This window comes from Oncorhynchus gorbuscha, linkage group LG18, assembly GCF_021184085.1.
Source record: "Oncorhynchus gorbuscha isolate QuinsamMale2020 ecotype Even-year linkage group LG18, OgorEven_v1.0, whole genome shotgun sequence".
Taxonomy (NCBI): Eukaryota; Metazoa; Chordata; class Actinopteri; order Salmoniformes; family Salmonidae; genus Oncorhynchus; species Oncorhynchus gorbuscha.
The window spans coordinates 68,821,353-68,965,531 of NC_060190.1; the positions used below are offsets into that span (position 1 = coordinate 68,821,353).

General features: G+C 42.8%; 3 protein-coding genes and 1 long non-coding RNA gene across 10 annotated transcripts in view; all 4 read left to right on the top strand.

Moving 5' to 3' along the window:
• The first annotated feature begins 13,221 nt into the window (after positions 1-13,221).
• Positions 13,222-17,647, top strand: LOC124002480. The gene is made up of 3 exons (XR_006833035.1): positions 13,222-13,380; positions 17,197-17,320; positions 17,591-17,647. It is a non-coding gene; the product is annotated as an uncharacterized LOC124002480 (long non-coding RNA).
• On the top strand, positions 17,646-24,967 carry LOC124002479 (tubby-related protein 1-like). Its single transcript, XM_046309898.1, has 11 exons — positions 17,646-17,722; positions 17,830-17,952; positions 18,212-18,325; positions 18,578-18,742; positions 18,851-18,930; positions 19,566-19,733; positions 19,921-20,033; positions 20,188-20,296; positions 22,139-22,237; positions 23,287-23,458; positions 23,691-24,967. Exons 4-11 carry the CDS (start codon positions 18,667-18,669, stop codon positions 23,822-23,824), a joined length of 951 nt encoding a protein of 316 aa, XP_046165854.1. The 5' UTR covers positions 17,646-17,722; positions 17,830-17,952; positions 18,212-18,325; positions 18,578-18,666; the 3' UTR covers positions 23,825-24,967.
• Positions 24,968-29,928: 4,961 nt separating this feature from the next.
• Positions 29,929-113,280, top strand: LOC124002583 (transcriptional enhancer factor TEF-5-like). 7 transcript variants are annotated; one of them, XM_046310096.1, is made up of 15 exons: positions 29,929-30,124; positions 30,435-30,579; positions 65,313-65,562; positions 87,651-87,715; positions 91,099-91,161; positions 102,135-102,146; positions 104,089-104,217; positions 104,444-104,487; positions 104,646-104,702; positions 105,491-105,555; positions 107,040-107,176; positions 107,362-107,535; positions 110,162-110,305; positions 110,464-110,616; positions 110,852-113,280. In XM_046310096.1, the coding sequence occupies exons 3-15, from the start codon at positions 65,439-65,441 to the stop codon at positions 110,963-110,965; spliced, it is 1,281 nt and encodes a 426-aa protein (XP_046166052.1). In that variant the 5' UTR covers positions 29,929-30,124; positions 30,435-30,579; positions 65,313-65,438; the 3' UTR covers positions 110,966-113,280. The 7 variants fall into 7 exon arrangements, with proteins under 7 accessions (XP_046166052.1, XP_046166053.1, XP_046166051.1 ...); XM_046310095.1 differs by lacking the exon at positions 91,099-91,161 and adding an exon at positions 90,892-90,954 and having other exon boundaries at positions 29,936-30,124; XM_046310097.1 differs by lacking the exons at positions 91,099-91,161; positions 102,135-102,146 and adding an exon at positions 90,892-90,954 and having other exon boundaries at positions 29,930-30,124.
• A 25,709-nt stretch (positions 113,281-138,989) lies between these two features.
• LOC124003929 (plakophilin-1-like) overlaps positions 138,990-144,179 on the top strand; it is an 11,724-nt gene continuing 6,534 nt past the window's right edge. Inside the window, exons 1-3 of the mRNA XM_046312581.1 lie at positions 138,990-139,292; positions 140,603-140,700; positions 141,672-142,177. Coding sequence (XP_046168537.1) covers positions 139,100-139,292; positions 140,603-140,700; positions 141,672-142,177 — 797 coding nt within the window. The 5' untranslated portion in view covers positions 138,990-139,099. The remainder of the gene's footprint in view (positions 139,293-140,602; positions 140,701-141,671; positions 142,178-144,179) is intronic.

Below are 144,179 nucleotides of genomic sequence, written 5' to 3' on the forward strand. Positions count from 1 at the left end.
TAGTGGTGTGGGGGCTGTGCTTTGGCAAAGTGGGTGGGGTTATATCCTTCCTGTTTGGCCCTGTCCGGGGGTGTCCTTGGGATGGGGCCACAGTGTCTCCTGACCCCTCCTGTCTCAGCCTCCAGTATTTATGCTGCAGTAGTTTATGTGTCAGTTTGTTATATCTGGAGTACTTCCCCTGTCCTATTCGGTGTCCTGTGTGAATCTAAGTGTGCGTTCTCTAATTCTCTCCATCTCTCTTTCTTTCTCTCTCTCGGAGGACCTGAGCCCTAGGACCATGCCGCAGGACTACCTGACATGATGACTCCTTGCTGTCCCCAGTCAGCCTGGCCATGCTGCTGCTCCAGTTTCAACTGACCTGAGCCCTAGGACCAACTGCTGCTCCAGTTTCAACTGTTCTGCCTTATTATTATTCGACCATGCTGGTCATTTATGAACATTTGAACATCTTGGCCATGTTCTGTTATAATCTCCACCCGGCACAGCCAGAAGAGCACTGGCCACCCCACATAGCCTGGTTCCTCTCTAGGTTTCTTCCTAGGTTTTGGCCTTTTTAAGGAGTTTTTCCTAGCCACCGTGCTTCTACACCTGCATTGCTTGCTGTTTGGGGTTTTAGGCTGGGTTTCTGTACAGCACTTTGAGATATCAGCTGATGTACGAAGGGCTATATAAATAAATTATATTTGACTTTGTTTGGAAAAATGCTTAGGGTCATTGTCCATTTGGAAGACCCATTTGCGACCAAGCTTTAACTTGTTGGGGGATAGGGGGCAGTATTTTCACTTTGGATGAATTGCGTGCCCATATTGAACTGCATCCTACTCTGTCCTAGATTGCAAATATATACATATTATTATTACTATTGGATGGAAAACACTCTGAAGTTTCTAATACTGTTTGAATTATGTCTGTGAGTATAACAGAACTCATAGGGCAGGCAATCTTCCAAACAGGAAGTGAAATTCTGAATGCGGGTCTAATTTTAAGTCATCATCTCTTCACTTCCAAACAAGATGTGGATCTGTTAGCCCTTCCTACGCCTTCCACTGGTTGTCCTCATTCAGTACAACTTGGAATGGAGCCTCTGGTGTGAACTTTGACCGAATGGGAGGGGAATGAGTCACTGCCCTGGCAGAATGCAATTTCCCTGTTGCGTGTTCATCTGTTGATATCACCATTGTTCCATTTGGCTGCAGATGAAAACGTATGCTCCGGTTGGAACGTTACTAGATATATATGAAAATAACATCCTGACGATTGATTCTCTACTTAGTTTGACCAGTTTATTTGATCTGGAATATATCTTTTTGAAGTTTTCGTCCGAGTTCTCCTGGACCAGCTTCAGCTTTTGGGAACGTGAGCTGAAAGTGCTAGCAAATGCAGCTAATTGGACACTAGTATTGGACATTATGGAACAAAACAACAATTTATTGTGGAACTAGCACTCCTTGCACTGCATTCTGATGAATGATCTTCAAAGGTAAGGGAATATTTATGATGTAATTTCGTATTTCTGTTGACTCCAACATGGCGGAGAAATATATTTACGTCTGAGCGCCGTCTCAGATTATTGCATGGTAGGCTTTTTTCGTAACATAAAAAAAATCTGACACAGTGGTTGCATTTATTAAGAACCAGTGTATCTTTAATTATATGTAGAACATGTATCTTTCGTCAAAGTTTATTATGAGTATTTCTGTTATCTGGCGTAGCTCTCTGTAATTACTCCGGATATTTTGGAGGCATTTCTGAACATGGCGTCAATGTAAACCGAGATTTGTAGATATAAATATGCATATTATTGAACAAAACATAAATGTATTGTGTAACATGTCATATGAGTGTCATCTGATGAAGATTATCAAAGGTTAGTGATTCATTATGTCTCTCATTCTGCTTTGTGACTCCTATTTTTGGCTGGGAAAAAATGGCTGTTTTTTATTTATTTGGTGGTGGTCTTACATAAATATATGTTGTGTTTTCGCTATTGGACTTGTTAATGTGTGAAAGTTAAATATTTCTAAAGAATATTTTTGAATTCCCCGCGACAACCTTTCAGCTGAATGGGGGGGGGAGTTCCCCCACTTCCTGACTGATGTCCTGAGATGTTGCTTCAATATATCCACATAATTTTCCTCCCTCATGATGCCATGTATTTTGTGAAGTGCGCCAGTCCCTCCTGCAGCAATGCACCCCACAACATGATGCTGCCACCCCCGTGCTTCACGGTTGGGATGGTGTTCTTCGGCTTGCAAGCATTTTTCCTCCAAACATGGCGTTGGTCATTATGGCCAAACAGTTCAATTTTTCTTTCATCAGACCAGAGGACATTTCTCCAAAAAGTACGATCTTTGTCCCCATGTGCCGTTGTAAACCGTAGTCTGGCTTTTTTATGGCGGTTTTGGAGCAGTCGCTTCCTCCTTGCTGAGCGGCCTTTCAGGTTATATCGATATAAGACTTGTTTTACTGTGGATATAGATACTTTTGTACCTGTTTCCTCCAGAATCTTCACAAGGTCCTTTGCTGTTGTTCTGGGATGGATTTGCACTTTTCGCACCATAGAACGTTCATCTCTAGGAGACAGAACACATATCCTTCATGAGTGGTATGACGGCTGCATTGTCCCATGGTGTTTATACTTGCGTACTATTGTTTGTACAGATGAACGTGGTACCTTCAGGCATTTGGAAATTGCTCCCACGGATGACCCAGACTTGTGGATGTCTACAATTTTTTTTCTGAAGTCTTGGCTGATTTATTTTGATTTTCCCGTGATGTCAAGCAAAGAGGCACTGAGCTTGAAGGTAGACCTTGATATACATCCACAGATACACCTCGACTCGACTCAAATTGAGTTAATTAGCGTATCAGAAGCTTCTAAAGCCTTGACATCATTTTCTGGAATTTTCCAAGCTGTTAAAAGGCACATTCAACTTAGTGTTATGTAGTCTTCTGACCCACTGGAATTGTGGTACAGTGAATTATCACCCTGTCTCCCACCTGGAATTCTTAACATTTATTTATACAGTACCAGTCAGAGGTTTGGACACTGTCACTCCTTGATCTATTTCACCTGCCTTGTGCTTGTCTCCACCCCCCACCAGGTGTCTCAGATTTGTTTAATTATTCCCTATGTATTTATACTTGTGGTTTCTGTTTGTCTGTGGCCAGTTCGTCTTGTCTTGTTAAGCCTGCCAGTGTGTTTTTCCGACCTCCTGTTTTTCTAGTCCCTGTTTTCTAGTCCTCCTGGTTCCAACCTTTTCTGCCTGCCCTGACCCTGAGCCTGCCTGCCATACCATTCTGCCTGCCCTGACGTCGAGCCTGCACCCATCTGACTCTGACCTGGTTTATGAACTTCTGCCTTTCTCCGACCTGCCTCTTGCCTGCCCCTTGTCTATTAATAAATATCAGAGACTCAAATCATCTGCCTCCTGTGTCTGCATTTGGGTCTCATCCTGTGTCATTATAGTATGAACTGGCCATGACTGACACAGCTAACTCGGACGAGCTCCGCTACACTGTCTCCCTGCATGGAGCCACAATTGGAAGGAATGAGGAGCTACTCCAGAACCTTTTGGAAGGACTCCATATTTTGGCAGAATGCCATGATGAGGATTTCAATTCATTACTAGAGCAATTATCTGGACTATCTATCAGGCAGCATGCCACAACTGCAGACCTCCCCGACACTCACCACTACCAGTGGTGATTTTGTCCAGCCTACCCCGGCTTCCTGAGAACCCCGCTTACCTCATCCGGAGTACTATGCTGGGGATCCTGGAACCTGCCAGACATTTCTTTTCCAGTGCTCCATCATTTTTGAGCTGCAGCCCTCTTTGTTTCCTTCAGATCGTTCGAAGATATCATATCTCATAAAGCTGATGTCTGGATGGGCGCTCACCTGGGCTACGGCGGTTTGGGAGCAACAATCTGCCATTTGCCTTAGTCTCGAGGATTTAAGGATGGAGGTGAGGAAGGTGTTCACTTCTCCGGTGTCCGGGAGAGAGGCGACCTGAAAGCCACTTCTACTACGTCAAGACTCCCATAGTGTGGCAGACTACATGGTAGACTTTCGAATGTTGGCCTTCATGGATTATTGGAGGAGATTTAAGATGAGCTCGCAGCTCGGGAGTTACCCTTGGACCTCGTCTCCCTCATAGCCTTATGCTCACACTGCCCTACACTGCCCTACCCTGCCCTACACTGCCCTACCCTGTGCTCTGACCTCTTTCTCCCCTCTCTCTCCAGATGAAATCTCGCATCTTGTGACGGCCGGCCGCCCAACAACCTGCCCGCTTGACCCTATCCCCTCCTCTCTTCTCCAGACCATTTCCGGAGACCTTCTCCCTTACCTCACCTCGCTCATCAACTCATCCCTGACCGCTGGCTACGTCCCTTCCATCTTCAAGAGAGCGAGAGTTGCACCCCTTCTGAAAAAACCTACACTCGATCCCTCCGATGTCAACAATTACAGACCAGTATCCCTTCTTTCTTTTCTCTCCAAAACTCTTGAACGTGCCGTCCTTGGCCAGCTCTCCTGCTATCTCTCTCTGAATGACCTTCTTGATCCAAATCAGTCAGGTTTCAAGACTAGTCATTCAACTGAGACTGCTCTCCTCTGTATCACGGAGGCGCTCCGCACTGCTAAAGCTAACTCTCTCTCCTCTGCTCTCATCCTTCTAGATCTATCGGCTGCCTTCGATCCTGTGAACCATCAGATCCTCCTCTCCACCCTCTCCGAGTTGGGCATCTCCGGCGCGGCCCACGCTTGGATTGCGTCCTACCTGACAGGTCGCTCCTACCAGGTGGCGTGGCGAGAATCTGTCTCCTCACCACGCGCTCTCACCACTGGTGTCCCCCAGGGCTCTGTTCTTGGCCCTCTCCTATTCTCGCTATACACCAAGTCACTTGGCTCTGTCATAGCCTCACATGGTCTCTCCTATCATTGCTATGCAGACAACACACAATTAATCTTCTCCTTTCCCCCTTCTGATGACCAGGTGGCGAATCGCATCTCTGCATGTCTGGCAGACATATCAGTGTGGATGACGGATCACCACCTCAAGCTGAACCTCGGCAAGACGGAGCTGCTCTTCCTCCCGGGGAAGGACTGCCCGTTCCATGATCTCGCCATCACGGTTGACAACTCCATTGTGTCCTCCTCCCAGAGCGCTAAGAACCTTGGCGTGATCCTGGACAACACCCTGTCGTTCTCAACTAACATCAAGGCGGTGGCCCGTTCCTGTAGGTTCATGCTCTACAACATCCGCAGAGTACGACCCTGCCTCACACAGGAAGCGGCGCAGGTCCTAATCCAGGCACTTGTCATCTCCCGTCTGGATTACGGCAACTCGCTGTTGGCTGGGCTCCCTGCCTGTGCCATTAAACCCCTTCAACTCATCCAGAACGCCGCAGCCCGTCTGGTGTTCAACCTTCCCAAGTTCTCTCACATCACCCCGCTCCTCCGTTCTCTCCACTGGCTTCCAGTTGAAGCTCGCATCCACTACAAGACCATGGTGCTTGCCTACGGAGCTGTGAGGGGAACGGCACCTCAGTACCTCCAGGCTCTGATCAGGCCCTACACCCAAACAAGGGCACTGCGTTCATCCACCTCTGGCCTGCTCGCCTCCCTACCACTGAGGAAGTACAGCTCCCGCTCAGCCCAGTCAAAACTGTTCGCTGCTCTGGCCCCCCAATGGTGGAACAAACTCCCTCACGACGCCAGGACAGCGGAGTCAATCACCACCTTCCAGAGACACCTGAAACCCCACCTCTTTAAGGAATACCTAGGATAGGATAAGTAATCCCTCTCACCCCCCCCCTTTAAGATTTAGATGCACTATTGTAAAGTGACTGTTCCACTGGATGTCATAAGGTGAATGCACCAATTTGTAAGTCGCTCTGGATAAGAGCGTCTGCTAAATGACTTAAATGTAATGTAAATGTAAACCATAAGGATTAATGGGCTCCTACAGGAACGCAGGAGGGAGTGGTCAGTTCTAGGCCAAGGATTTTCCCCTTGGAAGAATCCCGGAAGTCCCCGACGACTGCATTCCCAAGAGGATCCAAAGTCACGCGAGCCCCTCCGGGAATCATCGGGGACGGGCGACTCGTTTACTCCAGAGCCTATGCAACTGAGCAGAGCTAGATTGTTGCCTAAGGAACGTTTTACGCAGGCAGATCTCCAACAGTTTCCTGTATTGTGGTACTACAGGACATCATATATCCACCTGTCCAGTTAAAGACCAGGCTCATCAGCAGGTATGAGTACGCTGGTGGGCCATTCAGGGAGTCTCCAAACTCCTATTACCCATACCCCTCCCCATGTTATCCTGCTGTGGGGTGACCGGTCTAAATCTCTCCAGATGCTCATTGACTCTGGGGCTGACTAAAGCTTTGTGGACACTACTCTAGTATCTGTGCTGGGTATCGCCACACAACTCCTCTCCGTTCCCATGTACGCTAGAGCACTGGACGGACGCTCTAATGGCTGGGTCACTCACAAAAAATCGAATCAAATTGATTTATAAAGCCCTTCTTACATCAGCTGATATCTCAAAGTGCTGTACAGAAACCCAGCCTAAAACCCCAAACAGCAAGCAATGCAGGTGTAGAAGCAATACGTATCCCATTAACCTGCTAGTGTCGGGAAATCACGGTCCATACAGCTTCTACTTATTGAATCTCCCCATGTTCTTGTATTGGGATTGTCATGGCTCCAGAGGTGCAACCCCCTGATTGACTGGACCACTGGATCTATCCTGGGTTGGAGCCTGTTCTACTACTCACATTGCCTTAAGCCGGCACCGCCTGCCCCGAGAAGTCCTCCTGTGGGCTCTGGAAAAGCCTTGGATTTCTCCACCGTTCCCGCAGAGTACCAGGACCTCCTGGAGGTTTTCAGCAAGGCTCGCGCCACCTCACTTTCTCTGCATTGTCCCTTCGATTGTGCCATTGATCTCCTCCCGGGCACTACACCGCCACATGGGTGTCTATATTCCCTGTCTGGCCTGAGACCAAGACCACAGAGGAGTACATTGAGGACTCTCTGGCTGCTGGGAGTATTCATCCTTCTGCCCCTACTGTCCGCGCAGGTTTCTTCTTTGTAGAAAAGAAGGACAAGACCCTGCGTCCATTTATCAAATGACGGGGTCTCAATGACATCACTGTAAAGAATTGTTACCCTCTACCACTCCTCTCCTCCGTATTTGAACCTCTTCAGGGGGAAACCATATTTTCTAAGTTGGACCTTAGGAACGCATACCACACAGTTCGGATACGTGAAGGAGACGAGTGGAAGACAGTCTTCAAAACGGCTAACGGACACTACGAGTACGTGGCCACCTCTCTGACCAAGACCCTTCTCCCCCTATCAGCTTTCGGCTTATGTACATGATGGGGTGCTCCTCCCCATTGTGTATCTAGGACAGAACGACCCTTAGCTTAACATCACATGCATCCGTCTGGACCAACATCGGCACCTGGAAATCGGGCGTTACGAGAATCGGATGGGAGTACATCACTTCCTTCAGCCGCCTGAATGCCGCTTCGGTCTGGTCTGTCCATTTCACTGTTTTTTCGGGAGGCGGGCCCTGGTTAGATCGGTGAGGGGGGAACCTATAGCCGCAAAGTTGGGGATACCCCGGCTATAGTATCTTGCCAGTCCCAGGTCAGAAGGACTTGACCTGTGTCTTGGTGAGTGGAACGGGCCAGTCACGTACCGCATGAACCTTCCTCTCCTGGGGCTTGACGTTCCCCCGTCCGATCAAATATCCCAGGTACTCCACCATCTCGAACACTAGTTTGAATTTCCTTAGGTTCACTGTCAACCCTGGCTTGTCTGAGAGCATCAGGCGCGTCAGGTGCTCTTCCCAACCTTGGCTGTGGATGATGATATCATCCAAATAGGCCGCTGCGTACTGCTGGTGGGGTCAAAGTAGTTTGTCCATCAGGCGCTGGAATGTGGGCGGGGATCCGTGGAGACCAAGCGGGAGTACCTGGTACTGATATAATCCATCTGGTGTCAAAAATGCTGTCTTCTCCCGGGAGAAGGCTGCCAATAGTATCTGCCAATATCCTTTGGTCAGGTCAAGGGTGCTGATGAACCGGGCCTTTCCCAATCGGTCAATGAGCTTGTCCACCCTCGGCATGGGGTAGGTGTCGAACAAGCTGATGTCGTTCACACCACGGAAATCATTACAGAAACACAGGATCCCATCCAGTTTGGGCACCAACATGATGGGGCTGCACCGTGCACTGTTGGACTCTTCAACAACCCCCATCCTCAGTATAACCTTCACTTCCTGCTTCACGGCCTTCCTTCGGGCCTCAGCAATCCAATATGGCCTCTTTCGTACTGTTTCCCCGGGCCGGGTATGGATGTGGTGTTCAATGAGGGTCGTGTGGCCTGGCTTCTCGGAGAACACCGCTGTGTTCCCGATTGACGAGCTCCCTGAGCTCTTGCTTCTGGGCCAGGTCAAGGTCCACATTGCTCGGGACCACCACTTGCTTCTGGGCCACGTCAAGGTCCACATTGCTCGGGACCACCACTGATACCGTTGGAATCCTGGGTTCCGACCATAACACGTGCCACTTCTTCAACAGGTTCATGAGGTACATCTGTTGGGGTTTCCGTCTCCCCGGCTGCCATACGTGGTAATTGACACGTCCCAGCTTCTCTATCACCTCATAGCGCCTGTGCCATGTTGCCAGGAACTTACTTTAAGCCGTGGGGATTAAGACCAACACCCTGTCTCCCACCTGGAATTCTCGGGACTGGGTTCCTCGATTGTAGACCTAGGCTTGGGAGCATTGGGCCTTCTCCATATGTTCCCTACCACGGGCCATATGGCTGTCATCCACTCCCTCATCGTCTCCATGTGCTCTACCACGCTGCGTAAGGGTGTCGGCTGGGCTTCCCACACCTCCTTGGCGAGGTCCACTAGGACGTGTGGCCTCCTCCCTTAAAGGAGTTTGAAAGGGGAAAAACCTGTGGAGGACTGGGTTAGTTCTCGGATTGAGAACATTAGATGGGGTCGTAGCTGGTCCCAGTTCTTCCCATTCTGCTCGATGACCTTCCGCAGCATTTGTCCAGATCTGCTTGATTTGCAGGAGAGCACACAAATCTTTCATTAGGCGGGACATAAACTCAGTACCTTGGTCTGTAAGGATCTTGTTCGGAATGCCCACCCAGCTGAAAGGTGGAACAGCTCCCGGGCGATTCCCTTGGATACCGTCGCCCATAGGGGAATGGCCTTGTGATACTGGGTGGCATAATCTAGTATTACCAGGATGTACCGATGTCCTCATGCTGTTTTTACCAGGGATCCCGCTATATCCATGGCGATGCGTTCAAAGGGAACCCCGATGATCGGTAGGGGGACCAGTGTGTTTCGGAAGTGTGCTTTTGGGGCAGTGATTTGACACTCAGGGCAGCTGCGACAGTAGTCTTCCACGGCCCTCCTCATCCCGGGCCAGTGGTACCGGGCAGCGATCCATTCCCGGGTCTTTTCCATTCCCAGGTGCGCCCTCAATAGGTGGGTGTGGGTGTGGGACACTGTCGGGGCAGCAACAATACCTCTCGAAGTTCCCCTGTTGGCGTGACACCTGATACGAAAGGTTATTCTTGATTTGGAAATGGGGGTATCGCCAGTCACTCACTCCGGAAGTAGCTGTCCATCCACCCCTATCAATTGGGCTGCGGAGGCTTTCAAGTTCGGATCCTCCCACTGGGCCGTCCCGAATTGCCCCCTCAGTTGGCCCCCAGCGGGTGTCTCGACTGGCCCCTTGAAATCGAGGAGGGGTAGGCTGGGCTACAGTGGGCTCCAGTGGTTCCCCAGAGGGTCCGGGTTCCAGTGCCCCCTCTGACTCCGGACACATAGATACAGGTTGGTCAACCGTTCGCTTCAGGGCTGCACAGGCGGGTCGTCGAGCCGGGAAATTCCAGACAATGTGCCCCCGGGCGCCACATCCAAAACACCTCCTTTGGTCTCTATCTACCTGGGGTCGTTGGTGGCGGGTCGGCCCTACCCCAGCCACCTCTCCACGGGTTTGCGGTCATTTGGCCCTGCCGACTGTTGGTTCGGGGTACACAGCAGTGGGGCTGTACTTCCGTCCCCTCGAATGGGTCGCCGACTCGGCCCTGCTCCCACTCAGCAGGGCCTGAGTGTTCTGATGCATCTCCACTGCTTCCAGGAGGCCTTCCAAGGTCTGGGGCGCACATAGACTCACTGCCCTCTTCATGTCGGTGGGTAGTGCCCTTAAGAAGCGATCCAGGACCACTTTGTCTAGAATTAGAGAGGGTGGATACATCGGTTGGAGCCATGCCCTGGTGAAGCACAGTAGGTTGTCGTCTGGGGTCAGGGGGCTGTGTCGGTTATGAACCTCCAGTTGTGGAATAGTTGAGCCCGATGGAATAGTTGAGCCCGATGTAACTGTAGAAGCTGACTATCTCCCATTAGAGTCTGTCGTAGTTAGCCGCCTGTTCATCGTTCAGGTCAATACGCCTTTTGGGCATTCCCAGAGAGGAACGGGGTCAGCAGACTTGCCCACTTCTGCCTTGGCCATCCTTCCCGTAGCGCTGTCCGTTCAAACGTACATAGGTATGTTTTTGATGTTATCATCTTCCCTTAGCTTGATTAAAAACTAGTTTGGATGTGATTCTGTAGATGCTCCTCCTTGTAGCTTCCTGATTTCCTCAATGAGGCGGACATTTTGTAGTCGCTGTTCCTCCAGCGTTCTTTCCTGAACTGCTTGTTGGGTCCGGACAAACTGAGCTATCAACTCGTCCATGCTGTTGCTGCGTAAACGTCAACCCTGATCTGACCAAGTTAACAGATTGCCCGCATTCTCCACCACTTGTGGCAGACCAGGGGGGTTTGGTCAAAACGCTTACACAGATCAGACACGGACAGAGTAGGATTAGCTTGGTTTCAAGGGTGTTTATTTGAATAACAAACCAAAATAAAAGAATAGGTCTCCCCCATGAGACCCTCTCCGGGATACCGTCTTCTGGGCTCTGGGTCTTGCTGTATCCTGTGGGGAACAAAAACTGAACTCCCTCCTTTTACCTCTGGAATCGTCCCCAACTATACAGTAATAACCTTTCTTCCCCCAGTACCTTCTCCCGTGTGCTGCCCTTCTGGCAGCTTTATGGGACCCGTCCAGAAGGTGAGCAATCAGCCCTTGATTTACTCACCAACCACAATCAGCCACAATTAGTCCTGGCTGGTGAGCCCGTTGAGACCTGTCACGTCCAGCAGAGGGAGTAATCGCCTCGCCTCCGTCTGTCACCAGGCCTCGACGAGTCTCCCCCCTGGTGGCAGACCTGCTGTACGTTACAATAAGGTATTTCAGTTTTTTATTTTTAATACTCAAAATATTCAAATGACCTGTTTTCGCTTTGTCATTATGTGATATTGTGTGTAGATTGATGAGGATTTTTAATATTTTATTTACTCTGTTTTAGAACAAGGCGATAACATAACAAAATGTAGAAAAAGTAAAAGGAATACTTTCCGAATGCACTTCATATATTAGGACGAGCAATGTCGAAGTGACATGGACTAAAATAGAGTAGAAAAGAATACAGCATATACATATGAAATGAGTACAGCTAAATGTAAACATGATTAAAATGACTAGTGTTACATTCTTAAAGTGGCCAGTGATTCCATGTCTATGTACACAGGGCAGCAGCCTCTAAGAGGCAGGGTTGAGTAATCGGGTGGTAGCCGGCTAGTGACGGCTATTTAACAGTCTGATGTCCTTGAGATAGAAGCAGTTTTTCAGTCTCTCGGTTCCAGCTTTGATGCACCTGTACTGACCTTGCCTTCTGGATGATAGCGGGTTGAACAGGCCGTGGCTTCGGTGGTTGATGTCCTTGATGATCTTTTTGGCCACCGGGTGCTGTAGATGTCCTGGAGGGCAGGCAGTGTGCCCCAGGTGATGCGTTGTCACACCAATAATAATAATGGCACAAACCAACCTCTGCTGGGATGTGTTCTGGAGAGAGCAATTCTATAGATATACATTTTGTAGAACAGACATCACACTCTATCATGAAGAATAATAAATACTGTCAGCTCTATTCAACACAATGTAATTTATATCTTGCCAGAACGAGTGTCTGAGTAAAATAACTATTAAAAAGTGTCATGCTATTTCCACGGGTCAAATCAAATCAAATCAAATGTATTTATATAGCCCTACGTACATCAGCTGATATCTCAAAGTGCTTTACAGAAACCCAGCCTAAAACCCCAAACAGCAAGCAAAGCAGGTGTAGAAGCACGGTGGCTAGGAAAAACTCCCTAGAAAGGCCAAAATCTAGGAAGAAACCTAGAGAGGAACCAGGCTATGTGGGGTGGCCAGTCCTCTTCTGGCTGTGCCGGGTAGAGATTATCACAGAACATGGCCAAGATGTTCAAATGTTCATAAATGACCAGCATGGTTGAATAATAATAAGGCAGAACAGTTGAAACTGGAGCAGCAGCACGGCCAGGGGGACTGGGGACAGCAAGGAGTCATCATGTCAGGTAGTCCTGTGGGCATGGTCCTAGGGCTCAGGTCCTCCGAGAGAGAGAAAGAAAGATAGAAGGAGAGAATTAGAGAACGCACACTTAGATTCACACAGGACACCCAATAGGACAGGAGAAGTACTCCAGATAAAACAAACTGACTCTAGCCCCCCGACACATAAACTACTGCAGCATAAATACTGGAGGCTGAGACAGGAGGGGTCAGGAGAAACTGTGGCCCCAACCGAGGACACCCCCGGACAGGGCCAAACAGGAAGGATATAACCGCACCCACTTTGCCTAAGCACAGCCCCCACACCACTGGTCTCAAGATGAGTCCACTCCACAGAAGGTAAAAGTCCACCATAACAAAAACCACATCTAGGTAGCTGGGCGTGCCTTTTTTGCCCATCGTTAAGACACTAGCTGTTCATCTACATGTCTATTTGCACCACTTTTTTTGGTCATGTAAGAATAAATTGTTGCGTCCGAGACAAAGTTGGTTGGTTATGAGTCACATTGACCATTACATCCAGGAGGGGGGTGTCAAGATATATATAGTGGACCTGTGCTTGTCCTCTGTGTACTCATAACATACGTCTTACCCCTAGTCCCACGCCATGTTGGTTCGTCCTGTTCACGTGTCTCTGTCTCTGAAGAACAGATGGCTTTACACATAAATCCTATTAGCAACTTTCTGCTGATGGTGAACCATTCAGTTCAAGGCTCCTCACTCTCTTAATTAACCTCCATTGGGTTGAATTGCCTCATTTTGTCTTTCTTTTTACTAAGAACGTTTTCGGTAAAGAGGAGTTTGTAGTTTATTAGAGCCGAAGTCACTGGCCACACCATGTCTGCAGAGAAGGTAACGTTATAGAAACTGTGTTTTGAAGAGGTTTTGTTGTTGAAAGGATGTGAGAGAGGGAATAATGGTGATGAACATAGAGCATTTCTTTACGTAGCATTTTGATTCAGATATACCGTCATGGTGTTTAGATGAATACAGATGAATGACTTAAAGTTATTCCCTCTAGATCGTTAGACAATTCACTGGATAGAAGACCAGTTGACCAGTAATCAGATTATTACAACAGAATGCTGCTGTGGTATTGTTACAGTTATTTTTTATTTAACCTTTATTTAACCAGGCAAGTTTATTTAACTAGGTATTGTTACAGTTGTACAGTTGTAGTTGATTTCCCCCAGCCTGGACTGGTGTGCATAGTTGTGCTGGTTATGTAGAATTAGCCACCTAGTTGTGTGGAGGTTCTGGGATAAATGTGCTGTAGTGTGGGAAAGACTTGGAAGGGGGTTCTATGTTGTCTGTCATTCATGAAAACCAATCATGTCTCTCCTACTATTTTATGAACATAGTACCCAGATTTATTTCTGAAAGAGTGTTGTTAATGGACTGTGGTTGTCATTGGCTATCACGTCATGGTGAAAAACCCACAGGTGGTAAGATGAGAGTGGTTCATTTGCCTCTTCCTTCTCTGCCCCACCGTCAGAGGCCTCATGTCCATTAAAACTGAGGGGGAAGGATTTACCTATCTGAAGGATACAAAAATATGAAAAATATTGTTTCCTTAAACATATTGATGCAGTTGATGCTATGATTTTGAATTCGGTCATCAGTTTCCCCCCTCACAATTGCCTGACGTCTTTGCCTGTAGGCTGCCATTACTCAACTGACAGCTTGTCTAAGGTGAGGACAGAAATAGAGCCACATCTTAATCGGATTACTGTGGACATCCATCACTGCACCCCGTCAGTCAGTGTTCAAATGACCAGCAGGATCACAGTGGATAACATCCTTATTCTCTGTGTCTTAGAATGCTGGGTTGTGCTGTGTTGTTTTGTGGTGTGTTGTGTTGAAAGGGATTTCTGGGAGGTTGGTTGACATAATACCAGATCAAGGCTCATATAGCGGACAACTGTCTGGTTACTGTGGGAAATGGGACTAATTGGGAGAGAAGCTGTATGTGCTTGTGTTTGAATAGAGTTGGATTGTCCAGTGCACTTCCAACTGCACAATAGTGTTTTTAAGAATGCAAGTAAAACATCTGCCCAATTTCAATTCCATTTGCATTGATTTATAAGTCCAGAGCCATTACTTTCTATACTTATTTTCTGGAGCAGCCTTGTGCAGTTGATATGTAAATCTCTAAAACACTATTACTACAACTAATATACAACTACTTAATCTCTGTAACACTGGATGTGACGCAACATGTTCACGTGACTGAGGCAGCTGACTGTGATTTTCTCAGTCCTGACCAGTTTGTTAGGTCACTGTGGTGTCATTACGACAGGTTACATAAAATAGATTAACTGGAATATTCTAATGATTATTATCAGTTCCAAATGAAGATATTAATGGATTGATTACTATTTCCTTTTTGAAAGCAAATCAGTTTTAAGAGAATGTCTTGAAAATATGCATTTTTGGATAATCAAGTGTACTGTATTTGTAGTAGTGTGATTTGAAATGTACAGTGTTTGACTTGTTTCCGTCTCCATACCTTTCTGCTTGCATATTCCACTGTCTTTTGAATGGTAAGTCACTAAAATCCTCATGCTCCTAAGCACACATTTCCAGTGATGGGGAAAAAAAGTACATGCATATGCAATAAGTGAAAACACATAATCTAACTGGGGACAGCTAGCTAACATAATGTCAGAAACATGATGCGCTTGCCAGTTAACTTTCATCATATTTCTGAGTTGGTCAGATATTAGTTTAGAAAGACTTGAAATTGGCATGGGAGCTAACTAACTAGCAAGCCACCAGCTAGATGCTTATCGAAGGTAGATAGGTTGTTGGTTAATTTTACAAAAGAAATCGACCAATATACAGTACCAGTCAAAAGTTTGGACACACCTACCCATTCAATTATTATTATTTATTGTTTTACTATTTTCTACATTGTAGAATAATAGTGAAAACATCAAAACTATGGAATTTGAGTTTCTTCAAAGTAGCCACCCTTTGCCTTGACGACAGCTTTGCACACTCTTGACATTCTCTAAACCAGCTTCACCTGGAATGCTTTTCCAACAGTTTTGAAGTAATTACCACACATGCTGAGCACTTGTTGACTGCATTTCCTTCACTCTGCGGTACAACTCATCCCAGACCATCTCAATTGTGTTGAAGTCAGGTGATTGTGGAGGCCAGGTAATCTGATGCAGCACTCCATCACTCTTCTTCTTGGTCAAATAGCCCTTACACAGCCTGGAGGTGTGTTGGGTCATTGTCCTGCTGAAAAACAAATAATTGTCCCACTAAGGGGTAACCAGATGGGATGGTGTATCGCTCCAGAATGCTGTGGTAGCCATGCTGGTTATGTGTGCAATGAAGTCGAAATAAATCACGGACACCATTTTATTTTTTTATTTTTTATTTTACGGATAGCCAGGGGCACACTGCAAAAGTCAGCATAATTTACAAACAAAGCATGTGTGTTTAGTGAGTCTGCCACATCAGAGGTAGTAGGGATGACCAGGGATGTTCTCTTGAATTGGACAATTTTTCTGTCCTGCTAAGCATTCAAAATGTAACAATAACTTTTGGATGTCAGGGAAAATGTATGGAGTAAAAAGTACATTATTTTCTTGAGGAATGTAGTGAAGTAAAAGTACAGATACCTCCAAAACTACTTAAGCATTTTAGTACTTTATTTTTACTTAAATACTTTACACCAGTGCCCATTGACATAAATGCATGCTTCATGCAAAAGGTAGAGTTACAGAGTTTTATGGTTGTGATAGGATGATTAAAAATATTGTAGTTATTCCACACAAGGCACTAATGAAATACTGCAAAAAATGTGGCAAAGCAATTAACTTTCTGTCCTGAATACAATGCGTTATGTTGGGGGCAAATCCAATACAGCACATTACTGAATACCACTCTCCATATTTTCAAGCATAGTGGTGGCTGCATCATGTTATGGGTATGTTTGTAATCGTGAAGGACAAGGGAGTTTTTTGGGATAAAAAATAACCCGGAATGGAGCTAAGCACCTGAAAACTCCTAGAGGAAAACCTGTTCAGTCTGCTTTCCACCAGACACTGGGAAATTAATTCACAGTTTATTTGGACAATAACCTAAAAGACAAGGCCAAATCTATACTGGAGTTGCTTACCAAGAAGGCGGGGAGTGTTCCCGAGTGGCCGAGTTACAGTTTTGACTTAAATCAACTTGAAAATTTATGGCAAGACCTGAAAATGGTTGTTTAGCAATGATCAATAACCAATTTGACAGAGCTTGAAGAACTTTGATAATTATCATGTGCAAATGTTGGAAAATCAAGGGCTAACCCAGAAAGACTCACAGCTGTAATCACTGCCAAAGGTTCTCCTACAAAGTATTGACTAATGAGTGTGAATATTTATGTAAATGAGATATTCCTGTTTTTCCAATAAATGTGCTTCATTTTATAAAAACATGTTTTCACTATTTCATTATGGGGTATTATGTATAGATGGTTGTGAAATTTTAAATTCAGTCTGTGGAATAAGTTAAGGGGTAAGTCAACACTTTCTGAAGGCAATGTAGATCTGAAATTAGGATTTTCTCCTTCCTTCATATCTCTGTCATCTGTCTCTGGTGTCTGACCCTCTCTTTCCTCTCCTCATCTTATACCTGACTCATCTTCCTATAGATAATGCTTTATAGAAGCCAAAGAAGAAGAAAGCAGAGACAGCAAGCTCAGCCACCAATGGTGCCGATGCAAAGCCCAAAAAGACCAAGAGCAAGAAGAGTGATGACCTGTCTGGAGAGGAGAGTCCTGCAGTTCAAAGTACGGACAGTTTAGATGAGATATCTTCCAAAGAGATATATGGAAATTATTGTGTTAAATATCACCAATATTTTGCCAGCAAACAGACCCAGGCGAAGTGAACTTGTTGCCAAAATGTTGTTTCTTAAACAAATCATTTTTATCTGAGATAGAGTGAGTAGCTTAAAAATGTAATGAATAAATATATCAAAACATTACATTTCTTTGGAGGTCATCCCTCTCTCAATCTTCCTAACGATGTTGTTTCTTTTCATTACATTTGTCAAATAGATGGAAAAAAGGTAAAGAAAAAGAAAGCAGATGAAGAAAAAACTGAAAAAGAGAAAGAGAAAGGGAAGGGGATAGAAAAAGAGAAAGACGAGCCAAAGAAGAAAACTAAAAGTGTGCCAAAGAAAAAGAAAGGTGAGCAGTCAGAAACATAACTGGTATTATGCCCAAGGTGAACTGCATGTGATAGCATCAAAACTTCTGTAAAACCAAATGAAATGTACTCTTCTTTTCTGCCCAAGGTTCAGATACAGAAGATGACGACGATGATGATGAGGAAGAGACTCCACAAAAGAAGACAAAGAAAAAGACCACAAAGGAAGGTTCTGAAAAAGATGGCAAAGAGAGGAAATCCAAAGCTAAAGGTGGACAGATGTATAGGAAAGCAATTTTCTTAAAGGAGTTAGTAGACAACAAGAATAAGACCTGTTTTAAGAGGATTAGGTAGGAGATTGAATTGTAATATTGAGTGAAAGGAAACACTAGTCCAGCACACAAGGCAGAAGGCCTTATGCTGTCATCACCTAACAAGCTGTTGCAGATTACACAACAAGACAGTGTGCAAAACATATAAACGAAATAGCATCACTGATAGAAGTATTTTCGTCTCACGTCTTTTTTCAGATGACAAAGAGTCTGACAAAAAATCAAAGAAAGACACCAAGAAAAAGGAACCAGCTTCTCTGTTCTCTGTAAATGGAGATAAGGATAAGTCAGACTCCAAGAGCAAGAAGAAAGGTACAGTAAGCCTCAACACTATAGCTTTAAGTACTCATTTTAAACTGATGCAACTTTAGGGATAATGATTAACTTTGTGGTTGAGAATCAATAACCCATCATCATGTATGATTTGTGTCTAAACATCTCCAACATCGGAAGTCTCACACCCCTTTTGCAAGAGCACATACTGCAGTGTCACAGTACTGTTGGTAAAGCACTATAGGTACACTGTGATACGATCATAACCTGAAGTGGATTCTCTTAAACCAGCAGCCAAATCAGATAGTGAAGACAGCGAACCAGAAACCAAGTCCAGCAAGTCAAAATCAAAGAAGAAGGAGAACGCCAACCCAGCATCCATGTTCTCAGCAGGGGGGGAAAAGGACAAGGACAAAGACAAGGACAAAGACAAGGACAAGAAGAAGAAGAAGAAAGGCAAGTGTTTTCTGTTATAATTAAACACAGCTCTGGTGTTTGACCATATTCCTGCTGGTCAGTAAAATAAAGTTGTCTGATATTTCCCAACGTTCTATTTCCTACCAGCCAAAGCATCAGACAGTGATGATTCTGACTCCGAAGCAGAAAAAGGAAAAAAGAAAAAGGGAAAAGGGAAGAAGAAAAAGGTTTGTCTGTTTAGTTATCTAGGTCATAGTCTGTTTAGTTAGCTAGGTCATAGTCTGTTTAGTTAGCTAGGTCATAGTCTGTTTAGTTAGCTAGGTCATAGTCTTTTTAGTTAGCTAGGTCATAGTGTGTTTAGTTAGCTAGGTCATAGTCTGTTTAGTTAGCTAGGTCATAGTCTGTTTAGTTAGCTAAGTCATAGTCTGTTTAGTTAGCTAGGTCATAGTCTGTTTAGTTAGCTAGGTCATAGACTGTTTAGTTAGCTAGGTCATAGTCTGTTTAGTTAGCTAGGTCATAGTCTGTTTAGTTAGCTAGGTCATAGACTGTTTAGTTAGCTAGGTCATATACTGTTTAGTTAGCTAGGTCATAGTCTGTTTAGTTAGCTAGGTCATAGTCTGTTTAGTTAGCTAGGTCATAGTCTGTTTAGTTAGCTAGATCTCAATATGTTTAGTTAGCTAGGTCATAGTCTGTTTAGTTAGCTTGGTCTCAGTCTTGCCACAGTGATTGCAGGTGGGGTATACAATTCTGCAATCCTTTAATAAAGTATTACATATAAATTAACCTAAAAGGTCCCCAAAATGAACATTGGTTTAAGATGCTGATAAGCTTATAACCATATTCTTTCCTGTCCCACATCCAGGAGGAGAGGCCTCCGTCCCCGGACATTGAGTTTGACAGCCTGGAGGAGTTTGTTCTGCAGCCAGCCCAGCAGGGGGTGACTGTCAAATGCAAGGTGACCCGGGACCAGAGGGGCTTGGACAAAGGCCTATACCCCACATACTATCTCCACCTGGACAATGAAAAGAAGGTAAGGCACTCTCAGAGGACAGGTTTAGGGGGGTTACTGTCACACACAGCTTTAGAGATTTGAGATTCATTTGGAAAGCAATCCGAGATGGAGCCAACGCGCATAAAACCAAGTTGTGGACTTTTGATACAGTATGATATGCATTTGAGGAATCATTGTCCAGGGGATTAATTATGTGTTTTTACAGGTCTTTCTACTGGCTGGGAGAAAACGAAAGAAAAGCACAACCTCCAATTACCTTATCTCCATAGACCCCACAGACTTGTCTCGGGGTGGAGAAAATTTCATTGGAAAGTTGAGGTATGCTGTAACCTACATTCATAGCTCAAACTGAAGAATTACCATAAAACATGTTTTATTGCAGCTGTAATCAGGCATTTCATAAACTTGTGTAATTCATGAAATGATTCTTTAAGCATGTGTAATTCACAGAGTGATTCTTTATACTCCATAGGTCCAACTACTTGGGCACGAAGTTCACAGTGTTTGATAATGCACTGCACCCAGACAGAGCTCTACCAGACATGTCCAACGCTCGCCAAGAATTAGCAGCCATTATTTACGTAAGGCATTGAAGTGTACATTAATGAACCATTTATAAAGGTTTTTCCAAAGGGTTCATAAGTATTTTATAAATTGCTAATTATTATGGTGTAGTAAAATGGGTTATAAAGGGTTTGTAAAGGGGCTATAAGTATACTGAGCAAAAATATAAATGCAATATGTGTAACGGCGTTCATTCGTCGAAAGAGAGTCGGACCGAAATGCAGCGTGGTGGTTACTCATGTCTTTAATGAAAACAAATGACGATACATGAAATAACTTAATAAATACAAAAACAACAAACGGAACGTGAAACCTAATTACAGCCTATCTGGTGAACACTACACAGAGACAGGAACAATCACCCACGAAATACACAGTGAAACCCCCGCTACCTAAATATGGTTCCCAATCAGAGACAACGAGAATCACCTGACTCTGATTGAGAACCGCCTCAGGCAGCCAACCTAAGCTACACCCCTACTCAGCCGCAATCCCAATGCCTACAAAACCCCAATACGAAACACAAAATATAAACCCATGTCACACCCTGGCCTGACCAAATATATAACGAAACACAAAACACTATGACCAAGGCGTGACAATATGCAACAATTTCAAAGATTTTACTGAGTTACAGTTCATATTAGGAAATCAGTCAATTGAAATACATTCATTAGGCCTTAAGCTATGGATTTAACATGACTGGGAATACAGATATGCATCTGTTGGTCACAGATACCTTAAAAAAGATAGGGGCCTGGATCAGAAAACCAGTGTGACCCCCATTTGCCTCATGCAGCGTGACTCATCTCCTTCACATAGAGTTGATCAGGCTGTGGATTGTGGCCTGTGGAATGTTGTCTCACTCCTCTTCAATGGTTGTGTGAAGTTGCTGGATATTGGCGTGAACTAAAACACGCCATTGTACATATTGATCCAAAGCATCCCAAACATGCTCAATTGGTGACATGTCTGGTAAGTATGCAGGCCATGGAAGACATGGGACATTTTCAGCTTCCAGGAATTATGTACAGATCCTTGCGAAGTGAACTGTGCATTATCATGCTGAAACATGAGATGATGGCGGCAGATGAATGGCACGACAATGGGCCTCAGGATTTCGTCACGGTATCTCTGTGCCATCGATAAAATGCAATTGTGTTTGTTGTCTGTAGCTTATGCCTGCCCATACCATAACCCCACCGCCCAACATGGGGCACACTGTTCACAATGTTGATGTCAGCAAACTATTCGCCCACACAACGCCATACACGTGGTCGGCGTTTGGACATACTCCCAAATTCTCTAAAACGATGTTGGAGGCAGCTTATGGTAGAGTAATGAACATTAAATTATCTGGCAACACCTCTGGTGAATATGAGCCAGCATTCCAATTGCACGCTCCCTCAAAACTGTGTTGTGTGACAAAACAGCACATTATAGAGTGACCATTTATTGTCCCCATCACAAGGTACACCTGTGTAATGATCATGCTGTTTAATCAGCTTCTTGGAATGCCACACCTGTCAGGTGGATGGATTATCTTGGTAAATGAAACAGGGGTGTAACAGGGGGTGTAAACCAATTTGTTCACACCCCCTGATAAGCTTTTTGTGCATATGGAACATTTCTGGGATCTTTTATTTCAGCTCATGAAACATGGGACCAACACTTTACATGTTGCATTTATATTTTTGTTCAATGTAGTTAATAGACTGTTCATTATTAGATTGTTATTACAAAATCTTAGTTTAATAATAAATAATAATAATAATAGTTTAAATTGATCTATGATGGAATCCAATTTCCCTAAAAATGTCATTCCTAATTCCGCTTATCTCTCTGACCTTTGGGTATAGGAAACAAATGTCTTGGGAATGAAGGGTCCCAGAAGGTTGACCGTTATCATCCCAGGGATGGGCAAGGACAGTGAACGAGTACCCATCCGACCTCGCAGTGTAAGCAAACCGTTGTTATACAGATGCCACTCTGTCAGAGTTATGGATGAGGACGGAACATCAGTACTGTTCATCATGATTTCATCTTTGTAGGACATTACATGCTGTGTAAGCTACATACAGTATGGTACAGTATATCTGATGATTTTATCACATTTTTCACATTATCCATATTGTTATTGTGACCAGCTGGGTCGTTCCACCAATTTGGTGCCTTTTGAGATGTGTAACTCGGTAAAACAATTACTTGATGTCACCTAATTTTAACACTCTGTCATAAAGACCACATGTTCAACTTCATAAAAATAGATATTTTCTTATTTCAAGATGTTAAATAAAAATGTGACTATAGTAAGTGCTTAGTAATAAGTGCTAAATAAAGTAACAGGGTTGACCGAAACAGGTTTGATCGAAACAGGGTTGACTGTAACCTGGTTGACTGTAACAGGGTTGATTATATCAACTTAAATCATCCATAAATCCCCTTGTGCCATGGAGAATGGAAGCTTGTTGTGTACAAAAGGAAGTGGTAATTGAATGTGAAGTGGTAACTTCACAATTATGATTTATTTTTACATTCTAGCCTGTCTATCTATGAGTAACAGTGTTGACGTGTTATGTTCGACCCGCTCAGTTTTCCACCAGAAAATGGCCAAAAAGAGTACAACCAGCTCACCTGCTTTTACTCTATGATTTCACTATTAGATGTTAAATGTTACTTTTAAAAAGGAAGAGTCACCATATTAAAATGCGAGCTCAGTTCACGTAACAGGGTTGACCTTAACATGGGGAACAGAAATCACTAATCACATGAAATAAATAATCTTTAGAAAAGACAAAGCAACAAAAGCAACAAAATAACTCAGGCTTTAAAAATGTTTGAATTTTGTGGTCTATATTAAAGGACACTTCATTGAATATAACAGGCTTTTAAAATTCTATATTTGTGCAAAATTTCTACTTAAAACGCAAATGGGAGGAAAAAGGCACTAATTTCATGGAACGACCTAGATAATGTTGCTGCGTTTCTTTCACCCCCATTTCTTCAGGACAACGATGGTTTATTGATGAAGTTCCAGAATAGAAAGTTGGACAATCTAATCGAGCTCCACAACAAGACCCCCACGTGGAATGAGGAGACGGCTTCCCATGTGCTGAACTTCAATGGCAGGGTCACACAGGCCTCCATCAAGAACTTTCAGATCGTCCACAGCAAGGATTGTGAGAAGAGACTCAAACCAGAAATTCTCATTCGCAATCATTACATTATTTACATATTGCTTATTTCTAGTACATATCATAAATAATACAGGTGAACAAAAGTCTAAGAGTAAAACAAGTTGAATAAGGTTGAATAAAGTCACAAAATGTAATTTGCCATTTTCCTGTTAAGAATGTAAATGTTAAATGTTTTTTGTGTGTTTAAAATATTGTATTTATTTTCTTATTCTAGTGGACTATATTGTGATGCAGTTTGGACGAGTAGCAGACGATGCCTTCACTCTGGACTATAGCTACCCTATGTGTGCAGTGCAGGCCTTTGCCATCGCTCTATCAAGCTTCGATGGCAAAATAACCTGTGAATAAGAGGGAAACATTTAGGCTCTGGTGCCTCCTCAAGCTGCTGCAACTCGTTATTGGCATACAGATGCCAACTACCAGAAAGAAGAATTTTCTTCACCATTACTCAACATCAGTGCAAGGTACATGGAAGGATGGAAGTCCTACATGAGATGGGGGTCCAAGTGCATTTCATATCACATGGACTGCCTCGGGATTGTTTTGTTTGTTTGTGTCTCATTGCAATTGTAATCAAGAGCTTTTCTGGGAACCAGATTATTTTGACCAATTGGAGATCCTTGAGTGCAGTGAAGGACGTGAGGGGATGCTGATGCACCATGCAAGTCTGAGCACTGGAGCTTTGGTGCTTTGGCATTACACCATTTCAGTGTAGGGGGATGTGTACCAATTGGGGGATGAAAGTGACATCTGAAGAGTGAAAGCCTATTTTCCACCTACATCAATGCTTTTATAGCACAGTACATGTCCAATATTCGTTCATTCTGTTGCATTTAATTTGGAATACAAATCCAGTAATGTGTCGGTAAAAATATATATCTATTGGTAAAAAAAATGTATATATTGGTAACACAAAACTGTGTCTACGTGGACTTATAGAAATTAATTTAAAAACCTGTCAAAGTATATTTATTTAGGCCTACTTTTTCTTATTATTTTTAGGGTTATATTTGTTTCCATGCATTATTTGTGGTATTTCCAGATTATGAAATTGACTTAATTTTGACAAATTAGAGGTTTCTTGTGAACAGTTATGAGGCAGAGGTATAAGGCAATATGCTTGTACCCTGTGACTGTGGGCAGTCACAAGTATTTCTCTAATCATTTGCTGTTGTCATTCCACTCAAGTGACAATTTTGATGTTGTTCTGATACCTGCCTTTTTAAGTTATATGTTCTCTCTTCGGCTAGATTCTGTCTTTGTATGAATTGTGTGGACAAGAGCCTTATATTGACAGATATTGACAAATATAAGGCACTGATGTGGACCATTGTTGTTATGATAAGGATAGTTTATATATGTTCCAAAGGTAAACAATGCATTTCAGTCTCTTGTGAACTTCTCTTGAATGAAAGTCAAAGTGCAGGCTTGAAGATAACATGCTCAATAATGAATTGATCTGCAAATAAAGTATGACATGTTTAAAATGAATTCTTACAGGATAAATGTATTTGCATACAGTAAACACCCAACATTATGCTGTATAGTTTACAGTGCATTTGACACAGTACATTTACATTTACATTTAAGTCATTTAGCAGATGCTCTTATCCAGAGCGACTTACAAATTGGTGCATTCACTTATGACATCCAGTGGAACAGCCACTTTACAATAGTGCATCTAAATATTTTAAGGGGGGGGGGGGTGAGAAGGATTACTTTATCCTATCCTAGGTATTCCTTAAAGAGGTGGGGTTTCAGGTGTCTCCGGAAGGTGGTGATTGACTCCGCTGTCCACCATTGGGGGGGCCAGAGCAGCGAACAGTTTTGACTGGGCTGAGCGGGAACTGTACTTCCTCAGTGGTAGGGAGGCGAGCAGGCCAGAGGTGGATGAACGCAGTGCCCTTGTTTGGGTGTAGGGCCTGATCAGAGCCTGGAGGTACTGAGGTGCCGTTCCCCTCACAGCTCCGTAGGCAAGCACCATGGTCTTGTAGCGGATGCGAGCTTCAACTGGAAGCCAGTGGAGAGAGCGGAGGAGCGGGGTGACGTGAGAGAACTTGGGAAGGTTGAACACCAGACGGGCTGCGGCGTTCTGGATGAGTTGTAGGGGGTTAATGGCACAGGCAGGGAGCCCAGCCAACAGCGAGTTGCAGTAATCCAGACGGGAGATGACAAGTGCCTGGATTAGGACCTGCGCCGCTTCCTGTGTGAGGCAGGGTCGTACTCTGCGGATGTTGTAGAGCATGAACCTACAGGAACGGGCCACCGCCTTGATGTTAGTTGAGAACAACAGGGTGTTGTCCAGGATCAAGCCAAGGTTCTTAGCGCTCTGGGAGGAGGACACAATGGAGTTGTCAACCGTGATGGCGAGATCATGGAACGGGCAGTCCTTCCCGGGAGGAAGAGCAGCTCCGTCTTGCCGAGGTTCAGCTTGAGGTGGTGATCCGTCATCCACACTGATATGTCTGCCAGACATGCAGAGATGCGATTCGCCACCTGGTCATCAGAAGGGGGAAAGGAGAAGATTAATTGTGTGTCGTCTGCATAGCAATGATAGGAGAGACCATGTGAGGTTATGACAGAGCCAAGTGACTTGGTGTATAGCGAGAATAGGAGAGGGCCTAGAACAGAGCCCTGGGGGACAGCAGTGGTGAGAGCGCGTGGTGAGGAGACAGATTCTCGCCACGCCACCTGGTAGGAGCGACCTGTCAGGTAGGACGCAATCCAAGCGTGGGCCGCACCGGAGATGCCCAACTCGGAGAGGGTGGAGAGGAGGATCTGATGGTTCACAGTATCGAAGGCAGCCGATAGGTCTAGAAGGATGAGAGCAGAGGAGAGAGAGTTAGCTTTAGCAGTGCGGAGCGCCTCCGTGATACAGAGAAGAGCAGTCTCAGTTGAATTACTAGTCTTGAAACCTGACTGATTTGGATCAAGAAGGTCATTCTGAGAGAGATAGCGGGAGAGCTGGCCAAGGACGGCACGTTCAAGAGTTTTGGAGAGAAAAGAAAGAAGGGATACTGGTCTGTAGTTGTTGACATCGGATGGATCGAGTGTAGGTTTTTTCAGAAGGGGTGCAACTCTCGCTCTCTTGAAGACGGAAGGGACGTAGCCAGCGGTCAGGGATGAGTTGATGAGCGAGGTGAGGTAAGGGAGAAGGTCTCCGGAAATGGTCTGGAGAAGAGAGGAGGGGATAGGGTCAAGCGGGCAGGTTGTTGGGCGGCCGGCCGTCACAAGACGCAAGATTTCATCTGGAGAGAGAGGGGAGAAAGAGGTCAGAGCACAGGGTAGGGCAGTGTGAGCAGAACCAGCGGTGTCGTTTGACTTAGCAAACGAGGATCTGATGTCGTCGACCTTCTTTTCAAAATGGTTGACGAAGTCATCTGCAGAGAGGGAGGAGGGGGGGGAGGGGGAGGAGGATTCAGGAGGGAGGGAGAAGGTGGCAAAGATCTTCCTAGGGTTAGAGGCAGATGCTTGGAATTTAGAGTGGTAGAAAGTGGCTTTAGCAGCAGAGACAGAAGAGGAAAATGTAGAGAGGAGGGAGTGAAAGGATGCCAGGTCCGCAGGGAGGCGAGTTTTCCTCCATTTCCGCTCGGCTGCCCGAAGCCCTGTTCTGTGAGCTCGCAATGAGTCGTCGAGCCACGGAGCGGGAGGGGAGGACCGAGCCGGCCTGGAGAATAGGGGGCATAGAGAGTCAAAGGATGCAGAAAGGGAGGAGAGGAGGGTTGAGGAGGCAGAATCAGGAGATAGGTTGGAGAAGGTTTGAGCAGAGGGAAGAGATGATAGGATGGAAGAGGAGAGAGTAGCGGGGGAGAGAGAGCGAAGGTTGGGACGGCGCGATACCATCCGAGTAGGGGCAGTGTGGGAAGTGTTGGATGAGAGCGAGAGGGAAAAGGATACAAGGTAGTGGTCGGAGACTTGGAGGGGAGTTGCAATGAGGTTACTGGAAGAACAGCATCTAGTAAAGATGAGGTCGAGCGTATTGCCTGCCTTGTGAGTAGGGGGGGAAGGTGAGAGGGTGAGGTCAAAAGAGGAGAGGAGTGGAAAGAAGGAGGCAGAGAGGAATGAGTCAAAGGTAGACATGGGGAGGTTAAAGTCACCCAGAACTGTGAGAGGTGAGCCGTCCTCAGGAAAGGAGCTTATTAAGGCATCAAGCTCATTGATGAACTCTCCGAGGGAACCTGGAGGGCGATAAATGATAAGGATGTTGAGCTTGAAAGGGCTGGTAACTGTGACCGCATGGAATTCAAAGGAGGCGATAGACAGATGGGTAAGGGGAGAAAGAGAGAATGACCACTTGGGAGAGATGAGGATCCCGGTGCCACCACCCCGCTGACCAGAGCTCTCGGGTGTGCGAGAACACGTGGGCGGACGAAGAGAGAGCAGCAGGAGTAGCAGTGTTATCTGTGGTGATCCATGTTTCCGTCAGTGCCAAGAAGTCGAGGGACTGGAGGGAGGCATAGGCTGAGATGAACTCTGCCTTGTTGGCCACAGATCGGCAGTTCCAGAGGCTACCGGAGACCAGGAACTCCACGTGGGTCGTGCGAGCTGGGACCACCAGATTAGGGTGGCCGCGGCCACGCGGTGTGGAGCGTTTGTATGGTCTGTGCAGAGAGGAGAGAACAGGGATAGACAGACACATAGTTGACAGGCTACAAAAGAGGCTACGCTAATGCAAAGGAGATTGGAAGGACAAGTGGACTACACGTCTCGAATGTTCAGAAAGTTAAGCTTACGTAGCAAGAATCTTATTGACTAAAATGATTAAAATGATACAGTACTGCTGAAGTAGGCTAGCTGGCAGTGGCTGCGTTGTTGACTTTGTAGGCTAGCTGGCAGTGGCTGCGTTGTTGACACTACACTAATCAAGTCGTTCCGTTGAGTGTAATAGTTTCTACAGTGCTGCTATTCGGGGGCTAGCTGGCTAGCTAGCAGTGTTGATTACGTTACGTTGCGTTAAAAGAACGACAATAGCTGGCTAGCTAACCTAGAAAATCGCTCTAGACTACACAATTATCTTTGATACAAAGACGGCTATGTAGCTAGCTACGATCAAACAAATCAAACTGTTGTACTGTAATGAAATGAAATGAAAATGTGATACTACCTGTGGAGCGAAGCAGAATGCGACCGGGTTGTTGAGTGCGGAAGTTCTATTCGGTAGACGTTGGCTAGCTGTTGGCTAGCTAGCAGTGTCTCCTACTATATTAGTGTTAACTTGATAGATAATTGTCAACTCAATGATCCCTGGGAACCTTCATTGATTCGACATCTTGCTTCTGAATGACAATGCTTTATGACACAATGTCAGCAGTCAGCAGCAGAACACTGGTTTCAAATGAATCAGTTGTTCGTTTTCTAGTTTTCTGAGACAGTTGTTGCCTTACAAAATGTGGGGTAAGAGAAGAAACTTGATTTTAGGAGGAAAAACCTGTTTGGGCTGACAGCTGAGGATCCTGAGAGCAAGTGGAAGGTGTGCTCTCTGCCCGAACCTGCTCCGGCAGTTGTCCAAACTCGCAGAGGCAATGAAGCTAATCACAGACAAGGTTTTTGGACAATTATGTGCACACTTCCTCAGAGTTGACTTCACAGAAAGTTGTCTTCTTGAAGTGTCCATGTTTAGTTAACAGAGCGAGTTATGACTATGACGCTGTTGTTTCACTCACACGTTTTCTTTTGTCGTCTGTAATTCTCTAGAGGAACGCTACTTAAAAAATAAAAAACATTTTCAGCAGCAACCAATCCTGTTAGCAACGTAGGCCGAATTCCAATGCCAACAATCGAAATCATTATTTTTACCAACAGAGGGAGCTATTCTATTGTCAGATGTGAACATGTATACATGTTCAAATGAAAGCTTCTAAAACATTTCATGAATTCGAACCTTGAAAGGGTTTACATCATGGAGTTTGACACTCTTGACATGCATAATGACATTTTCGACCTATATTCGACCTTACTTCAGTGGAATGTGTAAATTCCTCGGCAGGAAACAAACAGTAATATAATAATAATAATAAGCATTACGTTTAATGTTTGTTTAGACTAAATGTTAACAATGATATTATTATTGTTGTTGTTGTGTTATTATTAATTCTGTTGTTGTAATTATTATTACTTTATTAATTGTAGCCTACAGGTCTCATATAACACTTAATTTTGCATGCATTATCTATTCCACTGGCTTTGTAGCAAAGTAGTCTAATAATAGACATAGAAAGTTTCACATTGAGCAAAACAAGTCATGTGATATTTACTGATACTATAAACATGTTACTGCATAGTTCATGTTGTCATTTTATGTGGCACGGCCAGAGAACAAAAGGCAACTTCAAAGAATAATTATATATTGATAAAGACTTCTCTGGAATATCCTGCAGTAAAAGTCATGGGGGTGGAGATTTGAGTGGAGGCACTGCCCCCAAGTATTTTGATTGACGGTACCCAATGGCTCCTCCTTGAACGTTTTTTTCTTCGTTTTCCAGTGTAGTGCGTTCATTGATTTCATACCAAAGTCATACTTAACATTCCACTTACACTGTCAAACCAGGAGAAATATTACTGAAATCTATAAGGCGCCAAAAAAATATATAGTATAAAAATAAGTAAGTTATCTTCGCTTTTGTCAGGAGGGGTGACTTCCAAAAAAAGGTGAGTAAGCATGAATTTGTTCCCTTTGTTTAAGAGCTTTCGGTGAAGTTTTCATGCTCTCATGGTGAAGTTTTCAGATCATTGTCATTTTTTGCATTTTTCCATGGAACTCCTTGCCTTTGGGAAGGAAAAAAATAACGGATTGATCGGCTATATAAATTGTGTGTGACTTTTTTTGTGTGCAGGACATCTTTGCTAAGATTTAACTTTATTGACTCTACTCATTGACAATCATAAGACGTTAGTAGGCTAATGCTTTCTTTGTCATAACTATGGGACAACAAGCATGTTTCCTTTCTTTTTCATACAGCTGCTTGGATCCTGATCACTTTCCTCCTAACTTGTTCTCCATAAGAATCAAGTCTTTACATACCCGAGGATTGACAGACAGAAAAAGGCAAATTGGAGGAATACATAACTCGATATTTTACGCGCTGTTTTACTGCACCCCATAGGTAAGTGAATCACCCAATTTGGTAACATTGTGTCGAAGAGAAGAGGCCATATACGAGCCCCCCCAACCATTGCATATTGCTAGCTGCTGTTGCATCTTTAGAAGTTGACATTTCAGTAACCAAAAACATATTGTGTCAATTAACCAAAAACATATAAGCGCTACAAGGCCTAGGTCAAGAATACACATTTATTTAATCGTATTCTTCATCTTATTACAGTAATCTATTATGTTATGTGTTCAATACAGGTTTACAGTTTTTTTTCTTCTTCAGAAAATGGAAACACTGACCAAACTAATCTCAGTTTCACGCAACACATATATACTGCTGATCTTGCTACATTTTGACATGGTTATTTATGCATGTTAATAATATATTTAAATATACAACAGAGACTAAATATAGCAATCAGATCATAACACATCATAACTTTAGGACACACACCAGAACACCCACTACACGCACTGTTGTCTACAAACTTTCAGATTTACTTAGGACACATGGAAAGTATTTTCTATTCTTGTCCAAAACACATTAAACGTCTGTTTTAATTTTTTATTTAGTATTAATTTCTATTTGGATGTGCCTTAATGAATGATGCATTATTAATTTATGTGTATCCCTTACTGACTTTGATGAGAAGGATTCTAGTATGTTACATGTTGTTTCAAGACACTACTCCACAGTCTAAACAGTCTGACAAATGGACAGTAGTATTTTTATTAATACTTGTGAAATGATATCATCCAATAGTTTAGAGTCTCAGGTAAAAACCCTATTACCGCTGTGTCAATGCTCCATACATGTATGCTACATGACAATTAGATGCATCATCATCTCACTTTAATAACAGTTTGGACAGCCAAATTAGTGCAGATTTCTAATCAAAACATTTTGCGGTAGCCTACTGACGGTATTTCAAGAAAACCGTATTCTTTCCAACAGTTTCTTTCAACCATCCTTTCTGTTGTATGGGTAAATAATGTTTAAGTAAGGGGTTTGTATTTTAGAGTTGTGGATCTTTCTTCATCTCTTCTACAGGGACCAGTGATGTTTCACTGGAAATCCTTATATTAGGATTTTCAATGCATGGAAATGGTTTATAATTCTAATTCTAATTGTATGACTGTAGAAATACCTCTTCAAGCATCACATGTTCATGGTGTGCTGTTGGTTAAAATTGGGTAAACAGACTTTGCCTGTTTTGCTTATTAGAAATACAAAAATCTGTGTGATGCTTTACTTAGGATTTATTATTGTTGTTCTTTCTTAACAATCGTGTAAACAGGTGTACACAACAATGCTACAGCACATTCAGTGTCATTCAAAAGTTTTGGCCAAAACATAGAATGTTGTCTTTCAGGTTTCTCTCTACGTAATTTTAATAGCCTGTTAACATTTACGGTTGACATTATAGGCATGTTCTGTGTCTTTGTTATATCTCAGACTGTCAAACTTTCCTACGTTACATTCAAATGGTAAATCAGCCATTCACTCTGAAACGAGAGCAGATTATTACAAAATATTTGACACGACTCGAAAGATACAGCCAGTCAATCACCATTTGGTCAAACGATACCAAGCAATCACACCAAATCACAATTTAGGGCTTGTTTATAATTGACATACGAACACAGTTGACAGAATGGATCCATACAGAGTTCCAAACGCTAGTCCCAGGTCATCTGCATCCTGTTTGATTTGATTTGATTTTGATTTGTATGCCCAGCTGTAAATCTTTCAGATGGACTGAGTAGCCCAAGTTGTTGAAGCACTGCAGGCACTCCCAGTCACAGTTGCACCTTCTCTGACTCTCGAAGAGATAGACCAGTGTTTGCCTATACAGTCTCCAGTACAGATTGAAGTTGACATACAGTATTTGGTTGAGATTGTGATAAAAGTGTTGCCTAATAGAACTAGTACTCCAGCTATAATATAGTAAGTGTAGTGTGGGATGTCTGTTGGAGCATTGTGGCAATATGAGTTTCAGTATAGGGAAACAGTATTTATTCTGACAGAGGGACATAGAGTCAACAGGTTGAAGGGACATTTTTGGAATTGTTTTTATAAAAACAAATATATATATACTTAACTAGGCAAGTCAGTTAATGACAGCCTACACTGGCCAAACCCAGATGACGCTGTGCCAATTGTGCGCCGCCCTATGGGACTCTCAATCACAGCCGGTTGTGATACAGCCTGGATTCGAACCAGGGTGTCTGTAGTACCACCACTGAGATGCAGTGCCTTAGACCGCTGTGCCACTCTGGAGTTTATACCCCAAAACAGGGAAGTGTGTCTGGTGAATCACACTGAACAAAAATATAAATGCAACATGTAAAGTGTTGGTCTCATGTTTCATGAGCTGAAATAAAATATACCAGAAATTTTACATATGCACAAAAAACGTATTTCTCAAATTTTGTGCACAAATTTGTTTATGTCTCTGTTAGTGACCATTTCTCCTTTGCCAAGATAATCTATCCAACTGAGAGATGTGGCATATCAAGAAGCTGATTAAACAGCATTATCATTACACAGGTGCACCTTGTGCTGGGGACAATAAAAAGCCACACTAGTTTTGTCACACAACACAATGCCACAGATATCTCAAGTTTTGATGGAGCGTGCAATTGGCATGCTGACTGCAGGAATGTCCACCAGAGCTGTTGCCAAATAATTAAATGTTAATTTCTCTACCATACGCTGCCTCCCAACGTCGTTTTAGGGAATTTGGCAGTATGTCCAACCGGCCTCACAACAACAACACGTGAATGGCGTCGTGTGGATGAGTCGTTTGCTGATGTCAATGTTGTGAACAAAGTGCCCTGTGGCAGTGGTTGGGTTATGGTATGGGCAGGCAGAAGCTATGGACAAAGAACACAATCGATGACAATTTCAATGCACAGAGATACTGTGACGCGATCCTGAGGTCCATTGTTGTGCCATTTATCCGCAGCCATCACCTCATGTTTCAGCATTATAATGCACGGCACCATGTCGCAATGATCCGTACACAATTCCTGGATGCTGAAAATGTCCCAGTTCTTCCATGGCCTGTAGACTCACCAGACATGTCACCCATTGAGCATGGGGATCGGGATGCTCTGGATCGACGTGTACGACAGCGTGTTCCAGTTCTCGCCAATATCCAGCAACTTTTCACAGCCATTGAAGAGTAGTGGGACAACATTCCACAGGCCACAATAAAAAGACTGATCAACTATATGCGAAGGAGATGTGTCGCTTTGCACGAGGCAAATGGTGGTAACACAATATACTGACTGGTTTTCTGATCCACACCCCTACTTTTTTTTACGGTATCTGTGTCTAACAGATGCATATCTGTATTTCCTTATGTAATGTTGCATGTTGTGTTCATACTTTTGTTCAGTATACTTCCATATATTAGAGGTGATGCCTTACATGCTGACTACACTGCTTGCGTCGCGTGTCTGAGTGATATATATATTTACACATACATGTTATTCAGTCACTGCACCCACACTGCTTGCGCGCGTCAACTATCTTCTGCGTAGCCAGTCGCTAAAATAGAACTTGGTTTGATTTGTGAGGATTGACACGCTGCGAATCACGCCTCTTCATGCCATTTCCTCATTGTTTTTTAGGAGCATATGCCCACATGCGTGATTGAAAGGTGAACTGAGGTCCACACTCCAGTCCAGTTGGTAGTGGTAATGCACCTTAAAGTTGGTTGTCAACCGCCATATACAGTCCAAAGAAGAAGAAGCCTGAAGGAGGAGAGATGATGAGAAACTAACTCGGTTTACCCTTTTATTTGTGGATTAATTGTCAGAGTAGAGCATTTCAGGTAAAATAACAACTCAATGTTTATATCCCAGGACAAATTAGCGAGCAACAGCAAGATAGCTAGCTAATATAGTTGGCATTATATAGTTGGCATTTCAACCTGGTTGTCTTGATTGCGTCTGGTGTTCGTGGATAAAATCAACATGTGCTGGATGGCAGACGCCAGGGCGCAAGCTGTCTGGCCCACATATTATAGTGCAGCCTGCTTTGTATCATAGTAGTGCAACCAATAGTGCAACCAGTAGTGCAACCAATAGTGCAACCAAACAAAAAAACAATCAGGCATATTTTACCCTACACTCTTAGAAAAAAAGGTGCTATCTAGAACCTAAAAGGGTTATTCGGCAGTCCCCATAGAACCCTTTAAAGTTCCAGTAGAACCCTTTTGAGTTCCAGTAGAACCCTTTTCGAGTTCCAGTAGAACCCTTTTGAGTTCCAGTAGAATCCTTTTGAGTTCCAGTAGAACCCTTTTGGTGCCAGGCAGAACCCTTTTTAGTTCCATGTACAACCCTTTCAATATAGAGTTCTATATGGATACCCAAAAGGGTTCTATCTCGAACCAAAAAGGGTTCTACCTGCAACCAAAAAGGGTTACCCTATGGGGACAGCCGAATAACCCTTTTGGAACCCTTTTTTTTAGGCTTGACAGTGAAGTAATTGGAGCTACATGCACAAACAAGTAAAATACAGTCTTGTGGCCGATATTAATCATGTATACACTTACTGGCAAAACATGGTGAAATGAAACCAGGGGAATAAAGTATTGTCTTTACCTATTTTGGGTGGTCCGTTATAAAACAGAACCCATCAGACCATAATTTGAAGTTACATGTTGTTGATTTCAGTTTCCTGTGGTAGAATTGTTTACTGCACTGTTGGAACTAGGAACACAAGCACTTCGCTACACCCTCAATAACATCTGCTAAATATGTGTATGTGACCAATAACATTTGATTGTCGTCCAACGTGAACACTTGGGTGAAAGTTGAGATTGAAGATTGATCACACTTAATACCCTTGAATATCTACAAAGCTGAACCAAAATACTTTCTCTCTGAACATGTGGAAATAGAAGAAAGTAATGGAAGCATCAATGGTGAATGAAGGTGTGATATTTTCGATGGGGATGGAGAAGAGGAGGGTAAATCTGCTGCTGTAACAGATCCTCTGTTCTCAGTGTGTTTATGCAACATGCATGTAGTGGGCTAGTGCTCTCGCTCTCAGTCCCAATCAGCTCTTCTCAAACAAACTGCAACACTGCAACTCACTCTGAATCTATTCCATGGGCTAAGTATTTGTTTTACATCTTGCAGCTTTACTTTGTAGGCAAAAGGCCTGTCTGCTTTAAGGCTCCTGGTCAATTATTAGATTATTTGAACAATATCCTGTTAAAGTGACTCGTTTCTTTGTTGGTCTTCCTTGCTGTAGTTCCTCAGGCCATCGGTTGAAGCAATAATTTAATTAACCTGTTCCATCCCAGGTTCGTGAACAAGCTCTGAGCAGGGGCTTTTGTTTCAGAACAGAATGGAGGTAAGACTGTTAAGTGCAGATATTAAAAATACAGTTAGATCTCGAAGATATTATTTTTGACGAGATATCGTATCGTTTTGTCAACATCGCAATATTATTTTTGCTCTAGTCGGCTGTACCTGCATCATACTGCATTATTATTCCTTCATAGCTTGCTCTCCATGTTATTTTTTAAATAGGGAGCCAATTTGTCTTTAGCATTTTTATTTCCATGAATGATCAAAACTTGTTTTCTCATGGCTCCCTCTTGGCCTTCTGCAGCAGACATATTTGGAACATCGAATCACAATAAAACCACAGAATCGAATTGCAATACATATAGAATTGTAAGAATCGTGAGAATTGCAATACATATCAAATTGGCACATAAGTATTGTTATAATATCGTATTGTGATGTCCCTGATATTTCCCAGCCCTACTTACAACATGTCATTTTCCAATGCAAAAGCTGATAATATACAGTACCAGTCAAAAGGTTGGACACACCTACTCATTTAAGGGTTTTTCTTTATTTTTACTATTTTCTACATTGTAGAATAATAGTGAAGAGATCAAAACTATGAAATAACACATGGAATCATGTACTAACCAAAAAGTGTTAAACAAATCAAAATATTTGTTATATTTGAGATTCTTCAAAGTAGCCACCCTTTGCATTGATGACAGCTTTGCACACTTGGCATTCTCTAAACCATCTTCACCTGGAATGCTTTTCCAACAGTCTTGAAAGAGGTCCCACTTATGCTGAGCACTTTTTGGCTGCTTTTCCTTCCCTCTGCGGTCCAACTCATCCCACACCATCTCAATTGGGTTGGGGTGGGGTGATTGTGGAGGCCAGATCATCTGATGCAGCACTCCATCACTCTCCTTCTTGGTCAAATAGCCCTTTGGGGGGTGATGATGTGGCTATTTCATATTAAATTAGAACACAGCTACTGTCCAGGCATTCACTCAGATCTTCATGCATTTTACACGTTATGTGTCACTCTCTTGGGTAATTTAACAATGTAATCAGGGAAATCTTTTTTATGTTGCCACAACTGTGGTTTTAATGGTCATGAATAAAATGGGCTATTTTCTGTACTGCAATATAAACAGAGTCTATAATATTTGTGTTTTTCTTCATCTCAAACAGCAAGAAAACAAAGTCTGTTTTTACATACATTGAGAATGACAATAGTTCCTCAAGTTCCTTGCAGACAGGCCATGCATAGCCAATGTGATTTATAGTCTATTTATTCTTATCAGGATATTTTCTACTTACAGTCAGCAATGTTTTTATTTGTTAGCTTTTATGTAGGCTATTTTTACATAGTTGCTAATGGCAATATAAGTTTCTTTTAGAATTTTGATTAACCACATGATAAGGATTTTGAGATACAAATACTTTATTGTAAATGAAACTGTTCCACAAACATTTGCATACTGTTGCAAAATCATAACTGGCACGCAGATCGGTAGATAAAGTGGCCTATTATCTACCGGCAACTACAAGAGCATAACAGCAGAATATGTGAAGGCCAGCAGCAGAGGGAGGAGGAGGGTCGGGAACTGTGTTTATCTTCTTCTGGTTAGGCTATTTTGATTTCTGGTTCCATATTGAGTCATTTGTGTGTCTTAATTATTTAATCACTGCATGCTTAAAGCATCAGACAAGCATATATATATAGTTGATTTTATTAAACAGATGACTCTAGGTCGACCAAGTTTTTTTTTTGTCGGGACAACCCTACTTCACTGGTTTGTGTTGAAGCCACAGAAGAATGACTAATGAGCTCTGCCCATTTGTGCAGACGTTGGTTGCCTTTTAGCACCATCCCCAGAAGTGGTCTTCCAAATGGTGGCACTTACCTTTCTGTCAACAGAGGTCTGAACAAATACTGAACAAATAGCCTCAGAGCAAACTGGCCTTTACAACATGGTATAACATCTAACTCAGGCCTCAAGAGTGCGTATTAGTTGTATCATTAAGGATATTAATTTGGGAAACTTAATTGAACCTTTTACTGCAATGGGCTAAATCAGGATCACACAGTGTTTCTTGGTAGTCGTTAACAAATCTACTTTGAAACAAAAGTATACACCTCACACACATGATTATGGGCTTAAAAGAAGACACCTGTACCATGTCAGGTATAGAGTTGAAATGTATTCAATTCTAAGTTTGCATCCCAATATTACAACGTATATACAGTTGAAGTCAGAAGTTTACATATACTTAGGTTGGAGTCATTTAAAAAAAAAAATTCAACCACTCCACAAATTTCTTCTTAACAAACTATAGTTTTGGCAAGTTGGTTAGGACATCTACTTTGTGCATGACACAAGTAATTTTTCCAACATTTGTTTACAGGCAGATTATTTCACTTATAATTAATTCACTGTATCACAATTCCAGTGGGTCAGATGTTTACATACACTAAGTTGACTGTGCCTTTAAACAGTTTGGAAAATTCCAGAAAAGTATGTCATGGCTTTAGAAGCTTCTGATTGGCAAATTGACATAATTTGAGTCAATTGGAGGTGTACCTGTGGATGTATTTCAAGGACTACCTTCAAACTCAGTGGCTCTTTGCTTGATATCATGGGAAAATCAAAAGAAATCAGCAAAGACCTCAGAAAAACATTGTAGACCTCCACAAGTCTGGTTCATTATTGGGAGCAATTTCCAAATGCCTGAAGGTACCATGTTCATCTGTACAAACAATAGTGCGCAAGTATAAACACCATGGGACACCCTGCCATCATACTGCTCAGGAAGGAGACTGTCTCCTAGAGATGAACGTACTTTGGTGCGAAAAGTGCAAATCAATCCCAGAACATCAGCAAAGGACCTTGTGAAGATGCTGGAGGAAACCGGTACAAAAGTATCTATATCCACAGTAAAACGAGTCTGATATTGACAAATCCTGAAAGGCCTCTCATCAAGGAAGAAGCCACTGCTCCAAAACCGCCATAAAAAAGCCAGACTACGGTTTGCAACTGCACATGGGGACAAAGATCATACTTTTTGGAGAAATGTCCTCTGGTCTGATGAAAGAAAAATTTAACTGTTTGACCATAATGACCACTGTTATGTTTGGAGGAAAAAGGGGGAGGCTTGCAAGCTGAAGATCACCATCCCAACCGTGAAACACGGGGGTGGCAGCATCATGTTGTGGGGGTGCTTTGCTGCAGGAGGGACTGGTGCACTTCACAAAATAGATGGCATCATGAGGATGGAAAATTATGTGTATTTATTGAAGCAACATCTCAAGACATCAATCAGGAAGTTAAAGCTTGGTCGCAAATGAGTTTTCCAAATGGACAATGACCCAAAGCATACTTTCAAAGTTGTGGCAAATGGTTTAAGGACAACAAAGTCAACGTGTTGGAGTGGCCATCACAAAGCCCTGACCTCAATCCTATAGAAAAATGTGTCGGCAGAACTGAAAAAGCCTGTGCATGCAAGGAGGCCAACAAACCTGACTCAGTCACACCAGCTCTGTCAGGAGGAATGGGCCAAAATTCACCCAACTTATTGTGGGAAGCTTGTGGAAGGCTACCCGAAACGTTTGACCCAAGTTAAACAATTTAAAGGCAATGTTACCAAATTCTATTTGAGTGTATGTAAACTTCTGACCCACTGGGAATGTGATGAAAGAAATAAAAGCTGAAATAAATCATTCTCTCTACTATTATTCTGACATTTCACATTCTTAAAATAAAGTGGTGGACCTAACTGACCTAAGATAGGGCATTTTTACTTGGATTAAATGTCAGGAATTGTTCATGTATTTGGCTAAGATGTATGTAAACGTCTGACTTCAACTGTATACTATATATTAGAGGTTGACCGATTATGATTTTTCAATACCGATACCAATTATTGGAGGCCCAAAAAAGCCGATTACCGATTAATCAGACAATTTTTTTATATTTCTATTTGTAATAATGACAATTACAACAATACTGAATGAACACTTATTTGAACGTAATATAATACATCAATAAAATCAATTTAGCCTCAAATAAATAAATAATGAAACATGTTCAAGTTGGTTCAAATAATGCAAAAACAAAGTGTTGGAGAAGAAAGTAAAAGTGCAATATGTGCTATGTAAGAAAGCTAACGTTTCAGTTCCTTGCTCAGAACATGAGAACATATGAAAGCTTGTGGTTCCTTCTAACATGAGTCTTCAATATTCCCAGGTAAGAAGTTTTAGGTTGTAGTTATTATAGGAATTATAGGACTATTTCCCTCTATACCATTTGTATTTCATTAACCTTTGACTATTAGATGTTAGATAGGCACTGTAGTATTGCCAGTGTAACAGTATAGCTTCCGTCCCTCCCCTCGCTCCTCCCTGGGCTCGAACCAGCAACACAACGACAACAGCCACCATCAAAGCAGCATTACCCATGCAGAGCAAGGGGAACAACTACTAGAAGGTTCAGAGCGAGTGACATTTGAAATGCTATTAGCGCGCGCTAACTAGCTAGACATTTCACTTCGGTTACACCAGCCTCATCTCGGGAGTTGATAGGCTTGAAGTCATAAACAGCGCAATGCTTGACGCACAATGAAGAGCTGCTGGCAAAATGCACGAAAGTGCTGTTTGAATGAATGTTTATGGGCCTGCTTCTGCCTACCACCGCTCAGTCAGATACTTAGATACTTGTATGCTCAGTCAGATTATATGCAACTGTAACAGTATAACTTTAGACCGTCCCCTCGCCCATACCCGGGCGCGAACCAGGGACCCTCTGCACACATCAACAACAGTCACCCACGAAGCATCGTTACCCATCGCTCCACAAAATCCGCGGCCTTTGCAGAGCAAGAGGAACCACTACTTCAAGGTCTCAGAGCAAGTGACGTCACCGATTGAAACGCTATTTAGCGCGCACCACCGCTAACTATTTCACATCCGTTACACAACGCAGGACACACTAGATAATATCTAGTAATGTCATCAACCATGTGTAGTTAACTAGTGATTATGATTGATTGTTTTTTACAAGATAAGTTCAATGCTAGCTAGCAACTTACCTTGGCTTACTGCATTCGCGTAACAGGCAGTCTCCTTGTGGAGTTCCAACGAGAGAGAGCCAGGTCATTATTGCGTTGGACTAGTTAACTGTAAGGTTGTAAGATTGTATCCCCTGATTTGACAAGTTGAAAATCTGTCGTTCTGCCCCTGAATGAGGCAGTTAACCCACCGTTCCTAGGCCGTCATTGAAAATACGAATGTGTTCTTAACCGACTTGCCTAGTTAAATAAATCGGAGCCCAAAAATACAGATTTCCTATTGTTATGAAAACTTGAGATCGATTAATTGATCGACCTCTACTATATATGCAAAGGTTTGTGGACACCCCTTAAAATTAGTTGATTTAACGTCATTTTGTACATCTGTCAGCAACAGGTATGGCTAAAATAGATGAATCCATACATTTGAAGGGGTGTCCACATACTTTTGTATAAATAGCGCATAACAAAACTGTTTGACATATAAACACAGGATTTTCGTTGGGTTTATTTATTATTTTTTTTATTATGAAATTCTGAAAAATATTAATAACATTCCACCCATGAGGCCACGAGGTCATTCGCCTGCAGGAACGGGCTACAGCCCAGTTCAATCCTCTATGATTTGGTTATAAACATACCGTATTTGATGCTATCCTTTTTTTCCAGAGTTCAATTCAATGTACCCCTCAGCAATTACTGTGTCTTAGTAGCCTAATTACAATACCATTAATCAACATTTGATTAAAGTTAATGCATTGAGTGCATGGGCTTGTTTACATATTCTCCAAATTCAGCAAGGTCCTATCTAACAGATAAGACTTCTGGCCTCCCCAACTACTCAATGGAGGCGCTTGGGAGTGACCTAGAACAGGAAAGCCTTTGTGTCCGTTTGTCCCAAATGGCTAAAAATTTTGGTTGCTCTTGTTGCGACCAGCTCCAAATCTCTAATGTACGTATCCAGAAAATGACAACAGAACTCTGTGGGCCCAATGACCCATGCTTCATATAGCAGTGAACAGGAGAGTATGCATCTGTTTGTTAGTTTGGGTTTCTAGCTGGTGTTCATTATAAATGACGGAGGCAACAATCTGGGCATGGCTATATGGGATCTAGTCCTATGCCTGATGTGTGTGGCCATTGTGTTGGAGTGGTTCTCCATTGACTTTAAGGGGCACTCACTCAAACGAAGCCTTGCTCTTATTCCCTACCTTCAGAGTGTGGATTTGGAGGACGACCCCTTTAAAACCAAACCACACACTTACTGAACAATTTAAACCATACTAAGCATCATACTTGTCTAGAAGTGTTGTTTAAAGGATCAACATGATTTGTCTGTTAAAAGAGTTCTAGGCTACACAAAGGCTGTGAAGTCATTTTAAAATGATGATCACCTCTGGGTTTGGGTTTGAAAGTTTGTTCCTTTATTTATTAAAAACCCCTCTCTCTTCTCAACCTCCTTATTGTTCTTGCGATGCAAATACCACATCTTAGCTATGTAGCCAGACTCCATAATTGATATGGGTAGATGAGTGGCCTTATTAGCGTGTATACTTGTGCATAAATTACGCATGTCGTAAAAGTTTCACAGATTAGGGCACCAAACCGCTGGTCTCACCACAGAATGACCAACTCAGGCTAGGAGGAGAGGATGACTGCTCTGCAACGCTCCCTGGAAAATGTCAGATTAAACTGCTGAATCAGGCTGTAAAAGAAGCAGTCTGGCGCTCTCTGCTTTGTCAGTCTTTCCTCTGTTTGTGGGCCAGATTAAGGCTTTACTCCATGGGGCCCGTAGGTAGCCAAGCGGTTAAGAGAGGGCAGTAACCGAAAGGTCGCTGGTTTGAATCCCCATGCCGACTCGGTGAAAAATCTGCAGATGTGCCCTTGAGCAAGGCACTTAACCCTAATTGCACATTTAAGTTGCTCTGGATATGTGTGTTTGCTAAATGACTAAAATCAAATAAAAGACACTGAGGTAGACCCTAGTCTGTGTTGTACTAGGAAAGGGGTATACCTAGTCAGAAACACATCTGAATACCTTCAACCAACCTCTGAATCAGAGAGGTGCCTTAATTGAGGTCCACGTCATCAGTGCCCAGGGAGCAGTTGTTGTTGGGGGTTAACTGTCTTGCCCATGGGCAGAACGGCAGATTTTTATACCTTGCCGGCCTGGGGATTCAAACCAGTGACTTTTCGTTCTCAGTGCTCTTAACCGCTAGGCTACCTGCTGCTATTCGTCAATTACTGCCCCATTCAGGCCCTGGCTTGATGTTTTGTACTTCAAGGAATACTTTGCGTCAAGGCAGATTGTGAAAGATTGAAATGTTATATCTCCTTCTGTCAGACTTGGAAATATGTTGTTTGATTTCAGACTTTTCCATCTCAAACATGCCTTTTTGGGGGACTTCGAAATGGTATCAAGCTGTGAACTGCCTTACTGACTATAAATATAAGCCCCTCTAGCCTCTCTCTCTTTCTGCCTCACTCTCTCTTTTCCCTCTCTCTCTCTCTCTCTCTCTCTCTCTCTCTCTCTCTCTCTCTCTCTCTCTCTCTCTCTCTCTCTCTCTCTCTCTCTCTCTCTCTCTCTCTCTCTCTCTCTCTCTCTCTCTCTCTCTCTCTCTCTCTCTCTCCTTCTCTTTTTCCTCTCTCTATCTCCCTTCCCTCCCTCTGCCTCTTGCTGTGTGAGCTGTTGGTCGTCCAGCCCTCCTCTCACCCTCAGCCCTGATTGTTTCCTGAGAGCTGTGCCAAAGAGGAAGTAGGAGGAAGTTATTGGAGGAGCTGGAGAGAATTTATTAGGGCCAAACACAGACAGGGGAGGGAAGAGGAGGGGGAGGGAGAGCTCCTCTAGTGTTCTGAGATGGGGCTCTCATACTCTTGGGAGTCTAGGAGGGGAGGGAGTTAGGGAGGGAGGGTTGGCAGTGTCTTGGCCCTCTCTCCGTCTCTTTCCTCTCAGAGGCAAGACTCGACTAGGCTACTCAATAGGCAGCTCACTTTCCTTTTCAACTGTTGAAATGGAACATTTTTAAATGGATTTAAACCTGTGTGTGTACTGTAACCCAGTGGTAAAATAAGCTGCCTTTGATTAGAGAGAGGAAGAGCAAGAGTGTATCTGTGTCTGTGTGTGTATGTGTGTGTGGGCTGGTCAATGGTAAGGCAGTGTCTCCAGCCCTGTCAAGAGAGTCAAAAATGTTTACTGTAACTGTAATCTGACCTAAGAGAGCAGCTGCTCCTTCAATCGCCAAGTCCTGTTGTTCTCTTCGTCAAGTGTGTGTTTGTGAGGCCCAGAGTGTGTGGGTGTCTCCGAGAAAGAGAGAGAATGAGCATCTGTGTGTAATTGTGTTTGAGAATATGCCCTTCAGCCATGAGAATGGGATTTATTTTCTGGGATTGTGTGCAGAAAGAGAGAAAAATCTGGACGGTCTGTCTGTCTGTCTGTCTGTCTGTCTGTCTGTCTGTCTGTCTGTCTGTCTGTCTGTCTGTCTGTCTGTCTGTCTGTCTGTCTGTCTGTCTGTCTGTCTGTCTGTCTGTCTGTCTGTCTGTCTGTCTGTCTGTCTGTCTGTCTGTCTGTCTGTCTGTCTGTCTGTCTGTCTGTCTGTCTAGTATTGGTGAAAGATGGGTGTGTGCAGCGCTTTGGGTCTGACCTCAGGGGTCATCTCTCCCTCACCAGCATGTGTCCCAGCTGCAACAGCAGTCCTAACAATGCCTGCATTCTGACACACAGAAACAATCTGACTAAAAGCATTATGAATAAATGGGAGGGAAGACCATGCAGTCCACCAACATGTACCATTTTTAAGTTGTTTAGTAGACACTCTTATCCAGAGCAACTAGGGTTAAGTGCCTTGCTCAAGGGCACAGCCACAGATAGTCCACTTTGCCAGCTCCAGATTCAAACCAGCAACCATACAGTTACTGGCCCAACACTCTAAACCACTAGACTACCTGACACCCTTTTTCCCTGCAAACAATTATGTGTCATTAGGACGTCCCCGGGACATCACGAAATGGTCACATAAAGCCATCAGGAAGTGTCATGGTCCATTTGACATCACCAGATGGTCACAAAGAAACACCCACCCCCCTCCAAAAAATACATGTTTTACCCATGTGCACCCTCGTTTCATTACACATCACACCATGCAGAGCTTGTCATCCAAGATGGCGTAGCAGTTCAGACGTCTTCGTCTTGTCGTGTCCCGTGTATATATGTTTTTTTCACCCTTCGTATATAATTTTAACCTCCGTTTCAACATACTCTCCTGCAACCCGCCTCACACAATGTGGTATGGATCTGCTATTTTCTATACTTTAGAACCGGAACCCCCAACAAAAGCTAGCCAGCTAACTAGCTACCAGCTAATAGTCAGTTAGCCACTGCTAGCAGTCATTAGCTAACCTTAGCCTGGTCAACTCATGCCAGTCTGCACAGCGCAATTCATCCCAGAGCATACCGGACTGCTTTTTCCCCACATCTCCGGTTTCCTACCGCAAGTGGCTACCCCCTGGCTAAAGTCTCTGTCCCAAAGCAAGCACCAGTGAGCCTGGAACTAGCCTCGTGCTAGGCCCATCTCCTGGCTAGCTGAAGAGGTCCATCAGCCAATCCTTAGGCTACAATACATTTTTTGCCAATTGGCTTGAACCCGTTTTACTGCCGACACGAATCCCTGCCGATTCCACCACGACTGGGCTACCGACGTTATCTGCCTGAGGGGTTTCAACAGGCTCCTCTGTCGCAACGTCCCCTGAAGGCCCATCCGCTAGCTGTCTGAATCGCCGTGTTTCCAGCTTGCCTAGCTTCCCACTGGTCCCTATAATCACTCGGCTATGCATGCCTCTCCCTAATGTCAATATGTCATTGCTGTTATGGTTAGTGATTATTGTCTTACTTCACTGTAGAGACTCCAGCCCTGCTGAATATGCCTTAGCTAGTAGCCCTTTTGTTTCACCTCCCACACATGCGGTGTCACCTGGTTTAAATGGTGTCTCTAGAGACAAAACCTCTCTCATCGTCACTCAATGCCTAGGTTTACCTACACTGTATTCACATCCTACCATACCCTTGTCTGTACTGTACATTATGCCTTGAATGTATTCTTCCACGCCCAGAAACCTGTTCCTTTTACTCTCTGTTCCGAACTCACTGTAACCGTAAAAGCCTTGGTTTAATGCATGTTAATATTAGAAGCATCCTCGTAAGTTTGTTTTAGTCACTGCTTTAGCCCACTCTGCCAACCCATATTTCCTAGCCGTGTCTGAATCCTGGCTTAGGAAGGCCACCAAAAATCCAGAAATGTCCATTCATAACTATAACATTTTCCGACATGATAGAACTGCCAAAGGGGGCGGAGTTGCAATCTACTGCAGAGAGAGCCTGCAGAGTTCTGTCATACTATCCAGGTCTGTGCCCAAACTATTCGAGCTTCTACTTCTAAAAATCCAACATCCAGAAACAAGTCTCTCACCGTTGCCGCTTGTTATAGACCACCTCTGCCCCCAGATGTGCCCTGTACACCATATGTGAATTGAATGCCTCCCATTTGTCTTCAGAGCTCGTACTGTTAGGTGACTTAAACTGGGGCATGCTTAACACCCCGGCCGTCCTACAATCTAAGCTAGATGCCCTCAGTCTCACACAAATGATCAATGAACCTACCAGGTACAACCCCAAATCTGTAAATATGAGCACCCTCATAGATATCATCCTGACCAACCTGCCCTCTGAATACACCTCTGCTGTCTTCAACCAGGATCTCAGTGATCACTGCCTCATTGCCTGCGTCTGTAATGGGTCTGTGGTCAAATGTCCACCCCTCATCACTGTCAAACGCTCCCTAAAACACTTCAGCGAGCAGGCCTTTCTAATCAACCTGTCCCTGGGTATCCTGGAAGGATAATGACCTCATTCCGTCAGTAGAGGATGCCTGGTTATTCTTTAAAGGTACTTTCCTCACCATCTTATATAACCATTTAAAAAATGTAGAACCAGGAACAGATATAGCCCTTGGTTCACTCCAGGCCTGACTGCCCTTGACCAGCACAAAAACATCCTGTGGCGTACTGCATTAGCATTGAATAGCCCCTGTGATATGCAACTTTTCAGGGAAGTTAGGGACCAATATACACAGGCAGTTAGGAAAGCAAAGGCTTTTTCAAACAGAAATTTGCATCCTGTAGCACAAACTCCAAAAAGTTCTGGGAAACTGTAAAGTCCATGAAGAATAAGAGCACGTCCTCCCAGCTGCACTGAGGCTAGGAAACACTGTCACCACCGATAAATCCACGATAATTGAGAATTTCAATAAGCATTTTTCTACGGCTGGCCATGCTTTCCACCTCGCTAACCCTACCCCGGTCAACAGCCCTGCACCCCCACAGTAACTTGCCAAAACCTCCCCCATTTCCCCTTCACCCAAATCCAGATAGCTGACGTTCTGAAAGAGTTCAAAATCTGGACCCCTACAAATCAGCTGGGCTGGACAATCTGGACCCTCTCTTTCTAAAATCCACAACAATTGTTGCAAACCCTATTACTAGCCTGTTCAAACTCTCTTTCGTATCGTCTGAAATCCCCAAAGATTAGAAAGCTGCCGCGATCATCCCCCTCTTCAAAGGGGGAGACACTCTAGACCCAAACTGTTACAGACCTATATCTATCCTACCCTACTTTCTAAGGTCTTCGAAAGCCAAGTTAACAAACAGATCACCGACCATTTCAAATCCCACCGTACCTTCTTCGCTATGCAATCTGGTGTCCGAGCTGGTCATGGGTGCACTTCAGCCACGCTCAAGGTCCAAAACGATATCATAACCGCCATCAATAAAAGACAATACTGTGCAGCTGTATTCATCGACCTGGTCAAGGCTTTTGACTCTGTCAATCACCACATTCTTATCGACAGACTCAACAGCTTTGGTTTCTCAAATAACTGACTCGCCTGGTTCACTACTTCTCAGACTGTTCAGTGTGTCAAATCAGAGGGCCTGTTGTCCGAACCTCTGGCAGTCTCTATGGGGGTGCCACAGGGTTCAGTTCTCGGGCCAACGTTTTTCTCTGTATAGATCAATGATGTTGCTCTTGCTGCTGGTGATTCTCTGATCCACCTCTGCGCAGACGTCACCATTCTGTATACTTTTGGCCCTTCTTTGGACACTGTGGTAACTAACCTCCAGACAGGCTTCAAAGCCATACAACTCTCCTTCCATGGCCTCCAACTGCTCTTAAATGCAAGTAAAACTATGTAATTTATAGAATAGCCTCCAACCCCCTGCTCAGCAAATTTGATGCAATCCATCACAGTGCCATCCGTTTGGTCAGCAAAGCCCCATATACTGCGACCTGTATGCTCTAGTTGGCTGGCCCTCACTTCATATTTGTTGCAAAACCAACTGGCTCCTGGTCATCTATAAGTCTTTGCTAGGTAAAGCCCCACCTTATCTCAGCTCACTGGTCACTGGTCACCATAGCAGCACGCACCTGTAGCACGCGCTCCAGCAGGTATATTTCACTAGTCACCCCCAAAGCCTATTCCTACTTTGGCCGCTTTTCCTTCATGTTTTCTGCACAAGTATCTCTACTTGCACATTTATCTTCTGCACATCATTTTTCTATTGTGTTATTGACTGTACGTTTGTTTATTCCATTTGTAACTCTGTGTTGTTGTTTGTGTCGCACTGTTTTGCTTTATCTTGGACAGTGTCAGGACCCGGTTACGAACCCGGGTCTCCGGAGTGAGAAACAGTCACTAAACCAACTGAGCCACGAATAGTCAGCAGAACCCAGAAGATGAGGCAGACACAGCAGTACTCGAGACGGTGTATTTAATGAAGTAAAAAGTGAAGTTCTTCAGGAAAACATGTAACTCCACAACCTCAAAAGGAATTCCACAAGAACAAAGGCAATCCTCCAAGACAAAAAGGCAAATCCACAAGGTGGAAGGCACAGCACAAAAAGCCTCAAAAGATACTCAAAAACAAACAAACAAGAACAAAAAACAGAACTCCACAAGAGCGTCCACCGGGATCAACAAGAGCGTCCACCGGGATCAACAAGAGCTCACAGAGTACTAGGGCTGGGTGCTAACATACAAACACAGAGCAAAGAACTGAGTAAAACAAAGGGTTTAAATACAATCAGGGGAAACGAGGCACAGGTGCAAATAATAATGGGGATCAAGGGAAAACAAAAGGTCAAAAGGCACAATGGGGGCATCTAGTGACCAAAAACCGGAACAACACTGGCCAAATACTGACAGGACAGGTCGCAGTTGTAAATGAGAACTTGTTCTCAACTAGCCTACCTGGTTAAATAAAGGTGAAAAAATAAGAAATTACTCTTACAAACCCCCTCTAGGCCCATATTGGTGAACCTCAAAGCCAGTTGACGTAAAACCCTGCTGTACGACTATTCCTACACTTTGCACTTCAAAGTAAATCTCACCTTTGTTTTCATGAGCATGACGTTGAGCAAATGGATATCACTTCAGTATTATTATATATCCCATTCAATTTCAATTTGTAGTGTCACAGTTGAGCGTTGTGTGTTTGTTGAGAGCATTTTACACATTAACTTGAAGTGACTTCATGGTAAGATGACTTCATTTGATTGACAGCTTTGGTTGGCTATCCAGTCCTAATCTACCTTGTGAGGATGGTGTCTGTCTCATGCTGGTTTCCTCGTCAGTTACACTATTGTCCCAGCTCAAAAGGCAGACTTCTCACTCCCCCTCTCTTATGTTTTGTCTCTGTAAAACTATGATTTATTTCTGAAATAAATCATGTTTGTTTCAAAGTGCAGCGTATGAATGAAACGTGACTTTTCCACCACTTTTGGAATGGAGCAAGGACAGTCCCCATGTCATAATGTTACAGCCACCTACTGTCTCTTTAGAGTCGGGGTTGTCTGTTCCTTTTCATCCCCCTTTCTCCCAACAAAAAACCCCATAAGAAACGGATCAAATTTTGAATGTATCAGCATGATCTCATCTACATGCACTGTGTGAGTGAATAAATCACTGGTTATCCATTTACAATCCTCCACCCACAGCCAAAACACACACTACCTCTATTTGTTTTACTGTCTGTGGCTGACTGTGGGGGTTTTCCCACGTTGACTGTGGACAGTAATACACATGTTATAACACGCATACTCTCAGGACTCTCATGGAATCACTTCCTGCGTTTATACCTACAACTTTCCACATAAGAAAGATATATCAATAACATATCAAGCATTACATGGGATGTATGAGTGGAATTATGCAGTTTAGGAAGAAAAGGATACCAAACTTGCAGAGGCTTTGTAGAAGAGGCATGTGCAAAGATATACCAGATTGCTGAGGCTTTGTAGAAGAGGCCTGTGCAAAGATATACCAGATTGCTGAGGCTTTGTAGAAGAGGCCTGTGCAAAGATATACCAGATTGCTGAGGCTTTGTAGAAGAGGCCTGTGCAAAGATATACCAGATTGCTGAGGCTTTGTAGAAGAGGCCTGTGCAAAGATATACCAGATTGCTGAGCCTTTGTAGAAGAGGCCTGTGCAAAGATATACCAGATTGCTGAGGCTTTGTAGAAGAGGCCTGTGCAAAGATATACCAGATTGCTGAAAACGAAGTGCAACGTGATAGCTCTATGAGGCCTGGGAAAACAGGATTTCTGGGCTGTGAATGATGGAGTTTGAATGAATGTGCGAGGTGCATAGCTTTCCACTGGTATTTACATTCCTGCTGCACATTGGAATTCTGTAGCATGATGGTCTCAGTCAGGTCTGTGGCTGGACACACTCCCAGAGAGTGTAGGAGGGGAAGTGTGTGCGTGCATGCTTGTGTGTGTCTCATCTGACTTTGTGATCAATCTGAGCGTACCATGTCATTCAATCAAGACGCCTAATATCCCATCTGGCAACAGGCGAAAGACTCCATTCATTGAAAGTATTCTAGAAGAGTTTGTGTGTGATGTTTGTAAGTGTGTGCTCATATTTCTGTCCGGATCAGTGTGCCTCCCATCACAAGAGTGTTGTGTGTCACCCATAAGGAGTCAAAGGGCCTTTCATCTGTGTGAGGAACAGCCAATTTGATATACAGCCTGTGTCTTCTAAAGGGTTTTGAGGGTTTTACATTTTCAAAGGCCCACATGGTCATGGATTGCCGAGGCACTGATTTACAGTGTTTTCCCAATACTGTTGCTATATTAGACATTCCAGGTCAAAGTCATATTGTAGTCTCCTTCCGCCAAATGCAACCTTATTTTACTAAACTCCTTATAATCCCTATGAATGGTTGGGTGTTTTAATAACGGTAACACTGTCTAATAATGTCACTGTCGAATAACGTTAACACTGTCTAATAATTTCACTGTCCAATAATGTTAAGACTGTCAAATAACATTAACACAGTCTAATAATGTTAACACTGTCTAATAATGTTAACACTGTCTTAATAACGTTAACACTGTCAAATAACCTTAACACTAGAGGTCAGCCGATTATGATTTTTCAACGCCGATACCGATTATTGGAGGACCAAAAAAGCCAATACCGATTAATCGGACAATTAAAAAATGTTTTTGTTATTTGTAATAATGACAATTACAACAACACTGAATTAACACTTATTTTAACTTAATATAATACATCAATAAAATATATTTAGCCTCAAGTAAATAATGAAACCTGTTCAATTTGGTTTAAATAATGCAAAAACAAAGTGTTGGAGAAGAAAGTAAAAGTGCAATATGTGCTATGTAAGAAGGCTAACATTTCAGTTCCTTGCCCAGAACATGAGAACATATGAAAGCTGGTGGTTCCTTTTAACATGAGTCTTCAATATTCCCAGGTAAGAAGTTTTAGGTTGTAGTTCTTATAGGAATTATAGGACTATTTCCCTCTATACAGTGATCTGTATTTGTATTTCATTAACCTTTGACTATTGGATGTTCTTATAGGCACTTTAGTATTGCCAGTGTAACAGTATAGCTTCCGTCCCTCTCCTCGCTCCTCCTTGGGCTCGAACCAGTAACACAATGACAACAGCCACCATCGAAGCAGCGTTACCCATGCAGAGCAAGGGGAACAACTACTAGAAGGCTCAGAGCGAGTGACGTTTGAAATGCTATTAGCGCGCGCTAACTAGCTAGCAATTTCACTTCGTTACACCAGCCTCATCTCAGGAGTTGATAGGCTTGAAGTCATAAACAGCGCAATGCTTGACGCACAACGAAGAGCTGCTGGCAAAATGCACGAAAGTGCTGTTTGAATGAATTTACGAGCCTGCTTCTGCCTACCACCGCTCAGTCAGATACTTGTATGCTTGTATGCTCAGTCAGATTATATGCAACGCAGGACACGCTAGATAATATCTAGTAATATCATCAACCATGTGTAGTTAACTAGTGATTATGATTGATTGTTTTTATAAGATAAGCTTAATGCTAGCTAGCAACTTACCTTGGCTTACTGCATTCGCGGAACAGGCAGTCTCCTTGTGGAGTGCAATGAGAGAGAGGCAGGTCGTTATTGCATTGGACTAGTTAACTGTAAGGTTGTAAGATTGGATCCCCCGAGCTGACAAGGTGAAAATCTGTCGTTCTGCCCCTGAACAAGGCAGTTAACCCATAGTTCCTAGGCCGTCATTGAAAATAAGAATGTGTTCTTAACTGACTTGCCTAGTTAAAAAAGGTATAAAAATAAAAATAATAATACATTTTTAAAAATCGGCGCCCAAAATACTGATTTCCGATTGTTATGAAAACTTGAAATCGGCCCTAATTAATCAGCCATTCCGATTAATCGGTCGACCTCTACTTAACACTGTCTAATAATGTCACTGTCTAATAATGTTAACACTGTCAAATAACATTAACACTGTCAAATAACATTAACACTGTCAAATGAAGTTAACACTGTCTAAAAAAGTTAACACTGTCGAATATCGTTAACACCTAATAATGTCACTGTCTAATAATGTTAACACTGTCTAATACTGTTAACACTTTCTAATAATGTTAACACTGTCTAATAACGTTAACACTGTTTAATAACATTAACACTGTCTAGTAATGTTAACACTGTCTAGTAATGTTAACACTGTCTAGTAATGTTAACACTGTCTAATAACGTCACTGTCTAATAATTTTAACACTGTCTAATAATGTTAACACTGTATAGTAATGTTAACACTGTCTAATAATGTCACTGTCTAATAATGTCACTGTCTAATAATGTTAACACTGTCTAATAACGTTAACACTGTTTAATAACATTAACACTGTCTAGTAATGTTAACACTGTCTAGTAATGTTAACACTGTCTAATAACGTCACCGTCTAATAATTTTAACACTGTCTAATAATGTTAACACTGTCTAATAATGTCACTGTCTAATAATGTCACTGTCTAATAATGTCACTGTCTAATAATATCACTGTCTAATAATGTCACTGTCTAATAATGTTAACACTGTCTAATAACGTTAACACTGTATAATAATGTTAACACTGTCTAATAATGTTAACACTGTATAATAATGTTAACACTGTCTAATAATGTTAACACTGTCTAGTAATGTTAACACTGTCTAATAATGTTACCACTGTTTAATAACGTTAGCACTGTCTAATAACGTTAGCACTGTCTAATAATGTTAACACTGTCTAATAATGTCACTTTCTAATAATGTTAACACTGTCTAATAATATTAACACTGTCTAGTAATGGTGACACTGTCTAGTAATGTCATTGTCTAATAATGTCACTGTCTAATAATGTTAACACTGTCTAATAATGTTAACACTGTCTAATAATGTTAACACTGTCTAATAATGTCACTGTGTAATAATGTTAACACTATCTAATAACGTTAACACTGTATCATAATGTTAACACTGTCTAATAACGTTAACACTGTCTAATAATGTTAACACTGTCGAATACCGTTAACACTGTCTCATAATGTTAACACTGTCTAATGGTGTTAACACTTTCTAATAATGTTAACACTGTCTAATAATGTTAACAGTGTCTAATGGTGTTAACACTTTCTAATAATGTTAACACTGAAATTGTTGATTGCCTTGGTCCCAGGAGTTCCCAATTATCGTAGTAGGCTAATGGAAATAGGTATATTGTAGCATTTGATCTGATTTGTACAACCTTTGTTGATCGTTAAATACACAATCAAACTGTTAAATGCAGCTCTCTCAGTTTCCTTTGTTGTGTCTATTCTTCACTATTCTACTGCATCAAATTGAATTACCCAGTAATATAGTGAAACAGTCTATATGGGCATAGCGTTGACAATGCCTTCTCTCTCTCTCTGCTAGTTAATATCAGGCAGCGTCATGGAGAGGCTGTGAGTGTGGTTGTGTCTCTCTCTGTCTCTGCTGATGTTGCATTCCAGCAGAAACAATCCTACTGTTTTCCAGACCCCGAAGTGGACGCCTAAATTGGACAATCCGCCCCCCTCCCCTCGTTCCCCTCCTCTCCCTCCCCCTTACATGTATCCTCTGGTCTCCCGTCCTTATTTGGGCAGAGACGTTCTGAGCACTGGGCGGAGGGGTGGAGTGGGGGAGGGGATGGTGGGCGTCGGGTTGACACAAGGGAGGCAGAAGGAGAAACAGTGAACGCTCACAGCCCTTTCTTAATAAGGACATGTCTGGAATTTAAGCCTCGCTCTCCATGAGAGCTCTTTCACACACAGCACAGCAGCACCCCACTAAACTCATGTACTACTATAGCCCACTACCCAGGGATTCTGATCAGTATTGTCAAATCCCCATGACAAATCCCTCTCACTATTCCACAAGTTAGTCCCCGTTGGCTAGGAGACTCTTACTCCATACCTTTACGTCTATGATCCTACACCACGCGTTTATCGGAGAGAAACAGCTTAGTTAATATCATAATATCTAATATCTTTACAGACTCGAAACGTGTCTTAACACACAGTGGTCTTGCTGACCACCCGGACAGTGTTAAAGAAGGGTGGGTTTGTGTGTCTTCACTACCAGGAAAAACACTGGGACTGCCTCCAAAAAAAAGAACATATCAATTGGACACATTAGACACAACATTTCTGGTCTTAATAGACCTGATATGCAATGGATTCTTCTAGACCAGTGCATTTGCATTATGCTATATGCACCCACACTTTTCTACCACAGTGGATGTTTACTGTAGTGATTGTGGATGTTTCTGGTAATTGGATCTGCTCATCTTGAGTTGTGTTGGGGTAGATGTATAGCTGCAGCCTGATCTCTGTGGACTTTTAGCTTTAAATACTTGAGCTGCTGACCTACCTGCTGACTGCTGGGCGAGAGCTTCTCGAATTTTGCCGTGATCTCCACATTCAGTCATTGGGTTTAAGATAGAGGTCGGCCGATTATGATTTTTCAATACCGATACCGATTACTGGAGGACCAAAAAAGCCGATACCGATTAATCGGACGATTAAAAAAAATGTATTTGTAATAATGACAATTACAACAACACTGAATTAACACTTATTTTAACTTAATATAATACATCAATAAAATCAATTTAGTCTCAAATAGATAATGAAACATGTTCAATTTGGTTAAAATAATGCAAAAACAAAGTGCTGGAGAAGAATGTAAAAGTGCAATATGTGCTATGTAAGAAAGCTAACGTTTCAGTTCCTTGCTCAGAACATGACAACATATGAAAGCTGGTGGTTCCTTTTAGCAAGAGTCTTCAATATTCCCAGGTAAGAAGTTTTAGGTTGTAGTTATTATAGGACTATTTCCCTCTATACCATTTGTATTTCATTAACCTTTGACTGTTGGATGTTCTTATTGGCACTTTAGTATTGCCAGTGTAACAGTATAGCTTCCACCCCTCTCCTCGCTCCTCCCTGGGCTTGAACCAGCAACACAATGACAACAGCCACCACATCGAAGCAGCTTTACCCATGTAGAGCAAGGGAAACAACCACCCCAAGGCTCAGAGAGAGTGAAGTTTGAAATGCTATTAGCACGTGCTAACTAGCCAGCCATTTCACTTCGGTCACACCAGCCTCATCTCAGGAGTTGATAGGTTTGAAGTCATAAACAGCGCAATGCTTGATGCACAAGGAAGAGCTGCTGGCAAAACACACGAAAGTGCTATTTGAATTCATGTTTACGCGCCTGCTTCTGCCTACCACCTTTCAGTCAGATGCTTAGATACTTGTATGCTTGTATGCTCAGTCAGATTTTATGCAACACAGGACACGCTAGATGATATTTAGTAATATCATCAACCATGTGTCGTTAACTAGTGATTATGATTGATTGTTTTTTATAAGATAAGTTTAATGCTAGCAAGCAACTTACCTTGGCTTACTGCATTTGCGTAACAGGCAGTCTCCTTGTGGAGTGCAATGAGAGAGAGGCAGGTCATTATTGCGTTGGACAAGTTAACTGTAAGGTTGCAAGATTGGATCCCCCGAGCTGACAAGGTGAAAATCTGTCTTTCTGCCCCTGAACGAGGCAGTTAACCCACCGTTCCTAGGCAGTCATTGAAAATAAGAATGTGTTCTTAACTGACTTGCCTAGTTAAATAAAGATTAAATAAAGGCGTAAAAAAAAAACTTGAAATAGGCCCCAATTAATCGGCCATTAATCGGTCGACCTCTAGTTTAAGACCAACCCTGGTCCTGGGGGGCCCAAAGTTCTCAGCTTTACCTCAAAATCTCATACTGTCCCTCAACCAGACTTTCCCTCAAATAGACTTAGGCACTAGTCTTAGTGGTGGTGCTCAGTTTGTCTCTAGCCAACTGCGTTACATTCAGGCCTAGTCACACTGGAGGGTTTTCCTTCAGGAGGTAGAACTGGTTTTCCTGCCTTTGATCTGTTGTCATTTGAAGTACTAGACTGTCATATACACTGAGTGTACAAAACATTAGCATTAGGTGAATCCAGGTGAAAGCTAGGATCCCTTATTGATGTCACTTGTTACATCCACTTCACTCAGTGTAGATGAAGTGGAGGAGACAGGTTAAAAATATATATTTTTAAGCCTTGAGATCATTGAGATGAATGGGCGAAAGAAAATATTTAAGTGCCTTTGAACGAGGTATGGTTGTAGGTGCCAGGTGCACCGGTTTGTGTCAAGAACTGCAATGCTCCTGGATTTTTCACACCAACAGTTTCCCGTGTGTATCAAGAATGGTCCACCACCCAAAGGACATCCAGCCAACTTGACACAGCTGAAGCATTGGAGTCAACATGGGCCAGAATCCCTGTGGAATGCTTTTGACACCTTGTAGTGTCCATGCCCAGATGAAAAAGCATGAAAATATGTCTGGATTGGGTTAGAGCTTTGATTGGCATGGAAATTCAAGCCTGATGATCCATACATTGGCGGCAGGGTAGCCTAGTGGTTAGAGCATTGGACTAGTAACCGAAAGGTTGCAAGTTCAAAATCCTCGAGCTGACAAGGTACAAATCTGTTGTTCTGCCCCTGAACAGGCAGTTAGCCCACTGTTCCTAGGCCGTCATTGAAAATAAGATAACTGACTTGCCTAGTAAAATAAAGATAAAATAAAAATAAAAAACATTAAAGACATTTAATGAGCCAAGCCCAAAAAAGCCCAAATGATTGTACCGTTATCCAATACATAGCCTATGATATATAGACTACCGTACATTACGCACAACAGAAAAACACCAAAGCCCATAAATGTAGCTATCTATTCTTGGGTAAATAACTGAAACAAGCTCCAGTAGGCTAATCTTTTTGAGTGTAGACTGTAGATTAGTAGGCCGGCACATTAATACCTTTCATAATATTTCCCCTAATGTTGTGTGACGGATGTGTTAGCCTAACCCTTCTTTCTCTCTCTATTGTTGCTTAATTCTTTCCTCGACTTTCAACAGTTAAATGAAATAAGGTTTTGTTATTTTCAACATTGTAATGACATGTCTGAATAATAGAAGAATAAGATACAGCAGGCTTTCACTTCTCTTCAGGAGACTGAATGGTTATGGGTCTGAATAAATAACTGCTATAGCCTAGCGCCATCTGAATGGTTAGGGGTCTGAATAAATAACTGCTATAGCCTAGCGCCATCTGAATAGTTAGGGGTCTGAATAAATAACTGCTATAGCCTAGCGCCATCTGAATGGTTATGGGTCTGAATAAATAACTGCTATAGCCTAGCGCCATCTGAATGGTTAGAGGTCTGAATAAATAACTGCTATAGCCTAGCGCCACCTGAATGGTTATAGGTCTGAATAAATAACTGCTATAGCCTAGCGCCATCTGAATAGTTAGGGGTCTGAATAAATAACTGCTATAGCCTAGCGCCATCTGAATGGTTATAGGTCTGAATAAATAACTGCTATAGCCTAGCGCCATCTGAATGGTTAGAGGTCTGAATAAATAACTGCTATAGCCTAGCGCCATCTGAATGGTTATAGGTCTGAATAAATAACTGCTATAGCCTAGCGCCATCTGAATGGTTAGGGGTCTGAATAAATAACTGCTACAGCCTAGCGCCATTTGAATGGTTATATGTCTGAATAAATAAAAACTTTTATTTTTATATGACCTTTATTTAAGTAGGCAAGTCAGTTAAGAACAATTTCTTATTTTCAATGACAGCCTAGGAACAGTGGGTTAACTGCCTGTTCAGGGACAGAACAACAGATTTGTGCCTTGTCAGCTCAGGGATTCAAACTTGCAACCTTTTGGTTACTAGTCCAACGCTCTAACCACTAGGCTACCATGCCGCCCCTGCCACACTGCCACTCCTATAGCCTAGCGCCATCTGAATGGTTATAGGTCTGAATAAATAACTGCTATAGCCTAGCGCCATCTGAATGGTTATAGGTCTGAATAAATAACTGCTATAGCCTAGCGCCATTTGAATGGTTATGGGTCTGAATAAATAACTGCTATAGCCTAGCGCCATCTGAATGGTTATAGGTCTGAATAAATAACTGCTATAGCCTAGCGCCATCTGAATGGTTATAGGTCTGAATAAATAACTGCTATAGCCTAGCGCCATCTGAATAGAGGTCTGAATAAATAACTGCTACAGCCTAGCGCCATCTGAATGGTTATATGTCTGAATAAATAACATTATTTTTTATTTATATGACCTTTATTTTACTAGGAAAGTCAGTTAAGAACAAATTGTTATTTTCAATGACAGCCTAGGAACAGTGGGTTAACTGCCTGTTCGGGGGCAGAATGACAGATTTGTGCCTTGTCAGCTCAGGGATTCGAACTTGCAACCTTTCGGTTACTAGTCCAACGCTCTAACCACTAGGCTACCATGGCGCCCCTGCCGCCCTGCCACTCCTATAGCCTAGCGCCATCTGAATGGTTATAGGTCTGAATAAATAACTGCTATAGCCTAGCGCCATTTGAATGGTTATGGGTCTGAATAAATAACTGCTATAGCCTAGCGCCATCTGAATGGTTAGGGGTCTGAATAAATAACTGCTATAGCCTAGCGCCATCTGAATGGTTATGGGTCTGAATAAGTAACTGCTATAGCCTAGCGCCATCTGAATGGTTATAGGTCTGAATAAATAACTGCCATTTGAATATGGGTCCTTTTGAATGGTTATATCTGAATAAATAACTGCTATAGCCTAGCGCCATCTGAATGGTTATGGGTCTGCATAAATAACTGCTATAGCCTAGCGCCATCTGAATGGTTAGGGGTCTGAATAAATAACTGCTATAGCCTAGCGCCATCTGAATGGTTATGGGTCTGCATAAATAACTGCTATGGCCTAGCGCCATCTGAATGGTTAGGGGTCTGAATAAATAACTGCTATAGCCTAGCGCCATCTGAATGGTTAGGGGTCTGAATAAATAACTGCTATAGCCTAGCGCCTTCTGAATGGTTATAGGTCTGAATAAATAACTGCTTGCCTAGCGCCATCTGAATGGTTATAGGTCTGAATAAATAACTGCTATAGCCTAGCGCCATCTGAATGGTTAGGGGTCTGAATAAATAACTGCTATAGCCTAGCCCATCTGAATGGTTAGGGGTCTGAATAAATAACTGCTATAGCCTAGCGCCATCTGAATGGTTATAGGTCTGAATAAATAACTGCTATAGCCTAGCGCCATCTGAATGGTTATAGGTCTGAATAAATAACTGCTATAGCCTAGCGCCATCTGAATGGTTATAGGTCTGAATAAATAACTGCTATAGCCTAGCGCCATTTGAATGGTTATGGGTCTGAATAAATAACTGCTATAGCCTAGCGCCATCTGACTGGTTAGGGGTCTGAATAAATAACTGCTATAGCCTAGCGCCATCTGAATGGTTATGGGTCTGAATAAGTAACTGCTATAGCCTAGCGCCATCTGAATGGTTATAGGTCTGAATAAATAACTGCTATAGCCTAGCGCCATTTGAATGGTTATGGGTCTGAATAAATAACTGCTATAGCCTAGCGCCATCTGAATGGTTATAGGTCTGAATAAATAACTGCTATAGCCTAGCGCCATCTGAATGGTTATGGGTCTGCATAAATAACTGCTATGTTCTGAATGGTTAGAGGTCTGAATAAATAACTGCTATAGCCTAGCGCCATCTGAATGGTTATGGGTCTGCATAAATAACTGCTATGGCCTAGCGCCATCTGAATGGTTAGGGGTCTGAATAAATAACTGCTATAGCCTAGCGCCATCTGAATGGTTATGGGTCTGAATAAATAACTGCTATAGCCTAGCGCCTTCTGAATGGTTATAGGTCTGAATAAATAACTGCTATAGCCTAGCGCCATCTGAATGGTTATAGGTCTGAATAAATAACTGCTATAGCCTAGCGCCATCTGAATGGTTAGGGGTCTGAATAAATAACTGCTATAGCCTAGCGCCATCTGAATGGTTAGGGGTCTGAATAAATAACTGCTATAGCCTAGCGCCATCTGAATGGTTATAGGTCTGAATAAATAACTGCTATAGCCTAGCGCCATCTGAATGGTTATAGGTCTGAATAAATAACTGCTATAGCCTAGCGCCATCTGAATGGTTATAGGTCTGAATAAGTAATTGCTATAGCCTAGCGCCATCTGAATAGTTATAGGTCTGAATAAATAATTGCTAATAAAATAACTGCTATAGCCTATCTGAATTCTGAATAAGCTATCTGAATAGTTATAGGTCTGAATAAATAATTGCTATTGCCTACTGACATCCCGCCTACCGACACCCCGCATTCTATTGACTGCTGCAAACAAGAGCTTGAGTCCCTCTTCCAATAATAAGAAGTATAAGAAATGCATTTAGTCTAGCTTTTCCGGGACTCCAACTCCAAGAGCTAAGGAGCGTTTTTTAAGGAGACAGGCCAGTTGAGCACCGGTGTGTAATGCGCAAGCGACAGAGGCTATAAATGATAAGCTTATGAGTAACCCAACATTCATTAGCTAAATATAAGTCTAATACTGCATTGAATTTATTACCTGAAATAGGTAGGCTAGGACATCTATCTATACACTGAACAAAAACATAAATTCAACATGTAAAGTGTTGGCCCCATGTTTCATGAGCTGAAATAAAAGATCCCAGAAATGTTCCATATGCACAAAAATGTATTTACATCCCTGTTAGTGAGCATTTATCCTTTGCCAATATAATCCATCCACCTGACACATGTGGGATATCAAGAAGCTGATTAAACAGCATGATCATTACACAGGTGCATCTCGTGCTGGGGACAATAAAAGCCACTCTAAAATGTGCAGTTTTGTAAAACAACACAATGGCACAGAAGTCTCAAGTTTTGAGGGAGTGTGCAATAAGCATGCTGGCTCGTGGAATGTTCACCAGAGCTGTTGCCAGAGTATGTTATCTTCATTTCTCTACCATAAGCCGCCTCCAACATCATTTTAGAGAATTTAGTAGTACGTCCACCCGGCCTCACAACCCCGACTGCGTGTAACCACGCCAGCCCAGGACCTCTACATCCGGCTTCTTCACCTGCTGGATTATCTGAGACCAGCCACCCAGAAATCTGATGAAACTGAGGAGTATTTCTGTCTGTAATAAAGCCCTTTTGTGGGGAAAAACTAATTCCCAGGCCCACCCATGGCTGAGCCCCTGCCCAGTCATGTGAAATCCATAGATTAGGGCGTAATTCATTCCCTTATATGAACTGTAACTCAGTAAAATCATTGAAATTGTTGCATGATGCATTTATATTTTTGTTCAGTAATATATACTGCATATTAATTGAACAGGATAAGGCCCATCTATTTTGGATTCAATTTTAATGGAATGAGAGTGCTTGAGTGCACACAGATTAATAGCAACGGTATCCGAGTGATAGGGTGTTTTAAAACTCTGCCGATTCAAAAAAATCTTTACAATAATATAATAAAACAGATGGAGATGTGCTAATTAGACGTGCATTCAGTCCTTATAATACTGTAGCATAGGCTAGAATAGGCTATATAGTCTTAACTTTCACAAGAAAAGAAGTTACCATAATGAGTTACCATAAAGATGTATTGAGTACTGTGCTCAATACTGTGCTGTCTGTCTCCACCCTGGGCGTTGATGATTGATCATGCAGATTAAAAAAATCTAAAGTCAAAATCAAACTTTATTTGCAACATGCGCCGAATACAATAAGTGTAGACTTTACCGTGAAATGCTTACTTACAAGCCCTTAACCAACAGTGCAGTTCAAGAAGAACTGAGAGAGTCCTTAGCTTAGTGATGAGCTTCGTGGGCACTATGGTGTTGAATGCTAAGCTGTAGTCAATTAACAGCATTCTCACATAGGTGTTCCTTTTGTCCAGGTGAGAAAGGGCTGTGTGGAGTGTGATTGAGATTGCGTCATCTGTGGATCTGTTTGGGGGATATACGAATTGGAGTGGGTCTAGGGTGTCCGGGAGGATGCAGTTGATGTGAGCCATGACCAGCCTTTCAAAGTACTTCATGGCTACCAATGTGCCACGGGGCGGTAATCATTTAAGCAGGTTACCTTCGCATCCTTGGGTACAGGGACTATGGTGGTTTGCTTGAAACATGTAGGTATTACAGACTCGGTCAGGGAGAGGTTGAAAATGGCATTGAAGACACTTGACAGTTGGTCCGCGCATGCTTTGAGTACACGTCCTGGTAATCCGTCTGGCCCAGTGGCTTTGTGAATGTTGACCTGCTTAAAGGTTTTGTTCACATCGGCTACCGAGAGCGTTATCACACAGTCATCCAGAACAGCTGGTGCTCTCATGCATGCTTCAGTGTTGCTTGCCTCGAAGCGAGCATAAAAGGCATTTAGCTCGTTTGGTAGGCTCGCGTCACTGGGCAGCTCGCATCTTGGTTTCCATTGGATGAATCCCGGACAATATTCTAGTCTGTGCTAGCAAAACAGTTCTGTAGTGTAGCATCTGCATCATCTGACCAGTTCCGTATTGAGCTGGTACTCACATCTTTAGTTTTTGCTTGTAAGCAGGAATCAGGAGGATAGAATTATGGTCAGATTTGCCAAATGTGGGACTTTGCTGCATCTCTGTGTGTAGATTAAAAGTGGTCTAGGATTTTTTTTCCCTGGTTGCACGTAATGCTGGTAACAATTTGGTAAAACTGATTTAAGTTTTCCTGCATTAAAGTCCCCGGCCACAAGGAGCGTTGCTTCAGGGTGAGCATTTTCTTCTTTGCGTATTGCCTTATAGAGTTGTTTGAGAGCGGTCTTAGTGCCAGCCTTGTTTTGTGGTGGTAAATAGATGGCTACGGATAATACAGATGAGAACTCTCTTGGTAGATAATATGGTCTGCAGCTTATCATAAGGTACTCTACCTCAGGCGAGCAATACCTCGAGACTTCTTTAATATTAGACATCGCGCACCCGCTGTTATTGACAAAAAGACACACATACCCACCCCTCGTCTTACGAGTGGTAGCGTCTCTGTTCTGCCGGAGCATGGAAAATCACGATAACTCTATATTATCCGTATCTTCGTTCAGCCACGTCTCAGTGAAACATAAGATGTGACAGTTTTTTATGCCCCTTTGGTAGGATAATCTTAATAGTAGGTCATCAATTTTATTTTCCAATGATTGCACGTTAGCAAGGAGAATGGAAGGCATGGGGAGTTTATTCGCTCGCCTCCGGCTTCTCAGAAGGATCCCCGATCTGCGTCTCCTTTTCCGGCGTCTTTTCTTCATTCAAAAGGCGTGGATCTGGGCCTGTTCCAGTGAAAGCAGGATATCCTTCTCGTCGGACTCGTTAAAGGAAAAAGCTTCTTCCTGTCCGCGGTGAGTAATTGCTTTTCTGATGCCCAGAAGTTATTTTCAGTCATCAGAGATGGTAGCAGCAACATTATGTACACAATAAGTTTTAAAAAATAAGAATGAAACGCACATTTTTTTTACATGAAACGCACATTTTTTTTTACAAAATAGCACAATTGATTGGGAGAATGTAAAACGTCAGCCATGTTCTTCGGCGCCATCTTCAAACAGAGACAGCAGAATCGCCTTTGAAATTTAGACATTGCATATAATTTAACAGTTACATTTCACGTTATGCTGTTCATATAAATCATTTATTTCTCACAGTTATTTATCCCTGAAAAGGGGAGAGGGTTTGGGAAGGAAATCTTGATAAATCTCGGTAACCCGGTTCTCGCTATTCAACTCGTGTGCATCTTTTGTCTTTTAGTGAAGAGACATGTTCATGTGGTAGTTGTGATTTTTAGTAAACAATTAAATAGCTTTACTTTTCACATCTCTTTTAATCCTCCACTTCATATTTTTTAAGTTGCATTATGGACGTTTTCAACAACTTTAAAATGTTCCAATGATGCCCTCGTGAATTTGTTTTTCAGCGGAACCTCAAAATGTTCTTGTAATGTGAGGAGTTGAGTTAACCCATAGGACCATCCCAAATGGCCTTCCCCATATTTGTCCAATATGTGTATTTTTTTCAACATCGGCCATATTTCCAATATAAACACGCAAGCATCATGGGATGATGGATACTTAGGGGACTCTACAACACGATGAAGAAGAGGCAGCTTGAAAAATACTTAAGATCTTGGCCTGCTCTCAGCCATAAAGTGACCACATTGGGAAGCATTCCCCTAACCACAATAATTCTTTGAGGCCACTGCTGATTAGATTGCTATTAAAACAAGGTTTTATAGAATAGCTTGAATTCATTTGGCAGTTTTAGACACGTAAAAATGTGTCAATGATAACAATAATCAAGGGCTGTATTGTTTGTTCATACATATTTAAAGATTTCAAAACGGACAACCAAAGGAGCATACGACTGAATTGTAAATGTACTCGCCTGCTAATGGTGACAATGATGATGAAGTTGTTGACAGCAGTTACAATGATGATGATGATAATGACTGTGTATTCTTCTCTTTCCCTCTCTCTCTCCCCCAGATCCTCTGACTGTGGGGCTCGTCGTCGGGCCCAGTGGGAGCCGCCACCATTGCTTCCAACGAGTGGAGTGCCAACGGTAGCCCGGAGGATGGGCTGGAAGAGGGGAACGATGAGCTGGACAAGGCCATGGACGGGGACGCCGAGGGGGTGTGGAGCCCAGACATAGAGCAGAGCTTCCAGGAGGCCCTGGCCATCTACCCTCCCTGTGGACGGAGGAAGATCATCCTCTCAGATGAAGGCAAGATGTATGGTGAGTAAGACACAAGCAAGCAATCCCACACACAATACATTTTTTATGATACCTTTTTTCATCATGGGCCCTTTATGGTCTTAAAAACATCAAGTATCATTTTTTAAATGACTTGATGTGTCAGGCAGTCAATGTACTGATACCAAAACAGGGTGCTATGTTTTGATTGCCACATCATTGATGTTTGACCTTGAAAGACACGTTCTTTGTCATCAACCAATCCAGTCTAGACAGTAGTTTATTTGTGTAGTTATACCTAACAAACTTTTTCTAATTCTTATTTAACTAGATATAAAACTGGAACGTACACACACACATACACACACAAACAAAAATCCAACTCATTCCATGTGTTAATCTGCCCTCCATCACTTTCTGGCTCATGTATTGAAACAACTGTGGCTTAATGTGTTTGGATCCCATTCCCTTCTGTAGTGAGGAAGGAAAATAAAATCTCAGCAGTTTGTAGTCTATTGGTTATTATCAATAAATGTCACAATAAGGTGCATCTCAAGCTCTGTTAAAACATGAACTGTGTGTGATTTTCAAATAAATGTTACAATTATTTGGTTGTAATATGAGCATATCCGAACTACTAATTTCCAATTATTCCATGCAAAACAATTGTGCACATTAAGCTCTAGGTCAGGGGCAGGCAACACCATGGTCCTATGTTTTTGATATAACCGACCTGGAAGACCAGGTGTGTTCAATTGAACTGATCAGTTGGTCAGGTGTGGTGTTGAGTTGAAACAAAATCGTTTAGTACCTGTGGCACTCCAGGGACAGGGTTGCTTAGCCCCTGCTAGGGTCTATATCATAGTTATAAAGCAAGTTACTGCATGATCAGTAAACATTTGGGGTGTAACGGTACACATATTTGTACCGAACGGTTCGGTATGGGGACCTCGGTTCGGTATGGGGACCTCGGTTCGGTATGGGGACCTCGGTTCGGTATGGGGACCTCGGTTCGATATGGGGACCTCGGTTCGGTATGGGGACCTCGGTTCGATATGGGGACCTCGGTTCGGTATGGGGACCTCGGTTCGGTATGGGGACCTCGGTTCGGTACACACTGTGAATGAATACATTAAAATAGTTGAAATAAAATACTAGGCCTATAGCAGTGTATTCCAACCATGGTCCTGGGGACCCCAAGGGCTGCACATTTCGTTTTTTGCCTTAGCACTATACAACTGATTCAAATGATACAATCTTGATAATGAGTTCATCATTTGAATAAGCTGTGTAAAGCTAGGGCAAAAACCAAAACGTTCACCCCTTGGGATCCCAAGGCCCGAGTTTGGGAAACGCTGGCCTAAAGGCTATGCCTACGCTGCTTTGTAGCCTCTTGAGTAAATCTGAGATGAAAAAAACATTTCAGGCTATTCCGTTAAAACAACTAGAGCCTATGCATACGTTGTAATCAAAATTCCAATCTTAATTGCCGCATTTCAAACAGTCCTTGTGTGAGGCGCAGCTAGGAACTAGTTCTGTACGGTTGTGGTGAGTGGTGGGGTCGATAAACTCGAATTGGAGGATCCTCCAGTTTGGGAACATTTTGGCTTACCGTATATTAAAATGGCGATGGACAGAGAGTTGTGGATAAAACGTTAACAGTATGTCGCCACACTCAATGCAGCTGCCAACACCTCAAATATGTTGACATATTTACACCGACATCACCCCAGTAGCCAATACCAGAGCAAAACACAAAGAGACAACAACACAACATCTTCTTAACTCTGCATTCAAGCAGCCCTTGGCAGCTGATTCTGATCGGGCCAAAGAAATTACAAGAACGATAGGTTGACTATGTTTAGATTTTTGACAGTCTGGTTTATAGCTGCGGATATACAGCATGCCTATTCCCGGTTGTTGAGAATAGGATGAACATGCTAAGTTGTGAACTTCCCTCTTGCACCCATTTCAGAAAACAGGTATTACCCTTTCTTGCAAACTGATAGAGCTTGCAAGAAAGGCAGTCAGAGCTTGCAAGAAAGGCAGTCAGAGCTTGCATGAAAGGCAGTCAGAGCTTGCAAGAAAGGCATGTCAGAGCTTGCAAGAAAGGCAGTCAGAGCTTGCAAGAAAGGCATTTCACTGTACTTGTGCATGTACCATTAAAACTTGAAGCTTGAAACTATTTAAGCAAGCCAAAGCAGAAGATTTCAATGAATTGTCCAATGCACCCTGTGTTGTGCTTACTTAACAGTGACAGCCATCATATTACCCCGGATTGGGAGATGTACCATACTACAGACACGCCCCGTGTATGAGTCACACTTGCGTATCTGGCAGTGAAGGAGGCAGTGTCATGGTGTGTTCATAACCAAGATGGAAGTGGAAATGTACCCAGAGAGATAGATAAAGGACTTATCTTTGTATCTGTGCCATTGTGGCGCCCGTGACAGCAGTGGCAGCGCCATTCAGGCAATCTTCATTTTGAAGTAGTGAGTTTTCTTCTTAACGATTGGCTGATCCCTCCTGATGACCCGGTTGGACATGACTCCAACAGGGTCACCAGGAGGGACCATCCAAAGAAGTTGTAAGTTCCACCCCACCGGACACACACTGGTTGATTCAAAGTTGTTTCCACATCATTTCAATGAAATTACTTTGAACCAACGTTGAATTGACGTGTGTGCCTAGTGGGACCCAGTTTCCCATTTTAACACGGCATTTTGCCCACTATAGGCCTCTATCATTCTCTATGGAGTTTACCACATATGACTGGGAAAACTCCACTTGAACATCCCTGCAACTGGTATTTACTTGTGCAAATCTCGTTTATCATTTTGAGCGTCCACTTCTCCCACATGGTGAGCTCTGCCTCTATAACACTATTTCCAGCAGTTAAATGCAACAACAAAACCTTATTTATAAAAAGCAACGTATTAATGTGTTTTTTTTAAACTCTATAATCTGTTTATAAGCATGATAGCTGTACTGTTAGTTTATGGTTAACACAGCTTGTTGGCCATTAGCCAATCTGCATTTCTCAACTAGTTCAAATCAGATGAATGGATCCAACTGTTATGTAGGACTTCACAACTGGTCAATTCCCACCTCCCACACAGAGAGGAAACTTCAGAGGCCCAACATCACAACAGACAATGCCAGGAACATTGTGAATGCTCAACATTGTGAATGCTCAACTTTGTGGATAGCATGTAGTACTTTCCTGCAATCAAATGAATATTTTTCATAATTTCACAATTAATAAACATGATAAAATAATATAAAACACTGAAAATCTGGTGTTACTAAGTCAAAGTTTTTGTTATATTTCAGTCTTATGATAATATTGGGATACTAACTCAAAATGTCATTCATTCCAACTTTATATCTGACATGGTTCAGGTGTCTTTTTAAGCCCATAACCATGTGTGTGAATTGTATGCTTTTGTTTCAAAGTAGATTTGTTTAAGACTACCGATTGTTTAAGACTACCAATTGTTTAAGACTACCGATTGTTTAAGACTACCGATTGTTTAAGACTACCGATTGTTTAAGACTACCGATTGTTTAAGCCTACCGATTGTTTAAGACTACCGATTGTTTAAGTGATGGTAGCATATCCTTCCGGGATATAGCTAAGCTCGTGTCATTTAGCTTGCTTCATCAGAGAAGGCTTTTGTGAAGAGCTTGACAAGTAGCTTATATTTTGAGTCTAAACTTGACCTGGTAAAGTTGTCTGTCTCGACTACTGTCATTACTACTATAGGCAATAGGTATAGCTGGTCCATTATTCAATATCTTTATAAGTTGGTTTCCAGTAGCAATTGTGGAAAAACAGCCTTAAAATCCATTCTGAAAGAGGTATAATATTAGCCAGCGAAGGTATGTTGGTTGGAGATAAAAAGTATAGAGCTTACCATAATGTTGAGGCGACTTTACAAAGTTGCTAGCTGGCAAACATTATTTCTAGCTAGCGTTACATGGGCCCTTCTGCTGCTTTACAGGCAGAGGCCACTACGGACGGAAAATGTACCTAAACCACACATAATTGTCAGGTAAAGTACAGTTTAATATTATGTCACTCAAATTTCCAATTAAATGGGGGCCAATATATTGAGAGATGTAGTGTGTATTCCAGCTGTGTTCTGCTGTAATGCATTGGAGCATGCTGCGGCTTGCCCCCCAGCTGGGAATGGAATGTTTCAATATGATGTTATTGATAACAACCTATAGAAAGACACATCCTGTTTCTTTTATGTTTAATATTACTTGATATTTTTTTCATCCTTCTTATCACAACATCATGGTGAGGCTCTAGCTGTCCTTGCTCAATGCATATATGCTCTCCCATACGATGTGTCACAGCAATTTTTTCTGATAGTGCTCAGAAACCGAACAGGTCTGAGCCTGTCGTCCCCTGACCCAGGGGCTGGTTGTTCCAGTCTCACTAGAAACATAGCATCAGAGCTGGAGCTTAGTTACCCAGAAGACACCACAGGCAGCTCCCCTTAGCTTGGTTTTCACCTGGCTTTCCTTAACGCTTCAAACCGGTTCTGTCAGTGCTGTCTCCAGCTATTTGCCACCTGCCATTTATTGCTCTTCTCTTCCTCATCTGCAGTCCTTAGACTGTGAATTAGGAAAGTGGCAAAACCAAGTGTCCTTCATAACTTCATGTCAGTCTAACACACTAAGGTGCTTCTTGCCATAACCAGTTATGCACTGTCTCTCACCTGGTCTCCAGAATAGCTTTTCCTGCTTCCTGAACCAGTTGGATCGACTTTGCAATTGTTTAACGCCATAAATCGAACCATGGAAACAAAAACATTGCAAAGAGTGCTATAAAACCTTCACATGGTCCTATAGGGATCTAAGCTATTTCCTCCACCAGCATGTTCATTAAAACGCAGGTGGAGAGAGCATGTTACTTGCTGAAATCCACTGCATCCAGATGGAGAAATTGGCAAGTTGCTGATTAGAATCATAAAACATTCAGGTGTTAGAAACTGGCTGCATTTGTCTAAAGTTACTCTTTCCCCCTATGATGGGTGAGAAAACAGGGGATTGGCTGGCTGGGCTGCTGATGGGTGAGAAAACATGGAAATGGCTGGCTGGGCTGCTGGTTTTGAATAAGACAGCCAAGTTGGAGAACATAAAACAGATTGATATGTGAATAGTCAGGAAATGCATGGAGCATGGGTTGAGATGTGGGCTTATTCAGGGGGTTTGACTTCACAATGTCCTCACAAAACCTCTTGGTTTTGGGGAACAGTGTTATGTTAACCAGCGTGATATTGGCTGAGGAGATGATATAGGCTGAGGAGATGATATAGGCTGAGGAGATGATATTGGCTGAGGAGATGATATTGGTTGAGGATATGATATAGGCTGAGGAGATGATATAGGCTGAGGAGATGATATAGGCTGAGGAGATGATATAGGCTGAGGAGATGATATTGGCTGAGGAGATGATATAGGCTGAGGAGATGATATTGGCTGAGGAGATGATATTGGCTGAGGAGATGATATAGGCTGAGGAGATGATATAGGCTAAGGAGATGATATAGGCTGAGGAGATGATATTGGCTGAGGAGATGATATAGGCTGAGGAGATGATATAGGCTGAGGAGATGATATTGGCTGAGGACATGATATTGGCTGAGGAGATGATATAGGCTGAGGAGATGATATAGGCTGAGGAGATGATATAAGCTGAGGAGATGATATAGGCTGAGGAGATGATATAGGCTCCTCAAGTCCTGTTGTGTAACCATCAAGTCCTTTAATTATTGTTCATGTCTCATAAACTTATATTGAATCCTGCACTTTTGAAACCATTTTAAATCCAACATCGGCTTCTATCAGAACGTTTTTTCAAGACTATATATATTTAAAATTGTTTTATTTTCATGGCTGTCTGCATTGTTGTTCTGTCCTTGCTGCTGTAAAATGGAATGTTTAGCATGCTTCTATCAGGAATGTCATTCTTTGGGTTCTGAGACAGATTTGATTGTTAGTGGACAGACATATGACTAAGCTGCTACCTGCCGTGGGCTAGCTGTCGTTGTGCTAACTGCCGCTGTGCTAGCTGCCATTGTGTTACCTGCCACTGTGCTAGCTGCCTCTGTGCTAGCTGTCGTTGTGCTAACTGCCTCTGTGCTAGCTGCCATTGTGTTAACTGCCGCTGTGCTAGCTGCCATTGTGTTAACTGCCGCTGTACTAGCTGCTGCTGTGTTAGCTGCATTTCTGGCTCGGCTGGCTGCGGTCTAAACCGAAACTCTGACTAGCTCTCCTCTCCTGGGGGATGTGGTGTTGAATCTGCCTCCGGTTACAGTTCCATCCTTTTAACTGTATCTGATCTGACTGGATGGCTAGCTAGCTAGAGCGTATTCATTGACATTGCTATATGTCAGAGGGACCTGTTGCTAAATGCTATTTCATAGTTGGTTGGCTGTGTGTTACAGGTAACCTACTATGAATGAGAATGGACCAGATTAACACCTTTCAGTTGTCTATGAATTTATTCATGTATTGCCAATTGCGCGATAATAGCACTGCAGAAGTGCACAGTTTCCTCTGACAACATTGCCATGGTTTAACCTCTGTCTGTCTATTGACCTTCCCTCGAGTCTATTGAAGAAGAGACTTTAATGGAAAAGCAAGATGGTGGCTCCTCTCCTGGTTTAGCAGGACAGTGAAGTGTTCAGAACCTATATCCCAGTGTTGTTTCTCAGAAAAGGAGCACAACAGAAGTGGTAGGTCAAACTGCAGCGTGTTCCCTCCCTAAGCAGCACACTGTCAGGACCCCCAGTAGAGGTCAAGAAGAGCGGCTGCTTTCTTTTTTCCAAACCAGTAAACACCCTATCCATTTACGTCATCTGAGGCCCTCCTGGCAGCGAGGCATGCCCCCAACCCAGAAGAAGCATTCTCACAAGGCGATGACCTCAGACATCTAAATTCTGCCCTGACGTGAGGCCGGGGGAATTTTAACGATTGCACTGTGTGTAATACTGTCTACTCCACAGTCTCTGACTGGGGAAGCGCTGCAAGTTCAATGCCGTGGCCTCCAAAACCAGGCAAGTCATCATCATCCCTCCTGTTGGGAATTCCATCTGGATTTTTCCACAAGGAATGTTCTTGTGGGAAATCGGTAGTGTTCCCTGATGACTACTGACCACAGATATTATGTGGCACTCAGAATTGCCCCGGTTTCTCCCTATGGTCAGAATGTCAGATGACCTTAAGATGAAACATTTAATTTGGAATGAAAAATCAATAAGTAGAACACCCTCAAAATGGTTGGAACATGGAGGCCATGATTCGTCTGTATGTGTTTGGTCACCACCCAGCAGAGTTCAGGGGTTAGGAGGAAGAGAGGATGAAGGGAGGAGGGTGTGTCTTGTTTTGTGGTGGAGCACGGCTGAAATAGTGTTCACCTGTGTTATCTTGCTGGAGGAAGGCATGCTGCCAAGCCCTGAGCACACCTCCTCCTCCTGCAATGCACTCTGGGTAAGAAGGAAAAAACAGCAAAATAGGGCACTGGCGGGAAACACATGTCTCCTAGTGACCTTTGCACGCTGCGCTAGGAATGAGCGATGGGTTCATTGCATGCAGTAGAAGTCGGTAGAAGGACAGAGTAATATATGCAGCAGTTGGTAGATGAGTATACTAGTTAGGCTGAACTTGAGTTTCATAGACAAGAGAGGAGTGGAAAGGAAAGCAGCATGTGATGACTAAGAGGGCCTGGTGTTTCCCTGTCATTCTCTTACTGAGATGTCAGGAATGTTGTCTGTCATGGCCAAACAGTATGTTAGCAATTTAGGATTACCTCAATGTGAAAGGAGATAGACAGGGAGCGAGATAGAGAGGGGGAGACAGAGGGAGATAGATCGATAGAAAGACACGAGGGAGAGAGAGAAAGAGGGTGGGAGATAGACAGAGAGGGAGGGAGGGAGGGAGGGAGGGAGGGAGGGAGGGAGGGAGGGAGGGAGGGAGGGAGGGAGGGAGGGAGGGAGGGAGGGAGGGAGGGAGGGAGGGAGGGAGGGAGGGGGAGTAGATAGACATTGTTACAACACTGTATATATACATAATATGACATTTGTAATGTCTTTATTATTTTGGAAGTTCTGTGAGTGTAATGTTTACTGTTCATTTTTATTGTTAGTTTCACTTTTGTATATTATCTACCTCACTTGCTTTGGCAATGTTAACATATGTTTCCCATGCCAATAAAGCAGGCAGGCAGACGGACGGACGGACGGACGGACGGACGGACGGAGGGAGGGAGGGGAGGGGAGGGGAGATAGATATACAGAGGGAGGGAGGGAGGGAGGGAGGGAGGGAGGGAGGGAGGGGAGGGGAGGGGAGGGGAGGGGAGGGGAGGGGAGGGGAGATAGATATACAGAGGGAGGGAGGGAGGGAGGGAGGGAGGGAGGGAGGGAGGGAGGGAGGGAGGGAGGGAGGGAGGGAGGGGAGGGGAGGGGAGGGGAGGGAGATAGATATACAGAGGGAGGGAGGGAGGGAGGGAGGGAGGGAGGGAGGGAGGGAGGGAGGGAGGGAGGGAGGGAGGGAGGGAGGGAGGGAGGGAGGGAGGGAGGGAGGGAGGGAGGGAGGGAGGGGAGGGAGGGAGGGAGATAGATATACAGAGGGAGGGAGGGAGGGAGGGAGGGAGGGAGGGAGGGAGGGAGGGAGGGAGGGAGGGAGGGAGGGAGGGTAGATAGATATACAGAGGGAGGGAGGGAGTTAACTCTGCTCCCCATCTCAGTGCGTAAGTGGAAAATTCCAGTGGACATGCAGTAGAAGAGGACAGTCATGGCAGGGAAGAGGTTAATCACGGCAGAGTCAGCCTGCGGGGCTCTGCAAACTGAGTGTTGAGCAATCTGAGGGAGGGAGGGAGAGAGAAAGAGATGGAAACAGGGTGAAGTAGAGTGGTTGCCGATTGATTGAGATAGAGGTAAGATGGCAAGCGAGGGAGATGTACAGAAAGTTATTGTGTGAACATACACTTGTGTATGTGTTAGTTGTCCTTGTTCGTAACTTGGACTGTGTGTGTGTGTGTGTGTGTGTGTGTGTGTGTGTGTGTGTGTGTGTGTGTGTGTGTGTGTGTGTGTGTGTGTGTGTGTGTGTGTGTGTGTGTGTGTGTGTGTGTGTGTGTGTGTGTGTGTGTGTGTGTGTGTGTGTGTGTGTGTGTGTGCCAACCTGTCCATCACCTGACTTGAGGCCTTGAAGGGAGACCCCGTCTCTTCCGCCTTCTGTCTAGTCTGAACAGGCCTAGCCAGTCTGCCTCTCTAAATCAATCTTCTACTTTGCAAAAGTCTTGTGTAAAAGACTTGGTAATTCCATGGCTCACAACCCCAGTCAGTGACTTACAACCTTACAACCTTTAATGAAGACACACAGAACAGTTTTCTTAAAACTGCCTTTGTAAATTAAGCTCATTTCCAGTTATTTTTATGTTGAAAATGTGTATTCGGTACAGAGGGAACAGATTCTAGAAGCCATTTGTTTGATAGTTAGTTCCACAGCTCCCTCAGTCCAAAAGATTGATAGTAGCAGTTGGGCTGAAGAGGGTAGGGGTCGGGGGCCAGGGGTGTAGGGGGTTGTAATTGTTCTCTCCCACCTCCTGACTGCGACAGTCAGTGGCAGGTGTTACTGTCCGTTGGGTAAGGGGTCACACACAGGGGTTATTTTGGGAAGGGAGGGGTGTGGGTGTGTGTGGGAGGGTGGGCAGCCCTGATGCCAGGTGGCAGTTGTTGGTAAAGACAGTTATGGCTTTGTGTATCCTCCTAGAGTTACAGCCTCAGCTGCCCACCTACCCCCCACCCCAACTCTTCACCCTCCACCCTAACCCCCAACCCCTCACCCTCCACCCCTTACCCTCCCCCAGCTGCCCACCTACCCCCAACTCCTCACCCTCCACCCCAATCCCCCCCAGCTGCCCACCTACCCCCACCCCAACTCCTCACCCTCCACCCCCAACCCCCCAGCTGCCCACCTACCCCCCCCCCCCAACACCTCACTCTCCACCCTCCCCACAAACCCTCACCCTCCACCGCAACCCCTTACCCCCAACCCCTCACCCTCCGCCCCAACCCCTCACCCTTCCGCCCACTCTAGCCCTCACCCCCCCCCCTCAACCCCGGAACCCTCCACCCCAACCCCTCACCTTCCACCCCTACCCCTCACTCCCTATCATATTGTCCCAAGATGGCATAGCAGTCAGACGTCCTTTGTCCTCGTCTTGTAGTGTCCCGTGTATATATATTTACATTTACATTTAAGTCATTTAGCAGACGCTCTTATCCAGAGCGACTTACAAATTGGTGCATTCACCTTATGACATCAAGTGGAACAGTCACTTTACAATAGTGCATCTAAATCTTAAAGGGGGGGGGTGAGAAGGATTACTTATCCTATCCTAGGTATTCCTTAAAGAGGTGGGGTTTCAGGTGTCTCCGGAAGGTGGTGATTGACTCCGCTGTCCTGGCGTCGTGAGGGAGTTTGTTCCACCATTGGGGGGCCAGAGCAGCGAACAGTTTTGACTGGGCTGAGCGTGAACTGTACTTCCTCAGTGGTAGGGAGGCGAGCAGGCCAGAGGTGGATGAACGCAGTGCCCTTGTTTGGGTGTAGGGCCTGATCAGAGCCTGGAGGTACTGAGGTGCCGTTCCCCTCACAGCTCCGTAGGCAAGCACCATGGTCTTGTAGCGGATACGAGCTTCAACTGGAAGCCAGTGGAGAGAGCGGAGGAGCGGGGTGACGTGAGAGAACTTGGGAAGGTTGAACACCAGACGGGCTGCGGCGTTCTGGATGAGTTGTAGGGGTTTAATGGCACAGGCAGGGAGCCCAGCCAACAGCGAGTTGCAGTAATCCAGACGGGAGATGACAAGTGCCTGGATTAGGACCTGCGCCGCTTCCTGTGTGAGGCAGGGTCGTACTCTGCGGATGTTGTAGAGCATGAACCTACAGGAACGGGCCACCGCCTTGATGTTAGTTGAGAACAACAGGGTATTGTCCAGGATCACGCCAAGGTTCTTAGCGCTCTGGGAGGAGGACACAATGGAGTTGTCAACCGTGATGGCGAGATCATGGAACGGGCAGTCCTTCCCCGGGAGGAAGAGCAGCTCCGTCTTGCCGAGGTTCAGCTTGAGGTGGTGATCCGTCATCCACACTGATATGTCTGCCAGACATGCAGAGATGCGATTCGCCACCTGGTCATCAGAAGGGGGAAAGGAGAAGATTAATTGTGTGTCGTCTGCATAGCAATGATAGGAGAGACCATGTGAGGTTATGACAGAGCCAAGTGACTTGGTGTATAGCGAGAATAGGAGAGGGCCTAGAACAGAGCCCTGGGGGACAGCAGTGGTGAGAGCGCGTGGTGAGGAGACAGATTCTCGCCACGCCACCTGGTAGGAGCGACCTGTCAGGTAGGACGCAATCCAAGCGTGGGCCGCGCCGGAGATGCCCAACTCGGAGAGGGTGGAGAGGAGGATCTGATGGTTCACAGTATCGAAGGCAGCCGATAGGTCTAGAAGGATGAGAGCAGAGGAGAGAGAGTTAGCTTTAGCAGTGCGGAGCGCCTCCGTGATACAGAGAAGAGCAGTCTCAGTTGAATGACTAGTCTTGAAACCTGACTGATTTGGATCAAGAAGGTCATTCTGAGAGAGATAGCGGGAGAGCTGGCCAAGGACGGCACGTTCAAGAGTTTTGGAGAGAAAAGAAAGAAGGGATACTGGTCTGTAGTTGTTGACATCGGAGGGATCGAGTTTCGTTTTTTTCAGAAGGGGTGCAACTCTCGCTCTCTTGAAGACGGAAGGGACGTAGCCAGCGGTCAGGGATGAGTTGATGAGCGAGGTGAGGTAAGGGAGAAGGTCTCCGGAAATGGTCTGGAGAAGAGAGGAGGGGATAGGGTCAAGCGGGCAGGTTGTTGTTCGCGGCCGGCCGTCACAAGACGCGAGATTTCATCTGGAGAGAGAGGGGAGAAAGAGGTCAGAGCACAGGGTAGGGCAGTGTGAGCAGAACCAGCGGTGTCGTTTGACTTAGCAAACGAGGATCGGATGTCGTCGACCTTCTTTTCAAAATGGTTGACGAAGTCATCTGCAGAGAGGGAGGAGGGGGGAGGGGGAGGAGGATTCAGGAGGGAGGAGAAGGTGGCAAAGAGCTTCCTAGGGTTAGAGGCAGAAGCTTGGAATTTAGAGTGGTAGAAAGTGGCTTTAGCAGCAGAGACAGAAGAGGAAAATGTAGAGAGGAGGGAGCGAAAGGATGCCAGGTCCGCAGGGAGGCGAGTTTTCCTCCATTTCCGCTCGGCTGCCCGGAGCCCTGTTCTAATATTTACATCTTTTCTTCGCATAACTTTTGTATTTTTTATTTTTTTAAATCTCAATTTCAAAACACTCTCCTGCAACCCACCTCACCAATAATATTATTTTTTTAAAGTATTATTCACCTCAAATCTGAAATCCACAATAGAAGCTAGGCAGTTTACGTTAGTATTCAGCTAACCACGGTTGGTGGTCATCAGCTATCCTTTAGCTCGTAAAACTATCACTAGTTTTGTACAACACGACTCAGACAAGGGCATACCGGACCTATTTTCTCTCCATATCCCCGGATTTCTACCCCAAGCTCTGGACATTTACACCTGGATCTTGCAGCAAGCTAGCTGCTATCCGAGTGACAATTGCTTACGCCGGTCCCGGAGCAAACATCAATTATTCCGGAGCTAGCCAGCTGAAGAGTTCCATCAGCCACTCCTGGGCTACAATCACCTATCCGGACCCGTTTTACTGCCGATGCGGAGCCCCACTGGACCTTCACGACTGGACTACCAACGTTATCTGCCCGAGGGAGTTATCCAACTGGCCCCTCCGTCGCGACGTTACCTGAACGCCCATCTGCGGCCCGCTAATCTTCAGCTGTCTTATCGGCTACTATCTGAATAAGTATATCGGACAATTTTCTTGGGTTACTATATCTATTTTGCCAATTGGATTGGTCCCCTCTACCACACCGAACCCCACTAATCTACCGACGGAAACGCACGAGGTGGCTAAAAACAGACCTCCGTCCTCTGCCAGCTTGCTACCCATGGCCCGGCTAGCTGTATGAATCACCAAGATCCCAACCAACCTCACTACTCACTCGACTCTTATGATCACTCGGCTAAGCATGCCTCTCCTTAATGTCAATATGCCTTGTCCATTGCTGTTCTGGTTAGTGTTTATTGGCTTATTTCACTGTAGAGCCTCTAGCCCTGCTCATTATACCTTATCCAACCTCTCAGTTCCACCACCCACACATGCGATGACATCACCTGGTTTCAATTATATTTCTAGAGACAATATCTCTCTCATCATCACTCAATGCCTATGGTTACCTCGACTGTATTCACATCCTACCATACCTTTGTCTGTACATTATACCTTGAAGCTATTTTATCGCCCCCAGAAACATCCTTTTACTCTCTGTTCCGGACGTCCTAGACGACCGATTCTCATAGCTTTTAGCCGTACCCTTATCCTACTCCCCCTCTGTTCCTCTGGTTATGTAGAGGTGAATCCAGACCCTGCAGTGCCTAGCTCCACTCCTATTCCCCAGGCGCTCTCTTTTGATGACTTCTGTAACCGTAATAGCCTTGGTTTTATGCATGTTAACATCAGAAGCCTCCTCCCTAAGTTGGTTTTATTCACTGCTTTAGCACACTCTGCCAACCCGGATGTCCTAGCTGTGTCTGAATTCTGGCTTAGGAAGACCACCAAAAACTACTTTCCTAACTACAACATTTTCAGACAAGATAGAACGGCCAAAGGGGGCGGTGTTGCAATCTACTGCAGAGATAGCCTACAGAGTTCTATCCTACTATCCAGGTCTGTACCCAAACTATTTGAACTTCTACTTTTAAAAATCCAACACTCTAAAAACACTGTCTCACTGTTGCCGCCTGCTATAAACCCCTCTCTGCCCCCAGCTGTGCTCTGGACGCGATATGTGAACTGATTGCCCCCCATCTATCTTCAGAGCTCGTGCTGCTAGGTGACCTAAACTGGAACATGCTTAACACCCCAGCCATCCTACAATCTAAGCTTGATGCCCTCAATCTCACACAAATTATCAATGAACCTACCAGGTACCACATCAAAGCCGTAAACACAGGCACCCTCATACATATCATCCTAACCAACTTGCCCTCTAAATACACCTCTGCTGTTTTCAACCAAGATCACTGCCTCATTGCCTGCATCCGTAATGGGTCAGCGGTCAAGCGACCTCCAATCATCACTGTCAAACGCTCCCTGAAAAACTTCAGCGAGCAGGCCTTTCTAATCGACTTGACCCGGGTCTCCTGGAAGGATATTGACCTCATCCCGTCAGTAGAGGATGCCTGGTTATTGTTTTTAAATGCCTTCCTCACCATCTTAAATAAGCATGCCCCATTCAAGAAATGTAGAACCAGGAACAGATATAGCCCTTGGTTCTCTCCAGACCTGATTGCCCTTAACCAACACAAAAACATCCTATGGCGTTCTGCATTAGCATCGAACAGCCCCTGTGATATGAAACTTTTCAGGGAAGTCAGAAACCAATATGCACAGGCAGTGAGAAAAGCCAAGGCTAGCTTTTTCAAGCAGAAATTTGCATCCAGCAACACAAATTCAAAAACGTTTGGGGACACTGTAAAGTCCATGGAGAATAAGAGCACCTCCTCCCAGCTGCCCACTGCACTGAGGATAGGAAACTCTGTCACCACCGATAAATCCACTATAATTGAGAGTTTCAATAAGCATTTTTCTACGGCTGGCCATACTTTCCACCTGGCTACCCCTACCCCGGTCAACTGCGCTGTACCCCCCACAGCAACTCGCCCAAGCCTTCCCCATTTAATAATATAATAATAATATACATTTCTCCTTCTCCCTAATCCAGTCAGCTGATGTTCTGAAAGAGATGCAAAAACTGGACCCCTACAAATCAGCCGGGCTAGACAATCTGGACCCTTTCTTTCTAAAATTATCTGCCGAAATTGTTGCAACCCATATTACTAGCTTGCTCAACCTCTCTTTCGTGTTGTCTGAGATTCCCAAAGATTGGAAAGCAGCTGCAGTCATCCCCCTCTTCAAAGGGGGGGAACACTCTTGACCCAAACTGCTACATACCTATATCTATCCTACTCTGCCTTTCTAAGGTCTTGGAAAGCCAAGTCAACAAACAGATTACCGAACATCCTACCGCACCTTCTCCTCTATGCAATTTCAGAGCTGGACATGGGTGCACCTCAGCCACGCTCAAGGTCCTAAACGATATCTTAACCGCCATCGATAAGAAACAATACTGTGCAGCTGTATTCATTGACCTGGCCAAGGTTTTCGACTCTGTCAATCACCACATCCTAATCAGCAGACTCAATAGCCTTGGTTTCTCAAATGATTGCCTCGCCTGGGTCACAAAATACTTCTCTGATAGAGTTCAGTGTGTCAAATCGGAGGGCCTGTTGTCCGGGCCTCTGGCAGTCTCTCCGTGGGTGCCACAGTGTTCAATTCATGGGCCGACTCTCTTCTCTGTATACATCAATGATGTCGCTCTTGCTGCTGGTGAGTCTCTGATCCACCTCTACGCAGACGACACCATTCTGTATACTTCTGGCCCTTCTTTGGACACTGTTTTAACAACCCTCCAGACGAGCTTCAATGCCATACAACTCTCCTTCCGTGACCTCCAACTGCTCTTAAATACAAGTAAAACATCACAGCATCACTGCTCTGGGCGGTTCTGTCTTAGAATATGTGGACAACTACAAATACCTAGGTGTCTGGTTAGACTGTAAACTCTCCTTCCAGACTCACATCAAACATCTCCAATCCAAAGTTAAATCTAGAATTTCGCAACAAAGCATCCTTCACTCATGCTGCCAAACATACCCTCGTAAAACTGACCATCCTACCGATCCTCGACTTTGGCGATGTCATTTACAAAATAGCCTCCCTTCTCAATAAATTGGATGCAGTCTATCACAGTGCCATCCATTTTGTCACCAAAGACCAATATACTGCCCACCATTGCGACCTATACGCTCTCGTTGGCTGGCCCTCACTTCATACTCGTCGCCAAACCCATTGTATTTACTTTGCCACCATGGCCTTTTTTTGCCTTTACCTCCCTTATCTCACCTAATTTGCTCACATCGTATATAGACTTATTTTTCTACTGTATTATTGACTGTATGTTTGTTTTACTCCATGTTTTACTCTGTGTTGTTGAATGTGTTGAACTGCTTTGCTTTATCTTGGCCAGGTTGCAATTTTAAATGAGAACTTGTTCTCAACTTTCCTACCTGGTTAAATAAAGGTTAAATATATATATACACTGCTCAAAAAACAAAGGGAACACTAAAATAACACATCCTAAATCTAAATGAATGAAATATTCTTATTAATTACTTTTTCTTTACATAGTTGAATGTGCTGACAACAAAATCATACAAAAAGTATCAATGGTAATCAAATTTATCAACCCATGGAGGTCTGGATTTGGAGTCACTTAAATGAAAGAGGAAAAACCACACTACAGGCTCATCCAACTTTGATGTAATGTCCTTAAAACAAGTCAAAATGAGGCTCAGTAGTGTGTGTGGCCTCCACGTGCCTGTTTGACCTCCCTATAACGCCTGGGCATGCTCCTGATGAGGTGGCGATGGTCTCCTGAGGGATCTCCTCCCAGACCTGGACTAAAGCATCCACCAACTCCTGGACAGTCTGTGGTGCAACGTGGCGTTGGTGGATGGAGCGAGACATGATGTCCCAGATGTGCTCAATTGGATTCAGGTCTGGGGAACGGGCGGGCCAGTCCATAGCATCAATGCCTTCCTCTTGCAGGAACTGCTGATACACTCCAGCCACATGAGGTCTAGCATTGTCTTGCATTAGGAGGAATCCAGGGCCAACCGCACCAGCATATGGTCACACAAGGGGTCTGAGAATCTCATCTCGGTACCTAATGGCTGTCAGGCTACCTCTGGCGAGCACATGGAGGGCTGTGCGGCCCCCAAAAGAAATGCCACCCCACACCATGACTGACCCACCGCCAAACCGGTCATGCTGGAGGATGTTGCAGGCAGCAGAACGTTCTCCACGGCGTCTCCAGACTCTGTCACGTCTGTCACGTGCCCAGTGTGAACCTGCTTTCATCTGTGAAGAGCACACGACGCCAGTGGTGAATTTGCCAATCTTGGTGTTCTCTGGCAAATGCCAAATGTCTTGCACGGTGTTGGGCTGTAAGCACAACCCCCACCTGTGGACGTTCGGCCCTCATACCACCCTCATGGAGTCTGTTTCTGACCGTTTGAGCAGACACATGCACATTTGTGGCCTGCTAGAGGTCATTTTGCAGGGCTCTGGCAGTGCTCCTCCTGCTCCTCCTTGCACAAAGGCGGAGGTAGCGCTCATGCTGCTGGGTTGTTGCCCTCCTACGGCCTCCTCCATGTCTCCTGATGTACTGGCCTATCTCCTGGTCTCCATACTATCGACACTACGTTGACAGACACAGCAAACCTTCTTGCCATATCTCGCATTGATGTTCCATCCTGGATGAGCTGCACTACCTGAGCCATTTGTGTGGGTTGTAGACTCCCTCTCATGCTACCACTAGAGTAAAAGCACCGCCAGCATTCAAAAGTGACCAAAACATCAGCCAGGAAGCATAGGAACTGAGAAGTGGTCTGTGGTTACCACCTGCAGAACCACTCCTTTATTGGGGGTGTCTTGCTAATTGCCTATAATTTCTACCTGTTGTCTACTCCATTTGCACAACAGCATGTGACATTTATTGTCAATCAGTGTTGCTTCCTAAGTGGACAGTTTGATTTCACAGAAGTGTGATTGACTTGGAGTTACATTGTGTTCCCTTTATTTTTTTGAGCAGTGTATATTTTTTAATCCTCCCTCCTCAACCCCTGACCCTTGACCCCATACCTCTCACCCCCAACCCCTCAACCTCCACCCCAGCCAGTTAACCCTTGCTTAGCTCTGTGTGCATGTGTGTGTCCGCAGTCCGCACCGGCTGCGCTAGTAGGGACCTGGCCAATCAGACTGGCTAGCACAGATGTGACAGGCTGGGAGGAATGCTAGGAATGTGGAGGCGCTCGGGCGGGTGTGTCCCTCCTAATCCAGGGGGAGGGGCCGGCTGGCTGACTGACTGGCTGCTTCAGTTCAGTATCGGCTGGCCAAGCAGCTCATCTCAGTAGAGAGAGAGAAAGAGACCGAGCGATAGGGAGAGAGAGAGAGAGAGAGAGAGAGAGAGAGAGAGAGAGAGAGAGAGAGAGAGAGAGAGAGAGAGAGAGAGAGAGAGAGAGAGAGAGAGAGAGAGAGAGAGAGATAGACAGGGGAAAAGAGAGAACAAAAGGAGAGAGAGAGAGAGAGAGAGAAAGGGCTCAAGTCCTGCCAGCACTCATCTCCTATCATATAGTACTTTTATGTTAATTACACCAAGCAGAGCAGAGCCTAAAGCAGGCCAAGGACCAAGGAAAACGGCATATTGTCAGCTTTTCTCCTGTCATTGTGTCTGAGGTGCTGTCTGAAGTCAGTTGGTTTGGCCTGTCACAGGGCTTTTTTCAACATGGGTTTGCAATAATGTAAATCTTTGGCTATCCTTTGTTCGTAACTTGGACTGTGTGTGTGTGTGTGTGTGTGTGTTTTGTTTCATTCGGACAAGTGTGGGCATTTCGCTGGTCCTCACAAGGAAAAAGGCCATTTCAGGCTTAGGGTTACAATTAGGATTAGGAGTTAGGGGTTTATTATTTACCTTTATTTAACTAGTCAAGTCAGTTAAAGAACAATTTCTTATTTTCAATGACGGCCTAGGAACAGTGGGTTAACTGCCTGTTCAGGGGCAGAACGACAGATTTGTACCTTGTCAGCTCGGGGATTTGAACTTGCAACCTTCCGGTTAGGGGTTAGGGATAAAATTATTTTGAATGGGAATAAATGTGACCTGTTTCAGGAAACTAGGCGTATTTCGCAGGTCACTACTTCACACGAGAGCAGTTTGAAAGTAATATTTTTTTATTTTGATAAAAATTTGTTTTTTGGCAGAACATGTGAACTTTCATGTTCCTTTCGGGCTCCCGAGTGGCACAGCGGTTAAGGCACTGCACCACAGTGCAGGAGGTGTCACTACTGACCCTGGTTTGATCCTAGGCTGTATCACATCTGGCTGTAATCAGGAGTCTCATAGTGTGGTGCACAATTGGCCCAGTGTTGTTCGGGTTAGGGGAGGGTTTGGCTGGGGTTGGCCGTCATTGTGAATAACAAGCTTGTATGTCATCTGTAAATACTAATATAATTCTGTCTATTTGAGCTGGTTAGCATGTGTAGGTAATCCTGTCTAACGCTGCTTTAAAAATATATATAACTTGCTTAGTAGAACTGCATAAGTGTTGCTCTCCACTTTCTGGAGGACCGAGTTTTGAAATCAGTGGAATTAGAGTATGATAGCTAAGGAGATGGAGAAACACCTGTCTCCGGATTACATCTTCAAACTAAGGGCAACCATAGCATCCGTGACAGGGAGAAGCATCCAACCATGAATACGGGTACGATAGACTAGCTAGCTACATTTTTTTAAGGTAATTACATATTTCTAATTTTGACAAAGTGGTTTTCATTTCAAGTTAAAGTGTACTGTTGGGGCGGCAGCGTAGCCTAGTGGTTAGAGCGTTGGACTAGAAACCGGAAGGTTGCGAGTTCAAACCCCCGAGCTGACAAGGTACAAATCTGTCGCTCTGCCCCTGAACAGGCAGTTAACCCACTATTCCCAGGCCGTCATTGAAAATAAGAATATGTTCTTAACTGACTTGCCTGGTTAAATAAAGGTAAAAAAAATAAATAATAATAATTAAAAAAAGGTAGCTAGCTGGCTGGCTCGCTAGCAAACGTTATGTGTATGAGCTTATTATTTGTATCTCAGCACCATTTGCTTGTTATAGCCTATTGTTAGCTAGCTAACATTGAACCTGGTTGGTTAGCTTCCTGCAGATTCATACAGGGTAGTAATGTCATGAGTTGTGATTATGGTTAATTGTTTAGCTAGCTAGCTACATGTCTTAACAAAAGACTCCACCAGGCAAGTGTCCATTTTAATAGAATGTCACTGCGACAACTGTTAGCCAGATAGCTTGGGTTTTTGACTGCTGTTTTTAGGACAGAACGCTCGGATCAACCCTTAAAGAGATTGGTGGAGCTAAAGCTAAAGCTAGAGCTAGAGCTAAAGCTTAGCAGCATACCAACCTGCATACCACTGCTGGTTTACTTCTGAAGCTAAGCAGGGTTGGTCCTGGTCAGTCCCTGGATGGATGCTGCTGGAAGTGGTGTTGGAGGGCCAGTAGGAGGCACTCTTTCCTCTGGTCTAAAAAAAAATATCACAATGCCCCAGGGCAGTGATTGGGAACACTGTCCTGTGTAGGGTTCCGTCTTTCGGATGGGACGTTAAATGGGTGTCCTGACTCTCTGAGATCATTAAAGATCCCATGGCACTTATCGTAAGAGTAGGGGTGTTAACCCCGGTGTCCTGGCTAAATTCCCAATCTGGCCCTAAAACCATCACGGTCACCTAATAATCCCCACTTTACAATTGGCTCATTCATCCCCCTCCTCTCCCCTGTAACTATTCCCCAGGTTGTTTCTGCAAATGAGAACGTGTTCTCAGTCAACTTACCTGGTAAAATAACAGATAAATAACAAAGAAATAAAAAAGAGTGTGTGAACGATGCTGAATGTGTGTAGACAAAGAAAAGCTCTCCAGTAGGTCTAGCAAAACATTCAAAGGCCATTTGCTTTAAAGTGTGGTTACAAGTTTATCAACATTCAAAGCAGAATTACTTTCCCATTGTTCCTTAAATGCAGTGTAAGATATACAATTTAGTAGCTCTGTGTCTCTGCTTTTATCGAAAGTAAAAAATAAAAAACAATTTAAAATGTTGCTACATGAGACCGAATCAAGGCAGTCAGTCACAAATTGCTTGGTGCCCACAAGGATAGTAAAACAAACGTGTGTGTGTATGTTTTAGAGTGAGTGCCATGAGCGGGTGGCTGGTTTGTGGGGGAGTTTAGGTCATTATTCATGATACTGTTGTCTCTCTTTCTTCCTTTCTTTCGCTCTCTTTTTCTCCCTCTATTTATTTATTTCCTTCTTTCACATAAACACAGATATATACTGATGCACATTCACACCGATCCTCTTGGGGGAACTTCCTATAATTTCTCTTACTAGCCAGCAAATGTTAAAATGAGATATTTGAGGTGCAGACCTCCCTACCTAGTACAAAGAAACACAAACTGTACCTGGAAAATCCAACAAACTTGACCTAACAACCCTGGAAAATACTAATCACTTTGAGCATTGATAGATTCCACTGTTCGGTTGCTCTCTTTTGAAAAATGTTCAGATAAGTTGCATTCAGAGAAAAGTAACCCCTTTAAAGCCCCTGTCATCTGTCTGAGATAAAGCCATTAAAGCCAAGAATAGAAGGCCCTTCTCTGCCCGACCTGTTTGTGCAGAATGTCAAGTGTAGATGTTACATAATGAACAACATGTTCCTTCTATTTTTTTTAAGTACTGTGTCTGTAATTATGTGACGCATGAGCTAAAAGTCAGGAGGTGTCAGACGAGCTAATGAAATCAAAGCTCCTGAACTAGCCAGTTGTCGTTGTTTTATACGCCTGTTGAAAACATTTTGGAAGTGGTGTCCCAGGGTCAGTGATGTAAAGAAATGTTCGCCTACTGACTGAGAGGTTGAGTAATGTGTGTGTTCCAAAGAAGAACCTTTTGGGAGGTTGACGGTGTGCAGCACTAGCATTCTGTTGAGATCCTGTAGCTATTTACCAGCAGTCCTTTAGCTCCACCGTGTGTTTGTTTTGGATAATCATGTTAACGTAGAAGTAGCCCACAGACACAGATCTAGAATCAGCCTTTTCTTTCCAAATATGAACAATCTTTTGGGTGAAAAATGCTTAACTGACCATAGTTCAGAGCCTACTCTTTTATCATCTGTGTACCAGCTATAGAAAAGCTGTATGGTTGCTAAATGCGTCAATGAGATTTGTTTCCAGGTTGTATTCTTCATGGTGTTGTTCACCTCTGTGTTCCAGGTCGTAATGAGTTGATAGCTAGGTACATCAAGCTGAGGACAGGCAAAACCCGCACCAGAAAACAGGTAACAATACTTTTTTATTTTACAGCAATGGGTTGATAAAAATGTTTTACCACTCAGACTTTGTAATGACTTGATTGTACATTACATTTACATTGAAGTCATTTAGCAGACACTCATATCCTGAACGATTTTACCTACATTTATTATTAGAAGTCTAATTAAATCAAATGTTATTTGTCACTTACACGTGTTTAGCAGATGTTATTGCGGGTATAGCGAAATGCTTGTGCTTCTTGTTCCGACAGTGCAGTAATATCTAACATGTAACATCTCTGCCAATTTCACAACAAATACCTAATACACACAAATCTAAGTAAAGGAATGGAATTAAGAATATATTAACATATGGACGGACAATGTCAGAGCGGCATAGACTGAGATACTGTAGATAGTATAGAATACAGTATATACATATGAGATAAGTAATGCAAGACATGTAAACATTATTAAAGTTACATTATTTAAAGTGGCAAATGATTTCAAGTCTGTGTATGTAGGCTGCAGCCTCTCTGGCTAGTGACGGCTGTTTAACAGTCTGATGGCTACAAGACTATTATTATTAGTATTAGATATCCTGTAGCTGTAACGTTTGGAACATGGGAACAACAGTTGAAGTCGGAAGTTTACATACACTTAGGTTGGAGTCATTAAAACTTGTTTTTCAACCACTCCAAAAATGTCATGTTAACAAACTATAGTTTTGGCAAATTGGTTAGGACATCTACTTTGTGCATGGCACAAGTAATTTTTCCAACAATTGCTTACAGACAGATTATTTCACTTATAATTCACTCTATCACAATATCAGCGGGTCAGAAGTTTACATACAGCAAGTTGACTGTGCCTTTAAACAGTTTGGAAAATTCCAGAAAATGATGTCATGGCTTTAGAAGTTTCTGATAGTCTAATCATTTGAGTAAATTGGAGGTGTACCTGTGGATATATTTCAAGGCTTACCTTCAAACTCAGTGCCTCTTTGCTTGACATCATGGGAAAATCAAAATAAATTGACCTCAGATTGACCAAGACCTCTGAAAAACATTGTAGACCTCCACAAGTCTGATTAATGCATGGGAACAATTTCTAAACACCTGAAGTTATCACATTATTCTGTACAAACAATAGTACGCAAATATAAACACCATGGGACCACGCTGCCGTCATACTGCTCAGGAAGGAGACGTGTTCTGTCTCCTGGAGATGAATGTACTTTGGTGCAAAAAGTGCAATTCAATCCCAGAACAACAGCAACACAAGGACCTTGTGAAGATGCTGGAGGAAACAGGTACAAAAGTATCTATATCCACAGTAAAACAAGTCCTATATCGGCATAACCTGAAAGGCCGCTCAACAAGTAAGAAGCCACTCATCCAAAACCGCCATAAAAAAGCCAGGCTACGGTTTGCAACTACACATGGGGACAAAGATCATACTTTTTGTAAAATGTCCTCTGGTCTGATGAAAGAAAAATAGACCTGTTTGGCCATAATGACCATTGTTATGTTTGGAGGAAAAATGGGGAGGCTTGCAAGCCGAAGAACACCATCCCAACCGTGAAACACGGGGGTGGCAGCATTATGTTGTGGGGGTGCTTTGCTGCAGGAGGGACTGGTGCACTTCACAACATAGATAGCATCATGAGGATGGAAAATTATGTGGATATATAGAAGCAACATCTCAAGACATCAGTCAGGAAGTTAAAGCTTGGTCGCAAATGGGTCTTCCAAATGGACAATGACCCCAAGCATACTTCCAAAGTTGTGGCAAAATGGCTTAAGGACAACACCGTTGTAACGTCGTTTGTTGAAAGAGAGTCAGACCGAAATGCAGCGCGGTGGTTACTCATGTCTTTAATGTAGAAGATAGCGATACATGAAATAACTTAAATAAATACAAAAACAACAAACGGAACGTGAAACCTAATTACAGCCTATCTGGTGAACACTACACAGAGACAGGAACAATCACCCACGAAATACACAGTGAAACCCAGGCTACCTAAATACGGTTCCCCATCAGAGACAAAAAGAATCACCTGACTCTGATTGAGAACCGCCTCAGGCAGCCAAGCCTATACTAGACACACCCCTAATCAACCACAATCCCAATGCCTACAAAAACCCCAATAAGACAATACAATAACCCCATGTCACACCCTGGCCTGAACAAATAATTAAGAAAACACAAAATACTAAGACCAAGGCGTGACAAATGTCAAGCTATTGGAGTGGCCATCACTGAGCCCTGACCTCAATCCTATAGACAATTTGTGGGCAGAACTAAAAAAGTATGTGTGAGCAAGGAGGCCTACAAACCTGACTTGGTTACACCAGCTCTGTCAGGAGGAATGGGCCAAAACTCTCCCAACTTATTGTGGAAGGCTATCCGAAACGTTTGACCCAAGTTAAACAATTTAAAGGCCATGCTACCAAATACTTTTTGAGTGTATGTAAACTTCTGACCCATTGGGAATGTGATGAAAGAAATAAAAGCTGAAATAAATCATTCTCTCTACTATTATTCTGACATTTCACACTCTTAAAATAAAGTGGTGATCCTAACTGACCTAAGACAGAGAATTTTTACTCTGATTAAATGTCAGGAATTGTTAAAAACTGAGTTTAAATGTATTTGGCTAAGGTGTATGTAAACTTCTGACTTCAACTGTAGGTGTATTGCAGTAACAGCTCAGCCAATTGTGTCAGTATTCTGTTAATTTGTAGAAATTACATTTGTCTGTCTTTTCTATTTGTACTGAAGACAAGTAACACCATCCAACTCAAATCAAAGATACAAAAATATACAAATAATGTAGTGGTGTGTGAATCGCCTTCATTTAATGTTTGAGGAGCTGTATAATATTGTGTGTGTTTGTGTTTCTGTTTGGTGTGGGCGTGCATGTGTGTGTGTGTGTGCTTGTATCCATGTGTATGTCCATGTGTGTGCGTGTGTGTTTGGTATGTGTGTGCTTGTATGCATGTGTGTGTCCGTGTGCGTGTTTGTTTGGTATGTGTGTGCTTGTATCCATGTCTATGTCCGTGTGTGTGTGTGTGTGTGCTTGTATTCATGTGTATGTCCGTGTGTGTGTTTGGTGAGTTTGTGTTTGTATCCATGTGTATGTTCATGTGTGTGTGTGTGTACTCTATGATTTTTATAACTGTCTCGCACCCCTTTAGGTATCTAGTCACATACAGGTGTTAGCACGGAAGAAAGTTCGAGAATACCAAGCAGGTATCAAGGTAGGTGCTACTGAACAGGCCTCCTGCCAACTGTGACTGGGCTTCTCTTTCCTCCTTGGTTACGGCCTCTCTTGTCGTCTCTCTCTCGGTCTCCCTTTCTCTTCTTCTCTTGGCTCTTCTCCTCTTGGCTCTTCTTCTCTGCAGGTTTCTAGCCATTTGCAGGTTCTCGCCCGGAGAAAATCTCGCGAGATCCAGTCAAAGCTGAAGGTATGCGCTTCTCTGCGGGCTGGGCGGGGCTGGTCAAGGCTTGGCTTTGCGCTAACCAATTAGTACTTTAGTTATTCTTACAGCCGTAGATGGATAGGTTCTCCGTGACTAGAAAATACCAACCCTGGTAAATAGTACTGTAGGAGACTCCCAGTCTGCATAGGGGTGTATTGGCTTGAGGTCACTTTGTGACTCATCATGTAGGCTAACGTGTCTGGGAGAGACTAGAGCAACAAGTTATAGCTAGTAGCTACCATGCATGCACGGCACAGGGCGCAACAGGCTAAAAAATATGGTCATCTGTTGACCACTGAAATACATCTCAATGCTTAGTACAGTACTGTACAGCGCTGTAAAGAATTACATTATAGGAGCTGTCTTTATTATACTGCTTATCCTGTATATAGTAACTCAGCCTGTGGTGTAGACTAGAGGAATGCTATGAGCAGTATGATCTGTCTGTGGTGAACGGTGTTGCTGCATGATGGCCTTGTCGCTACAGCTGCACGCCTGTCCCTACTGTACCTATGCCAGCCATGCTTCTGCCTTTCCTCAAATCTTCCTCTGCCTTCAACCCTTCTCTCCACTCTGACCCCAATCTCCATTGGATGTCTCTGAATGTTCTTCTGTATGAGAGTTAACTACTCCAATCGTATGCAAATACCTACATGTTAGAATTAAACCATCATACTCTATACACTACTATAGCAGTATGCTTAGAACAAGTGTCCTACTGTACCTGTATACTTCTGCTATACTTATACTATTTCCAGATAATATTGGGTGTGCCCTATTCCTCATCATGCTCCTTCTGCTTATTTTCAGCAGAATATATATACATATACAGTGCATTCTGAAAGTATACAGACCCTTTGACCTTTTCCACATCACGCTACATACAGCCTTATTCTAAAATTGATTTAATTAGCATTTTCCGCATCAGTCTACATACAATACCCCATAATGACAAAGCTAAAACAGGTTAAACATTTTTTTTTTTACAGAAATACCTAAGTATCCAGACCCTTTGCTTTGAGACGAGAAATTGAGCTCAGGTGCATCCTGTTTCCATTGATCATCATCCTTAGATGGTATAGATCATCCTTGAGAAGTTTCTACAACTTGATTGGAGTCCACCTGTGGTAAATACAATTAATTGAACATTAATTATATAGACACACCTGTCTATAGAAAGGCCCACAGTTGACAGTGCATGTCAGAACAAAAACCAAGCCATGAGGTCGAAGGAATTGTCCATAGAGCTCCGAGATAGGATTGTGTCAATGCAAAAAATGTCTGCAGCATTGAAGGTCCCCAAGAACACAGTGGCCTCCATCATTCTTAAATGGAAGAAGTTTGGAATCACCAAGACTATTCCTAAAGCTGGCCGCCAGGCCAAACTGAGCAATCAGGGGAGAAAGGCCTTGGTCAGGGAGGTGACCAAGAACCCGATGGTCACTCAGAGCTCCAGAGTTCCTCTGTGGAGATGGGAGAAACTTAAAGGACTGTCAGCCAATGAGAAACAAGATCCTCTGGTCTTATAAGACCAAGATTGAACTCTTTGGCCTGAATGTCAAGCGTCACGTCTGGAGGAAACCTGCCACCATCCCTACAGTGAAGCATGGGGGTGGCAGCATCATGCTGTGGGGATGTTTTTCAACGGCAGGGACTGGGAGTCTAGTCAGGATTGAGGGGAAAGATGAACAGAGCAAAGTGCAGACAGATCCTTGATGAAAACCTGCTCCTGAGCGCTCAGGACCTCAGACTGGGGCGAAGGTTCTCCTTCCAACAGGACAATGACCCTAAGCACACAGCCAAGACAACGTTTTCTATAAACCGGTTTTTGCTTTGTCATTATAGGGTATTGTGTGTAGATTGATGAGGGGGAAAAATTATTTAATACATTTTAAATTAAGACTGTAACGAAACCAAGGGGTCTGAATAGGGGTCTGAATAGTTTCCCGAATGCATATATATATATAGTGAGGGAAAAAAGTATTTAGTCAGTCACCAATTGTGCAAATTCTCCCACTTAAAAAGATGAGAGAGGCCTGTAATTTTCATCATAGGTACACTTCAACTATGACAGACAAAATGAGAAAAACAAATCCAGAAAATCAGATTGTGTCACGGTCGTCCTCCTCTTCATCTGAAGAGGAGGCGAGAAGGATCGGAGGACCAATATGCAGCGTTATATGTGTTCATGTTGAATGTTTAATTAAAGAAAGAGCGGAGCACTGAAACACTATACAAAAACAGTAAAAATAATAACAACCGTGAAGCTAATGTGAGCTGCGCTGAAACAAGCCATCAACATAGACAATCACCCACAAACAAACAGTGCAACCCAGACTACCTAAGTATGATTCTCAATCAGAGACAACTAATGACACCTGCCTCTGATTGAAAACCATACTAGGCCGAAACATAGAAATACCCAAATCATAGAAAAACAAACATAGACTGCCCACCCAACTCACGCCCTGACCATACTAAATAAATACAAAACAAAGGAAATAAAGGTCAGAACGTGACAGTACCCCCCCAAAGGTGCGGACTCCCGCCGCAAAACCTTAACCTATAGGGGAGGGTCTGGGTGGGCGTCTGTCCGCGGTAGCGGCTCCGGCGCGGGACGCAGACCCCACTTCACCATTGTCTTAGTCCGCTTTATTGTCCGCCTCCGTGGCTTACTAACCATGGCCACCCTTCTCAATGATCTCACTGGACAGAGGGGCAGAAGCTCTGGACAGAGGGGCTCTGGCGCCTCTGGGCTGAGGGGCTCTGGCGCCTCTGGGCTGAGGGGCTCCGGCAGCAGCGCCGGACAGACGGGAGTCTCTGGCAGCAGCGCCGGACAGGCGGGAGACTCCGGCAGCAGCGCCGGACAGGCAGGAGACTCCGGCAGCAGCGCCGGACGGGCGGGAGACACCGGCAGCAGCGACGGACAGGCGGGAGACTCCGGCAGCAGCGCCGGACAGGCGGGACCACCTGCAGGGACGAGACAGAGATACAGCCTGGTGCGTGGGGCTGCCACAGGAACCACCAGGCTGGGGAGACCTTCAGGAGGCTTGGTGTTAGGAGGAGCCTGAAGGACCGGACTGTGGGGGAGCACAGGAGCAATGGTGCGCAGCCTTGGCACCACTTCCCCAGGCTGGACAACTACTCTAACCCTGACCCTCCAGATTGCAGGCACAGGTTGAACCGGGCTGTGGGTAAGCACGGGAGATCTAGTGCTTACTACGTGCACCTCTCCCTTAGGCTCCACTCCCACATTTGCCCGGCACGAGCGGAGCGCAGGCAGAGGACGCACTGCACCCTCCCAGCGCCCCGGAGACACAGCACGCAGAGCCGCCGCAGGATACCCTGGACCAAAACTGCGTACCGGCGACCAGACCCGCTGAGCAGGCACCATACGCCCTGGCTCGATGCCCACACTCGCATGGGACTTTCGGGGGCTGCCCTATAGCGCACAGGGCTATGGGCACATACTGGCGACACCGTGCGCTTAACCGCATAACACGGTGCCTGACCAGTCATGCGCTGCTTATAATAAGCACGAGGAGTGAGCTCAGGTCTGCTACCTGGCTTAGTACCACACCTCGTATGCCCCCCCCCCCAAAACATTTTTGGAACTGCCTCTCGTACCTGTCGCGCTGCCGTGCTGCCTCCTCATATCGCCGCCACTCAGCTTTCGCTGCCTCCAGCTCTGCTTTGGGGCGCCGATATTCCCCAGCCTGTGCCCAGGGTCCCTCTCCATTCAGTATCTCCTCCCATGTCCAGGAGTCCTGTGATGCTGGCCTCTGTTGTTGATGCTGCTGCTGCTGTCGTCGCTGTCCTTTACCATGCCGCTTGGTCCTTGGTGGGTGGGTGATTCTGTCAGGGTTTTCCTGTGGTGAAGTAGAGGAGGACCAAAACGCAGCGTGGTTATATTGATTCATGTTTAATAAAGATAGATAAACATGAACACTACAAAACAATAAACGTGGAAAACCAAAAACAGCCCTATCTGGTGCAAAACACAGAGCCAGGAGCAATCACCCACAAACAAACAGTGCAACCCAGGTTACCTAAGTATGATTCTCAATCAGAGACAACTAATGACACCTGCCTCTGATTGAGAACCATACTAGGCCGAAACATAGAAATACCCAAATCATAGAAAAGCAAACATAGACTGCCCACCCAACTCACCCCTGACCATACTAAATAAATACAAAACAAAGGAAATAAAGGTCAGAACGTGACACATTGTAGGATTTTTAATTCATTTATTTGCAAATTATGGTGGAAAATAAGTATTTGGTCACCTACAAACAAGCAAGATTTCTGGCTCTCACAGACCTGTAACTTCTTCTTTAAGAGGCCCCTCTGTCCTCCACTCGTTACCTGTATTAATGGCACCTGTTTGAACTTGTTATCAGTATAAAAGACACCTGTCCACAACCTCAAACAGTCACACTCCAAACTCCACTATGGCCAAGACCAAAGATCTGTCAAAGGACACCAGAAACAAAATTGTAGACCTGCACCAGGCTGGGAAGACTGAATCTGCAATAGGTAAGCAGCTTGGTTTGAAGAAATCAACTGTGGGAGCAATTATTAGGAAATGGAAGACATACAAGACCACTGATAATCTCCCTCGATCTGGGGCTCCACTCAAGATCTCACCCCGTGGGGCAAAATGATCACAAGAACGATGAGCAAAAATCCCAGAACCACACGGGGGGATCTAGTGAATGACCTGCAGAGAGCTGGGACCAAAGTAACAAAGCCTACCATCAGTAACACACTACGCTGCCAGGGACTCAAATCCTGCAGTGCCAGACGTGTCCCCCTGCTTAAGCCAGTACATGTCCAGGCCCATCTGAAGTTTGCTAAAGAGCATTTGGATGATCCAGAAGAAGATTCGGAGAATGTCATATGGTCAGATGAAACCAAAATATAACGTTTTAGTAAAACCTCAACTCGTCGTGTTTGGAGGACAAAGAATGCTGAGTTGCATCCAAAGAACTACCTACTGTGAAGCATGGGGGTGGAAATATCATCCTTTGGGGCTGTTTTTCTGCAAAGGGACCAGGACGACTGATCCGTGTAAAGGAAAGAATGAATGGGGCCATGTATCGTGAGATTTTGAGTGAAATCCTCCTTCCATCAGCAAGGGCGTTGAAGATGAAACGTGGCTGGGTCTTTCAGCATGACAATGATCCCAAACACACCGCCCGGGCAACAAAGGTGTGGCTTCGTAAGAAGCATTTCAAGGTCCTGGAGTAGCCTAGCCAGTCTCCAGATCTCAACCCCATAGAAAATCTTTGGGGGGAGTTGAAAGTCCATGTTGCCCAGCAACAGCCCCAAAACATCACTGCTCTAGAGGAGATCTGCATGGAGGAATGGGCCAAAATACCAGCAACAGTGTGTGAAAACCTTGTGAGGACTTACAGAAAACGTTTGACCTCTGTCATTGCCAACGAAGGGTATATAACAAAGAGATTGAGATAAACTTTTGTTATTGACCAAATACTTATTTTCCACCATAATTTGCAAATGCATTTATTAAAAATCCTACAATGTGATTTTCTGGATTTTTCTTCTAATTTTGTCTGTCATAGTTGAAGTGTACCTATGATGAAAATTACAGGCCTCTCTCATCTTTTTAAGTGGGAGAACTTGCACAATTGGTGGCTGATTAAATACTTTTTGCCCCATATATGTATGTATGTATGTGTGTATATATATATATATATATATATGGTCATTGCTTAGGGTCATTGTCCTATATATATTATATATATTTATATGAATATATAATGAACATATGCGACTTGTCTTCAATCCATCAGAGGATGGCAGGCAGAGGTGTTACAGTTACACTAATCCTCATCCAGTTTAGATATTCATTCAATCCCTCAACCCCAAAACAATGACAAACACAAAGTGAATCAGCGTACAGTTAAAGTGTGCCTGTGTGCAGTTAAATTGTGTTCAAGTGTATATTACTGTCAGTTAGCATACTGTATAAATCATTTCCCAAAAATGTAGTTGGTAGTTCACCCTCTACCTTCATTGAAGTTTATTGGATCTTCTTTATTTAGACTTCTCTATTTATTTTCTGGTAGACTGTATCTAGTACACTGATTATTGTAACCACCTCAATGTTTGGACATTTATTTGAATGAGAGGGAAATACTGTACCCTTCCCTACATTATTGTCCATTGCGTAGTTCTTGTCCCAGATAAATTCAGCTCCCATTTCCTTACATCAGGGCTCCTTATGGAGTATTAAGATACAACTACATGAGAGATGTTATAGTTAGTTTAGCATTCTGCTCTTGCTTTAGTATTCATTTTGCTGATGATATGCAGCCCACCTGTCATATGTTTAACACCCCTGGCTTAGAGCAAACAGATTTAATGCATTATCCTTAGAATGAGTTAATAACAAAACACTATATGTCCTGCCTTTGTATGTGACAGTTTTTCCAACAGGCTCAAAAGGAGATGATACTCAGTCATTATAAAGTCTTGCAATAAATGTATGTGTGCATCATAATGTATCATACCTTGTATCACTATAATGAATTATACCTGTTGTCTTTTAGTTAGTGTTACCTAACTCTATCTCTATAATGAATTATACCTGTTGTCTTTCAATTAGTTACCTAACTCTATCTCTATAATGAATTATACCTGTTGTCTTTTAGTTAGTGTTACCTAACTCTATCTATATAATGAATTATACCTGTTGTCTTTTAGTTAGTGTTACCTAACTCTATATCTATAATGAATTATACCTCTTGTCTTTTAGTTAGTTACCTAACTCTATCTATATAATGAATTATACCTGCTGTCTTTTAGTTAGTGTTACCTAACTCTATCTATATAATGAATTATACCTGTTGTCGTTTAGTTATAGTTACCTAACTCTATCTATATAATGAATTATACCTGTTGTCTTTTAGTTAGTTACCTAACTCTATCTATATAATGAATTATACCTGTTGTCTTTCAATTAGTTACCTAACTCTATCTATATAATGAATTATACCTGTTGTCTTTTAGTTAGTTACCTAACTCTATCTATATAATGAATTATACCTCTTGTCTTTTAGTTAGTGTTACCTAACTCTATCTATATAATGAATTATACCTGTTGTCTTTTAGTTAGTTACCTAACTCTATCTCTATAATGAATTATACCTGTTGTCTTTTAGTTAGTTACCTAACTCTATCAATATATTGAATTATATATGTTGTCTTTTAGTTAGTGTTACCTAACTCTATCTATATAATGAATTATACCTGTTGTCTTTTAGTTAGTTACCTAACTCTATCTCTATAATGAATTACACCTGTTGTCTTTTAGTTAGTTACCTAACTATATCAATATATTGAATTATATATGTTGTCTTTTAGTTAGTGTTACCTAACTCTATCTCTATAATGAATTATACCTGTTGTCTTTTAGTTAGTTACCTAACTCTATCAATATATTGAATTATACCTGTTGTCTTTTAGTTAGTGTTACCTAACTCTATCTCTATAATGAATTATACCTGTTGTCTTTTAGTTAGTTACCTAACTCTATCAATATATTGAATTATACCTGTTGTCTTTTAGTTAGTGTTACCTAACTCTATCTCTATAATGAATTATACCTGTTGTCTTTTAGTTAGTTACCTAACTCTATCAATATATTGAATTATATCTGTTGTCTTTTAGTTAGTGTTACCTAACTCTATCTCTATAATGAATTATACCTGTTGTCTTTTAGTTAGTTACCTAACTCTATCTCTATAATGAATTATATCTGTTGTCTTTTAGTTAGTTACCTAACTCTATCTATATAATGAATTATACCTCTTGTCTTTTAGTTAGTGTTACCTAACTCTATCTATATAATAAATTATACCTGTTGTCTTTTAGTTAGTGTTACCTAACTCTATCTATATAATGAATTATACCTTTTGTCTTTTAGTTAGTTACCTAACTCTATCTATATAATGAATTATACCTGTTGTCTTTTAGTTAGTGTTACCTAACTCTATCTCTATAATGAATTATACCTGTTGTCTTTTAGTTAGTTACCTAACTCTATCTATATAATGAATTATATCTGTTGTCTTTTAGTTAGTTACCTAACTCTATCTATATAATGAATTATACCTGTTGTCTTTTAGTTAGTTACCTAACTCTATCTATATAATGAATTATACCTGTTGTCTTTAAAGTTAGTTACCTAACTCCATCTATATAATGAATTATACCTGTTGTCTTTTAGTTAGTGTTACCTAACTCTATCTATATAATGAATTATACCTGTTGTCTTTTAGTTAGTGTTACCTAACTCTATCTATATAATGAATTATACCTGTTGTCTTTTAGTTAGTTACCTAACTCTATCTCTATAATGAATTATACCTCTTGTCTTTTAGTTAGTTACCTAACTCTATCTATATAATGAATTATACCTCTTGTCTTTTAGTTAGTGTTACCTAACTCTATCTATATAATGAATTATACCTGTTGTCTTTTAGTTAGTTACCTAACTCTATCTATATAATGAATTATACCTCTTGTCTTTTAGTTAGTGTTACCTAACTCTATCTATATAATGAATTATACCTGTTGTCTTTTAGTTAGTTACCTAACTCTATCTATATAATGAATTATACCTGTTGTCTTTTAGTTAGTGTTACCTAACTCTATCTCTATAATGAATTATACCTGTTGTCTTTTAGTTAGTGTTACCTAACTCTATCTCTATAATGAATTATACCTCTTGTCTTTTAGTTAGTGTTACCTAACTCTATCTATATAATGAATTATACCTGTTGTCTTTTAGTTAGTTACCTAACTCTATCTCTATAATGAATTATACCTGTTGTCTTTTAGTTAGTTACCTAACTCTATCTCTATAATGAATTATACCTGTTGTCTTTTAGTTAGTGTTACCTAACTCTATCTCTATAATGAATTATACCTGTTGTCTTTTAGTTAGTGTTACCTAACTCTATCTCTATAATGAATTATACCTGTTGTCTTTTAGTTAGTTACCTAACTCTATCTCTATAATGAATTATACCTGTTGTCTTTTAGTTAGTTACCTAACTCTATCTCTATAATGAATTATACCTGTTGTCTTTTAGTTAGTTACCTAACTCTATCTATATAATGAATTATACCTGTTGTCTTTTAGTTAGTGTTACCTAACTCTATCTATATAATGAATTATACCTGTTATCTTTTAGTTAGTTACCTAACTCTATCTCTATAATGAATTATACCTGTTGTCTTTTAGTTAGTGTTACCTAACTCTATCTCTATAATGAATTATACCTGTTGTCTTTTAGTTAGTTACCTAACTCTATCAATATATTGAATTATATCTGTTGTCTTTTAGTTAGTGTTACCTAACTCTATCTCTATAATGAATTATACCTGTTGTCTTTTAGTTAGTGTTACCTAACTCTATCTCTATAATGAATTATACCTGTTGTCTTTTAGTTAGTTACCTAACTCTATCTATATAATGAATTATATCTGTTGTCTTTTAGTTAGTTACCTAACTCTATCTATATAATGAATTATACCTGTTGTCTTTTAGTTAGTTACCTAACTCTATCTATATAATGAATTATACCTGTTGTCTTTTAGTTAGTGTTACCTAACTCTCTCTATATAATGAATTATACCTGTTGTCTCTTAGTTAGTGTTACCTAACTCTATCTATATAATGAATTATACCTGTTGTCTTTTAGTTAGTTACCTAACTCTATCTATATAATGAATTATACCTTTTAGTTGTCTTTTAGTTAATGTTATACCTAACTCTATCTATATAATGAATTATACCTGTTGTCTTTTAGTTAGTTACCTAACTCTATCTATATAATGAATTATACCTCTTGTCTTTTAGTTAGTGTTACCTAACTCTATCTATATAATGAATTATACCTGTTGTCTTTTAGTTAGTTACCTAACTCTATCTATATAATGAATTATACCTGTTGTCTTTTAGTTAGTTACCTAACTCTATCTATATAATGAATTATACCTGTTGTCTTTTAGTTAGTGTTACCTAACTCTATCTATATAATGAATTATACCTGTTGTCTTTTAGTTAGTGTTACCTAACTCTATCTATATAATGAATTATACCTGTTGTCTTTTAGTTAGTGTTACCTAACTCTATCTATATATAATTATACCTGAATTATAACTCTATCTATATAATGAATTATACCTGTTGTCTTTTAGTTAGTTACCTAACTCTATCTATATAATGAATTATACCTGTTGTCTTTTAGTTAGTGTTACCTAACTCTATCTATATAATGAATTATACCTGTTGTCTCTTAGTTAGTGTTACCTAACTCTATCTATATAATGAATTATACCTGTTGTCTTTTAGTTAGTTACCTAACTCTATCTATATAATGAATTATACCTCTTGTCTTTTAGTTAGTGTTACCTAACTCTATCTATATAATGAATTATACCTGTTGTCTTTTAGTTAGTTACCTAACTCTATCTATATAATGAATTATACCTGTTGTCTTTTAGTTAGTTACCTAACTCTATCTATATAATGAATTATACCTGTTGTCTTTTAGTTAGTGTTACCTAACTCTATCTATATAATGAATTATACCTGTTGTCTTTTAGTTAGTGTTACCTAACTCTATCTCTATAATGAATTATACCTGTTGTCTTTTAGTTAGTTACCTAACACTATTTCTATATTATGAATTTTACCTGCTGTCTTTCAGTTAGTGTTAGCTAACTTTTCTTCAGGTATAAGAACATTCATTTTATGTCAACATCCTAGTGGCCTACAGTACATCTATAACTTTTTCATTATTGATGTTTTTAGTGTGTACTGACACAGCCTATTAGCAAACCCATAGTTTATCACAATATCCCTAGAATTATATGCCTGTAGATGTGTATACTAATGGTTTCTCTTTCCTTTGATTTAGGCCATGAATTTGGTAAGTGGATTTGACTTTTACGATTTGCTTCCCACCTGCTTGGCGGTGGCAGTGGATTGTCCACTCTGCTAATGCCCTCTGCTGGCATGGCAACCCAACCTCACTGCTATCCTATAATAAAGCAGATCTTAGCCATAGGAAATGTGTGTGCTTGGAACCACATTGCTGTGCATCGTACCTGATCATGATAATCATTGATTATCATGTTTTTGCAGGGTGGTTCTGCTTCTCTGAGGACACACTTCTCTGTAACACTTGTTTAGTGTATGCTACGTACAAAAATAAGTCTGCAACAGCAAACATGAACACATATTTAGCAGATGTTATTGCGGGTGTAGCAAAATGCTTCCATGTCCATAGGCTATTATTGATAAAAATTGTGATCCAAGAGGATGTTGAGGCATGGTAGAATGTGGATGCAAAACCAGACACTTTTTCTGATCAATACTTTGAAGGACCAATATCACAATCCGAATTAGCATCTCCAAGATAATATTGTAATTATTTTCACTGTGATATTTTGATCCAATTATGAGGCAACGCATTTATGTAGCGCATAGGTTCAGAGATCTTCTATACTGTTCTCAGTTCTATGACCCCATCCACTACCAATATGTACGGTACTACTTAACCTAGGGCTGCACTAACACTATTTAGTGCTAGAATCGTCACATTGTGACACTGTAGAGAAACATAAACACTGCCTGTGTTCCTCTACCTGGTCAGAGTCTATAGTCAGTTGTGGCTCAGTAAATCACTGCTACCAGTTTCACACAGTGCACTCGCTGTGTTTTGGTACTTTCATTTGACTTTGTTTACACTAAGGATTTGGCATTTGGAGATTCTTTAGGTCAGATTTCTGCTGCTTCTACAGGTACATGTCTTTCCTATTTCAAGACGTGAAGTAATACTACCTACAAGGCAAATGTAGGATATCTTGTTTCCTTCTACGAAATGTCACATAGTTGCACAGTGATGAGAATACACCAAGGTGTTGGCCTTTAGAGATACTTCACTTTTCTCTCTTACTCTGCTTTGTACAATGACAATGTGATTGCAATATTGCTATGAGGGTTAAGATACTCGTTCAAGTGTGATGAGGCACACACAAAGTGTTGTTTCTGATGTTTCAGTATTGTTTTGTTGCTGGTAGACATACAGTAAAGTTGAATGCTCTCGATTGTCCAGGTACAAACATGCCAAGCTTAACCATAACCATCTACGCTTTGCTTTTCTATCTCTGACCATTACAATCAGCAGAACGTTCCAGACAAATCACATTCATTCCAATTGTTATCTGACCACATACAGTGCAGTGTACTGGCCAATGCGGCCATTAGTCCTACGGTATATATTCATCAAGAGTCCTGTTTCTCTGTTTTGAAACAAGGGGAACTTTTTGTTCTATATTACTGTCTTTTTCCATAATAAGAGTGGTTGTGTCAACCACAGTTTCTCACAGACAGTCTGTCTTTCTGCAGGAGGCATTTCCTTCAAGGTCTCTACTAATTACAAGCATGTGACTCCTGGAATGTTCTCTTTGATTATGTGGCTTAAAATCTTTTTGATCTGTTTCGATGAATTAATCATATACATGTTCTCTTCACGTCTTCTTTTTCATTATTGTAGCCTACTAGTACTCCAAACGTAGTTGAAGTTAAGACTCAGATGTTTCATTTATTTATTAGATTGGCTGTTTGTTTACTAAAGAGCCTAATGGGAGTACATAAGAAGATCAGATAATGTTATATTTACAGTATAAATATAGTAGTGATAACTAGTCGTGTTGGAACTGTTGTTGTTTTTTAAACTATTGAACCAACTGTGTTCCTCTCGGGCACTGTGAGTAGCCTAATAGTTATGTCAACCAGGTCAGTGTATACTAGGTGTTAGACTGCTCTCTAGTGGTGCATCTCCCTCACTTCCCCCTCCTCATCAACAGGACCAGGCATCTAAAGACAAGGCCCTCCAGAACATGGCAGCGTTGTCGTCTGCTCAGATTGTGTCTCCGAGCCTGATCAAGAGCCAGCTACCCCCACTGCCCCACTCTCCCTACCCCCCGCAAGCCAGGGTGAGCCCTTCTACACTGGGTTTGGCGTTGCAATGATTGCCTTTTCTCTGCTTTGACAGTATTTACATTATTGTTGTACTAGTAATTGATGTAGGCTATGGGAGCACAGTACAGTCCCTGAGCTACTTCATGTAAAGCTTGACCAAATTAATCTGTGAATATATAACTTGAGGACAGAGCTTTTGTGAAACTCTGTGAAACCGACTCTGTTATCTTTGCCTTCCAGTTTTGGCCAGGCCCTATCCCAGGACAACCCGGCCCCTCTCAGGAGTGAGTATGACTGTGTTTACTATCTGTTGAGTGACAGGTTCAGGTGTTTGGACTGTTCATTTGATTGGTTGTTTGTTTGTTTGATTGACACTTGTGACTGGAATTGGAATGGCGGGTTCTCTTTGGCACGTTTAACGGATCGCATTTGTGCACATCAGGCTGATTCTAGAGCTCAACCAGGGAAGGACTCCTGGGTTTGGCCGCACCAGCTATGCGTAAGTTTCCTCCTAGTCCAGCTGTAGCACAAGGCAGCACTAACTCTGCTTCAGTATTTGTCCTGCTCCTGCACTAACTTTACGACCAGGGCACAACCAGCTTCACGTCTGAGAGAGAGAAGACCAAACATTACATTTACATTACATTTAAGTCATTTAGCAGACGCTCTTATCCAGAGCGATTGCAAAGTCGTTCCGTTCTGGCCATTTGGGATGTAAAGATGTTACACAATAGGGTGATTTCATGACAAACTGGGGCCATAATGTTACATTAGTCTATGACAGCACCTAACTTCAGATCCATGTTTGTCACTCCAATATTAAAGTAAATCTTCCATTGACATCTATGCATGACTTGCCCCAAAAGCGTATCTGAAGTTAGGATTTGGCCCATTGTGTACGTTCACGTGTCACACTTAAGCATCGCTCTGAAATGATGTGCCACAATCACACACAGAGAAACATCAATCAAATAATCAATCCACCAACCAATCAGTGTATGTAAATAGCATCACTAAATGTATGGTGTAGAGTGGTGACAGAGTGAAGCAGAGGTGGACTTACGTCTAGCTGGTGCAGCCACAGACACATGCCTATGTTGAGAAACGTGTCATAATACTGTGGATCCACGTCTGTCTGACATGCCAATGAAGCCCAAAGCCACACGCCACTAGCATAACCAGGTTTCACATGGAATTTCACTTTTGGAAATATGTGGAATAAACACAGCTGGATGAAAACTGAAAAGTTTGACTCCTCAACTGTGTGTGATAATCATTCTCTTTCAGTATCAAACCTTTTGCACCGTCTCCATACACAACTCTACCAGGCCCTCCCCCTCCCCCTATATCAAGTGAGTATGGAGTCAGTTAGCATTCATACAGTACATCCTCATTCATGATCCCTAAAAGAGGGAACTGTCCAATGATGACAGTAATGATACACGTGATATAAAATACACATCAGCACTATATCTGGTGCTTAACATTAATACAGAAATTAAACATCAGCTTTGGAGACCTCAGCCTGACTGTCTCTCTCTCTCTCTTCTCTCTCTGTGTGTTCTGCTTCTCTCCCCCTCTCTCTCTCTCTCTCTCTTCTCTCTCTCTGTGTGTTCTGCTTCTCTCCCTCTCTCTCTTCTTCTCTCTGTGTGTTCTGCTTCTCTCCCCCTCTCTCTCTCTTCTCTGTGTGTTCTGCTGTTCTCTCTCTCTCTTCTCTGTGTGTTCTGCTGTTCTCTCTCTCTCTCTCTCTCTCTCTCTCTCTCTCTCTCTCTCTCTCTGCTGTTCTCTCTCTCTCTCTCTCTCTCTCTCTCTCTGTGTGTGCTGCTGTTCTCTCTCTCTCTCTCTCTCTCTTCTGCTCTCTGTGTGTTCTGATGTTCTCTCTCTCTCTTCTTCTCTCTGTGTGTTCTGCTTCTCTCTCTCTCTCTGTGTGTTCTGCTGTTCTCTCTCTCTCTCTCTCTCTTCTTCTCTCTGTGTGTTCTGCTGTTCTCTCTCTCTCTCTCTCTCTTCTTCTCTCTGTGTGTTCTGCTTCTCTCTCTCTCTGTGTGTGTTCTGCTGTTCTCTCTCTCTCTTCTCTGTGTGTTCTGCTGTTCTCTCTCTCTCTCTCTCTCTCTCTGTGTGTTCTGCTGTTCTCTCTCTCTCTGCTCTCTGTGTGTTCTGATGTTCTCTCTCTCTCTTCTTCTCTCTGTGTGTTCTGCTTCTCTCTCTCTCTGTGTGTTCTGCTGTTCTCTCTCTCTCTTTCTTCTCTCTGTGTGTTCTGCTGTTCTCTCTCTCTCTTCTTCTCTCTGTGTGTTCTGCTTCTCTCTCTCTCTGTGTGTGTTCTGCTGTTCTCTCTCTCTGTTCTGCTGCTCTCTCTCTCTCTGTGTTCTGCTGTTCTCTCTCTTCTTCTCTCTGTGTGTTCTGCTTCTCTCCCTCTCTCTCTCTCTTCTTCTCTCTGTGTGTTCTGCTTCTCCCTCTCTCTCTGTGTGTTCTGCTTCTCTCTCTCTCTCTGTGTGGTCTGCCTCTCTCTCTCTCTGTGTTCTGCTGTTCTCTCTCTCTCTCTCTGTTCTGCTGCTCTCTCTCTCTCCTCTCTCTCTCTCTCTCTCTCTCTCTCTCTCTCTCTCTCTCTCTCTCTCTCTCTCTCTCTCTCTCTCTCTCTCTCTGTGTGTTCTGCTGTTCTCTCTCTATCTCTCTCTCTGTTCTGCTGTTCTCTCTCTCTCTCTCTCTGTGTGTGTTCTGCTGTTCTCTCTCTCCTCTCTCTGTTCTCTCTCTCTCTCTCTCTCTCTCTCTCTCTCTCTCTCTCTCTCTCTCTCTCTCTCTGTGTTCTGCTGTTCTCTCTCTATCTCTCTCTCTCTGTCAGACTATGAGCCTTTGGCACCCCCCCTCCCCCCGGCTGCTACGGCGGTGCCCGTGTGGCAGGACCGGACCATCGCCTCCTCCAAGCTGCGGATGCTAGAGTACTCTGCCTTCATGGAGGTGCAGAGGGACCCTGACAACGTGAGTCACCAAACCAACCACACTAACCAACCCGTGCTAATCAAAGTTGTCGATAAAGGCCTTTGTTTTATAGTCCACAGAGTCACGCGAGACAGATTCAATTTCTAGCGCTAACTCAGTATGGCCAAGCTAGACTTCTGTCATTATGGCTGGTCTGACCATCTTCCTCTCTCTATCCCCTGCAGTACAGCAAACACCTGTTTGTCCACATTGGCCAGACCAACCCGTCCTACAGCGACCCTCTGCTGGAGGCAGTGGACATCAGGCAGATCTACGACAAGTTCCCAGAGAAGAAGGGCGGACTCAAAGAGCTTTATGAGAAAGGCCCACAGAACGCCTTTTTCCTAGTCAAATTTTGGGTGGGTGACAAATCACTTTTATTATTGTGTAATAATCACCTTTTTACTTGACAGTGTATGGATTTTAAACTTGGTTGAAAACAGAAAAATGCATCTTTCACACATTTAAACCTACACTGTCACACAATCAGACTGTCACACTATCACACTGTCACACAGTCAATCACACTCTCACACAGTCACACAGTCAGTTACACTCTCACACAGTTGGACAATCAGTCACACTGTCAGTCACACTGTCACACAGTCACACTGTCACAGAGTCAGTCAAACTCTCACACAGTCACACTGTCAAACAGGCAGTCACACTCTCACACAGTCAGACTGTCATACTGTCAGCCTGTCACACAGTCACATAGTCAGCCTGTCACACTGTCAGCCGGTCACACAGTCACATAGTCAGCCTGTCACATAGTCAACCTGTCACACTGTCAGCCTGTCACACAGTCACATAGTCAACCTGTCACACTGTCCCAGAGTCAGTCAAACTCTCACACAGTCACACTGTCACACAGTCAGTCACACTCTCACACAGTCAGTCACTCTCACACAGTCACACAGCCAAACTTTCACACTCTCACACAGTCAGTCACACTCTCAGTCACTGTCACACAGTCAAACTGTCACACAGTCAGTCACACTATCACATAGTCAGACAGTCACACTCTCACACGGTCAGTTACACTGTCAGTTACACTCTCACACAGTCACACCGTCACATAGTCAAACTGTCACACAATCAGTCACACTGTCACACAGTCACACACTGTCACACACTCACACTGTCAGTCACTATCAGTCAAACAGTCAGTCACACTGTCACATAGTCAGACACACTGTTACACTCTCACACAGTCTGTCACACTGACACACAGGCAGTCACACTCTCACACTGTCAGTCACACTCTCACACAGTCACTCTGGCACAGAGTCCGTCACACAGTCATTCACACTGTCAAACAGGTTTTCACACAGTCACTTAGTCAGACACAGTCACACTGTCACATAGTCAGACACACTGTCACACTCTCACACAGTCTGTCACATAGTCAGACACACTGTCACACTCTCACACAGTCTGTCACATAGTCAGACACACTGTCACACTCTCACACAGTCTGTCACATAGTCAGACACACTGTCACACTCTCACACAGTCTGTCACATAGTCAGAAACACTGTCACACTCTCACACAGTCTGTCACATAGTCAGACACACTGTCACACTCTCACACAGTCTGTCACATAGTCAGACACACTGTCACACTCTCACACAGTATGTCACATAGTCAGACACACTGTCACACTCTCACACAGTCTGTCACATAGTCAGACACACTGTCACACTCTCACACAGTCTGTCACATAGTCAGACACACTGTCACACTCTCACACAGTCTGTCACATAGTCAGACACACTGTCACACTCTCACACAGTCTGTCACATAGTCAGAAACACTGTCACACTCTCACACAGTCTGTCACATAGTCAGACACACTGTCACACTCTCACACAGTCTGTCACATAGTCAGACACACTGTCACACTCTCACACAGTATGTCACATAGTCAGACACACTGTCACACTCTCACACAGTCTGTCACATAGTCAGACACACTGTCACACTCTCACACAGTCTGTCACATAGTCAGACACACTGTCACACTCTCACACAGTCTGTCACATAGTCAGACACACAGTCACACTGTCACACTTTTTTTTCTCCCCAATGTCGTGGTATCCAATTGCTAGTAGTTACAGTCTTCTCTCATCGCTGCAACTCCCGTACAGACTAGGGAGAGGTGAAGGTCGAGAGCCATGCGTCCTCCAATGCACATCCAACCCGGAAGCCAGCCGCACCAATGTGTCGGAGGAAACACCGTACACCTGGTGACCTGGTCACCGTGCACTGCGCCCGGCCCGCCACAGGGGTCGCTAGTGCGCGATGCAGTGCCTTAGACCACTGCGCCAACCGGGAGGCCACACTGTCACACTCTCACACAGTCTGTCACACTCAGTCACACTCACACATTCGCACTGTCACACAGTCAGTGACACTCTCACACAGTCACACAGTCAGTCACACTCTCACACAGTCATACTGTCACACAGTCAGTCCCACTCTCACACAGTCACACTGTCTGTCAAACTCACACTAAAAGTCACACTGTCACAGTCAGTCATACTCTTACACTGTCAGAATGTCACACTCTCACACTGTCACAGTCAGTCACACTGTCACACTTTCATACAGGCAGTCATACTCACACTCTCACACAGTCACACACTCAGTCACACTGTCACAGAGTCAGTCACACTCTCACACAGTCACACTGTCACACAGTCAGTCACACAGTCAGTCACACTGTCACACTTTCACACAATCACGCTCTCACACTGTCACACTCTCAATCAGTCACACAGTTTCACTGTCACACAGTCAGTCATACTGTCAGTCACACTGTCACACAGTCACACTCTCAGTCAGTCACACAGTCGCACAGTCAGTCACACTGTCCCTTTTGGTAGTTTGATTATTCTCTCATTTAGAGTAGAATGAAAAGGGGTTGGGCCTGTTAGTCTAGCGTTAATCTGACTAGTCCTGTGTGTGTCCTCTCTCTGCAGGCGGATCTCAACAGCAGTGGCATGCAGGATGGCCCAGGCTCCTTCTACGGAGTCAGCAGCCAATACAGCAGCTCTGAGAACATGACCATCACCGTCTCCACCAAAGTCTGCTCCTTCGGCAAACAGGTGGTCGAGAAAGTAGAGGTGAGCCCATTATCCACTGGGTCTGCTTTATAGTCACAAAACAGCTGACTTACCAGGTTAGATAAAGGTCTAATCAAATTTACTGTCAGACACTATAATTGCATTTCATGCAATCACAATGTTTACCTCAAGTCAGATGTTGTTTTGCTGTTTTGCAGACGGAGTACGCCCGGATGGAGGGAGGGAAGAGTGTCTACAGGATCCACCGCTCTCCCATGTGCGAGTACATGATCAACTTCATCCACAAGCTCAAACACCTGCCAGAAAAATACATGATGAACAGTGTTCTGGAAAACTTCACTATACTTCAGGTAACATTGTGCTTTATTACAAGATAATAAGATAGTAACTGATTTACTATTTGGGAATAGACTGTCACTGTATTTCAACCTAGAACAATAGATTATGTTTCTGACCTCATTGTTTTGCTTCATTGTTCCTCCTTTTGTTGTGCTTTGTGAATTGATTGATGTTTCACCTACTATATAGAACTACAGTTGGATGACATGTATTTTACCTGGTGTTGACCTACTGTTCCTTCCCCAGGTGGTGACAGACCGTGACACTCAGGAGACCTTGCTGTGTATAGCGTTTGTGTTCGAGGTCTCAACGAGTGAACACGGGGCACAGTACCACGTCTACAGGCTCGTAAAAGACTGACCCACCCACCGTTCTGCAGGGAGGTTTGGGAATCAGCTGACGAAGCACTGCGTGACAATATGTACAGTACAAACTGCTCAACTGCCAAGTAACATTCAAAACGACGTTACAATGAACTGACATGAAAACATTTTAAACTTCCACACATTTATGTGAAATAGGAAAAAGGAGGAAGTCTCTCAAAAGACAAGAATGGAAATTAGGTGAATTCATTGTTTTGTTTTAAAGGCAACTTTTTAACCCATATAGTTAAATATTCTGAGACAAGTGGGTCAAATTGGCAATGACAGTAAATGTACAGTAGGTTGAGATTCACTGAGGGCATGAGAAAGTGAACAAGGTTAAGAGCTTTGTCTCCAAGGGAACACACTCTAAGCAATATAAGAAGAGGTGGATAGATTGGAATGGTACAGGTACAACAACCATGGAAGAAGAGCAAACACAAAATAATCTAAATGTAGAAGGGCCCTACCGAGGAGTGTTTATAAATTAGATAGGATGGCAACCAAGTGCCTTTCTCCAAAGACAAGTATTGATCAGTTGCCAGCCACTCTGGAATGCCTTATTTACTACCTCTTGTCTTTAAATAAACAGAAATAAAGTGGACAGATGTAAATGCATCATTGAATAGGAGAATAGGAAACTGAACATGACTATGCAGTTCATCCTTTCTCATCTAGATCCTTGAAGCGCACTTCTTATCCAGGAATATTATGTTATGGAATAAACTATTATACATTTTTCTCGTGATGTGTTATCATGAATGGTTACAAGTTTAGCTGTAGTCCACGTGTACAGCAAGGGCATAGCATGATCAGATCATTCAGTTTCCAATCCCTGGGCTTTTACGGGTCTCTAGACAACAACACATCAATGTGCTGTGGTGCACTTAAAAGATCAAGAAGGGGTGAAGCAACAAATATTTTTATTTTCAGCCTTTAGTTATGTTATTGAAATGAACCGTTTCTGTACTGGGAGTCAGCGGATGCAACAGGAATATGTGTTACATAGGATTCTTTTGGGGACGTGTTTATATTTGTGATTAACATTAACACTGTTTTCTTAAAAACATGGCTTGAGAATCAAATCAAATGAAATTTTATTTGTCACGTGCGCCGAATACAACCTTACCGTGAAATGTTCACTAGTTTAGAATTTGCCAAATTGGAACTGACCAAATTTTACAGTGAGTTTTAACTCATGTAAGAACTCATGGTAATTCTAATCCAATCTCCCCATTCAAGAGATCCCAATTGATGGATACCACTTTCAATCTGGCAAGGCGGCAGGTATCCTAGTGGCTAAGGGCGTTGAGCCAGTAACCAAAAGTTTGTTGGTTTGAATTCCTGATCCGGCACAGTGGAAAAATCTGCTGTTCTGCCCATGATGTTGCTTAAGGCAGCCACATTTCGGCTGAATGCATTCAGTTGTACAACTGACTACGTATGCCTTTTCCCTAACCCTAAAATAAGTTTCTCTTTCCTAAATTCTATTAATAAAAACAAAAGCTCTCTCTCATTTTATGAGCGAACCTTCAAGAAATGAATCTTAATTTGCCAATGCCATCAGCCAATGCAAAGAGAAATGATGTTTTGAAAGAGAGCTATCCTCTGTGCTGTGGTGTGTGACCATTGATTGTTATTTATATTGAAAAGGATGGTGGGAGGGCTGGGCTGGGCTGGGCTGGGATATGGGCCATATGTGTTTATCCTTTGCCATTGAAATGGTGGTGTTACAAGTATTGCTGAGCTGAACTTTATCCTAATGACACAATAACTTTCATCCCCTAGCTAGGGGATGGTCTCTGCCTCGGACGGTTCACTGGACTTCTGTCATAAGAATTCATTACATCAGACTTTGTATGGTGGATTTAGTACACCAGGCTTTGAATGTCATACTTCAAGAGCTAGATTTAAAACAACTGCTTAATCTTTACTAGTGGATTTCTCAATTTGATCTTTTTTTTACAGGCCCATGTTTTTTATTATCATTATCATAATTAATTGTTTTCTGTTAGTTTTTGTGACTTTCAGCATCCGTTGAAAACGTGTGTTTTTGTTGACATTGATGATGAGATACTGTATCTGATGTATCATAATCTGAATGGTATGGGCAAGTTTGTTTGGTTAAAAGGTGGTTTATTGTGGCCTTGGTTACCAATTGTGCATTGCATTTTAGTATTTTCTGTTATCTTCAAACTAAGGGGGTTGTATTATATAATCAAATCAAAGTGTATAATCTAACTATAAAAGACGCATGGTGCCTTTGGGGCCATTTTCCCCTGAAAACTCATTAAAACAGGTTTGTTCATTTGATTGGTCAATACAGTTTCCTTCACAGAAGAAATACATTGTCACTACTGTAGATGGCAGTGTTATACTGTTCAAACAGTATTGCATAAACAGTAGGCCTATTTTGTACTATATACTTTCCTTGGTCCTCTGTTACATTTCTACTGATGACCAGGAGACCAGGAGAGTAGGTCTAGTAGTGTCACGACTAGTCAAGGTGAGTGGAATCAGGCGCAGAGAGCAAATAATGAATAAAGGTTTATTCTCCAGTGAACAACAATAAACACGGACAACCCAAAAATACAAACAGGGTGAAAAATATCCAAAACAGGAAATAAACAGACAAACCGGAGAAATAAAACACAAAAACACAGACAGCCGAAACGAAATGTCAAAAACAAACAATCCCGCACAAAACAAGGGCGGGACAACCTACATATTATACAGATACTAATTAACTAACACACAGGTGAAAACAATCAGACAAAACCAACAGATAACCGAAAAGGGAACGGTAGTGGCTAATAGGACGGTGACGACGACCGCCGAGCACAGCCTGAACAGGCAGGAGAGCCAACCTCGGCGGAAGTCGTGACAAGTAGGCCCAAGCAGGCCTATGATATGAGCACACTCTTAGAAAAAAGGGGTCCATTGGGGTTCTTCGGCTGTCCCATAGAACCCTTTTTAAAAAGGTTTCTACGTGGAACCCAAAAGGGTTCTACCTGCATCCAAAAAGGGTTCTTCAAAAGGTTATCCTATGGGGACAGCCGAAAATCCATTTAAGGTTCAAGATAGCGCCTTTTTTAAGAGTTTAGGCTTTGTTCAGGTATATTGTCAAGATACACTATATATATTTTTTTATTAATGTCCCCAGATTCTCAGAAGCTCAAGACCAGACACATACAATGCATTCGGAAAGTATTCAGAACCCTTGACTTGTTCCACATTTTGCTACATTACAGTCTTATTATAAAATGGATTACATTATTTTTCCCCCCCATCAATCAGCACACAATACCCCATAATGACAAAGCAAAAACAGTTTTTCAAAAATGATTGTAAATGTATAAAATAAAAATGAAATATTACATTTACATACAATAAGAGTCAAACGTTTGGACACACCTACATAAAAACTATGAAATTACACATATGGAATCATGTAGTAACCAAAAAACTGTTAAACAAATCCAAAATATATTTCAGATTCTTCAAAGTATCCACACACTCTTGGAATTTTCTCAACCAGCTTCACCACATTTACCAAATAGGTCTATCTTCTGTATACCACCCTACTTGTCACAACACAACTGATTGGCTCAAATGCATGAAGAAGGAAAGAGATTCCACAAATGAACTTTTAACAAGGCACACCTGTTAATTGAAATGCATTCCAGGTGACTACCTCATGAAGCTGGTTGAGAGAATGCCAAGAGTGTGCAAAGCTGTCATCAAGGCAAAGGGTGGATACTTTGAAGAATCTCAAATACAAATATATTTTGATTTGTTTAACACTTTTTTGGTTACTACATGATTCCATATGTGTTACTTCATAGTTCTGATGTCTTCACTATTATTCTACAATGTAGAAAATAGTCAAAATAATTAAAAAACCTTGAATGGGGTTTTTCTTTTGACTGGTACTGTAAGTATTCAGACCCTTTACTCAGTACTTGGTTGAAGCACCTTTGGCAACGGTTACAGCCTCGAGTCTTCTCTAGTATGACGCTACAAGCTTGGCACACCTGTATTTGGGGAGTTTTCCCATCCTTCTCTGTAGATCCTCTCAAGCTCAGTCAGGTTGGACTGTAAACGATTTAATTTGATTGCTCTTCTGATTTTCGTGACCAAGTTACCTGCTGCTAGCTGGACATAATGCTAGGCTATCGATAAACTTACACAAATGCTTGTCTTACTTTGGCATATTTTGAAAATCTGAGATGACAGGGTGATTAACAAAAGGCTAAGCTGTGTTTCATGAATAGGAATATTTTCTAGTAATATTTATGTCCGTTGCGTTATGCTAATTAGTGTCAGTCGATGATTACGCTCCCGGATCCGGGATGGGTAGTATCAAGAGATATAGGCTACTCTTTTGCGTTGCACAAAATTTGGTCATGCAGAAACAAGACACGAAATGTGTGGCTGTTTTATGAAAATCTGTGTATTCTTGGCCAATTAAAATGTTCTGGTTGGGGATATAAATAGGATATAAAATTGTTAGGAAGGAGACTTTGGAAAACAGATTGAGTGAAGTAGAGGCAAATGATGTTGAATGAGCAACTAATGAGCATGGAGAGCCTCACAAGTTTAACAAAATCACCGTATATCTTTTCAGTCTAATCACCTTATACATTTTCAGTCTAATATGGTTATTTACTTACTTACTTACTTTTGTAGCTCTTCATCAGAAGCATGCTTTTTGTAAGTAGTTAAGGTCCTCTTCAAGTTTCGCTGGAATTTAGACCGAAAGGATTTGACAAATGTGATTGGTTGACGATATTTTACATTGCAAAATTTGCCTTTACATCTCGCCTTGCGCTGTGCAGAATATCAGATTTCAACAAAGATTGGAGAAGTGTTTAGCATCACCAGTACCACATACTTATGATATATATCATGTCAAAAGAGCAACATGACTGCAAATGGAGGTCTGTATTATAACAAGATCATCTTGACCATAGAAACGCATTGGGCACATTTTGGACATATTTTGGCGAGAAACGTCTTGATTTGCCTCTTCCAATCTGCTGCAAAATATACAGGTTAGAAAGTCTTACTGAAATACTGGACAAATCAACTTTTTTTGTAAGTTAGTGGTGTTTGAATATGTTGACAAAATGCAGGACACCCACCTTAAGGAGCCCGTGGCTACGTTGATCGCAATGAGGGTCATTTAACCGCTGAAAATACCTGACAAGCAGTTTTTCTCCCAGGCTGCGTTCCGCCCCCAAAGCCACAGCCAATCACATGCAAGCAACAACGCAGCTAACTTGGCAAGTCTTCCGAGCTTGCTAGGTAGTCTTGTTGGCTGGCTCGCAAACTACCTTGTGATCTATGCTGGTTGTTAGCGTGTATAATAACTGATACGTGTATACTTATAAGGGACACTTCATGTTTTTTTTTTGATAATATTTACATTTACAGTGGGTGAGCTCCATTCCTCACAGGCTGAAAATATTACATTTCAGCCTTAGAGGCTGATAAGTTAGGATTCTGCCTTGTAGGCTGTTTCAAGGACCATGGTGCGGTCAGCCCAACACATCACCAGGGGCACACTGCCTGCCATCCAGGACATCTACAAGACCTGGTGTCACAGGAAGGCCAAGAAGACCATCAAGGACCTCAGCCACCGAGCCACGGCCTGTTCGCTCTGGATAAGAGCGTCTGCTAAATGACTTAAATGTAATGTAATGTAAATGTAATGTTCACCGGACTACCATCTAGAAGGCAGAGAAGGTGGAGCTGCATCAAAGCTGGGATCAAGAGATTGAAAATCAGCTTCTCCCGGCCATTAAACTGTTAGTCACCACTAATCGCCTCCGCCAAGTACCCTGCCCTGAATTTGTCCACTGATACAAGCCGGCTACCATCCAGTACTCTACCCTGCAGCTTACATAGTCATTGAACACTGGTCACTTTAATGATGTTTATATATACTGTTTTACCCACTGTGTGTATTGTATTCTAGTCAAGGCTCATCCTATAGAACTACTGCTGTATACACCTTTTCTATTCATATACTGTCCATACTGTCTAAACACACGTCATATTCATATACTGTCCATACTGTCTAAACACACGTCATATTCATATACTGTCCATACTGTCTAAACACACGTCATATTCATATACTGTCCACACTGTCTAAACACACGTCATATTCATATACACTACCGTTGAAAGGTTTTGGGTTTTGAATGAAAAGCACAAAAAAAGTCCATTAAAATAACATCAAATTTGTTCAGAAATACAGTGTAGATATTGTTAATGTTGTTAATGACTATTGTAGCTGGAAACGGCAGATTTTTTATGGAATATCTACATAGGCATACAGAGGCCCATTATCAGCAACCATCACTCCTGTGTTCCAATGGCAAGTTGCGTTAGCTAATCCATGTTTATCATTTTAAAAGGCTAATTGATCATTAGAAAAACCTTTTGCAATTATGTTAGCACAGCTGAAACCTGTTGTTCTGATTAAAGAAGCAATAAAACTGGCCTTTAGACTAGTTGAGTATCTAGAGCATCAGCATTTGTGGGTTCGATTACAGGCTCAAAATGGCCAGAAACTAAGACCTTTTTTCTGAAACTCATGAGTCTATTCTTATTCTGAGAATTGAATGCTAGAAATGCAAGAAATGTCCAAGAAACTGAAGATCATGTAGAACGTTGTGTACTACTCCCTTCACAGAACAGGGCAAACTGGCAACATAAACTGTACTATTCCTTAGTGTAGCAATCAATAAAAACGTATGTGCTGATCCACTGTGAGCTCTGCCGCCTTGGCCATACTGTCAATCTATGGTAATGACCCTGGGTTTATAACCACGGAAATCGACTATGCCGCTGGAGCATGTTTTTGCGGCATATTCGATAGCTGTTTCATTACACTATCATCAATACTTCCACTTCTATTCATAGAGTGACAAAACAAGTTTTGCTATGTTGCGATCATGAGATACATAAATAGTGATCTTGACATTACGAGGGAATAATTGTATTATTCATATGACTTCTCTGGACTATATATTAGTACATGTTTAGCCACCTAATCACTACAAAACTTCTATTCGATCAAATAAGCCACAACTAGAAAAAAAGCCACTAATTTTTTTCGACACAAGTTGATCTCCATACAAAAACTCTTCGCTTGGTGAGCAAAAAACAAAAGGAAAAAATGCACCTGCTGGAGAAGACAGATTTTGGGCCCATTTATCCCTCTCGCTTTCCCTCTTCCTTTCTGGCTAAGTTCATTGAAATCACTGGCCAAATTCATTGAAGTCACTGGCCAATGACCAGCTAGTGTGATTATTATCTACCTAGCTATTTGTTAAAGTTTACTAGCACCATATTGACACCCAGCTCCTCAATGTATGTAGCTAGCTATTAGCTAGCATTTATAGGGGCAGTTTCTTTGTCGTTGTGAAAGTCAACGTTAGCAAAAACCTTTCTTTGGTGCAGTTTGTTTATGTTGTGGTACACTGACATCGATATATTCTGTAGTGGTCAATATCCAGCTATGGGTACTGTTAGCAAGCTTGTCTCAAGCCAATCCTCCCTGAATAATCTCACTTGAGCTCCCTGGTGCCTAGCTAAGAATTTTACTCCAGTGTTTGAACTCCAATTGTAAAACATCTAGTTAAAAAGGTACTATTTTTAGCCATAGATATGGCTAACTGCCACCCAGGGAGGGTCAAATTGAGGTATCAACATGAATAGGTCAAATGTGGGTATTGACATGTATTAAACCATAGATCAAATGTGGGTATTGACATGTATTAAACCATAGGTCAAATGTGGGTATTGACATGTATTAAACCATAGATCAAATGTGGGTATTGACATGTATTAAACCATAGGTCAAATGTGGGTATTGACATGTATTAAACCATAGATCAAATGTGGGTATTGACATGTATTAAACCATAGATCAAATGTGGGTATTGACATGTATTAAACCATAGATCAAATGTGGGTATTGACATGTATTAAACCATAGGTCAAATGTGGGTATTGACATGTATTAAACCATAGGTCAAATGTGGGTATTGACATGTATTAAACCATAGGCCAAATGTGGGTATTGACATGTATTAAACCATAGATCAAATGTGGGTATTGACATGTATTAAACCATAGATCAAATGTGGGTATTGACATGTATTAAACCATAGATCAAATGTGGGTATTGACATGTATTAAACCATAGGTCAAATGTGGGTATTGACATGTATTAAACCATAGGTCAAATGTGGGTATTGACATGTATTAAACCATAGGCCAAATGTGGGTATTGACATGTATTAAACCATAGGCCAAATGTGGGTATTGACATGTATTAAACCATAGATCAAATGTGGGTTTGACATGTATTAAACCATAGATCAAATGTGGGTATTGACATGTATTAAACCATAGGTCAAATGTGGGTATTGACATGTATTAAACCATAGAAATCAAATGATCAAATGGGTATTGACATGTATTAAAACCATAGATCAAATGTGGGTATTGACATGTATTAAACCATAGGTCATGTATTAAACCAAATCAAATGTGGGTATTGACATGTATTAAACCATAGGCCAAATGTGGGTATTGACATGTATTAAACCATAGATCAAATGTGGGTATTGACATGTATTAAACCATAGATCAAATGTGGGTATTGACATGTATTAAACCATAGATCAAATGTGGGTATTGACATGTATTAAACCATAGGCCAAATGTGGGTATTGACATGTATTAAACCATAGATCAAATGTGGGTATTGACATGTATTAAACCATAGATCAAATGTGGGTATTGACATGTATTAAACCATAGGCCAAATGTGGGTATTGACATGTATTAAACCATAGGCCAAATGTGGGTATTGACATGTATTAAACCATAGATCAAATGTGGGTATTGACATGTATTAAACCATAGATCAAATGTGGGTATTGACAATGCCAGAACAGTTTTTTTGTATTCATCTGATGTTTGTATGGCCTACCTGTAAACTAAAGGCCTCTTTTAGGAATGTGTTTTACTTTTGTTGACTAAGGCAGTGAGTATTGACACTGGGTAAAGCTTAGGCTCATTCAGTGGAAGAACCCTCATTCTGACTGGGACCCTCCTGGTCTTTCCACCGGCCCCCATTCCCCTGTCCTGTGTCAGTGTGTCCTATGTCAGCAGTGTGTTAGTGGGGCCAGTCTGCTATGGCCCACTGCAAGAGAGGAAATAGATAGTGTGGTGGCCCTCTGCATTGTTAGTCTATGTGGATTCATGATTTATAGTGCTGCCAGGTGTCAGGCAGGTGCCTTCATAGCTGTTTTATTGAACCTCTGTATAATGTTCTCACCTCTATCTCACATAGGACTTTGAGCATAGACTGTGACCATAAAAGTTGCTTAGGCTGGCGAAAGACAGTGGTGAGCTTTCACTCAGTTGTTCTGTGAATGTCTTGTTGAAGGAGTTCCAGTCATAGTTTTCAGTGCTCACTGCTGATCCTAACCAGGGACGTGGCTCCATCCTCACACAGCAGGGACTATAACCTCCGCTGCCACAGAGGCTAATCTAACCACACTGGGTCTAGTCTAACCACACTGGGTCTAGTCTAACCACACTGGGTCTAGTCTAACCACACTGGGACTATTCTAACCACACTGGGTCTAGTCTAACCACACTGGGTCTAGTCTAACCACACTGGGACTATTCTAACCACACTGGGTCTAGTCTAACCACACTGGGTCTAGTCTAACCACACTGGGTCTAGTCTAACCACACTGGGTCTAGTCTAACCACACTGGTACTATTCTAACCACACTGGGTCTAGTCTAACCACACTGGGTCTAGTCTAACCACACTGGGACTATTCTAACCACACTGGGTCTAGTCTAACCACACTGGGTCTATTCTAACCACACTGGGTCTAGTCTAACCACACTGGGTCTAATCTAACCACACTGGGTCTAGTCTAACCACACTGGGACTATTCTAACCACACTGGGACTATTCTAACCACACTGGGTCTAGTCTAACTACACTGGGTCTAGTCTAACCACACTGGGTCTAGTCTAACCACACTGGGACTATTCTAACCACACTGGGACTATTCTAATCACACTGGGACTATTCTAACCACACTGGGTCTAGTCTAACCACACTGGGACTATTCTAACCACACTGGGACTATTCTAACTACACTAGGACTATTCTAACCACACTGGGTCTAGTCTAACCACACTGGGACTATTCTAACCACACTGGGACTATTCTAACCACACTGGGTCTAGTCTAACCACACTGGGACTATTCTAACCACACTGGGTCTAGTCTAACCACACTGGGTCTAGTCTAACCACACTGTGACTATTCTTACCACACTGGGACTATTCTAACCACACTGGGTCTAGTCTAACCACACTGGGACCATTCTAACCACACTGGGACTATTCTAACCACACTGGGTCTAGTCTAACCACACTGGGACTATTCTAACCACACTGGGACTATTCTAACCACACTGGGACTATTCTAACCACAATGGGACTATTCTAACCACACAGGCAGCTACTGAACTTTGCTATTGTTTGCCATCAGCTCATTCATTCCTATAAGCATGGCTGACAGCAACACCACCAGGCCTTTTTCCTCAACTGCTGGGGAGTGTTGTTTTGAGAGTATGCATCTCATGTTGCATGGCACACATAGGCTTTTAGGCTTTTAGGCTTAGAATGTTGTGTCCTTCCTCTTCACAGGGGTATTCGTTACCTCAGCAAGCACTGTTTGCAGCGCTACGCCATGATCGGAGAGCTGTTGAGCACACACACTGTTGTATCCATATTTTGGTGAGGGAGATCCACTATGTTACGCCCCATTCCACTAATCTCAAAACTGTCTACAATGTCTGGGCATTCTGCCAAAGCTGTAGAATCACCCTTACATTCATACCATGTACTGTATACATGTACATACATGTACCACATCCATACCGCAAATTCACCCCACAGCAATCCCTTTCTATTGAGCAAGCTTTTCAGCACTTGATATTTTTAATCATTATTAAGTTGCTGGATGCTCATCTTCTCGTTGTAAAACAACAACTGTTTAACCTTTCGCGGATCCCAGCTTTAAGTGTCACTCCCTGACCTTAGAGAGCCTTTTTATTTCTCTATTTGGTTAGGTCGGGGTGTGATTTGGGTGGGCATTCTAGTTTTTCTATTTCTTTGTTGGCCGGGTATGGTTCCCAATCAGAGGCAGCTGTCTATCGTTGTCTCTGATTGGGGATCATACTTAGGCTGCCTTTTTTCCACCTTATAGTTTGTGGGATCTTGTTTTTTTGTAGTGCCTGTGAGCATTCCAGTCGTTACATCTCCGTTTGCTGTTTATTGTTTTGTTGGTGAGTTTCATTTGAATAAACATGTGGAACTCTATGCACGCTGCGCCTTGGTCCGACCATTATTACGAACAACATGATATTAAGGCCTTATGTTAATCAGAACCCAGCATACACACAGTGATCTCTGCTCTGTATTGTACACTGCAGTCTAACGTCAACCACAAGAAACATTACTATTAATGTGTGAGGTAATTAGGTTGTAATAGAATGACCTCAAAGCAGGAAGATTAACTAGGTTTTTTTTATTTTTTATACTTGTTTGATCTCTGTACCAAGGCACAAGATGGAGATTAGTTCAAAGGCCTTGCATTTCTAATCCACTCAGTAATTCTCTAAAAGAGTGGGGCAAATGGTAGTCAGTTCGTTCTTACAGTTTATTCAGAAGTCACATACACTTTGCAGCACATTGACTATATCTGGACTGGTGTAGTTTGCAGTCTTATCACTAGAGGTTTGCAGATGTAAGACATAAGACAAATAGGACTAGCCTAAACCCTTTACTTGAACGATACCCACATTAGGACATTATGACTCATACCACATTCATAAGCAGTACATAGGTATATCAGTTATGAATGTGTTATAAAGTTCTTCTGTAGGAAGCATACATTTACATTTACATTTAAGTCATTTAGCAGACGCTCTTATCCAGAGCGACTTACAAATTGGTGCATTCACCTTATGACATCCAGTGGAACAGTCACTTTACAATAGTGCATCTAAATCTTAAAGGGGGGGGTGAGAATGATTACTTATCCTATCTTAGGTATTCCTTAAAGAGGTGGGGTTTCAGGTGTCTCCGGAAGGTGGTGATTGACTCCGCTGTCCTGGCGTCGTGAGGGAGTTTGTTCCACCATTGGGGGGCCAGAGCAGCGAACAGTTTTGACTGGGCTGAGCGGGCACTGTACTTCCTCAGTGGTAGGGAGGCGAGCAGGCCAGAGGTGGATGAACGCAGTGCCCTTGTTTGGGTGTAGGGCCTGATCAGAGCCTGGAGGTACTGAGGTGCCGTTCCCCTCACAGCTCCGTAGGCAAGCACCATTATTATGAGAAATAAACGTAACTTTACTCAAAAAAACAAATATTCCAAGAAGGAAAATAATCAAGCTCACAAATTAGATAATTTTACAATGAACAAACACGCACAAAACCATGGGGGATACAGAGGGTTAAATAAGGAACATATAATTATGGGAATGGAAACCAGGTGTGTACAATGAAGACAAAACAAATGGAAAATGTGGACCGGTGGCTGCTAGAATACCGGTGACGTCGACCACCGAACGCCGCCCGAACAAGGAGAGGGACCAACTTCGGCAGAAGTCGTGACAGAGATAGTCACCTGGATTACAGGAGTGCCTTCATAAAAATGTATTTGTGGAATTTCTTTCCTTCATAATGGGTTTGAGTCTATCAGTTTTGTTGTGACAAAGTAGGGGTGGTATAAAGAAGATAGCCCTATTTGGTAAAAGACCATGCCCAGAACAGCTTAAATAGCGAAGAAAAATAACCGTTCATCATTATTTTAAGAATTGAAGTTCAGTCAATACGGAAAATGTCACGAACTTTGAAAGTTTCTTCAAGTGCAGTTACAAAAACTATCAAGCGCGATGACGAAACTGGCTCTCATGAGAACTGCTAAAGGAAAGGAAGATCCAGAGTTACCTCTGCTGCAGAGGATAAGCTCATTAGAGTTACCAGCCTCAGAAATTGCAGCCCAAATAAATGCTTCACAGAGTTCAAGTAACAGACACATCTCAACATCAACTGTTCAGGGGAGACTTGAATCAGGCCTTCATGGTCGAATTGCTACAATGATACCACTACCAAAGGACACCAATAATAAGAAGAGACTTGCTTGGGCCAAAAAACACGAGCAATGGACTTTAGACCGTTGGAAATCTGATAATGGGCATAATGCCAATCCAGAGATGGCGCTAGTGGGGAACCTATCTAGGTTATATGAACAGGTGTGTTATGAGTGTGTGATTAAGATGTCGCGTCTTGTAATATGTAATACCTGATTAAAGGATAATAAGAGCGTCTGCTAAATGACTTAAATGTTAAATGTAAATAATGCTTGAACTTCACCAAACTCTCCGATGTGAGTTATTCACATACACATAAAAACATGGGGTCAGAGCTATGAACCCAAGCCAAGCACTACGGAAAATAAAATAAGGTATGTGGATAATATAATCGCTGTCGGATAAACGCAAACAAGTGGAAAAGATGAGCGAGGACGAAGAGCCTGTAATGTCTCTCAGTCAAATTCCGGTGCCTAGCGCCATGGACATGAAAGGCGATTTGTATCAAAACTGGTTGTTTCCGACATCAGAGGGAGAATTATGAAATCGCTACAGGCTTAGTGTCACGCCTTGGTCGAAGTATTTTGTGTTTATCTTCATTTATTTGGTCAGGCCAGGGTTTGACATGGGTTTTTGTATGGGGTGTGTATGTATTGGGATTGTAGCTTAGTGGGGTGTTCTAGTTAAGTCTATGGCTGTCTGAAGTGGTTCTCAATCAGAGGCAGGTGTTTATCGTTGTCTCTGATTGGGAACCATATTTAGGCAGCCATATTCTTCGTGTGTTTCGTGGGTGATTGTCCTTAGTGTCTTGATTTCCTTGTTCTGTGTGTATGTGCACCAGTATTAGGCTGTTTCGGTTTTCGTTACGTTTATTGTTTTGTAGTGTTTGTATTGATTCGTGTTTTACGTTTGTTCATTAAACATGGATCGCAATCTACACACTGCATTTTGGTCCGCTTCTCCTTCACCACAAGAGAACCGTTACACTTAGATCAAAAAGACCTGCAAATGTGATTGGCAACACTGTTCAGTGTTATTGAAAGAGAGTGCCATATGCTTCAGCGTCACCTAGTAAATCCTTCTCATTTTAAAAAGACATTTTGAACCCACTCCTAACATGATTTATGAAAGATTCATTTTTAACATGTGAACAAACTCAAGCAGAGATGTCTGGTCAATATGTTGTGAGGCTGCGTCAACTGTCTGATTGATGTGATTTCAGGTAAATGAGAGATGAAATGATCAGAGACAGACTTGTGATTGGCTGTAAAGATAACAGAGTAAGAGGTAAGTATGCTGTGCGAACCACAATTTATGCTAACTAAAGCCACAGATATATGCAGAGCAATCAAACAGACGCAGATCCAATTTAAAAAAGATGAACACTGTCCCTGAACAGGCAGAATCTGTCAATTATGCCACTCAGAACAAATACAGAGACCATGTCGATAGAAAATGGAAATATAATTAATCGGACAGTGATGCAAGGCGGAAAATACTAAAGATGGGTGCATGTACTGTGGATCAACACACGCAAGTGTCAAATACCCAACATATGCAAATTCTGTGGAAAAAAATAACAATTTTGTTAAAGTGTTTAGACAAAGTAAGCCTGTCAATCATGCTAGAACAGGATACATGTAGTGATCATAATGATGATGAAGAAGCGGGCATGCTATACATGACAGAAGTGGCAAAGAAAGAAAGTGGTTTACAAACTTAAAGTTTGCCCCACTGACATGTGGTAACTGTGATTATGATCCAAGCAGCCCTATCATATGGCAGCTAGACAGTGGCTCAACTGTTAATATACTCAGAGACTTTATGCAAGTAATGCAGGATGGAGATGCAAAGCCATCGTACAGGATGGAGCAAGGCGAAGGCTGTACGATGGCTCGGGTATTACACCAGTAGGGGAGTGTGGACTACAAGCCAATCATGATGGGGAAACGTATGTGCTAAAGTTCCAAGTGGTGAAAACTTTGCAAAAGCCTCTCCTTTCAGCAGAAACATGTGAAAAGCTTAAGTTGCTACGGCTCAACCACCAACATGCTGTTCATCATGTCAGCACTAAAGAAAAACCAAAAGATCCCATCAGACTTGAACACCTCCGAGGCAATACTGAAACAGTTTGAGGATGGAAGGGATGAGTGCTCTGCTAGGTGAGCTTCACCTGGTGGGGGATGAGTCTGTTAGACCAGTTCAACAGTTTCTCCGACGAAATAAGAGTCTGCCTCGATCCAAGTGCCCTAAACAAAGCCTTATGTAAGGGCACATTACCACATTCCTACCATTGAAGAGGTATTGCCAAGCTTGGAGAAAGTTCAAATCTTTTCAGTTATGGATGCAAAGAATGGGTACTGGCAGGTACGTTTGGATGAAGAGAGTAGTTACCTCACCACATTTTGGACACGTAATGGTAGAAACCGGTGGACAAGCTTACCTTTGGAGTGAAACCAGTTGCAGAGGAATATCAGCGAAGGCAACATGAGGCACTTCAGAGACTGCCAGGAATAAGCATCATAGCTGATGACATTCTGGTATACGTCTGTGGTGCTACAATGGAAGAAGCAGTGCAGGACCACGACCACAACCTGACTCAGCTCTTACAAAGAGAAAGGGAGATGAATATAAAGCTGAATAAAGACAAAGTTAAGCTCAGGCTCACAAGTATTACATACACGCACGTGACATCTTTTGACACCTGAAGGCCTGAAGCCAGACTCCAAGAAGGTGGAGTCTGCAAATGCAGCGACCTAAAAACGCAAAAGCAGTGCAGCGACTGCTTGGTTTTGTAAATTCTTACCTCACCTGTCTGACGTATGTGAGTGTAGGGGGGGTAGGGTCCCAAAACCCCTCCCCATTATTGATTAAGGGAACCTTGAGATTCATATGTTTTGCTGCAGGCCTTAAAGATAGATACTGTGTGTCTAAAACTCTGCCACTATATGATGCACAAGCCATCTATATTAGTCTTTGTGGTTATGCTCTAGCTGTTGCAAGAACGTGCCTGCAGGCTAGGTATGAGTGAGACCAGAACTAGGTAAAGAGCTGAGAAGTAAACACTGTCTGGTTTTGACATTTTGATCTTGTGTGACAGTGGACAATACTAATGAATTCAGAGAAGCTACTGTACTAGGTTACCTCATAAGGTAGCCTCAGCTTATTGCTGCACAAATACACTGACATAGATGATCTCACCATCAGGGAAGTGATCACAGGTATATAATCAGCTGCACCCTTTGGTTGGTTGCAGAACTTACTCTGAAACATTCATGCTGTGTTTCCATTGTCAACTTCTGTCTGCAATTGCATTAATAAATGTTTGATTGATTTACGTAAAGAAGATATTGTCTGACTGCTGATTTCACCAATAAGCCAATGATTGACAAGGAACCTACCCCGACATGAGCCATTGCGTCGGCTGACCAATAAAGATGTGCTGTGGGCATGGCTTCCTCAACATGATGATTCATTGGAAAAAATCAAGAAATTGGTAAACAACCAAACCAATACTGAGGAACTTTGACCTCTCTGAGGAAGTAACCCTACAATGTGATGCAAGTGACAAAGGCCTAGGGGCAGTGTTCCTACAGAAGGCGCAGCCCATTGCATTTGCTTCAAGGACATTGACACTCATGGATCAAGGATATTCCCAAAGTGCCATAGTGTTTGTCTGTGACCGTTTTGATCAATACCTCCATGGTAGGGACTTTATCACAGTGCACACTGATCACAAGCCACTTGAGGTTACATAAAAAAAACGATTCTGTCTGCCCCGAAGCGACTTCCAAGGATGACGCTAAAGCTTCAGCGTTATCAACTACAGGTCGTATACAAGAAAGTAGAGCTTCACATTACAGATTTCTTGTCTACAGCAGCACTACCAACAATTATTCAGCCGCAATATCAGTCAAATGAGACTGTACATGCTCTACAGGCTGAGTTTGAAGATATGAAACATGCTACTGATCAAAACATCTCCCCGCAGACACGGGATACTATTAAAGCTCATTCAGCAGAGGACAAGACTTCAGACATCAGTCTTTTATCCTGAGAGGCTGGCCGGACACAAGAAAAAGTACGCCCATCCTGGTAAGGGACAAATGAACATACAGAGACAAACTCACAAAGAGGTCGTCTACAAAAGTTACAGGGTGGTAGTGCCAGAAACTCTATGCCCAATGATTCTCTCTCATATCCATGCAGGGCACTCAGGGGCCAAAGTCAGTCTCAGGAAAGCTACTGACTCAGTAATCTGTCCCAACATGACCCAATAAATCAAACATTTTGTGGCTGTGTGCAACATATGTAATGCAAATCTACGAAAGCAGCAAAAGGAAACGCTGCTCCCACATGACGTACCAACACATCCTTGGTCTAATGTGGGAATGGATCTGTTCAGTCAAGAGCGTTCCTTTTCTGATTGAAGTGGACTCCAATTCAGATTTTTGGGAGGTGGGGAATGTGATTGACACAACTGCCGATTACATCATCGACTGCTTTACACAACAGTTTAGCAGATATGGCATACCTGACAGTGGTGTAGTTACGAATAATGGGCCACATTTCACGAGTCAAGACTTTGCTTTGTTTGCAAAAGCCTGGGAGTTCCATCATGTGACCTCCTCACCCTACCACAGTCAGAGTAATGGTAAGGCGGAGTCAGCAGTGAAAATAGCAACGACTCTCATCACAGGCTATGAAGGAAGGCACAGATGTGTGGCAAGCCATTTTGGTGTGGAGAAATTCTCCCACAGAGGGTTTCGGCAGCAGTCCTGTACAGAGCTTAATGTCAAGACGCACCCACTCTCTGTTGCCAACAGCTCCCAAGCTCCTCGCACTAAAGGTCATTAGGGATGTTCAGGTACACAAGCGTGCATGTCAGGACAAGTAAAAACATTACTATGACCAGCATGCAACAAATCTGCTTGTAATAAAACATGGCCAGGCTGTCAGTGCTCCTGTCACCTCACGCCAGGGAAGCCATATTGTAACGGCGTTCGTCTGTAGAAGGAGAAGCGGACCAAAATGCAGCGTGGTGGTTACTCATCTTCTTTAATGAAAAAATGAACTATACATGAAATAACTTAAATATACAAAACAACAAACGGAACGTGAACCTATACAGCCTATCTTGTGACAACAAACACAGAGACAGGAACAATCACCCACAAAACACTCAAAGAATATGGCTGCCTAAATATGGTTCCCAATCAGAGACAACGATAAACACCTGCCTCTGATTGAGAACCACTCCAGACAGCCATAGACTTTGCTAGATACCCCCACTAAGCCACACACCCAATACCTAACAAAACCACAAGACAAAACACACCACAATAAACCCATGTCACACCCCGGCCTGACCAAATAAATAAAGACAAACACAATATACTTCGACCAGGGCGTGACAGAACCCCCCCCCCCCTAAGGTGCGGACTCCCCGACGCACATCAAAACAATAGGGAGGGTCCGGGTGGGCGTCTGTCCATGGTGACGGCTCTGGCACGGGACGTGGACTCCACTCAATCAATGTCTTAATCCCTCCTCCTCGCGTCCTAGGATAGTCCACCCTCGCCGCCGATCATGGCCTAGTAGTCCTCACCCAGAACCCCACTGGACTGAGGGGCAGCTCAGGACTGAGGGGCAGCTCGGGACTGAGGGGCAGCTCGGGACTGAAGCAGCTCGGGACTGAAGCAGCTCAGGACTGAGGGGAAGCTCGCGACTGAGGGGAAGCTCGGCACTGAGGGGAAGCTCGGCACTGAGGGGAAGCTCGGTACTGAGGGGAAGCTCGGCACTGAGAAGAAGCTCGGCACTGAGAGGAAGCTCAGGCAGGTAGTTGGCTCCGGCAGATCCTGGCTGGCTGGCGGATCTGGAAGTCTGGTTGACTGGCGGATCTGGAAGAGTCTGGCTGACTGGCGGATCTGGAAGAGTCTGGCTGACTGGCAGATCTGGAAGAGTCTGGCAGATCTGGAAGAGTCTGGCTGACTGGCAGATCTGGAAGAGCCTGGTTGACTGGCAGATCTGGAAGAGTCTGGCTGACTGGCAGATCTGGAAGAGTCTGGCTGACTGGCAGATCTGAAAGAGTCTGGCTGACTGGCGGATCTAGCTGCTCTGGCTGCTCCATGCAGACTGTCAGCTCTGGCTGCTCCAGGCAGACTGGCAGCTCTATGCAGACTGGCAGGTCTGGCTGCTCTATGCAGACTGGCAGCTTTGGCTGCTCCATGCAGACTGGCAGCTCTGGCTGCTCCATGCAGACTGGCAGCTCTGGCTACTCTATGCAGACTGGCAGCTTTGGCTGCTCCATGCAGACTGGCAGCTCTGGCTGCTCCATACAGACTGGCTGCTCTGGCTGCTCCATGCAGACTGGCAGCTCTGGTTGCTCCATGCAGACTGGCAGCTCTGGCTGCTCCATGCAGACTGGCAGCTCTGGCTGCTCCATGCAGGCTGGCAGCTCAGGAAGGAAGGCTCTGGCTGCGCTGAACAGGAGGGAGACTCTGACAGCGCTGGAGAGGAGGAAGGCTCTGATAGCGCTAGACAGGCGAGGCGCACTGAAGGCCTGGTGCGTGGTGATGGCACTGGTGGTACTGGACCGAGGACACGCACAGGAAGCCTGGTGCGGGGAGCTGTCACCGGAGGGCTGGTGTGTGAAGGTGGCACAGGATGGACCGGACCTTGAAGGTGTACTGGAGAGCCTGAGAGCAGGGCTGGCACAGGACGTGCAAGGCTAGGAAGGTACACAGGAGGCCTAGTGTGTGAGGCTGGCACAATTTTCACCAGCCGACTTAACACGCACCTCAGGACGAGTATGGAGCGCTGACCCAGGTGCCATCAAATCCCCGACACGCTCCGTCGGACGAATATCGTACCTAAAGCACCAAACTAGCAACTCCCTCATTACTCTCTCCTCCAATTTCCCCATTAACTCCTTCACAGTCTCTGCTTCGCTCACCTCTAACACCGGCTCTGGTTCTGGTCTCCTCCTTGGCTCCTCACAATAAACAGGGAGAGTTGACTCAGGTCTGACTCCTGACTCTGCCACACTCTCTCTCAAAACACACCACAATAAACCCATGTCACACCCCGGCCTGACCAAATAAATAAAGACAAACACAATATACTTCGACCAGGGCCTGACACATATGGAGTCTTGGCACATGCATAGGGCATATCAGCTCAAGGTCATTTTTTAAAACCTTTATTTAACTAGGCAATTCAGTTAAGAACAAATTCTTATTTTCAATGACGACCTAACAACACGGCCTGAACTGCCTGTTCAGGGGCAGAACGACAGATTCGTACCTTGTCAGCTCAGGGATATTGAACTTGCAACCTTTCGGTTACTAGGCCAAAGCTCTAACCACTAGGCTACCCTGCCGCCCCCAAAGCGGAAGTAAAGGGCCGAAAGTATCGAAGGACATACGCCCAGTTCAGGAGAACATAGAGCACAGGAGGGCCACGAGGGAAGGCTGTAAATATCCTCTGGATGGTGTGGGCAGGACACAAAATGAGGAGACAGGTGTTGAATTTATAATGGATTTATTATGGATAAATTAATAAACAATATCCCCATTTTAAATAGAATTGTATCTAGGTAAACTTATACTCTGTATGTTTGATAGACAATATGAGTTTATAAGAGGGTTGTGGACTGTGTAAACACATAAGGTCGTTTGCCTATGGTTGACCCAACTGAAACTTAGCTCTGGGGTTTTTAGATAAGGCAGTGAGTGCATTCCTAGGGTTTCTTGTTAATTAAAACTGTCAGTTCAGTGGTGATCGATAATGTTGAGGGGTCAAAAGTTATCTGGGAGTGTGTTAGTAAGTTAGAATTAACTTTTCACCTTACTTTGTCCCAGGGGGTTCGGTTAAGGCAGTGAAATGACATCATGATCTGTATTTAAACTGATGCATGTGTTTGAGTGGTAGCGCGCTCCGAGAATAAATTCTATTACCTATTATTTAAAGACTGGTCTGCGTCTATTTTATGCAAACAAGAAATCTTACAAATTCTCATAAAATAGATGAAGGGCTTTCAATTGATGAAAGCACATTGGCATAATTAAATTATACTAACAACGGGTTAGACCCCACCAGGGCATGTTATCTCTGCAGACCGTGCCTCCACAATTTCAGGAGGCTGTGGAAGAGGAAGGAGAGGCCCTGAGGCTCCCAGAGGTGCCCAACATCCCAGAGGTGCCAGGAGAGGCCCTGAGGCTCCCAGAGGTGCCAGGAGAGGCCCTGAGGCTCCCAGAGGTGCCAGGAGAGGCCCTGAGACTCCCAGAGGTCCCCAACATCCCAGAGGTGCTAAATATGCTACCAGTGTGACACACTAGGACAAGGGATAACATAAGGCCATGTCCCTTAAGAGATGGACAATTCATTTTTTTATCTTAAACCTGTTGATAATGTAAATACGAATTTTCACTGTGGTATTAAAATGGCATGAAGTGCACAAACTAATTATATATGAAAAGGAAGATGATTAAGATAATCGGCATAATGCCAATCCAGAGATGGTGCTAGTGGGGCACCTATCTAGGATATATAAACAGGTGCATTATGAATGTAAACGATTATGCTTGCATTTGACCAAACTCTCCGACATGAGTTATTCACATACACATAATAACACTACAGTCTGAGTCCAAATATGACATTTTTGGTTGCGTATTTTTGAGACGCGGAGTACGTGAAAGGATGATCTCTGCATGTGTAGTTCCCACCATGAAACATGGAGGATGAGGTGTGATGCTGTGGGGGTGATTTGATGGGGACACTGTCTGTGATTTATTTAGAATTCAAAGCACACTTAACCAGCATGGCTACCACAGGATTCTGCAGCGATAAGCCATCCCATCTGGTTTGCGCTTAGTAAGACTACCATTTTGTTTTTCAACAGGACAATGACCCAACACACTTCCAGGCTATGTAAGGGCTATTTGATCAAGAAGGAGAGTGATGGAGTGCTGCATCAGATGACCTGGCCTCCACAATCACCTGACCTCAACCCAATTGAGATGGTTTGGGATGAGTTGGAATGCAGAGTGAAGGAAAAGCAGCCAACAAGTGCTCAGCATATGTGGGAACTCCTTCAAGACTGTGACCTAAATGTAAATTCAGAGTGATGCATCTGCATTGTTTGCTGTTTGGGGTTTCAGGCTGGGTTTTCCGTATTGCACTTTTGTGACATCTGCTCCCTGAATAAATGTGAATGATTGATTGTGATTGATCATGCAGTATGAAGATCTCTCCATTTCTACATGTGCCTCTTGTTCACCACTAGAGAGCAATGCTGCACATGTACAGTAGCCAACAGATACTGACCATCTGTGGATTGCAATCACGTTCAAATCTAAACAAATTGGCAATGTAAGGTGATCCATATTTCAAATATGAACCATGTAATGTATCCTATCTGTGGTGTAGTCTTTGGAGGAAATGCACTTCAACAGGACATTTAAATGTCAAGTGAAATCTAGATTATGAATGCCATTATTAAGTTTCTACATTCACTTGCATTATTTAAATAGTATTTGTTGTCTGCCCTTCTTTACATTGTCATTGGGTTTATGATTATAATGTAATAGTAATGTAGCCTAGGTCTACTGCTGACTTTTGGAAACTACAAACTGTTAGTCTGTATCGAAAGCATGATGAATGACAGAAGTTCTGTGACTTCAATACAAAAGTAAAACTGTGCTCTAACGAATCTTTAAACATGCCTGAACATCAACACCTAATTCCATCTAAGGGTTCACCAAAATGGGAAATGAATGCTTGATGCAGATTGTAAGTGTGGGTTGGACACCACCAAAAGCTGTAACTTTGACTGTGGTGCCAAGCTATGCCAATACCCATGGGTGTGGTGCTTGTTGTTTCTGTCTACACAAGTGCATTTTTTACAATGATGATGAACAGCCGGGTTATTAACACCATCAAATCTGACAATTTAATTAAACGGTCTTGGTATTTTCCCAGGGTATTCTTACGGCTATTATTCTTCAAACTGGAGAACTAGGCAAGTCAGTTAAGAACAAATTATTATTTACAATGACGGCCTACCGGGGAGCAGTGGGTTAACTGCCTTGTTCAGGGGCAAAATTACAGATTTCTTTAACTTGTCAGCTCAGGGATTCAATCCAGCAACCTTTCAATTATTGGCCCAACGCTCTAACCACTTGGCTACCTGCCATGGTGACTCAGCTGTCTAGCCTCTGGTCTGGTGTGGAAATCTCAGTTCGTCATGGATGTTGGTATTATGATGAATGTAGTGATCACCATGGTGAATTCAGCAATTGTATTTATAAAATGTTATTATTGAGCATATTGTTATTATCACAACAACAGATCCCAGGGCCTAGTCTGGCAGACCCCCACACCTCAAAAACAATCAAATAATATGAATATGTATATGTATGTGTATACAGTGCCTTCAGTCCGTATTCACACCCCTTGACTTATTTCACATTTTGTTGTGTTACAGCCTGAATTCAAAGTGGATTAAATATATGTTTTTCACCCATCTACACACAATACCTCATAATGACGAAGTGAAAACATTTGAGAAAGATCTAATTTACATACGTATTCACAACCCTGGGTCAATACATATTAGGATTTGGAAGTGATTACATCTGTGAGTCTTTCTGGGTAAGACTCTAAGAGATTTGCACACTTGAATTGTACAATATTTGAACATTATTCTTTTTAGAATTATTCAAGCTCTGTCAAGTTTGTTGTTGATTATTGCTAAATAGACATTTTCAAAACTAACGAGACAACTCAAGAACATTCCATGTTGTATTGGTAAGCAACTCCAGTGCATATTTTGACTTTAGGTTATTGTCCTGCTGAAAGGGGAATCTGTCTCCTAGTGTCTGGTGGAAAGCAGACTGAACCAGGTTTTCCTCTAGGATTTTGCCTGTGCTTAGCTTTATTTAGTTTATTTTTATCCTAAAAAACTCCCCAGTCCATGCCGATGACAAGCATACCCATAATATGATTCAGCCACCACCATGCTTGAAAATATGAATTGAGGTTTTCAGTGATGTGTTGTGTTGGATTTTCCCCAACCCTAACGCTTTGTACTCAGTACATAAAGTACAATTTTTCGCCACATTTTTTGCAGATTTACTTTAGTGCCTTATTGCAAACAGGATGCATGTTTTGGAATATTTTTTAATTCTGTACAAGCTTCCTTCTTTTCAATCATAATTTAGGTTAGTATTGTGGAGTAAATACAATGTGGTTGATCCATCCTCAGTTTTCTCCTATCACAGCAATAAACTCCGTAACTGTTTTTAAGTTATCATTGGCCTCATGGTGAAATCCCTAAGCAGTTTCCTTCCTCTCCGGCAACTGAGTTAGGCAGGATGACTGTATCTCTGAAGTGACTGGGTGTATTCATACACCATTAAAGTGTAATAAAAAACTTCATGCTCAAAGGGATATTCAATGCCTTTTTATTTTTTACCCATCTACCAATAGGTGCCCTTTGCGAGGCATTGGAAAACATCCCTGGTCTTTGTGGTTCAATCTGTGTTTGAAATTGACTGCTCGACTGAGGGACCTTACAGATAATTGTATGTGTTGGGTACAGAGTTGAGGTAGTCATTCCAAAATCACATTAAACACTATTATTGCACACAGTGAATCCATGCAACTACTAATGTGACTTGGTTAAGCACATCTTTACTCCTGAACTTATTGAGGCTTCCCATAACAAAAGGGTTGAATACTTATTGACTCAAGACATTTCAGCTTTAAATGTTTTATTAATTTGTAAAAATTTCTAAAATCATAATTCCATGTTGACATTATGGGGTATTGTGTATAGGCTAGTGACACATAATCAACATGTTATCCATTTTAAAATCAGGCTGTGACACAACAAAATGTTATCCATTTTAAAATCAGGCTGTGACACAACAAAATGTTATCCATTTTAAAATCAGGCTGTGACACAACAAAATGTTATCCATTTTAAAATCAGGCTGTGACACAACAAAATGGTGAAAATGTCAAGGGATGTGACACAACAACATGGGGAAAATGTCAAGGGATGTGACACAACAACATGGGGAAAATGTCAAGGGATGTGACACAACAAAATGTTATCCATTTTAAAATCAGGCTGTGATACAACAAAATGTTATCCATTTTAAAATCAGGCTGTGACACAACAAAATGGGGAAAATGTCAAGGGATGTGACACAACAACATGGGGAAAATGTCAAGGGATGTGACACAACAACATGGGGAAAATGTCAAGGGATGTGACACGACAAAATGTTATCCATTTTAAAATCAGGCTGTGACACAACAAAATGTTATCCATTTTAAAATCAGGCTGTGACACAACAAAATGGGGAAAATGTCAAGGGATGTGACACAACAACATGGGGAAAATGTCAAGGGATGTGACACAACAACATGGGGAGAATGTCAAGGGATGTGACACAACAACATGGGGAAAATGTTAAGGGATGTGACACAACAACATGGGGAAAATGTTAAGGGATGTGACACAACAACATGGGGAAAATGTTAAGGGATGTGACACAACAACATGGGGAAAATGTCAAGGGATGTGACACAACAACATGGGGAAAATGTCAAGGGATGTGACACAACAACATGGGGAAAATGTCAAGGGATGTGACACAACAACATGGGGAAAATGTCAAGGGATGTGACACAACAACATGGGGAAAATGTCAAGGGATGTGACACAACAACATGGGGAAAATGTCAAGGGATGTGACACAACAACATGGGGAAAATGTCAAGGGATGTGACACAACAACATGGGGGAAATGTCAATGGATGTGACACAACAACATGGGGAAAATGTCAAGGGATGTGACACAACAACATGGGGAAAATGTCAAGGGATGTGACACAACAACATGGGGAAAATGTTAAGGGATGTGACACAACAACATGGGGAAAATGTTAAGGGATGTGACACAACAACATGGTGAAAATGTCAAGGGATGTGACACAACAACATGGGAAAATGTGATGTGACACAACAACATGGGGAAAATGTCAAGGGATGTGACACAACAACATGGGGAAAATGTCAAGGGATGTGACACAACAACATGGGGAAAATGTCAAGGGATGTGACACAACAACATGGGGAAAATGTCAAGGGATGTGACACAACAACATGGGGAAAATGTCAAGGGATGTGACACAACAACATGGGGAAAATGTCAAGGGATGTGACACAACAACATGGGGGAAATGTCAATGGATGTGACACAACAACATGGGGAAAATGTCAAGGGATGTGACACAACAACATGGGGGAAATGTCAATGGATGTGACACAACAACATGGGGAAAATGTCAAGGGATGTGACACAACAACATGGGGAAAATGTCAAGGGATGTGACACAACAACAGGGGGGAAATGTCAATGGATGTGACACAACAACATGGGGAAAATGTCAAGGGATGTGACACAACAACATGGGGAAAATGTCAAGGGATGTGACACAACAACATGGGGAAAATGTTAAGGGATGTGACACAACAACATGGGAAAATGTGATGTGACACAACAACATGGGGAAAATGTCAAGGGATGTGACACAACAACATGGGGAAAATGTCAAGGGATGTGACACAACAACATGGGGAAAATGTCAAGGGATGTGACACAACAACATGGGGAAAATGTCAAGGGATGTGACACAACAACATGGGGAAAATGTCAAGGGATGTGACACAACAACATGGGGAAAATGTGATGTGACACAACAACATGGGGAAAATGTCAAGGGATGTGACACAACAACATGGGGAAAATGTCAAGGGATGTGACACAACAACATGGGGAAAATGTCAAGGGATGTGACACAACAACATGGGGGAAATGTCAATGGATGTGACACAACAACATGGGGAAAATGTCAAGGGATGTGACACAACAACATGGGGAAATGTCAATGGATGTGACACAACAACATGGGGAAAATGTCAAGGGATGTGACACAACAACATGGGGAAAATGTCAAGGGATGTGACACAACAACATGGGGAAAATGTCAAGGGATGTGACACAACAACATGGGGAAAATGTCAAGGGATGTGACACAACAACATGGGGAAAATGTCAAGGGATGTGAATACTTTTGAATACACTGTATTGTATGTATTTTGGGGGGGTTGGGTTAAAAGCGGAAGTTACACATCAGTTGGACCTTGTATGCAATTCACCAATACAGTGATTTTAATCTCAACATGTTATTATTTTATTGTTATAGGCCTACAACTGTAGGGTCATTCAAGCTGTATTTTTTTTCAAACATTTGAAACAGTGCTGTAGGGTAAAATATATTTTACTGCAGTGGCTAAATCAAGTTCACACCGAGTGATTCTTGGCAGTCTTAAACCAATCTATTTTGAAACAAAAATATACTCCTCACACACATGGTTATGGGCTTAACAAATAAGACATATGTACAATGTCAGATGTAGAGTTGAAATGTATTACATTTTGAGTTTGCATCCCAATATTACACTTTATATACATCACAGAAGACTGAAATATAACAAAACCGTTTGCCTAGCAGCTTTTTTGAAATGTTTATTAATTATGAAATTCTTAAAAATATGAATATAATTATACCCATGAGGCCACGGGGTCAAAAAGGGCCACAAAAAAGAGCATGTGCTGGAGAAGTAGACAAATTGGCTACATGACACGAGCTCAGATGGAATGTCTGTGGAGAACTAGGCTACCTGTCAGACACATATTACGTATAATGGGCGTGGTTCATTGTTGAGGGCAGGGCAAAGTGCGCATTTCATATATTAGATTGCCTGTACAAACGCCACCTGTATGGAGCAAGGTATAGTAGGCTACAAACCTTAACACTTTGGATTTACAACTGGAAACAGACCCTCATGATGACAATGGACCCGTTGAAATCGGCCATATCCATTGGGAATGTGGAGGAGACATCTCTTGCTTTGCCGTCCGATAACAAACTTCGGTCCAAACAGCAGCGTGTCTTGGATCAGGTGCAAACCATTAAGAGGGGCAAGTCGAAGTACAGTAAAAATGGATCTTTATCGTCGCCAACGAAGTCGCCAACGAGTAAGCATCATTATTAGAATAAAAACGTATTACGTTATTTGTATGCTATTTTATTTGACCTAAAGCCTAATCAGGTTATGGTTTAATGTTCTGATTTACCCCCATTAGATTTGCATTGTTGTTAATGAGTTATTAATGAGTAAATTAATAACCCCCATACATTAGATATCATTAACTCCACTGTTGTTAACTCTGTTAAGTAAACAAAGTGCAACATGTGTCATTTTAATATAGTAAACATAGGCTAAAGGACAGTCTATGCTGTCACATCCCGAAAATCTGTCTTCTCGCGAAAATGTGTCTAGCATCAGAACGGTTTGGCCATAGAAATATGATCCCACTATGGAAAGAGGAGTGTCACACTAGTGTAACGGGACTCATACAAATGAAAAAATATTTATTGAGCTTTTTTATAACTCCTAGATATAGGACAGACACTTCAAAACCTCATTATGATACATTTTTCTGACTCTCTGTTTTGCTATTTATTAATGTGCTATTTACTGCGTTTCTATGCGATATAGTAGTAAAGGCCAAATTAAATATTATATTTTAAAAAAATATACAGCACCAGTCAAAAGTTTGGACACACCTACTCATTCAAGGTTTGAATTTTTTTTTACAACTATTTTCTACATTGTAGAATAATAGTGAAGACATCAAAACTATGAAATAACACACATGGAATCACTAAAAAAGTGTTTAACAAATCTAAATAGATTTTAGATTCTTCAAAGTAACCACCCTTTGCCTTGATGACAGCAGTCTAAGGCACTGCATCTCAGTGCAAGAGGCGTCCCTGCAGTCCCTGGTTCGAATCCAGGGACTGGAACATCACATCCGGCCGTCATTGGGAGTCTTATAGGGCAGGGTACAATTGGCCCAGTGTTGTCTGGGTTTGGCCGGGGTAGGCCGTCATTGTAAATAAGAATTTGTTCTTAACTGACTTGCCTGGTTAAATAAAGATGAAATAAAAAATACAAAAATACTGTATATATATATATACCTAAATGTGTCCTAAAAATCAAATAGCTAAATGAGGCATGGTATGACCATCTTAAAACAATTCCATTTGTTAGCTTAGTAGAACCCTCCCCTGAACGGCGGGTTAACAGTTCACACAGACAATTTAAGATTTCACATGCATTAACATGAATCATTACGGCTTGGAGACTTGCTTCTTGGCATCTATTCAGTCACGTAAAAAAATCAAATTAATTAAGAGTGTTAGACCCAATATTTTACCGTGATAACTCATATTTACACAGCTTTTAAGAGTCATTTAGGATCTCTCATGTTTCTCTCCACAGGTCCTATGTACATCAGCGTATTCACTGACTCCATTAAGTCACCTACCAGTCCCAATGGAATTGTCTTCTCGAATGGTACAAATGGCCTCTCAAGAACGGTATGAAGATTTTCATTTTCACATCACATACATACGAAGATAGAATACATTGCCCCATGATTTTGATAACTGTGCTAGGTTTATCAGTTGTATTTAGCAGTATACAGTTTGGATACTATAGTGAGCATCACTATTCATCTCATAAAATGATTTCCTAATGAGTGATGGCTTTTAATATGAAAGCAATGCCATCGTGATGGGGTAGTCTGTCTGAGACTAATCTCGGAACCCAGAACTATATCCACTGTGACCAGCTACTAGATTTATGTGAACATTATGTCATGAGTGTAGTCAGATAGAAGCAGGTGTTGCAGATGACTGACTAACCACAGGACTGGGAGTCAACATGTGAGTGTCTGCCCAGTCACCAGAAGAATGGGGAATATTGCTCTTTCCAAGCAGCTCTCCCTCCAGCACAACTCCAGAGAGAGGCATCTTCTCATAGTGGCATCTGACTCATTGTTGTAACACACACCTCTGTCTTAATCATGTACTTTCACATAGATGAGGCATTATGAGTACTCTGATCTGAACTCTGGTCCAAGCCAACTTTCCAACCAGCTTTGGAGTTTCTGGTTTCCCACTGCCCTCTGCCAATTAGACAAATCAATAGTTATCAATAACAATAGATTGATTATATGCAGTGCATTACATTTATCTTCACTCACAGTGGGCCACCTTGTGTATATTATGATTTTCGAATGAAGTTGTAAGTGATACATTTACACTGTAGTCATTTAGCAGACACTCATACCCATAGCAATTAGGGTTAAGTGCCTTGCACAAGGGCACATCAATGGATTTATTTATTTTTCACCTCAGGGAGGTGGATTCAAACCAGTGACCTTTTGGTTACTGGTCCAACACTCTTAACAGCTATGCTACTTGCTGCCAGGTGCTGGTGAAAGTGTTGCAATATTCCTGATTCCAAAGTGTCTGCTAGCATTTACTAAAATGACTTTATTCTGCAGCTTAGCCATGAGCAGAGCACCAAGCGAATGGTACTGTCCTCCAAGGGATCTACTGTTCAGAGAAACATGAGCAGCTCCAGCCAGTGGGAGAGACGATTACCTCTCAGTCCCCCCATAGCCAGGGGTCAGCGCAACAGCAGCCGCAGTGTGCCTGATGCGGACCCCTTTCCCTTCCACACCACCACACAGCGCTCTGCCCAGGCCTCGGCTTCAGCCCTGCAGCAGTTTCAGTCCTCCGTCCCCGCCCGGCAGCTCCAATCCAACAGATCCAGCTTCTTCCTTACTGAGAGGGGTAACAGCCAGTTTGTCTCCAATGGCAACGGCCCCTCTCAGGTCATTGTCAACAGGAACGATGTGCAGAAAAGGCACAGCCAGTTGATTGGCACCCGTCAGACGAAAAGCAGCGGCCAGATTACCAGCAGCCAAACTCGTATTGAGAGGGCACCATCGAACCCCTCCATGGCCGAGCCCAAGATATCAGTGGTCAAGAGCAAGATTGAAGCAGGGTGAGTGGAATGAGTGAATGTGAGATATTGTGTAAATGCTGCTTTGGGGTTTGATGAGTTGATTTTCAAATGTTTCTGAACAGCTGTTGAAACACTATACAGTGCAATCAGAAAGTATTCAGACCCCTTGACTTTTTCCACATTTTGTTACGTTACAGCCTTATTCTAAAAATGTTTTTTTTCCCCCTCATCAATCTACAAACAAGACCCCATAATGACAAAGCAATAACAGGTTTTTAGAAATATCACATTTGTTGATTCAACTTTGGCAGCGATTACAACCTTGAGTCTTCTTGGGTATGACGCTACAAGCTTGGCACACCTGTATTTGGGGAGTTTCTCCCATTCTTCCCTGCAGATCCTCTCAAGCTTTGTCAGGTTGGATGGGGAGTGTCGCTGCACAGATATTTTCAGGTCTCTCCGGTGATGTTCGATCGGGTTCAAGTCCAGGCTCTGTCTAGACCACTCAAGGATATTCAGAGACTTGTCCATGAAGCCACCCATGCATTGTCTTGGCTGTGTGCTTAGGGTCGTTGTCCTGTTGGAAGGTGAATCTTCGCCGCAGTCTGAGATCCTGAGTGCTCTGGAGCAGGTTTTCATCATGGATCTCTCTGTACTTTGCTCCATTGATCCTTCCCTCAATCCTGACGAGTCTCTCAGTCCCTGAAAAACATCCCTTTAGCAAACTCCAAGTGGGCTGTCATGTGCCTTTTACTGAGGAGTGGCTTCCATCTGGCCAGTTTACCATAAATGCCTGATTGGTGGAATGCTGCAGAGATGGGAGAATCTTCCAGAAGGACAACCATCTCCACAGAGGAACTCTGGAGCTCTGTCAGACTGACCATCGGGTTCTTGGTTACCTCCCTGACCAAGACGCTTCTCCCCCGATTGCTCAGTTTGGACTGGCGTACAGCTTTAGGATGTGTCTTGGTAGTTGCAAACTTCTTTCATTTAAGAATGATGGAGGCCACTGTGTTCTTGGGGACCTTCAATGCTACAGAACAGTTTTGTTACTCTTTCCCAGGTCTGTGCCTCGACACAATCCTGCCTCGGAGCTCTATGGACAGTTTCTTCAACCTCATGGCTTGGTTTTTGCTCTGACATGCACTGTCAGCAAAGGGACCTTTATATAGACAGGTGTGTGCCTTTCCAAAAAATGTCCAATCAGTTGAATTTACCACAGGTGGACTCCAATCAAGTTGTAGAAACATCTCTAGGATGATTAATGGAAAAAAGATGCCCCTGACCTCAATTTCAAGTGTCATAGCAAAGGGTATGAATAATTATGTAAATAAAATATTACATTTTTTATTTTTATATTTTTTTAAATTTTTTATCTAATAACCTCTTTTCGCTTTTTCATTGTGGGGTATTCTGTGTAGATTGGTGAGGAAAACAATTTTTAAAATACTTTTTTGGATAAGGCTGTAACGTAACAAAATGTGGAAAAAGTGGTCTAAATACTTTCTGAATGCACTGTATAGACAAACGTATCTGGACACCCCTTCAAATTAGTGAATTTGGCTCTATTTCAGCCACACCCTTTGCTGACAGGTGTATAAAATCAAGCACACCGCCTTGCAATCTCCATAGACAAACATTGGCAGTAGAATGAGCTCATTGACTTTCAACATTGCACCGTCATAGGATGTCACCTTTCCAACAAGTCAGTTCATCAAATGTCTGCCCTGCTAGAGCTGCCCCATTCAACTGTAAGAGCTGTTACTTTGAAGTGGAAATGTCTAGGAGCAACTACGGCTCAGTCGCGAAGTGGTAGGCCACACAAGTTCACAGAACAGGACTGCCGGTAGCTAAAGCGTGTAGCACGTAGAAATTGCCTGTCCTCAATTGCAAAACTAGCTACCAAGTTCCAAACTGCTTCTGGAAGCAACATCAGCACAATAACTGTCCATCAGGAGCATCATGAAATGGGTTTCCATGGCCGATCAGCCATACACAAACCTAAGATCCCATGTGCAATGCCAGGCATCGGCTGGAGTAC

Excerpts from the sequence above, each read along its gene's own strand:
- LOC124002479 (XM_046309898.1), top strand. The coding sequence starts at position 18,667 with ATGTTCTCAGCAGGGGGGGAAAAGGACAAGGACAAAGACAAGGACAAA. Across the intron at positions 18,743-18,850 it reads CAAGAAGAAGAAGAAGAAAG|CCAAAGCATCAGACAGTGAT; the intron begins GCAAGTGTTTTC and ends ATTTCCTACCAG. Across the intron at positions 19,734-19,920 it reads ACCTGGACAATGAAAAGAAG|GTCTTTCTACTGGCTGGGAG; the intron begins GTAAGGCACTCT and ends GTGTTTTTACAG.
- LOC124002583 (XM_046310096.1), top strand. The coding sequence starts at position 65,439 with ATGGACGGGGACGCCGAGGGGGTGTGGAGCCCAGACATAGAGCAGAGC. Across the intron at positions 104,488-104,645 it reads CAACCCGGCCCCTCTCAGGA|GCTGATTCTAGAGCTCAACC; the intron begins GTGAGTATGACT and ends TGTGCACATCAG. Across the intron at positions 107,177-107,361 it reads TGCAGAGGGACCCTGACAAC|TACAGCAAACACCTGTTTGT; the intron begins GTGAGTCACCAA and ends TATCCCCTGCAG.